General features: G+C 44.0%; 1 protein-coding gene across 1 annotated transcript; it reads left to right on the top strand.

The window, feature by feature from the left end:
- Nucleotides 1-22,529: 22,529 nt before the first annotated feature.
- On the top strand, nucleotides 22,530-97,175 carry DGCR2 (DiGeorge syndrome critical region gene 2). The gene is made up of 11 exons (XM_044275538.1): nucleotides 22,530-22,821; nucleotides 38,050-38,082; nucleotides 49,943-50,065; nucleotides 61,491-61,616; nucleotides 63,568-63,787; nucleotides 64,671-64,747; nucleotides 69,114-69,284; nucleotides 72,080-72,283; nucleotides 87,010-87,162; nucleotides 95,611-95,847; nucleotides 96,803-97,175. Exons 1-11 carry the CDS (start codon nucleotides 22,743-22,745, stop codon nucleotides 97,060-97,062), a joined length of 1,683 nt encoding a protein of 560 aa, XP_044131473.1. The 5' UTR covers nucleotides 22,530-22,742; the 3' UTR covers nucleotides 97,063-97,175.
- The last annotated feature ends 32,506 nt before the right edge of the window (nucleotides 97,176-129,681 follow it).

The raw sequence follows: 129,681 nt of genomic DNA, 5'->3' as shown, positions 1-129,681 counted from the left end.
CGATCCGCTGCGGCTGCCACACGGACTGTGTTCGTGCATTTGCAGGCCACAGCACGACCATGGGCTGCACACGTTCATGTGCAGGGGGCCTTATAGTGACAATGCAGGGGATGCCAGAGTAATCCTGCATGGAACACCAGCTAACCAAAGGCTGGCATGTGTGGGGGATGGGCAGATGACTGCATCTTTCTCTGGCAAGACAGCATTAATATCTCTCATCTATTCTAAAATGTGATAAACTACAGTCAGAACACAAATAACTTTTGTATGGGGTTGGGTTGGATTTACATGATTCCAAGCATTACTTTCTAAGGAACCTGGCAAAGGAATAGGTCAGGTAGCTGCTAGACTTCTACATTTTTCATTGCTCCAGACTAAAGAAATTACATAGGAGCCAACTGAAAATTTACAAGCCGAATACATTTTTTAGGCTGCTTTCACATTTGTGGCAGAGGATTCCGGCAGGCAGTTCTGTGGCTTGAACTGCCTGCCAGATCCAGCAATGCGGACACAAAAGGATGATGTATTTCATACGGATGCGGATCCGTCTGACAAATGCATTGAAATACCGGATCCGGCTCTCTGGTGTCGTCCGGAAAAACGGATCCAGTATTTATTTATTTTTCACAGATTTAAAGGTCTGCGCATGCGCGGACCGGAAGAACTGATCCATCAATGCGGCAATTTTAACGCCGGATACGGCACTAATACATTTCAATGGAAATCCGGCATTCAGGCAAGTGTTCAGGATTTTAGGCCGGAGAGAAAAATACAGCATGCTGAGGTATTTTTTCCGGCCAAAAAAACGTAAGAGGGACTGAACTGATGTATACTGAACGGAATGCTCTTCATTCAGAATGCATTTGGATAAAACTGATCAATTTTTTTACGGTATTGAGCCCCTAGGATGAAACTCGGTACCGGAAAAGAAAAACGCTAGTGTGAAAGTACCCTGAGTTGCCAAATTTAAACACTTACATGATTAAAGTTATAATTAAAATAACTTAGTGCGTCCCATATGCCTCTACTACTTATGATTCCAGTTTTTCTGCTAAATACAGCTGATACTCAACTTTAAAAGAATTGTCAAGCATTTTACAAGTCAATAGGCCATCACTGTCTGATCTTTGGGGGTCCAACATCCTATCAACTGTTTCAGTTTAGATCTGGTTCCTGAGCTACTGCAGAAGAAGTAGGTGTGTGGGGGTGTCATATCTTTTCCAATTAGACCTGATGCTAGGCCATTGACATAGTAGTATTAATTAAACACAATTAAAACTTGTTCGAAACCATGGCCATTGCTTAGCACTTTCAAGAGTCCTACCAGGAACTGTAACAGTCTTGGGTGGCATTTGCTCCAGAGAGCAGTGAGCGCTATTTTAATGACCTAGAGATGCCCCAGTTCTCCCCCCACAATGCCATTCTGTTAAGATTCTCCAATCTCCACCGAAGAGATCGCCACTGCTATTGCTTCTCTAGCCAATGGAAAATCACCTGGTACAGATGGTATCCTTTTAGAAGTTTGCACTAGATGCTCTGAGGACCTTAGGGACCCATTGGAAAAAAAAAATATGTATGATGCGGCTTTTTTTTATTGGTACTTTGCGCCCGTCCCTATATGATGCCACAATTGATCCACAAACTTATGTTACTTTCTGCTAACCATATCAAAACTGTTAATACTGTGGTAGCTTCAGCTACAGTTTTAACTACCATTTGAGTGCACCTGTCACTTTATTAACAATGTGTGAATAGGGATGGTGTCACGTTTGGGTGTGGGAGGGAAACGCCACACCGAACATAGGAGGTAAAAGGGGTGAGGGAATAAGGCCTGGAAACTAGGGAAAGGAGATGGACACCTCCTAGTAAAACCCTAATCAAAGTCCTGACTAACTACCAGTATGAACAGACCCAGAGGTAGGTGAGTTCATACACAGGAATACCTAATATCCTAACTCACCGTATAGGACCCTGGTACTAATGTCAAGACTGAGACAACCTGTTCCTCCAAAAGGAAGAACGAACAGGGGTCTCCCTAAGGTCTTAATACAAATGACAGGGAAATGCAACACACAAATAACCCAAACAAAATACAAAAGGGAAATAAAACACAATTTCAAGTGGCTATGGCAGCACCAGGAACTCAGCCGAGATCCACACACCAGCTATCCACAACTCAAATTGAAGCTATAACCACATAGCATAGTGGGAGAAACAACAATAAATAGAGAAGGTTAAATAACAATAATAGCCACACCTGAGGAAAGAAGGTGTGGTAAGTACCAGAAACAACATAGACGTTATTTGATCCAAACGGAAACCATGTCAAATCAAACCACGTGTTGCCAGTCTCTCCGATTTCTTGCCACCTGTCGCGTTCCCGCCCATGACAGATGGACATTATTGAAGATAGCATATATTTATTTAAGTGGATTGTTATACCATACATAATCATTCAATAGTTTTATTATTTCATATTGACACCATATTGTTTTGTTAGTGATCCTTTTTTTAATCTTTATTTGTCTCATTGTTCACAAAGTAATTTTTTTTCAATTTCTTTATTTAGATTTTTAATTTTATTTTATAGAAGTCAAAAATATCATGGATGGGGGGCAGCCCAACAACAGTATTAGGTATGTTCCATAGATGAACATCTGGACTAAAGGCACAGACAAATGACAATCAGATAATGTAGAGTGTTCAAAGTGTAAGATGATGTTCTCAAATGAAAAAATGGTAGGGAAATATGGAAAGGAGAAGGGGAAGGAGAAGAGAAACAGTACTGCGTGTTCTGTACTGGCCACTCTCGGTGGCAGAATGGGCTCCTGCATTGGAAGTCATTGGATACGGGGCTCCATTTTTATTTTTCTGGTACACTGTGTGCCATACATCATACCTCCTAACTTTGTAAACAAACAAAGAGGGACACATTTCTTCTGCACTAGGCCACGCCTCTAACTCCACCCAAAACATAACTATACACCTAATCCCACCCAGTCCCCTTAATGTTCCACATACAGACGTGGACAAAATTGTTGGTACCCTTTGGTCAATGAAAGAAAAAGTCACAATGGTCACAGAAATAACTTTAATCTGACAAAAGTAATAATAAATTAAAATTCTATAAATGTTAACCAATGAAAGTCAGACATTGTTTTTCAACCATGCTTCAACAGAATTATGTAAAAAAATAAACTCATGAAACAGGCATGGACAAAAATGATGGTACCCCTAACTTAATATTTTGTTGCGCAACCTTTTGAGGCAATCACTGCAATCAAACGCTTCCTGTAACTGTCAATGAGACATCTGCACCTCTCAGCAGGTATTTTGGCCCACTCCTCATGAGCAAACTGCTCCAGTTGTGTCCGGTTTGAAGGGTGCCTTTTCCAGACTGCATGTTTCAGCTCCTTCCAAAGATGCTCAATAGGATTGAGGTCAGGGCTCATAGAAGGCCACTTTAGAATAGTCCAATTTTTTCCTCTTAGCCATTCTTGGGTGTTTTTAGCGGTGTGTTTTGGGTCATTGTCCTGTTGCAAGACCCATGACCTGCGACTGAGACCAAGCTTTCTGACACTGGCTAGTACATTTCTCTCTAGAATTCCTTGATAGTCTTGAGATTTCATTGTACCCTGCACAGATTCAAGACACCCTGTGCCAGACGCAGCAAAGCAGCCCCAGAACATAACAGAGCCTCCTCCATGTTTCACAGTAGGGACAGTGTTCTTTTCTTGATATGCTTCATTTTTTCGTCTGTGAACATACAGCTGATGTGCCTTGGCAAAAACTTCGATTTTTGTCTCATCTGTCCACAGGACATTCTCCCAGAAGCTTTGTGGCTTGTCAACATGTAGTTTGGCATATTCCAGTCTTGCTTTTTTATGATTCGTTTTCAACAATGGTGTCCTCCTTGGTCGTCTCCCATGTAGTCCACTTTGGCTCAAACAACGACGGATGGTGCGATCTGACACTGATGTTCCTTGAGCATGAAGTTCACCTTGAATCTCTTTAGAAGTCTTTCTAGGCTCTTTTGTTACCATTCGGATTATCCGTCTCTTAGATTTGTCATCAATTTTCCTCCTGCGGCCACGTCCAGGGAGGTTGGCTACAGTCCCATGGATCTTAAACTTATGAATAATATGTGCAACTGTACTCACAGGAACATCTAGTTGCTTGGAGATGGTCTTATAGCCTTTACCTTTAACATGCTTGTCTATAATTTTCTTTCTGATCTCTTGAGACAGCTCTTTCCTTTGCTTCCTCTGGTCCATGTCGAGTGTGGTACACACCATATCACCAAACAACACAGTGATTACCTGGAGCCATATATATAGGCCCAATGGCTGATTACAAGGTTGTAGACACCTGTGATGCTAATTAGTGGACACACCTTGAATTAACATGTCCCTTTGGTCACATTATGTTCTGTGTTTTCTAGGGGTACCATCATTTTTGTCCATGCCTGTTTCATGAGTTTATTTTTTTACATAATTCTGTTGAAGCATGGTTGAAAAACAATGTCTGACTTTCATTGGTTAACATTTATAGAATTTTAATTTATTATTACTTTTGTCAGATTAAAGTTATTTCTGTGACCATTGTGACTTTTTCTTTCATTGACCAAAGGGTACCAACAATTTTGTCCACGTCTGTAGTAATTATTCCCCCTTCATGCCACCGCACAGTATTTATACCCACATTATTCCTCCTTCACAGAACTATGCCCAGCTGTGCCCGAGTAATATGCCCAGTTATGTGCCCCCATTAATATGCCCAGCTGTGTCCCCCAGTAATATGCTCACATTGTGCCCGCAATAATATGCCCAGCTTTGTCCCCCAGTAATATGCCCCCATTGTGCCCACAGTAATATGCCCACATTGTGCCCCCCAGTAATATGCCCACATTGTGCCCCTCACAGAATGTAAAAAATATAAACACCACATACTTACCTTGTTCCTAGCAGCAGCAGGACATCGACTGCTCTAGTCTGCAAAGGAGGCAAAGCCGAGGCTAACTGCCAGCTGGCCCTGCCCCCAGCACAGACCAGAGGTGTAGAGAGTCGGCAGGGGAAGAGGAATGATGAAGCAAGGAGCCGATGCCGGCTCTCTGCTTCATTATGGCAACGGTCTCTGTTTCCTGTGGATGCAGAGACAGCTGCCAGAAAGTGGGACATACCTCCCCCGTATTGGGACAGCAGGACAGCTACAGAAATCCGGGACTGTCCCGCAGATCTGGGGAGGTTGGGAGGTACAGTCAGGTCCATAAATATTGGGACATCGACACAATTCTAACATTTTTGGCTCTATACACCACCACAATGGATTTGAAACGAACAAGATGTGCTTTAACTGCAGACTGTCAGCTTTAATTTGAGGGGATTTACATCCAAATCAGGTAAATGGTGTAGGAATTACAACAGTTTGCTTCCCACTTGTTAAGGGACCAAAAGTAATGGGACAGAATAATAATCATAAATCAAACTTTCACTTTTTAATACTTGGTTGCAAATCCTTTGCATTTAATTACAGCCTGAAGTCTGGAACTCATAGACATCACCAGACGCTGGGTTTCATCCCTGGTGATGCTCTGCCAGGCCTCTACTGCAACTGTCTTCAGTTCCTGCTTGTTCTTGGGGCATTTTCCCTTCAGTTTTGTCTTCAGCAAGTGAAATGCATGCTCAATCGGATTCAGATCCATTTTGATCAGCTGGTAACTGATAGGCTGGGCTCCAGTAGCTTGCTTGTGGAGCTTCTCTAGAATATATCCATTTAATGCAACCCACTACCACATAGGGAATTGTCTCCCAGCAATTTGCATCTGTATGGTTTTTTAGTTTACTGATTGCTCTTTATTTTGTGTGCAATGTCCTGACCTATTGAAAATATGGATATTCAGCGATTTATGGCGTTGAAACAAGAAAAAATTGAAAAATTTGTATTTTCTGGAGGCACGAGAATTTGCACCGAAACAGACAGGCTTTTCTCAGCCAAATATGTATGATACGTTTAAAACATTGGAAAAACTTTTAATGAAGAAATTACGTCACCAGTAAGAAATCAGATCGCTAACCCAATATTTAAAGGCAGGCATTACCCCACAAGGGATGACATTATTCAGATCTCCAGCCTCTGACCTATGTGCGGAGCGATTTGATTCACAGTGGGAATGTTTTTTCAAGATACAATCAACAGCATTGAGTTAGAACAGTCAATAAAAGAAAAAAGGTTAGTAAAGGACACGTTCAGAAAAGACGATTAATATTTAAGATTTCAAAGTGAATTATTTACAAAATTAGATAAAACTGAGCAAGAAATTATCGAGAAAAAGAATAAAAAATTCTCAATAAGAAACAATGTGGAAACTTCATCGCCTTTTTTAGGAAAAAGTCCGGGATTCAAAAAACCAAGGACGAATAAAACACAAACCAAATTATCAATATTCGAAACAATATCACAAAGGGGGTCACTTACAATCACAACACCAGGTAAATACAATAGGCAAACAGACACTGAAGTCAACCATTCCTTGGTCATTTTCCCTATCCAAGGAAACACACCCATCACTAGAATCACTGAAGGAGACACATCTGTCACTAGAAACACAGAAGCCAGATCCAGGATTTCAGCCAAAGAATATTACAATACAAGCACAGATATACAATCCGTTCACACAGTCAAACACAGTCACCAGAAAAAGAGAACATGAAGAAGCAGAACAAAACGAAGGTCCCAAGTTGAAAATACGGAAGTCACAGGAGATAATATAGTAAATTCCAGCACAAGGGAATTAACTTGTTCACAAAAACAATTATTCAAAAGGTTTAAAATTTGCCCCTAGTGCCAATTTGAACAAATTTGATTCCTATATCGGAATTGAAAAATACATAAAAAAAATTATGTTGTAAAAAATATTTTATGAAACATAATATTTCCCAACAAATTGGAATGACATAAGAGTATCAGCACGTTGATGTAAGACTTAAATCTAGAACAGGAACTGAGCAATGAAATGGCTGCATATAGAGGGCCAGTAGAGGCAGACATAAGAAGACTCAACCCTAAGATGAAGGGAAGTGCAAATCTTTCCCAACAAGAAATGCAGGCGATAAAAGAATTCCAGAAAGACCTCAAGGTCACAATACGCCCAGCCGATAAAGGTGGGGCGATTGTGATCTTGGATACCGAAATATATAAAAAAGAATGTCTGAGACAGCTGTCAGACACTACAACGTACATACAATTACTGTAGGACCCGATAATTCCATATTATAAAGAATTATCATCATTGTGCAATAGGACAAGAGAAAAAGACATCCTGAACAAGACAGAATTTTATTTTGGGTAAACAGAAAAGAATGCCCATCTTTTATTGCATCCCCAAGGTGCATGAGGATCCTACAAATCCTCCAGGGAGGCCGATTGTCTCTGGCATAGGGTCATTAACATCGAACCAGTCGCAGTACTTGGACAGGTTCTTACAACCCTATGTCAGACACTCCCTCCCACCTTGAGAACACCTCGGCAGTGGTGACATTGTTAGAGAATATGTACTGTAATCCAAACTGGATACTTGTTACACTTGATGTGAGCTCATTATATACAAGCATTAATCACAGTCAAGGAGTACAATCAGTATCCAAAATATTGTCTCAAAAGGGCAATTTACCAACAGAACAATTACAATTTATACTAAATGGGATTAATTTTGTACTTAGATATTTTATTTTTATTTTGAGTCTAGTTTTTATTTGCAGATCACTGGCACCGCCATGGGTACCAGGTTTGCCCCAAGTTATGCCAAATTGTTTATGGCAGCATGGGAGCAGGATTGCAATCACCCCGAAACTTGGGGCGGACCTGGTCCTATGGCGGCACTACATTGATGATATTTTGTTAATTTGGGGGGGACCACATCAATCTCTATTACAATTTATAGACAAGCGCAATACTAATAGGTTTAATTAGAAATTTACACCCAATATTAATTTACAAACAGTGGAGTTTTTAGATTTAAAGATAGAAAAGAGACAAGATACCTTTGTATGTAGCACATATCATAAGGATGTAGCAAAAAATAGCTTCATCCTTAACACAAGTTGTGACCTCCTGAGGTGGCTCTTAAACGTTCCTTTTAGCCAGTTTAGGCGTTTAAGAAGAAATTGCACTGAACAAGAGCAATTTGAAGTAGAGGCACAACATATGAAAATGCAATTCCTGACGAAACATTACCCAAATGAGCTACTTGATGATTCCATACAAAAGGTGAGACAATTAGACAGAGAGGTCTTTTTTAGCCTAAAGAAGTGCCTGATATTACCCAAAAGGAAGAGATGACTACTAAAATCATTTTACCGTTTAATAAAGATTATAAATTGGTGAATAGCGTTATTCGCAAACATTGGCATTTAATAAAAGATGACAAGCTTCTAGGCCCTATACTTCCAGTTCAGCCTCCGATTGTCTACACCCGGGCCCTGAATTTTGGACTGCAGGTGGCTCCGACAATAAGGAGGAATACAACAGAACCAATGATAACTCCCTGGTCCAATCTAAAAGGTTTCTTCAGATGTGGCTGCTACCAGAATTGTAGGCAGACACATTTTGATAGGAACACGAAAGAGGTAGTATCAACCACTAATCATTTCAAATGGGAAATTAAAGAAATCCTGTCGTGTAATAGCAAAGCAGTGATTTATATAATCCAATGCCCATGCCCAAAACAGTACGTATGGCGTACAAGAAGAATGTTTAGGACCAGAATAACTGAGCACATTAACAATATTAAGAAACAGTCAGAAACACATCCATTATCCAAGCATTTCAAATTATATCATGCAGGTGACCCTAGTAAGATGAAATATATGGCCATCCAATCGGTTAAAGCGAGACTGGAGAGGGGGTGACTTTGTGGCAAAAATGTCCAGACAAGAATCGAAGAAGATTTTTGAGTTTGGATCTCTGATGCCTCTGGGACTAAACTCAGAGATGGAAATATTAGGTTTTCTATAGAGGGAGGTGGGATGGATTACACAGGGAGTCGATGCCAGGCTGTGTATCAGCGCATTGACTCCCTCTGCATCTTTCACCCCTCCCTTAGACATCTGGAGTTTGCATTTCTGTATTTTCATGTTTTACAATATGTAATTTTATTCTATTTTATTTTATATATATTTTTTATACCCAAAGTATTGACTGTGTGTGCAATTTGCAATATGTTTGCCATTGTGCCATCCAGAATCCAGTCCATGTATTGCAATATGCCCAAATAGGGTATTTATAGGCATGACCAGCAGGTTCCCATTTTAGCATTTTATATTTCACTAATTTGGAAGGAACTTGTGTTCCGAAACGTGTCTAGTGTGAATTTGACCCAGCTTTCTGTGCGTTTCTCCCAATTATCGCTAAAAGGACTGCGAATATTTTTATTCTATCGAATTCACATATATCAAGGGTGGTGAGTCCAATACCGTCACCAAGTGATACCAGACAAAAATACCATCTCAGCCGATCCGCATGTGTCTGTATTTTTTATGTACCGCTTTGACTCTGCTACATTGAATCGAATTTTATACCAAATCGAACTCTGCTACATCAGCCTCTGCTATATCGATTACACCAATCGGATTCTTCTATTCCGGCTACGTCAGACATCAGTGAGTCGCGTATTCTATTACACCTATCTGGGTAAGCGAATCCTTTCCCTGGTTCGTCACGTGGGACGCCACGTAGGCCGACACAAGTAATCACTGGGAACGAGGCGGTAGCGGACAAACATGGGCTAAAAGCGAGGTATTCACCATTTGCAAGAGCTGTTTGAGCGCGAATTATCCACCATTCGAAAATCGCAACAAGGACATTTTCCTTCGAAACATAAAGGTTCCACCTACCGGTAAAATCGCACATAGCTATACGATTGTTTGTAATCTTAAGTTGTCGAATTACTCTGTATATGGGAGAAAATCGATAATATCTGAAAGCAAAGAGGTCACATTTATTGGAGTACTCCAGTTTTATAGATGCATGCGTTAGCTCAGCATTACATTTATCTATATATGTATATGCTGATATGGAATAAAGTCATGTTTTAATATTTTAACATTTTTATTAGGGTAATACAATTTTGTGTATGCAAATATACCGTGAGCCAGCCTAATTTATTATTGATTTATTTTCCATTTTGATCAGCTGGTAACTGATAGGCTGGGCTCCAGTAGCTTGCTGGTGGAGCTTCTCTAGAATATATCCATTTAATTTGAGGGTATTTACATCCAAATCAGGTGAACGGTGTAGGAATTACAACAGTTTGCATATTTGCCTCCCACTTGTTAAGGGACCAAAAGTAATGGGACAGAATAATAATCATAAATCAAACTTTCACTTTTAAATACTTGGTTGCAAATCCTTTGTAGTCAATCACAGCCTGAAGTCTGGAACGCATAGACATCACCAGACAATGGGTTTCATCCCTGGTGATGCTCTGTCAGGCTTCTACTGCAACTGTCTTCAGTTCCTGCTTGTTCTTGTGGCATTTTCAGTTTTGTCTTCAGCAAGTGAAATGCATGCTCAATCGGATTCAGGTCAGGTGATTGACTTGGCCATTACATAACATTCCACTTCTTTCCCTTAAAAAACTCTTTGGTTGCTTTTGCAGTATGCTTTGGGTCATTGTCCATCTGCACTGTGCAGCGCCATCCAATGAGTTCTGAAGCATTTGGCTGAATATGAGCAGATAATATTGCCCGAAAGACTTCAGAATTCCTCCTGCTGCTTTTGTCAGCAGTCACATCACCAATAAAAACAAGAGAACCAGTTCCATTGGCAGCCATACCTGCCCACGCCATGACACTACCACCACCATGCTTCACTGATGAGGTGGTATGCTTAGGATCATGAGCAGTTCCTTTCCTTCTACATACTCTTCTCTTCCCATCACTCTGGTACAAGTTGATCTTGGTCTCATCTGTCCATAGGATGTTGTTCCAGAACTGTGAAGGCTTTTTTAGATGTCGTTTGGCAAACTCTAATCTGGCCTTCCTGTTTTTGAGGCTCACCAACGGTTTACATCTTGTGGTGAACCCTCTGTATTCACTCTGGTGAAGTCTTCTCTTGATTGTTGACTTTGACACGCATACACCTACCTCCTGGAGAGTGTTCTTGATCTGGCCAACTGTTGTGAAGGGTGTTTTCTTCACCAGGGAAAGAATTCTTCGGTCATCCACCACAGTTGTTTTCCGTGGTCTTCCGAGTCTTTTGGTGTTGCTGAGCTCACCGGTGCATTCCTTCTTTTTAAGAATGTTCCAAACAGTTGTTTTGGCCACGCCTAATGTTTTTGCTATCTCTCTGATGGGTTTGTTTTGTTTTTTCAGCCTAATGATGACTTGCTTCACTGATAGTGACAGCTCTTTGGATCTCATCTTGAGAGTTGACAGCAACAGATTCCAAATGCAAATAGCACACTTGAAATGAACTCTGGACCTTTTATCTGCTCATTGTAATTGGGATAATGAGGGAATAACACACACCTGACTATGAAACAGCTGAGAAGCCAATTGTCCCATTACTTTTTGCCCCTTAACAAGTGGGAGGCACATATGCAAACTGTTGTAATTCCTACACTGTTCACCTGATTTGGATGTAAATAGCCTCAAATTTTTTATGTAAAGTCCTGTCTAAAGCGCACACTCCGTGAAGATATAAGTGAGGGACATGAACATGTGGAGTCACTGTGGGTAGAGATACATGGAGCTAAAAACAATAATAAATTACTAATAGGAGTTTACTATAAACCACCTAATATACCAGAGTCCACAGAAAATCTAATACTACATGAGATAGACAAGGCGGCAAATCATAATGAGGTGGTTATTATGGGGGACTTCAACTACCCAGATATAGACTGGGAAACTGAAACTTGTACATATCATAAAGGAAACAGGTTCTTGGCAATAACCAAAGACAATTACCTCTCCCAACTGGTTCAGGACCCGACTAGAGGGACGGCCATACTGGACTTAGTATTAACCAATAGACCTGACAGAACAAAAGACGTGCAGGTTGGGGGACACCTGGGAAATAGTGACCATAAAGTAATAACCTTCCAATTATCATTCAAAAGAGCGTTTCTACAGGGAGGAACAAAAATACCAAACTTCCAAAAAGCTAAATTTAGCCAACTAAGAGAGGCCATAGGTCTAATTAAATGGGATAAAGTCCTCACAAATAAAAATACAGCCACAAAATGGGATATCTTTAAAAGCATCCTAAAATCTCATTGTGAGAGGTACATACCGTATGGGAATAAGAGGTTAAGGAACAAAAAGAAACCAATTTGGATAAACAGAACTGTAAAGAAAGCAATAAATGACAAAAAGAAAGCATATAAAACACTAAAACAGGAGGGTAGCGAGGAAGAACTAAAAAACTATAAGGAAAAAAATAGAACATGTAAAAAACAAATAAAAGCGGCCAAACTAGAGACCAAGAGATTAATTGCCAAAAACTAACCCTAAAATGTTCTTCAATTATATAAATGTTAAAAAGTATAAATCTGAAGGTGTCGGCCCTTTAAAGAGTAATGAGGGGGAGTCGCAGAGAGCGACCAGGAGAAAGCAAAGCTGTTAAATATTTTTTTCTCCAATGTATTCACTGAGGAAAATAAACTGTCAGATGAAATGCTGAATGTTGAAATAAATTCCCCATTAAAAGTGTCCTGTCTGACCCAGGAAGAAGTACAACAGCGACTTAAAAAGATTAAAATAGACAAATCGCCAGGACCGGATGGCATACACCCCCGTATCCTAAGGGAATTAAGTAATGTCATAGCCAGACCCTTATTTCTTATATTTGCAGATGCTATACTGACAGGGAATGTCCCACAGGATTGGCGCATGGCAAATGTGGTGCCAATATTCAAAAAGGGTCCAAAAACAGAGCCTGGAAACTATAGGCCGGTAAGTTTAACATCTGTTGTGGGTAAACTGTTTGAAGGTTTTCTGAGGGATGCTATGTTATCAGCATGGCTTCGTGAGGGATCGGTCATGTCAGACTAATTTAATCAGTTTCTATGAGGAGGTAAGTTCTAGACTTGACAGCGGCGAATCAATGGATGTCGTGTATCTGGACTTCTTCAAAGCGTTTGACACTGTACCACATAAAAGGTTAGTATATAAAATGAGAATGCTCGGACTGGGAGAAAACGTCTGTAAGTGGGTAAGGACTGGCTCAATGATAGAAAACAGAGGGTGGTTATTAACAGTACATACTCAGATTGGGTCACTGTCACTAGTGGAGTACCTCAGGGGTCAGGGGCCCTATTCTCTTCAATATATTTATTAATGATCTTGTAGAAGGCTTGCATAGTAAAATATCAATTTTCGCAGATGACACTAAACTGTGTAAAGTAATTAACACTGAAGAGGACAGTATACTACTACAGAGGGATCTGGATAGATTGCAGGCTTGGGCAGATAAGTGGCAGATGAGGTTTAACACTGACAAATGTAAAGTTATGCACATGGGAAGGAATAATGCAAGTCACCCATACATACTAAATGGTAAAACACTCGGTAACACTTACATGGAAAAGGATCTAGGAATTTTAATAAACAGCAAACTAAGCTGTAAAAGCCAGTGTCAGGCAGTTGCTGCCAAGGCCAATAAGATAATGGGTTGCATCAAAAGGGGCATAGATGCCCGTGATGAGAACATAGTCCTACCACTTTACAAATCATTAGTCAGACCACACATGGAGTACTGTGTACAGTTCTGGGCTCCAGTGAACAAGGCAGACATAGCAGAGCTGGAGAGGGTCCAGAGGAGGGCAACTAAAGTAATAACTGGAATGGGGCAACTACAGTACCCTGAAAGATTATCAAAATTAGGGTTATTCACTTTAGAAAAAAGACGACTGAGGGGAGATCTAATTACTATGTATAAATATATCAGGGGTCAGTACAGAGATCTCTCCCATCATCTGTTTATCCCCAGGACTGTGACGAGGGGACATCCTCTGCGTCTGGAGGAAAGAAGGTTTGTACACAAACATAGAAGAGGATTCTTTATGGTAAGAGCAGTGAGACTATGGAACTCTCTGCCTGAGCAGGTGGTGATGGTGAGTACATTAAAGGAATTCAAAAGGGGCCTGGATGTATTTCTGGAGTGTAATAATATTACAGGATATAGCTACTAGAGAGGAATCGTTGATCCAGGGAGTTATTCTGATTGCCTGATTGGAGTCGGGAAGGAATTTTTTTCCCCTAAAGTGAGGAAAATTGGCTTCAACCTCACAGTTTTTTTTTGCCTTCCTCTGGATCAACTTGCAGGATGACAGGTCAAACTGGATGGACAAATGTCTTTTTTCGGCCTTATGTACTATGTTACTATGTTAAATTAAAGCTCACAGTCTGCAGTTAAAGCACATCTTGTTTGTTTCATTTCAAATCCATTGTGGTGTTGTATAGAGCCCAAAATGTTAGAATTGTGTCGATGTCCCAATATTTATGGACCTGACTGTATGCATACATGTTCTTGAAGAAGCTCCTGTCCTCATCCTAGAAAGTGCTGTACAGGTTTCAGCTTTTATTCCTGACTGTTGTATGTAAAGATTTGCTTTATCTGCTTATTTTTCTTAAATTTTAAATTTTCTCTAATCTTAGATCACATTTTGCGGCTTTGGAACAGATTAGGCTATTTTCACACTTGCGTTTTGGTTTTCGTTTGTGAGATCCGTTCAGGGATCTCACAAGAGGTCCAAAATGGATCAGCTTTGCCCTAATGCAGTGATACCCAACCTACGGCCAGCGAATCTGTGTCATGTGGCCCGTGCGACTCCCTGGAAAAAGTCTAAGGCGTACCAATACGCCTTAGACTTTTCCTCCGCATTCATCAGCGCAAGAGCTAGTGTTCCTTTTAAAACTTGGCAGCTGCTGAACGGGGTCGGCTCAGAGCTGGACACAGCGCCATCAAAGGTAGGCGATAGGAAAACCTAAGATAATTGTCACATTAAAGAGCATACAGTGTAACCCATGCACCATCCCGTACAATACAGTATAATCCCTACAACATGCTGTGTAATATACAGTATAATCCCTTCACCATGCTGTGTAATATACATTATAATCCCTACACCATGTTGTGTAATATACAGTATAATCCTTGCACCATGCTGTACAATATACATTATAATCCCTGCACCATGCCGTATAATATACATTATAATCCCTGCACTACTGTACAATATACATTATAATTCCTGCACCATGCCATACAGTATACATTATAATCCATGCACCATGACGTACAATATACAACATAACCCCACAGTGTAGTTGTTATACTGTATATTGAACGGCATGGTGTATGGATTATAATGTATATTGTATAGCATGGTGCAGGGATTATAATGTATATTGTACGGCATGGTACAGGGATTATAATGTATACTGTACAGCAAATGTATGGAGGTTACACCATGCCTGAGAATATAACCCCTATGTGATAGATAGATAGATACAAGATAGATATACCTATATGCAGCCTATACCTATACACAGTCTATACCTATATAGAGCCTATACACCTATACACAGTCTATACCTATATACGGTCTATACCTATGTACAGTCTACACTGTGTAGACTGTACATAGGTGTAGCCTGTATATAGGTATAGAATGTATAGTCGTGGCCAAAAGTTTTGAGAATGACACAAATATTAGTTTTCACAAAGTTTGCTGCTAAACTGCTTTTAGATCTTTGTTTCAGTTGTTTCTGTGATGTAGTGAAATATAATTACACGCACTTCATACGTTTCAAAGGCTTTTATCGACAATTACATGACATTTATGCAGAGTCAGTATTTGCAGTGTTGGCCCTTCTTTTTCAGGACCTCTGCAATTCGACTGGGCATGCTCTCAATCAACTTCTGGGCCAATTCCTGACTGATAGCAACCCATTCTTTCATAATCACTTCTTGGAGTTTGTCAGAATTAGTGGGTTTTTGTTTGTCCACCCGCCTCTTGAGGATTGACCACAAGTTCTCAATGGGATTAAGATCTGGGGAGTTTCCAGGCCATGGACCCAAAATGTCAACGTTTTGGTCCCCGAGCCACTTAGTTATCACTTTTGCCTTATGGCACGGTGCTCCATCGTGCTGGAAAATGCATTGTTCTTCACCAAACTGTTGTTGGATTGTTGGAAGAAGTTGCTTTTGGAGGGTGTTTTGGTACCATTCTTTATTCATGGCTGTGTTTTGGGGCAAAATTGTGTGAGTGAGCCCACTCCCTTGGATGAAAAGCAACCCCAATGGTCTCAGGATGCTTTACTGTTGGCATGACACAGGACTGACGGTAGCGCTCACCTTTTCTTCTCCGGACAAGCCTTTTTCCTGATGCCCCAAACAATCGGAAAGAGGCTTCATCGGAGAATTTGACTTTGCCCCAGTCCTCAGCAGTCCATTCACCATATTTTCTGCAGAAGATCAATCTGTCCCTGATGTTTTTCTTGGAGAGAAGTGGCTTCTTTGCTGCCCTTCTTGACACCAGGCCATCTTCCAAAAGTCTTCGCCTCACTGTGCGTGCAGATGCGCTCACACCTGCCTGCTGCCATTCCTGAGCAAGCTCTGCACTGGTGGCACTCCGATCCCACGGCACGGCGAAATAGCGGCAGGACGGATCCAACATGGTGAACAGCCTATCGGATCCGTCCTGCCGCAAGTGTGAAAGTACCCATAGAGTTCCGTCCTAGGGGTTCAATACCGGAAAAGAACTGATCAGTTTTATCCCCATGCATTCTGAATGGAGAGCAATCCGTTCAGGATGCATCAGGATGTCTTCCATTCAGTCTTTTTGACTTTTCAGGACTGAGATAATACTGCAGCATGCTACAGTTTTATCTCCGTCCAACATTCCAGAACACTTCCAGCAATACTGGATCCGGCATTTTTTCCCATTGAAATGCATTAATGCCGAATCTGGCCCCGAGTGTTTCGGAAAAACGGATCCGGCATTGCAGTCTGCTCATGCTCAGACCGGTAAAAATTTGAAAAAATATAGAAACTGATCCGTTCTTGCAATGTATTTGTGAGATGGATCCGCATCGGGATCCGTCTACAAATGCTGTCCATTTGCATGCAGATTGCCGGATCCTGCAGGCAGTTCCGGCGATGGAACTGCTTGCCGGATCACTCTGCCGCAAGTGTGAAAGTACCCTAAGCCAGTTCTAGTTTACACCAGTATGATAAATTACCCCAAATGTCCCTATAGTGTCCACAGCAGCGATAATGTCCCCTAGAGTGTCCCCAGTAATAATAACACCCTATATTGTGCTCCAGGAAATAATCCCTGTATAGTGTCCCCAAAAATAATTATAACAATTTTCCCTACAGTGCTTCCCCTATAGCAACGGCCCTATACAGTAATTTCCCCCACACTGCCCTCACATAGTAATAACCCCATAGTAATTTGCCCCCACACAGTAATTTCCCCCAACTCTGCCCCATATAGTAATTTGTCCCACACTGCCCCCACATAGTAATCACCCCATAGTAATTTCCCCCCACACAGTAATTTCCCCCACACTGCCCCCATACAGTAGTTTCCCCCACACTGCCCCAACACAGTAGTTTTCCCCACACTGCCCCAACACAGTAGTTTTCCCCACACTGCCCCAACACAGTAGTTTCCCCCACACTGCCCCCACACAGTAGTTTCCCCCACACAGTAGTTTCCCCCACACTGTAGTTTCCCCCACACTGCCCCACATAGTAATTTGCCCCACATAGTCCCTCCCATAATAATTTGGCCCCACACAGCCCCCACATGCAAATCCTCCCATAAAGATTTCCCCCCACATAGTAATTTGCCCCATACAGAAGCCCCAATATGGTAATTTCCCCCCGATGTACTCGATGCCTCTTCACTAATATGTTCTCCTGTGTGTCCCCATCCCTCATGTCCCCCAAAGTAGGCACATGAAAAAAAAAATGAAAAGCTAAATACTCACCTATGTCTAGGGCCAGGCGGTTGCTCGCAGAGGAAGCCGGGATGAGGCAGGCGCGCACATGTCACAGTGCTGCGTCCCGGCACAGGAGCCTGATGACGTCATCACGCCCGCCTGTGCTGGGATTTCACTACCGCCTAGGCTTTAGGTCTACTCAGCCTGAAGCCTATGGTGGTAATCGGTGGGGCAGGGAACTATTCGCCTCGCAGCAGTATGTGGGTGTTTGGATCGGTGCTGGGCCCGGGGCTGCCGACCCGAACGTCCCTATTGTAATCCGCCACTGTCAGGGGGTCTTTAAAGGGGTTCTGCAGTTTGTTTAAACTGATGATCTATCCTCTGGATAGATCATCAGCATCTGACCGGTGGGGTCCGACACCCGAGACCCCCGCCGATCAGCTGTTTGAGAAAGCAGCAGTGCTCCAGCAGCGCCGCGGCCTTCTCACTGTTTACCGCAGGCCCAGTATCAATGGCCTGGTTGCGGCTAAGCTCTGTTCACTTGAATGGAGCTTAGCCCCGCCCAGGCCAGTTGATACTAGTCGTGACGTCACTGGGCCTGCGGTAAACAGTGAGAAGGCTGCGGCTCTGCCGGAGCACCGCTGCCTTCTCAAACAGCTGATCGGTGGGGGTCCTGGGTGTCAGACCCCCACCGGTCAGATGCTGATGATCTATCCAGAGGATAGATCATCGGTTTAAATAAACTGTAGAAACCCTTTAACCCCTTAAGGACGTAAGGCGTACCGGTACGCCCTATTTCCCAAATCCTTAAGGACTCAGTGCTTACCGGTACGTCCTAACTTTAAATCGTGATTCCGGCGCCGCGGGGGTTAATCGGAACGGGATGCCGGCTGAAATCATTCAGCCGGCGTCCTGTAACAACGCCACGGGGGTTCATTTGACCCCCTCGTATCGGCGATCGCAGAAAACCGCAGCTCGGTGACCCGATGAACCGGAAAAAGACTGTGATCTGTGGCGTGATTACACACCACCAATCACAGTCCGTGCATTTGGAGAGGCGGTGCTGGCCCTGGTGCTGAATGCTGCTGTCCAGGGTGCTGATTGGTGCAGGGGAGAGAGGCGCGAGATTCAAACTTCCTGCGCTCCTCTCTCCCCTCCTCTTCCTGTTCTGCACGAGCACCCGGCAGCACCGTCCAGCACCAGCTCCTGAGTCCCCCTAAAATCGGCATTCATCACTCTCCTGCACCCATCGCCATACAGGTAGGTTAGGGTCAGTGAGGGCGAGGCACCATTAGGCAGGGATAGAAGGGAAAAGTTAGAAAAAAAAAAAAAAGAACTTTTATCTAAACTTTCTTTGTTCCATCTTTCAGACCCCAGACCCCCCCTGCCACTTGCGTACTGGTTTCCCAGCCCACCAAATAAGCCCACCGGAGCCCCCTGCCGATGAACTTAGCTGGTGTCCCCCAGTGGACTTTGAGCCCGAGATTCCGGATTTTGCTGGCAATCCTGTAATCCAGATTCCCACAGTGGGGTTTGCAAGCAGCGTTCAGGTGTCCGCCTGCTGAGCGGAGTGGAGGCTGAACGCTGCCAGACTGATGCATTCTGAGCGGATCCGCGTCCACTCAGAATGCATTAGGGCTGGACGGATGCGTTCGGGGCCGCTTGTGAGAGACTTTAAACGGAACTCACAAGCGAAGCCCCGAACACAAATGTGAAAGTAGCTTAAACTGCAGAATCAGGGCAATAAATATTGAGTTTTTTGGGGGCTGTTAACCCTTGATGTGTTATAGAAAAAAATGAATTATAATGGAAAATCTGCCAAAAAAGTAAAATTTAAAAATGTCATCTCGTTTTTCCCTTAATTCTTGTGGAACACCTAAAGGGTTAACAAAGTTTGTAAAATCAGTTTAGAATAAATTGAGGGGGTTGTTTCCACTAATAAATAAAAGTGAATTATATCGACTAAAATTTACCACTATCATGAAGTACAATGTGTTGCGAGAAAACATGAATGGATCGGATAAGTAAAAGCGTTCCAAAGATATTACCACATAAAGTGACGCATGTCAAGTTTCTAAAAAACGGCCTGGTCCTTAAGGTAAAAAATCCTGAAGGGGTTAACCTGTGTCCCTATAAAAATATTTATATATATACAGTACAGACCAAAAGTTTGGACACACCTTCTCATTCAAAGAGTTTTCTTTATTTTCATGACTATGAAAATTGTAGATTCACACTGAAGGCATCAAAGCTATGAATTAACACATGTGGAATTATATACATAACAAAAAAGTGTGAAACAACTGAAAATATGTCATATTCTAGGTTCTTCAAAGTAGCCACCTTTTGCTTTGATTACTGCTTTGCACACTCTTGGCATTCTCTTGATGAGCTTCAAGAGGTAGTCATCTGAAATGGTTTTCACTTCTTCACAGGTTTAATAAGTGGGATTTCTTGCCTTCTAAATGGGGTTGGGACCATCAGTTGCGTTGTGGAGACGTCAGGTGGATACACAGCTGATAGTCCTACTGAATAGACTGTTAGAATTTGTATTAAGGCAAGAAAAAAGAAGCTCAGTAAAGAAAAACAAGTGGCCATCATTACTTTAAGAAATGAAGGTCAGTCAGTCCGAAAAATTGGGAAAACTTTGAAAGTGTCCCCAAGTGCAGTCACAAAAACCATCAAGCGCTACAAAGAAACTGGCTCACATGCGGACCGCCCCAGGAAAGGAAGACCAAGAGTCACCTCTGCTGCGGAGGATAAGTTCATCCGAGTCACCAGCCTCAGAAATCGCAGGTTAACAGCAGCTCAGATTAGAGACCAGGTCAATGCCACACAGAGTTCTAGCAGCAAACACATCTCTAGAACAACTGTTAAGAGGAGACTGTGTAAATCAGGCCTTCATGGTAGAATATCTGCTAGGAAACCACTGCTAAGGACAGGCAACAAGCAGAAGAGACTTGTTTGGGCTAAAGAACACAAGGAATGGACATTAGACCAGTGGAAATCTGTGCTTTGGTCTGATGAGTCCAAATTTGAGATCTTTGGTTCCAACCACCGTGTCTTTGTGCGACACAGAAAAGGTGAACGGATGGTGTAAGGGCTATTTGACCATGAAGGAGAGTGATGGGGTGCTGCGCCAGATGACCTGGCCTCCACAGTCACCGGACCTGAACCCAATCGAGATGGTTTGGGGTGAGCTGGACCGCAGAGTGAAGGCAAAAGGGCCAAGTGCTAAGCATCTCTGGGAACTCCTTCAAGACTGTTGGAAGACCATTTCAGGTGACTACCTCTTGAAGCTCATCAAGAGAATGCCAAGAGTGTACAAAGCAGTAATCAAAGCAAAAGGTGGCTACTTTGAAGAACCTAGAATATGACATATTTTCAGTTGTTTCACACTTTTTTGTTATGTATATAATTCCACATGTGTTAATTCATAGCTTTGATGCCTTCAGTGTGAATCTACAATTTTCATAGTCATGAAAATAAAGAAAACTCTTTGAATGAGAAGGTGTGTCCAAACTTTTGGTCTGTACTGTATATACATATTACACACATAGGGCCAGATTTATCATTAGCTCAGGTCAGAATAATGGAGTGAAAAAATCCAAAACGAAGTCCCAAACGCTAAAACTGCGCACTATGCTCGCCAGTTTTCAGAAAGTGGGCGTGTTTTCTTATGTAAATGAATCTCTAGACAGATTTACTATTGGGACTATTTAAAAAGTCGCAATTTCACTCCAGTGAGGACCATGCTTATCTTATGAGACTTTTTAATAGAACATGCGACTTTTTCATAAAAAGTAAGACTTTTTTGTAAAGATGTGCGACTTTTGTAAAGCTGCTTACTGACAGGATAAACTGCTACCGTCAAACCACATTTATTACAGTCTTAAAGGGCCGATCATAAATCTGACTTGGCTAAGGCTACTTTCACACTTGCGTTCAGAGCGGATCCGTCTGCATTATATTGTAAAAAAAAAATTCAAGTGTGAAAGTAGCCTCAGACGGATCCGTACAGACTTTACATTGAAAGTCAATGGGGGACAGAGCCGTTTGAAGATTGAGCCATAGTGTGTCATCTTCAAACGGATCCGTCCCCATTGACTTAAATTGTAAGTCTGGACGGATGCGTTTGGCTCCGCACGGCCAGGTGGACACCCGAATGCTGCAAGCAGCGTTCGGGTGTCCACCTGCTGAGCGGAGCGGAGGCTGAGCGCTGGCAGGCGGATGCATTCTCAGTGGATCCGCGTCCACTCAGAATGCATTAGTGCCAGACGGCTGCGTTCGGGGCCGCTTGTGAGAGCCTTCAAACGGAGCTCACAAGCGGACAGCTAGTGTGAAAGTAGCCTAAAACTGACTTTAGCCATATGTTAAAGTGGAGTGAGCTGTCAGAGTCATGATAAATCTGGCCCAAAAACTGCCCCTCAGAGCTACATTCCTATTTCCACAAGACTAAGGTCCCAGTCCTCCCGCCCACACTCCGGTGTGCTCCGTCTTCACGTGACCCACTGTAAATCCCGCCCCTAGAGCGCTGTGATTGGCCGCGTTGTGTTCTGTTTGTTGTGAGGGGACGGAGGCCGCCATCTTGTTCCCGGAGATAGGAGCAGCGGTGCATTACCCGTTACCGAATAAAACTAGGGGACGTGCGTCCTCCGGGAGAATTAGGGGTGTTGTACACAGCCACGGTGACACGCGCCTAGTGCCGGGACCGGCGCCCGCTACGCTCCCCTTGTGCGGCGAGTGTCCGGTTTTCGTTGCTCTGGAGGGAGGATGAACGGAGGATAAATGGTGCCCAAACCGGACAGCGGCACCTTCCTCGTCCTTTTCCTGCTCGTGCTAACCCTGACCGAGCCGCTGCGGCCAGGTGAGTGCTCCGGTGGGGGGCGCGGCCTGTGGGCTGAGGTTCATTAAAATGGCGTGCACGGAGCCCGGGTGAGGGGTTGCGCTGCAGTCCTGCACCTGTGTGTGACTGAGGAGGCCGGGGGCCGCCGTGTAATGCTCGGCCATCGTGTCCCCAGGTCTGTCACAGGAAGGTCACCCTATCCAGCCGGGCCTGCTGTACATGGCGGTGCACTTTTCTGGTCACCCCGGGTCATTTGAGCAGTAGGTGGCCCATATCAGTGACACCTATTCCCTCTCCCAAATTGTCTGTCACTGTGCAGATGTGACACCAGTGAAATTAGCTTTTTCCCCCAGAAGCATTTCTCTTATACTGCTGTTTCTACCTATCAAAGTCAATGGAAGGAACCCACCATGTCAGACTGCACAAGGCTAAAATCCACTGAAATTCAGCAGTGATGAACATGAGGTGTACATGGCAGTATCCCAGCATACAGTCCTGAGCGAGAGCACCGCAGCAATACCTGGAGTATCCCATATTCACTACAAAGACAAGGGCAGAACGTTAAAGGGCTTCTGTCAGCCCACTAAACCTTTTTTTTTTTTTTTTTGTTAATAATAATCCCTACACTGCGAGCTCCCTATACATAAGCTAAATGTTCATTTTGGTTCTGTAGATTTTGTTAAAAAGCTATTTTTATAATATGTAAATTACCTTGCTACCAGCAAGTAGGGCGGCTACTTGCTGGTAGCAGCCGCATCCTCCTCTCATCATGACGCCCCCTCCGCTGTGTGATTGACAGGGCCAGGGAACGGGTTCGTTCTCTGCTGGCCCTGTTCTAATTCAAAATATCGCGCCTGCGCCGTACCTGTCTTTTAATCGGCGCAGGTGCACTGAGAGGCGGCCGCTCCATCCTCAATGCGCCTGCGCCGGGTGTAGATGTGACGTCATCGGCGCAGGCGCATTGAGGATGGACCGGCCGAGAGAGCGGCCGCCTCTCGGTGCACCTGCGCCGATTAAAGACAGGTACGGCGCAGGCGCGATATTTTGAATTCAAACAGGGCCAGCAGAGAACGATCCGGTTCTCTGGCCCTGTCAATCACACAGCGGAGGGGGCGTCTTTATGAGAGGAGGATGCGGCTGCTACCAGCAAGTAGCCGCCCTACTTGCTGGTAGCAAGGTAATTTACATATTATAAAAATAGCTTTTTAACAAAATCTACAGAACCAAAATGAATATTTAGCTTATGTATAGGGAGCTCGCAGTGTAGGGATTATTATTAACCCAAAAAAAAAAACAAGGGGTTGTCTGATGGCGGTCACCCGGGGGTGCACCACCAATGAGGCCAGGTGAGGCAGTCGCCTCAGGCAGCAGAGAGGCTAGGCTCACCCCTGCGATCACCTATTCTCACTGGTGGAAGCTGTCTCGAAATGCGTTTCTCCTGCGCTATATAGAAAATGCCTATTTGCAGAGAAGAATAGGACATGCTCTATATTTTTGCGGGGCCACAGAATGGACGTATGGATGCAGACAGCTGTCTGTGCTGTCCACATCTTTGGGGCCCAGTTAAAATAAATGGGTCTGCACCCGTTCCGCAAAATTGCAAACCTATTTATACGGGTGTGAATGGACCTAAGGGTGAGGTCAGATATAGATTTTATTTTTTTCCCTCCCTATACAGAAAATTGCTGTTCACAGGAAATGCATTGATTAGTAGTGTTGAGCGAACTTGTGTTTTAAGTTCGGGTTATAGGTTCCGCTACCTCGGACCATAACTGAATTCTAGGACGGCACGCACCACGGAAGCCTGTGAGAGGCATTCCGTCGTAATAGAAGCCTAGGCTAGCCATATGACTGAATGCAATACAGCAGGATTGCCAACCTGCAGCCCTCCAGCTGTTGCAAAACTACAACTCCCAGAATGCCCGGACAGTCTACAGCTATCGGCCTACAGCAGGGTATGGTGGGAGTTGTAGTTTTACAACAGTGGGAGGGCCGCAGGTTGAACATCCCTGCAATATGGAATGCCTCTCACAGGCTTCCGTGGTGTGTGCTGTCCTAGAAGTCCACAGGTCCGGGGTAGCGCAATCCATTCTACCATAACCCAAACGTAAAACACAAGTAATTAAAATATTGGCCAGGGATGTGAAACATTAATGTAACATTCAGTAATTTTAAGTGTGTGTGTGTGTGTGTGTGTGTGTGTGTGTTCTCACCTCACTACTCCAACCCCCGCCTACTACATGTGACCTATCTTTGCCCATGCCCCTGGCTATCTGATTTGCAGCCAGTACTGACCACTGGCAACTCTACCCTTTTACCTGTATTCCCTGCCCTTCTCTGTTACAGGGACCAGACCTGCCAGTGCTTAGCGCTGTGTGTGTAGAGCAAGGATGCCCAACATGTGGCCCTCCAAGCTGCTGCAAAAACTACAACTCCCAACATGCCCTTATATCCGGGAATGCTGGGAGTTGTAGTTTTGCTGGAGCGCCGCAGGTTGGGCCCATGTAGAGTATAGTGGTCCTGTACTCCACATAAAAGTATCTCCTCTGATGGATGGAAAAGCATTCTGCTTCTAAGTAGTCTACTGGTCGTCTCTTACATGTCACGGATTTAATGTACTAAATTGACCCACTTTAGAAGAAAGACAGGAAAAGACAATTATGTCGAGACCCTAGTTAGAGCCCAGAGGCTCGGGTTTGTACATTAACCCCTTTTGTGCCACCGTCAGGAGCTATAGTAACTTATTCTACAGGGCCATTTACACATGAGGATCGGTTCTCGGCTGATTAAGTCTTTTATGGGGACAGACAAATGATGCAGGACGTCTCGGCACGCGCACAAGTGATTGCACATGTTGTGCTGTGTTTTCTCTGAAATGCCACAGCCCCTCAGAGTTAGGCCCCTTTCACACGAGCAAGGTTTTATTTTTTTTCACGCATCAGTTCTGCGTTGTGTGAGAATCGCAGCATGTTCTATATTCTGCATTTTTCACGCAGCCCTGGCCCCATGGAAGTGAATAGGGCTTCAGTGAAAAACGCATTGCATCCGCAAGCAAGTGGGAATGCAATGTGTTTTTTACTGATGGTTGTTAAGAGATGTTGTTTGTAAACCTTCAGTTTTTTTATCACGCGCGTGAAAAACGCATCAAAACGCATTGCACCCGCGCGGAAAAAACTGAACGCAATCGCAGACAAAACTGACTGAACTTGCTTGCAAAATGGTGTGAGTTTCACTGAACGCATCCAGAGCCAATCTGTATCGTTCATGTAAAAGAGGCCTTAGGGTCCATTCACACATCCTTAGTTCAGGGTCCTCATCCGTTCTGCAATTTTGCAGAACAGGTGTGGACCCATTCATTTCAATGGGTCGCAAAAGATGCAGACAGCACACTGTGTGCTGTCCACATTAGTAGTACCATTCCGTGGCCCTGCAAAAAGGATAGAGCATGTCCTATTCTTGTCCACAAGAACGTGTGAATGGACCCTAAGGGCTCATGTGCCCGTGCTGTGAACAGCAAAAAGTATTAACTTGAATGTCTGCACCGTGGAGCAAAATCCCACAGAAAGCACATGGGGGGGGGGGGGGGATTTATTGGGACTGGTGTAGTGTGTACCCTGGTCTTGATTTGTCCTGTGTAGGTGTGAGATGTGCAACAATTAAGAGGAACCCCTCATGGTGCATGCTAGGACACCCATGCGCCTGAACTGAAAGCCACTTGGCCAGGCACTTGAGTTGGGCTCTAGAGGTCCTGCCCACACCCGGCCCTGTGTCTGGAAAAGTGGATAGGGTGTCTGAGAGAGCCAAAAATGTGTACTTTTTGTCACGAATCTGCACTTGTGACAGAAGTTGGAACTTTTCTGCACCAGTTTGGCGTACATCCATAGTTGTGCCATGAAGCTCCCTGTGAGGATTCGTGCAGTTTGGTCAGCACCATCCTGATGACGGGCTCCTTTACAGTAAATATACATTTCTGAGTGTTGTCTGGTTTACTATTTGCTTTCTGAACCCAGTATTATTTTGCTCAAAGCAGAAAGTCATTCACTTTTATTGTGAAAACTTTTTACTACTTGAATGAAAACCACAAGCTTAGTGTTTCTAATATCTAGTTTGGGGGTTGGTTTCTGGCACGGGGCTGCCTCCATTCTTCTGCATTTTCAGGGTTCTGTATTGATCTGAACTGCGGGAAGCCCCATTACAACAGTCTGAATGAGTCCTAAGGTGGAGAGAAGTGTCCTTTCCTTTATATTTCTACTTCTTTACGGATCCACTTCTGTGTTTGACTCTCCAAAAAAACTGCATGTGTGGCTCAAGTCTTCGGCATAGGACCAGCTTACAGCACCTAGTTGCTTATAGGTTCTGTGTCGGGTCATATTTGCACCATATACGTTCTTTTTCTGTTTATTGACACGATTTTTATAATTGCGGTTTTGCTGGAGAGAAATGAAATGGTTATTTCGGGGATGCAGTGGAGGGCAGGTTCAGTCAGATTGAACAGGTAGTGCTTTGTTGCTATTGCTGATAGTGGTATCTGCTCCATCAGTAGGAATAGAAAACCAGGGCAGTGGGCTGGAAAATTGCAAATGCATCCAAGATTTCTAGAACAGTTTGCTCACATTGCATGCGGTCTAGCATAACGTTTGAACAAATTGAACTGAATGAGTGTTATGCTGACAGTGTCTGTAAAATGTCAGCATAAAGCTCAGCCAGTCCGATGTGATCCTGTTACTAGCTGGCAGCCTGCAGACTCTATTTCAGCACGTTTCTGGACTGGAAGATAAGAGTTATATATTATCTATTGTAGGAAGGCGCAAGGGACCGTCGTTGACGAAAGGTATGTGTCACCGAGGTTCCTGGCCTCGGTGGAGTAAGAGCAAGTTTTCATGTGTCAGCAGCAGTTGCTGTTTGACACCTTGCTACTTAGTATAGCTGTAATAGCTGATCTGGGACGGCTCTTACTGGGAGTAGTCAAAGTGCTTGGTGGGTGACTACTTCCCACATTCAAGGCTGGGTCTTCACTGGCCTATGTTAAAAGTCCAGCCAGCAGTGTTAGGTGGTGGTTATTACCTCTCTCTGACAGAGAAGTTCTGGCAATCGCTGGTTTGGGATCTGAGCCGTGTGCTAGGCAGGAGGTCTGCTCTGTCCTGAGCAAGGCTGATCGGGTGTGAATTAACACCTAGGATAACAGGTGACTGTTTTGCTGTAAGAACTGACTAGGTGTGAACAAACACCAAAACTGCAAATGGACTGTCGTACTGTTTTGTTGCCATAAGTGTGAATAAAACACTGAATTTTTTTAGTTACAAACTGGTCTTTGCCTTTATACTGCGTCTGCTTGTCCTGTCTACCAGAGCGAATCTCCACACTACAGTATCATCATGGTCCCCTTTATTATGACTGCCCCATAGAGTTGAAAGGAGTAGACGGATGTGTGTGTGTGTGTGTCTTCTGCAAATGGGGAACACGGGTCAATTAAATGGGGAACACGGGCTCCCATTCAAGTGATGATCAGGGGCCCCAACGGTTGGACCCCAGCCTATTGGGCACTTCTGCAATATCCTGTGGATAGGTGATAAGTTGTTGTCATGGGACAACCCCTTTTTATATTTTTAAAAACTTTTTGTACTTTTATTTTTATTCCTCTTAGGGGACTTTAACATGTGATTGTCGGATCGCTTCTCCCATAGACAGCAATGGTTTAAGATTGCTTCCTTTGGGAGATTCACACCTCCCTTGATTTTTGGTGCGGAGGAGTCGTTTGGTCCCCGGGAGCAATTGACCACGACATCTGAGGGTTTAAGTCTTCGCCGATCATGGATTTTGCCTCTGTGTGTCTGTTGTGTAAAACGCTTGCTATATTTAAAGCCCCGACTTGCACTGTACATGGATGATCAGAGCAATATGTGTGACTTCCATTATTATTTTGATAACTGAACGATGAATCCTCCACATTCTGCCTGGAATGAAATGAAATTAGATGGAGAAAGAGAAACCAGAGGTGGCAGAAGATGTGGGGGACTGACATACCGTAGTGGTTACACTCACCTGAGGCTGTTGTCAGGCACCACCCCTCTGTAGTCGGCTTAGTATGTATAGTCCTCACTGCTGCCCTGGAACAGAGGTAACGCAAGCAATGGTCCTACATCGAGGCTCTCGTTCGGCAAATGAGAGATCTCTAGCCGGTAGGTTGTCGCCAAAAATGTTTTCATTAGCTTGAACAACGCGTTTCACGGGCGGATCGCCATTTTCATCAGGTTATGGCACTGTGCCTGAGGTTTTGTATATTCTTTACAGTTTTGCAGACGGGTGATCTGAATGTCAAGTTCCGATGCATTGCTAAGGCTACTTTCACACTTGCGCTTGATCGGATCCGTTCTGAACGGATCCGATCATATTAATGCAGACGGAGGCTCCGTTCAGTACGGATCCGTCTGCATTAATAACTTAGAAAAATTTCTAAGTGCGCAAGATGCCTGAGCGGATCCGTTCAGACTTTCAATGTAAAGTCAATGGGGGACGGATCCGCTTGAAGATTGAGCCATATGGTGTCATCTTCAAGCGGATCCGTTCCCATTGACTTACATTGTAAGTCTGAACGGATCCGCTCGCCTCCGCACGGCCAGGCGGACAGCTGAACCGCCTGGCCGTGCGGAGGCGAGCGGAGCGGAGGCTGAACGCCGCCAGACTGATGCAGTCTGAGCGGATCCGCTCCATTCAGACTGCATCAGGGCTGGACGGAGGCGTTCGGGTCCGCTCGTGAGCTCCTTCAAACGGAGCTCACGAGCGGACCGACGAACGCTAGTGTGAAAGGAGCCTTACGTGTAATTAAAAAAGAAATGTATATTGGTAGAACAGGATATATGTGATTTGGGTCCTGTTGGAAAGAAACCCATATTCTTCTGGTACTGTATTTTGTTTGGTCAGTAAAACGTAGCAGGCTGCACTCTTTTGCTCTGTCAAAATATCCGAACCTATCCAAGACCCTGGCAATATGTTCCAAGTGTTAATTCTTGGTCTCTTAGACTTTCTTCTCTGATCCCTTTTGGAGTGGACCTTCTGTTCTCTGTGGTTATACTCCAGTTTGTACATGAGCCCTCTTCCTTCATATGCCTCCATTTTTTTTTCCTTTTAAATATGGACCTGCACACATTGCAGATTATGTGCAGATTGTCGTGCAGGAAAACTGCTGTGTAAAACAGTACCAGCAAAGTAAAAGAGATTTGCCAAATCTCGTGTGCATGTTGTGGATTTTGTACTCGTAGCAATATACCTGCCGTGAGGATATTAAAGGGATTCTGTCACCTCTCATAACCCAAAATCGGATTTTAAACCAGTCATGCTCCACAGCTTACCTTGAATCGGCTGTGCTCTTCTATCTTGTAATCCGTTCAGTAGTAAAACGACTTTTTTTATAATTATGCAAATTAACGCTGAAGGTGCCCAGAGGGGCGTTATGAAGTCTCGCGCAGATGCAGTACCCACTGAGGGCTGCGCCAGTGCGATTTGCTGGAGACTGAGGGCAGGAGCTTCATCGTCGTCACTGGGCATGCGCCGAGCCCAGTGACGTCCGATGCTCGCTCTTCCCTCAGTCTCCAGCAAATCGCACTGGCGCAGCCCTCAGTGGGTACTGCGTCTGCGCGAGACTTCGCTCGGCCGTCAGTGAGGGGGAGGAGAGGGATGACAAGCTGTGGGCGGTTAGGGATTCTGAAGGAAGGCGTTTTGGGCACTGTAAGAGGGGCGTTACTGGGCACACTAAGGGGAACATAACGCCCCTCTGGGCACCTTCAGAGTTAATTTGCATAATTATAAAAGTCGTTTTACTGCTAAACTACTGGACGGATTACAAGATAGAAGAGCACAGCCGATTCAAGGTAAGCTGTGGAGCATGACTGGTTTAAAATCCGATTTTGGGTTATAAGAGGTGACAGAATCCCTTTAACCACTTGCCATCTGGGCCATTTGCCCCCTTCCTGACCAGGCCTAATTTTGCAAAACTGACATATCTCACTTTGTGGTAATAACTTTGGAACGCCTTTACTTATCCAAGTCATTCAGAGATTGTTTTCTCGTGACACATTGTACTTCATGATAGTCATAAATTTGAGTCAATATATTTCACCTTTTATTTATGAAAAAATCCCAAATTTACCCAAAATTTTGAAAAATTAGCAATTTTCTAAATTTCAATTTCTCTGCTTTTAAAACAGAAAGTGATACCTCATAAAATATTTATTACTTAACATACCACATATGTCTACTTTATGTTGGCATCATTTTGGAAATGTCATTTTATTTTTTTAGGACGTTAGAAGGCTTAGAAGTTTAGAAGAAATTCTTAAAATTTTTAAGAAAATTGCCAAAACCCACTTTTTAAGGTCTGAAGTCACTTTGTGGGGCTTACATAGTAGTTACCCCCATAAATGACCCCATTGTAGAAACTACACCCTCAAGTTACTTAAAACCGATTTTACAAACTTTGTTAACCCTTTAGGCGTTCCATAAGAATTAAAGGAAAATGGAGATCAAATTTTTTTTCTTTCACTTTTTGGGCAGATTTTCCATTTTAATCCAATTTTTTCTTTAACACATCGATGGTTAACGGCCAAACAAAACTCAATATTTATTACCCAGATTCTGCGGTTCACAGAAACACCCCACATGTGGTCATAAACTGCTGTATGGGCACATGGCAGGGCGCAGAAGAAAAGGAACTCCACATGGTTTTTAGATGCCATGTCCCATTTGAAGCCCCCTGATGCACCCTTACAGTAGAAACTCCCAAGAAGTGATCCCATTTTGGAAACTAGGGGATAAGGTGCCAGTTTAATTGCTACTATTTTTGGGTACATATGATTTTTTTGATCATTCATTATAACACTTTATGGGGCAAGGTGACCATAAAATGGGTTGTTTTAGCACAGTTTCTATTTATTTATTTTTACAGCGTTCACCTGAGGGGTTCAGTCAAGTGACATTTTTATAGAGCAGATTGTTACGGACGTGGCGATACCTAATATGTATACTTTTTCTTATTTATTAAAGTTTTACACAATAATAGCATTTTTGAAACAAAAAAATGTTTTAATGTGTCCATGTTTCGAGAGCTATATTTTTTTATTTTTTGAGAGATTTTCTTATGTAGGGGCTCATTTTTTGCGGGATGAGGTGACGGTTTTATTGGTACCATTTAGTGGGACATACGCATTTTTGATCACTTGGTGTTGCACTTTTTGTGATGTAAAGTGACAAAAATTGCTTGTTTTGACTTTTTTTTTTTTTTTTTTACGGTGTTCACCCAAGGGGTTAGGTCATGTGATATTTTTATAGAGCTGGTTTTTACGGACGCGGTAATACCAAATATGTCTACAGGTCCTTCTAAAAAAAAAATAGCATATTCTGATAAAGTTCATTATTTTCTGAAATATACTGATAAACATTAGACTTTCATATATTTTAGATTCATTACACACAACTGAAGTAGTTCAAGCCTTTTATTTTAATATTGATGATTTTGGCATACAGCTCATGAAAACCCAAATTTCCTATCTCAAAAAATTTGCATATTTCATCCGACCAATAAAAGAAAAGTGTTTTTAATACAAAAAAGTCAACCTTCAAATAATTATGTTCAGTTATGCACTCAATACTTGGTCGGGAATCCTTTTGCAGAAATTAGTGCTTCAATGCGGCGTGGCATGGAGGCAATCAGCCTGTGGCACTGCTGAGGTGTTATGGAGCCCAGGATGCTTCGATAGCAGCCTTAGGCCTATTGCACACGACCGTATGGCTTTTTCAGTGTTTTGCAGTCCGTTTTTCATGGATCCGTTGTTCCGTTTTTTGTTTCCGTTTCTGTTCCGTTTTTCCGTTCCGTTTTTCCGTATGGCATATTTAGTATACAGTAATTACATAGATAAAATTGGGCTGGGCATAACATTTTCAATAGATGGTTCAGGAAAAAACGGAACGGAAACGGAAGACATACGGATGCATTTCCGTATGTGTTCCGTTTTTTTTTGCGGATCCATTGACTTGAATGGAGCCACGGACTGTGATTTGCGGGCAATAATAGGACATGTTCTATGTTAAAACGGAACGGAAAAACGGAAATACGGAAACGGAATGCATACGGAGTACATTCCGTTTTTTTTGCGGAACCATTGAAATGAATGGTTCCGTATACGGACCGTATACGGAACGCAAAAAACGGCCAGTAAACTGGAAAAAAAAACGGCCGTGTGCAATAGGCCTTAAGCTCATCCAGAGTGTTGGGTCTTGCATCTCTCAACTTTCTCTTCCCAATATCCCACAGATTCTCTATGGGGTTCAGGTCAGGAGAGTTGGCAGGCCAATTGAGCACAGTAATGCAATGGTCAGTAAACCATTTACCAGTGGTTTTGGCACTGTGAGCAGGTGCCAGGTCGTGCTGAAAAATGAAATCTTCATCTCCATAAAGCTTTTCAGCAGATGGAAGCATGAAGTGCTCCAAAATCTCCTGATAGCTAGCTGCATTGACCCTGCCCTTGATAAAACACAGTGGACCAACACCAGCAGCTGACCTGGCACCCCAGACCATCACTGACTGTGGGTACTTGACACTGGACTTCAGGCATTTTGGCATTTCCCTCTCCCCAGTCTTCCTCCAGACTCTGGCACCTTGATTTCCGAATGACTTGCAAAATTTGCTTTCATCCGAAAAAAGTACTTTGGACCACTGAGCAACAGTCCAGTGCTGCTTCTCTGTAGCCCAGGTCAGGCGCTTCTGCCGCTGTTTCTGGTTCAAAAGTGGCTTGACCTGGGGAATGCGGCACCTGTAGCCCATTTCCTGCACACGCCTGTACACGGTGGCTCTGGATGTTTCTACTCCAGACTCAGGCCACTGCTTCCGCAGGTCCCCCAAGGTCCTTCTCCACAATCTTCCTCAGGGTCCGGTCACCTCTTCTTGTTGTGCAGCGTTTTCTGCCACACTTTTTCCTTCCCACAGACTTCCCACTGAGGTGCCTTGATGCAGCACTCTGGGAACAGCCTATTCGTTCAGAAATTTCTTTCTGTGTCTTACCCTCTTGCTTGAGGGTGTCAATGATGGCCTTCTGGACAGCAGTCAGGTCGGCAGTCTTACCCATGATTGCGGTTTTGAGTAATGAACCAGGCTGGGAGTTTTTAAAAGCCTCAGGAATCTTTTGCAGGTGTTGCGAGTTAATTAGTTGATTCAGATGATTAGGTTAATAGCTCGTTTAGAGAACCTTTTCATGATATGCTAATTTTTTTTAGATAGGAAATTTGGGTTTTCATGAGCTGTATGCCAAAATCATCAATATTAAAACAATAAAAGGCTTGAATTACTTCAGTTGGTGTGTAATGAATCTAAAATTTTATGAAAGTCTAATGTTTATCAGTACATTACAGAAAATAAAGAACTTTATCACAATATGCTAATTTTTTGAGAAGGACCTGTATTTTATTTTATTTGTTTCACTTTAACACAATAATAGCATTTTTAAAACCATAAAAATGATATTTTAGTGTCTCCATGTTCTAAGAGCTATAGTTTTTTTTTTTTTTTTTTTTTTTTTTTTTTGAGAGATTTTCTTATGTAGGGGCTCATTTTTTACGGGATGAGGTGACTGTTTTATTGGTACCATTTAGTGGGACATACGCATTTTTGATCACTTGGTGTTGCACTTTTTGTGATGTAAGGTGACAAAAATTGCTTGTTTTGACACCGTTTTTTTAATTTATTTTTTACGGTGTTCACCCGAGGGGTTAGGTCATGTGATATTTTTATAGAGCTGTTTTTTACGGACGCGGCTATACCAAATATGTCTATTTGTTTTTTTTTCTATTTTTAACATTTTTTCCTTACTTGGGGAATTTATTTTTTTACATGTGAAACCTTTATTTTATTTTTATTTTTTTCAACACTTTTTTTATTTTACACTTTTCGTCCCCCATAAGGTCATACAAGACCTCTGGGGGACATTTACTTCACTTTTTCTATTTTTTTTCACTGTTGATTTCTCCTGTAACTGGGGCTGACTTAGTAGCCCCAGTTACAGGAGAAATGCACCCCCCAGAGAGGCTGTACAGCGCAATATAGCGAGAGACCTCACACAGCTCCTGCACTCTCCGGTCCCGGCGGTCACATGACCGCCGGGCCGGAACAGGAAGCGCATAGCGCTTCCTGCTCTGCATACACAACGCTCAGTGAGCGCTGTGTATGCAGCGATCTAGAAGGCAGGGACACCTTGGCACTGTCCCTGCCTTCTCTCTGGGTTGCCCTGCTGTCACTGACAGCGGGCAACCCGATCAGCAGCTGCACGATTAGCGTGCAGCTGCAGTTCTGAACGGACGTTCAGAAACGTCCATTCAGAAATAGAGATCCACCCATAGGACGTTTATATCCTATGGGCGGATGGGAGGAGGTTGAAGACCACAGCATTTCACTTGTTTGTGCAGATCTGGGACTGATATATTGTGGTTTCCCCATAGACTTCAATGGGGTTGTGAAAATACACAGGAAATTTGCACCAAAAACCACATAAAAACTAAGCAAAAAAAGTGATAAGTAGTGCAAATAAACATGTGTTTTCCGCATACAAATCCTCATTGTGCACAGGAACCCGAAGGCTAACTGCACACGGGTGCGAGTAGACAAGCAAAAAATTAGCAATTTTGCTGCAGCTTCACACCCTTGTATTGAAAAGGGTGAAATCTGCACAAAAAATTAACATGTTTGCGGACTTCTAAATCCACATGGCAAGGTCTATTTCCTCACAGAAGGAAAATTCTAATGTACGTGAGACTTGTCTAATGTCCTGCGCTTTGCTGGTACTGTTATATAAAAAACAAAATGTGTGCAGTAGGGTTGCACCGGGTATTGAACTTCCACTACCCAATTGATACTTTTTCACCCGGAACAATACGATACCGGGATTTGCTTTTTCTTGATACTAGGCTGCGCTACTGCGCAACTCAGTATCTTTTCTCATTAGAGAACATGGCGTGCTCCATGTGTGCCATGTTCTCATCAGTAGCACAGAGTCCCTCCCTCCTCACTGCGCCACCAATTAAAACATTAAGGGGAGGGTGCTCTGAAGCTGCCACTGCGCCACCAATTAAAATAATTAACCCCTATTTAAATTGTATGGAGCTGCAGGACGGGTGCTGGCTGTATCATACGGCCGGCACCTGTCCGCAATGACAGGGAATGGAGATCCAGCAAAATCCTGTGATTTAACCCCTTAGGTGCCGTGATCAATGTTTTGGGTTTTGACATTACGACGTTCACTGTGCGCTAAAAATTACATGACACTCTCTTATTTTGCAGATCAATATGATTGCGGCAATACCAAACTTGTATAGCTTTTATTTTGTTTTACTACTTTTATAAAAATATTTTTCTGACCACCATAACGTTTTAAAATTTCCATCCACAGAGCTGTATGAGGGCTTCTTTTTTTTTTGCGAAACAAACTGTAGTTTTTATTGGTACTATTTTTGTGGTACGCATGACTTTTTGATTATTTGGCTATTTTCGCAACTTTTTTTATAATTTTTTTTTTTTTTTAATCTTTTTTGGAACTCCCATAGTGCGTGCATGCCGTTCTCTCCTTTACTTTCTGGAGATAGGTGTGGGATCCACTTCTGGGACCCTCACCTATCTGACATTGATGGCGTGGCACTGCCCATTATTTAGAAGGTCACAATAATGCACTCTAAACTGAGTAAGGCTACTTTCACACTGGCGTTTTGAATTCCGTTTGTGAGATCTGTTTCAGGGATCTCACAAATGGATCAGTTTAGCCCTAATGCATTCTGAATGGATAAGGATCTGTTCAGAATGCATCAGTTTGACTCCGTTCCGCCTCCATTCCGCTCAGGCTGCGGACACCAAAATGCTGCTTGCAGCGTTTTGGTGTCCACCTGGCGATGCGGAGCCAAACGGATCCATCCTGACTTACAGTGTAAGTCAATGGGGACGGATCCGTTTTCACTGACACAATATGGTGCAGTTGAAAACGGATCTGTCCCCCATTGACTTTCAATGTAAGTCAGGACGGATCCATTTTGACTTAGACTTTTAAAAAAAAAGAATAATGCAAACGGACCCGTTCTGAACGGATACAAGCGTTTGCATTATAGGTGCGGATCCGTCTGTGCAGATACCAGCCGGATCCGCACCTAATGCAGGTGTGAAAGTAGCCTAATCCTAAAGGCCAGGGAAGAATGACTGTGGTTCTGGGGAAAGCGGGTTGTCGCTTGCCTGCTCACACCCTGCTCCATTAACCCGATGTATTCAGAAAAGGATCATGGACCAGAACTTGGATTGGTCAACTTATATTCCGCTAGAAGACCTCATTCACATGTCTCAGGAACAATATGCAGAGTATAATTATAGTGCTGTGCATTTTAAGATCTACATCATTGCCACAGAGTCTGCGCCTGAGATTTCGCTTTGGTTTTCTGATGCAGATTTTCCCAATCAATCCATGGCGGATTTGTGGCGAATTAAGGTCCATATTCATTTGCCACAAAACCGCCATAGGCAAATCCACCATGGATTGATTGGGAAAATCTGCAGCAGAAAACCAAAGCGAAACCTCAGCTGCAGACTCTGTGGCAATGATGTAGATCTTAAAGGGAACCTGTCACCGGGATTTTGTGTATAGAGCTGAGGACATGGGTTGCTAGATCGCCGCTAGCACATCCGCAATACCCAGTCCCCATAGCTCTGTGTGCTTTTATTGTGTAAAAAAAACTATTTGATACATATGCAAATTAACCTGAGATGAGTCCTGTCCCTGACTCATCTCACATACAGGACTCATCTCAGGTTAATTTGCATATGTATCAATTCGGTTTTTTTTAAACAATAAAAGCACACAGAGCTATGGGGACTGGGTATTGCGGATGTGCTAGCGGCCATCTAGCAACCTATGTCCTCAGCTCTATACACAAAATCCAGATGACAGGTTCCCTTTAAAATCCACAGCATGGCATGTATGTTCTGTTTGAGTTAACATGTTGTTGTCACAATTGTCATCTTATTTTTGCTCCGTCATTATATTTGTGTAGCTTGCGATTATCTCTTTTGGCAATAAAATACTGTAAATGAGCAAGCTCATAGGCATTTTGATTTGCAAACGTTTGATATAGCTTTACATACATTTTATTTTATTTTTTCTTGTGCATTATTCTCTGCTTTCAATTGGATCATACCTTTTTGGTAAGTGTTTTTTAAATTTTAAATTTCAGGTCCTCAAGTAGTTCTCGCAAGACTGCAATCAGGTGAGCATGCTTTTAGTGTTGGTAGTGAGTAGATGGCTAGTGCTTTTATTTTAGTCAATAGCTAACGGTCTCAAACGAAATGAAATCACTTACCAATCGCTGGCTGCTCAGTGCATTTACTTTTTCTCTGAAATAGGCTAAAACATTTTCACATCTAAACTATAGTATTTCTCTTTTCCAGCACTAGCGTTACAATTGATCTGTAGATTGAAAAACTTGTACTGAAGTGTCCCTTTAAAGGGAATCTGTCACTACTTTTCTGGACTATTATCTGCAGTAATACATGAGTAGCACTGCACAGAAGGAGCCCAAATCACTATTTTTTATTTTTCCTACTGCCTCCTGTTCCCCCATTGTCTGCATGCAAAACAGCACTAAAATACACAGTCCAGACTGCTGTGCCATGCTGAATCAGCACAAAGACCAATTCACACTATGCTGTATGTACTCACCACTCATGATCCAATCTGTCCACCATCAAAATATGTGCAACTTTTTTTTAACTTTCAAGTTTTTATTAAATTTTCAGCATAAGAAAATCAGACAGTAACTATGTCACTTGCACAGGCCATAACAATGTCAAGTACAACTTTGACATTCAAATTATGCTGTTACCAAGTTAGTCCAACATAAGGATATCAGATAAGAAATGTCACTTGTATAATCCAGCCATAGTCACAAATATATTCAAAACATATTAATGACATATACAACAGATTGTAATATATTCAATCCAGGAACAAACTAATAGATTGAATCCAGAACTTGTGATCCTTCTCTAAGGTATCATTTATGCTATACTTTAGCGTACCACTATACAGTTATTTCCTACATGGTTATCTATCCACCGCTCTCTCCTGTTATGTCCACCACACCCTCAGCTACTACAAAGCCAGAGAATGAATCTTAGCTGCAAACGGGTGAGAGTTCCACAATTCCCATCTTTTGTGAGCTTTTAAACGTCCAGCGTAAGAATCTGCATAAATACATTCATGTTGCATATACTGATTAACCAGTGCGATCGCATCAGTCACCTGGGGTGTAATGGGCAACTTCCAGGAGGTCGCAATAAGCTTCCTTGCAGCCGAGAAAATGCCCATTATGACCGGTCTATGTGAATGAGGGAGATCCCCTATTCCAATGGATAGTACAGCCAATGGGGGGTCGAGGGGTATCCGGAAGCCCGCCACTGTCGAGATAAGGTCAAAAATCTTTCTCCAAAAAAGGAGAATAATAGGACATGACCACCACATATGGGATAAGCTTCCCTTTTCCCCACAATTTCTCCAGCAATTTGAGCTGTATTCAGGATCCATGTGAGCTATACGGGCTGGAGTCAAGTACCATCTAAGCTGTATTTTCCTATTTTGTTCAATGTGATTAATGCATTTGGCAGTAGCTATCGTCCAATGGAAAGCATCCCTCCACTCCCCGACCGTCCAAGAGCGTCCCAACTCTTCTTCCCACTTCACCATAAAGTTAAGCTTTGTTTCTAGAGTAGGGTCAAGTGCCTGATATGCGGTCGCCAGGCCTTTCCCCTGACCTGTCTTATTAGTAAAATATTTACTAAAAGGGGAAAATATGTGCAACTTTGAGCAATATAGTAAATGCTGTAGATGAGTAGAGATAATACAACTCACTCGTTATCCGGTACAATCATACCTTCTTCTGTATCCGTCATACACACATTTTTCATTTTAAACCACTGGCTTTGAACCTAGGCTACAGCCTTATCATATTGAGAAAAGTGGTTTTCTGTACTTAGAAAGCTAAAACATATTGCTGGTTTCTTTGTAGTCATATATTGTGCCTGTGAATAAACCAGTAATGTGTATTACCTTTCTAAGTATAGAAAACCTCTAGCCTCCACATGGTAAGGCTAAAAGCAGTGCTGCAAGGATTCAGCCCCACCACCTGGTGCTCCAGTATGCTAATTTGAATAAAAATGCGGATATTTCTGCAACTGTTTAGCATTCAGACAAAAGAAAGGTATTGTTTTAATCAGCGTTTAATAAGGTTGATCATGCTGACTTATGCTACTTTCACACTTGCGTTCGGAGCGGATCCGTCTGGTGTCTGCACAGACGGATCCGCTCCTATAATGCAAACAATGGTATCCGTTCAGAACGGATCCGTCTGCATCATATTTCAGAAAAAAATCTAAGTCTAAAAGTTAGTCCTGACTTTGCATTGAAAGTCAATGGGGGACGGATCCGTTTGAAATTGCACCATATTGTGTCAATGTCAAACGGATCCGTCCCCATTGACTTACATTGTAAGTCTGGACGGATCCGTTTGGCTAAGCACGGCCAGGCGGACACCCGAACCTTTCAAGCTGCGTTCAGGTGTCCGCCTGCTGAGCGGAACGGAGGCCAAACGGTGCCATACTGCTGCATTCTGAGCGGATCCGCATCCATTCAGAATGCATTGGGGCTGTACGGATCTGTTCGGGGCCGCTTGTGAGAGCCTTCAAACGGAACTCACAAGCGGAACCCCGAACGCAAGTGTGAAAGTAGCCTTAGGCTATTGAAATGCTGACCGTGGACAAATTGGGCAGTAGGAAAAAAATAATTGCTGGAGTACTACTACTACAGCAGGTTTTATAAAAATTTTGGTATTCAGAGAGAAGATTACAATTTTTTTTTTTTTTTTTTTTTTAATGTTGGCAGTAATCTCATAGAGATAAAAGTTCTTAATGTCTTAATGGTGAGCCAAGTAATCCTGGTGATTCTGCTGCTTAGGAACATGTTTATCTACAAGCTAATCCTATTAGTGTAGTTGGTAAAGAACTGGAATGACAGAATGTTGTTCTCTTTGCTGGCAGATAAATATGCCCACAGAGGAGCAATGCAGTGATGGGTATAATGTGAGAAGTTCTGCTAACTGGGATGGCATAGCCGAGGTGTGGTCTCCTCGATTGTCTGACAATGTTAAATGAGACTCTCTGCAGCTGAAAACTCCTTAAGGGTGATCAGAAATTATCCTTGCAGAGTCACATGTGGACATCTCAGATGATTTTAAGTCGTCCAGCTTTGCGCAAGAAATTAAAGGGGATCTATCAGCAGTCTTCTGCTGCCCTAACAGCTCCAGCACATGCCAATGAGTCCTGATATCAATGAGCTCACGGCTTTCCCTGCCCACCTGGCTCTGACTGATTTCTGAATCAGTTGCTGGTGGGCGGGGAAGGCCAGGAGATTATGAATATTCAAGACTCATCATTATGCACAGGAGCTGCTCAATACAAGATTTTCCTGATTTTGGACTATTATCTACAGTAGTACATGAGTAGTATGCCAGATATGGAGACAGGATCACTTATTTTTATCTTCCTCGCTGTCAGTGCTCAGACACGTTGAAATACATTGACAGGACTGCTGTGCATGCACATTATCTGGACTGTGTATTTCAACGCAGGTTTGAGTGCTGACAGTGGGGAATCAGGGGCAGTAGGAAAATAAAAAAAATACTGATCTGCAGTACTACTCATTTATTACTGAAGTCGCAAATGCCCAGGGGTGGAGTTACGGCCGCAAGTGCCTAGGCCCTTTGGCTATGTGCCCAGATAACCTGCTTGCAGTCCTCCTGGCCTGGCCTCCTCTCCTACTTTGTCCTCCTCCTCTGGCTTGGAGATCTTGCGCAAGCTCCAGCCACCATCGGGCTGGTGCATGCACACTGCTCTGCCCACTATGGGCAGATGCACTGATATTAACAGTGCACAGGCTGGCAGTGACCGGCGCCAGAGGAGGAGGATAAAGTAGGAGAGGAGGGTGGGCCAGAGGACTGCAAGGGGAGCAGTTATCTGGGCACTTGCGACTGCTAATTTGCATAACTTTTATAAAGTGCGTTTTCAGGATCTCTACGAGGGACAGAAACAAGAGAGGTACTAATTTAATGGGGGGGGGCAAACGTTCTAGAACGCTAAGTGTAGGTGACAGACTCCCTTTAAAGAAAGTGACCCAGCATTTTGCTGAGGAGACCGGTCACTAGTTTGTTGCCCTCAGGGTCCATTCACACGTCCGCAATTCTGTTCCACATTTACCTACAGTCTAAAGTAGTAAACAGATGCAAAGTATTTTCCTTTATTGGGGTAATAGGGATTTACATGTTAAGGCCTCTTGCACACTAACGTGTTTTATTATTTTTATTTTTTTCCCGTTTACGTTCCGTTTCTTATGTTGCGTATACGGAACAATTCATTTCAACGGATCTGCAAAAAAAAAAGGAAGGTACTCCGTATGCCTTCCTTTTTCAGTTTTTCTGTTCAGTTCAAAGATAGAACATGTCCTATTATTGTCCGCATAACGGACAAGGATAGTACGTAATGTAGAGTGAATTAAAATCATATGTAACCCAGAATGGTATCAATAAAACAGTCGCCTTATCCTGTAGTTTTCAAAATGGGGTCATTTATGGGGGTTTTCTATTGTTTTGGCAACTCAACGCCATTACAAGTGTGCAATGGGGCCTAAAACATTTGTAAGCAAATTTTGTGTTCTGAAAGCCATAAGATTAGGGCCACAATGGGGGTATTCTGAAAGCCTTTATGAAGACAGGAGAAATGGGGTGATACATTTTGGGGTGTACTTCTTCATTTTCATGTGCTTTGTAGAAAAAAAAAACTGTCTTTAAATTGACACTTTTGTGTGAAAAATGAAAATATCTTTTTTTTTTTTTTCACCTTCTTAGACCTCTTTCACACGGGTGTGTGCACCCCGTGGTCGTGTTGCGGGCTGCAATGCACTTTAATGGGTCCGTGATCCGTCCGTTCCGCAAAAAGATAGGACATGTTCTATCTTTTTGCAGAACGCAAGTACGGGATGAAACCCCACGGAAGCACTTCATAGTGAAACCGTAGGGTTCCGTACTGTGCTTCCATTCCGCATCTCCGGATTTGCGGACCCATTGAAGTGAATGGGTCTGCATCCGTGATGTGGAATGCCCATGGAACGGCACCCGTGTATTGCAGATCCGCAAATACGGTTCGCAATACGACAACGGGTCGCACACCCCCATGTGAAAGAGGCCTACTTTCACACTAGTGTTTCTGGGTCCGCTTGTGAGATCTGTTTCAGGGCTCTCACAAGCAGCCCAAAACGGATCAGTTCAGATAAGGATCCGTTCAGAATGCATCAGTTTGGCTGCGTTTGGTCTCCGTTCCGCTTTTGGGTTTTTTATGCTGGTTAGAGTGATTATAGCTCGTGGGTGGATGGCTAGAGCTGCTCCTGATATACAGTCCTGATCAAAAGTTTAAGACCACGTGAAAAATGGTGAAAAATCATATTTAGCATGGCAGGATCTTAACGAGGTTCCAAGTAGAGCTTCAACATGCGACAAGAAGAAATGGGAGTGAGACAAAACATTTTTTGAGCATTCAATTTAATGAAAACAACAAATAAACTGAAACAGGCTGTTTTTCAGCTGATCAAAAGTTTAGGACCACACCTCCAAAAAAAAAGAAAAAACACAAATCCAACTTCCAACATAAACTCAGTAATGAGTAGCTCCGCCGTTATTGTTTATCACTTCCAAAATTTGTTTCGGCATGCTTGATGCAAGCGTTTCCATGAGGTGAGTGGGAACATTTCTCCAAGTGGTGAAGACGGCCGCACGAAGGCCATCTACTGTCTGGAACTGTTGTCCATTTTTGTAAACTTCCCTTGCCATCCATCCCCAAAGGTTCTCAATTGGATTTAGATCAGGGGAACACGCAGGATGGGCCAAAAGAGTGATGTTATTCTCCTGGAAGAAGTCCCTTGTCCTGCGGGCATTGTGTACTGTAGCGTTGTCCTGTTGAAAAACCCAGTCGTTACCACACAGACGAGGGCCCTCAGTCATGAGGAATGCTCTCTGCAACATCTGGACATAGCCAGCGGCCGTTTGACGCTACTGCACTTCCTGAAGCTCCATTGTGCCACTGAGGGAAAAAGCACCCCAGACCATTATGGCGCCCCCTCCACTGTGGCGTGTAGAAAACATCTCGGGTGGGATCTGCTTGTCATCCCAGTAACGTTGGAAACCATCAGGACCATCAAGGTTAAAAAAAAATTCTCATCGGAGAATAAAACTTTCTTCCACCTTTTGAATGTCCCATGTTTGGTGTTTTCTTGCAAAGTCCAAATGAGCAGTTCTGTGGCGTTCAAGGAGGACGAGGTCTAATGACGTTTTTTGTTTTTGAAGCCCTTCAGTCTCAGATGCCGTCTGATGGTTATGGGGCTGCAGTCAGTAAGGGCCTTAAATTGAGGATCGTCCAGTGTCTTGACGGACAGCCAATTGGATGCTCCGTCTCAGTGCTGATGACATTTTTTTTTTTTTTTTTTTGTCTTCCACTTGACTTTTTTGTTCCATAACCCTCAGGATCATTTAAGAAATTCCAAATGACTGTCTTACTGCGTCCCACCTCAGCAGCGATGGCGCGCTGAGACACCCTGCTTATGCAGTTCAACAACCCGACCACATTCAAAAAGGAGTTTTTTTTTGCCTTTGCCATCACAATGTGTGACTACCTGACAGAAAATGACAATCCACATCTTTTCACAGATTTGGCCTTTCAAAGGCATGTGGTTCTAAAATTTTGATCAGCTGAAAAACAGCCTGTTTCAGTTTAACCGTTATTTTCAATTAATTGAATGCTCAAAAAATGTTTTGTCTCACTCTCATTTCTTCTTGTTGCATGTTGAAGCTCTACTTGGAACCTTGTTAAGATTCAACAATGTAATATATGATTTTTTGCAATTTTTCAAGTGGTCTTAAACTTTTGATCAGGACTGTAAATAACTGGCTTCGCTTGGTTAATAAAGTGAAGGCATATGAAAAGATTAGATATACTTCCCAAAATGAGCCTGAAGGCTTTATGGTAAATGGTTGTAGTGCTCTTCTTTTTTTTTTTTTTTTTTTTTTTTTTTTTTTTTTTCTTGCTCCACCATGTGGACCATGGGGTTTGTATTTATGTACTTTTATTTGGTAGCCCTGTGAGATGGTTTATTTTTTATACCATAAATAAAGTGAAGAAAGGTAAAAAAAATATATAGAATATGTCCTGTTCTTGTCCGCATTACAGACAAGGATAGGACTGTTCTATTATGGGCTGGATCTTCTGTTGTACAAAATGTGGAATGCACGCGCCCGATATCCGTGTTTCATGGACAATTTGCAGACCGCCGTATGCATGAGCCCTAAAGGGAAGCAAAAGGAGAAATGTAGGGCTTGGAGGGAACAGGATTTTTCACCGAGCAGTTCTTCATTGTGAGTCAGAGGCGGGGTGCTCTATAATGTACATGTTCACTCGGGGAGCTTTTTCTATTTGTATTGCTTGCATTTTATTTAGGTAGCTTTTGATGTGGTCATGTGTAATAGCTGTGTAGTACAGAGTAAATCTTTCCTTTTGTCCATTTTGAGTCTGACATTTAATAGCTTTTTGAGTTGCTTTTTGGGCGGCAACAAAATCTGGTTTTTCCCTTGGCTTGGCTATTTGAATGCCATCCAAGAACTGGCCGTTCACGTGTTCTACACGTTCATCATCAGATCTGAGTGATTATGAATGACATCCTTATATTTGATATCACATGATGCCTGCTCCCTGTACAAAATGTATTTTATGTCTTATGATAACCAGTCTCCTAAACTTTTCATTGAACCTCTCCACCCAGTGACTGTGTATACAGTGAGGAACAGAAGTATTTGAACACCCTGCGATTTAGCAAATTCTCCCACTTACAAATCATGGAGGGGTCTAAAATTCACATTGTATGTGCATTCCCACTCTGAGAGACAGAATAAAAAAAATAAAAAATCTGGAAATCACATTGTATGATTTTTAAAGAATGTATTTGTCTTGCACTGCTAAACAGAAGCCTTTGTTTGCAATTAGAGGTCAAACGTTTCCTGTAGTTCTTGACCGGGTTTGCACACACTGCAACAGGGATTTTGGCCGACTCCTCCACACAGATCTCCTCTAAATCTGTCAGGTTTCGGGGCTGTCGCTGAGCAGCACAGAGTTTCAGCTCCCTCCAAAGATGTTCTGTTGGATTTAGGTCTGTAGACTCCAGAACCTTGATTATGCTTCTGACGGAGCCACTTCTTGGTTATCTTGGCTGTGTGCTTCGGGTCGTTTTCATGTTGGAAGACCCAGCCACGACCCATCTTCAATGGTCTAAATGAGGAAAAGAGGTTGTTACTAAAAATCTCACAATAAATGGCCCCATTCATCCTCTCCTTAATACAGTGAAGTCGTCCTGTCCCCTTCACAGAAAAGCACCTACAAAGCACGATGTTACCACCCCCATGCTTCACAGTAGGGATGGTGTTCTTGGGATGCAACTCCTTATTTTTCCTCCAAACACGACGAGTGAAGTTGAGACCAAAAAGTTCTACTTTGGTCTCATCTGACCACATGACTTTCTCCCATGCCTCCTCTGGATTATCTAGATCAGGGCTGGCCAACCTGTGGCTCTCCAGCTGTTGTAAAACTACAATTCCCACCATGCCCTGCTGTAAGCTGATAGCTGTAAGCAGTCTAGGAATGCTGGGAGTTGTAGTTTTGCAACAGCTGGAGAGCCACAGGTTGGCTATTCCTGATCTAGATGGTAATTGGCAAACGTCAGACGGGCCTGGACATGTGATTACTTGAGTAGGCAAACCTTCTGTGCAATGCATGATTTGAAACCATGACGGCGTAGTGTTCTACCGACAGTGACCTTTTGAATCTGTGGTCCCAGCTCTCCATGTCATTGACCAGCTCCTCCCTTGTTCTGGATTGATTCCTCACCTTTCTTATCATCAGTGATACTCCACGAGGTGAGATCTTTCATGGAGCCCCAGTCCAAGGGAGACTGACAGTCATCTTTAGTCTCTTCCATTTTCTAACAATCTCTACAACAGTTGCTCTATTTTCACCAAGCTGCTTGGCAATTGCCCCGTAGCCCTTTCCAGACTTGTGAGGGTCCACAATTTTGGCTCTAGTGTCTTTTGACAGTTCTTTGGTCTTGCCGATGGTAGTAGTTGACGTCTGACTGTGGGGTGGACAGGTGTCTTTAAAGAGCTCAGACAGGTGCTACTAAGTTAGATTAATGAGTGGAGTAGAGGTGGACTTTTTAAAGGCACAGTAACAGGTCTTTGAGATCCAGAATTCTTGCTGTGTTCAAATACTTATGTTCAGCAGTGAAAGACAAATACATATTTTAATTTTTTTATTCTGTTTGAGTGGGAATGCACCTACAATATGACTTTCAGTCCTAAGTGGGAGAACTTGCAAAATTGTAGGGTGTTCAAATACTTCTGTTCCTCACTGTATATGGCAGAATTCAAGGTGTCAGTGTTGCTTCCTGTCCGTATAGCTGTTTCTGGCCAAGAGGACAAAGGGCCCACAACACCAACTTTCTACAAAACCGAAGGGACTTTAACCACTTTCGTGACTTTCCAGACTTTCCAAATGGTGTCCGAAAGCCCCTGTTGGGGTCTGATATTGCAAGTTGTGCTATTCTTGCCATCAAAAGTGATAGAAGCCCTGATAGAACATCTGATCACATGTGAACAGGACTGAGCGGCTCCTTTTTATACTATTTTTTTAAATTTTAATTTAATTTGAATCGCTGAATAGGTGGAAATCATGTTAAGAAGGAAGAGAAACAACATACAAGTAAAGTGTTGTACTTTTTGTGGATAACAACATGAAATCGCGTTCAAGTGTGTAATTCCCGCAGACCTTAAACTGCTGACTGCAGCCTTTACTCTAGCCTGTGGGTTGCAGTATGCTCCTATTAGTCGCAGTCTGGAGCCCTGCCTAAGATGGCAGTTTGGTTTCAGAAAGTTGTCTTTCAATAGTCTGTAGCCATTCTTTCCACAAGGGGTTCTTCAGGAGTGACTTAAAATGACCACCAGCAACCTGTTTGAGATTGTGAGCAGGACTGGTTGCCTCCACTTGTACAGCAGTGCAGTGAGGCCTCACCCCCTTGGCAGTTTTACAGTAGATGGTAATGTGATCCCACCTACGATATGCCATCATGGATAAGCAGCCTGACAGGAAGACTCACCAGTATGTAGCATATGCAAGTACCAGAGCGTAGTGTGTAGTGAGGACCTGTCTACCCCCTAGGCAGCTCTGCAAGTGGAGACAACCAGTCCTTACTTACATTCTAGGACACGTTTAAATCATTCCCAAAGGACCGCTTTAACTGCAATGCCAAAATTGCCATTCATTATTGATCTTTGGTACGGATTTTGCATAGCAATTTTTTTTCAGTGTTTCTGAAAGGGGTTATCTGGGGATTTATATTGATGACCTATCCTCTGGATAATTCATTAATATCGGGTGGGTCGGGTCCAACACTCAGCTGTTAGAGGCCGGCGCTCTGTAAGCGCTGCAGCCTCTTCCTATGCCATGTGATGTCACCGTACACTGGTCACGTGACCTAGGCACAGCTCAGCCCCAGACACCACAGCGGCTCCCTGAAACGGCTGATCGGTGGGGGTGCCGGGACTTGGACCCCCAGATGTGATGATAATGACCTATCCTCAGGACAAGTCATCATTAACAATTTCTGGGTAACATCTTTTTAAAGAAGCTCCCTGGGATTGTTTTCTTTGCCTATATAGTGCAGGGTAGACCATTATTAAAGAATAATAGAGACTCTTGTGTATGCGTTGTGTTTACCGGTTGTATTGGAGTAATTTGTGAGTTGTCGGCCATCTTGATTCCTTCTCCCCTCAGATATGGTTTTCCTAATGAATCCTGCATTTGCCATTGTGCCTGGTTTTGTAGAGGAGGGGTCTGCAAAGCTTGGAGAAGCCACACTGCACAGACAGGATCTTTTCTGCTTTATTTAACTGACCTATGCTTGCATTCACACTACTACATGCACCAGAAAATCGCAGCACAGTTTTTCTATATTCATCACTGGAATTAATTACAATAAATGAAGCCAAAGGTGGACACTATCCTTCATCTGCCACCAGCTTCAGAAAAAGGACACACGCACCGAGAAAGGAAACTCCTCCTGAGCTTTCAGCCTGAGATAGATCTAGCAGAGCAATGAATGGGGAGATCTCTGGATCCATGGGAGGTACAGGGCTGGTTCTAGCTGTGTTAAAGGTTGTCATGTCCTATATGTGGTCTGATTTTCATTTTTTACATTGATAATGGGGTTACCCCTTTTAATTTGCTGTGACAACAATAATTAACTAAAATGTGATGCAGGACAGATCCAGCCTCCTGTACACTGGGTGATGGTTGGAGCAAGCTAGTTTGTTCACATGTGGCTTAGTAAACCCTATTTCTCGTTTATTGAGGTGGGTGAGAGGAATGCTGTTGGGCGACTAACCTATCATTAGGGCTGTTGGGGGGGGGGGGGGGTGTTCTTAAACATAAATTTATTTTTTTTCCTTTCAAAATCAGTCTAAAGGGGAAAGGTGGAGCAGAGATGTACAGGTGGGACACCCATTGCAACTGTAACAGCTGCATTTTTTTCGGTCACGTGAACATCTGACTGTAAAATTTGTAATGGTGTAATTGGTAAGTCATGTATGATGCAGGCAAATCTACTGATCATTTTAGCTGACTGGACAACCCCTTTAGATTTTGTGGCAGAAAATTCTGCGACTGAAAATCAGTTCCATTCACCTGAATGGATCTTGCAGAAAATAATGTCCTTCCTGCCTCATTCAAGTGAACGGAACTGATTTTCAGTCGCAGAATTTTCTGCCACAAAATCTGCCACGTGTGAAGGCGCCTTTAAGGTCCAAAAGAGCTCTTGGAATGTTATTCCTCTTCAAATGTACCTAATTTAGGAAGCTTTTTTTCCTTTTTATTGTATAATTATGAACATTTAGTGTTTGTGTGCTCTACATAAGTGTCTTTCTTTTCTAGAATTGCGCTGTACACATGTGCAGTTTGCCTGCCACAGTGGAGCGATCCAGTGTATACCTTTGCAGTGGCAGTGTGATGGTTGGCCAACCTGCGAGGATGAGAGTGATGAGGTTAACTGTCCAGGTAAGTACAGAGAAGACCTATGGCAAGGTTCTCCACATTTCCACATTTTTAAAGCCTGTGTGTGAAACCCAGTTCACAGGAAAGTGTAGCTGTTGTCCTTAGAACCAGAATAGATCTGTTAGTTCTTCTAATGCTTGGTATAAACCAGTATCAGTCTCTTCTTTTTTTGCAATATTGGTTGTAGAGATTGTCCCATTACAGCAACTTATCCCCTGTTCACATGATACTGGTAAGTCTTTTTTTTGAATGGAGGTGGTCTGGCAACTGGGGGTCTCACTGATCACAAGAACAGGGTCCCTTGTTCCCCCGTTTGAATGGAGGTGCAGACACACATGAATTCTGCTGCCCTATTCAACTCTGTGGGACTGAAGGAGATGAGTATAGGTGCTTGGGCATCTTTGGCAGTCCCATAGAGTTAAATGGACACACAGTGTGTCCGCCGCTCCATTCAAACAGGGCCTTTTCTAGTGATTGGTGGGGGCCCCAGTGGTTGGATCCCAGTTTATCAGACCCTGTGGTTAGGAGATGATGATGTAATGTGACAACTGCTTTCATAAATTTGACTTTTTTTTTATTTTTTTATTGGCCACCTGGCACAACCACCAATCAGCTGTAAACTGTGCTCCCACCTCATATACTCTGCAGTGACCGTGCTCTGTACTCAGGAACTGCCACTAGCCATTGTACAGTGTCAAGGCTTTGTACACTGTCCTCTTCCAGAATCTGTGACTGCCGCTAACAGCTGTACAGTGGAGATGCTGGATGTCAGACCCCCACCCGTCTCATATTAATTCAATGTGTTATTCCCAGAAACACTCTTTTATATTAGAAACCGGGTTGGATTTGATTTAAATCAAGTAAGAGATTGAAGTGGGGCACTTTCTATAAGTAAAGGGATCTTTTATTGAACATAATACACAATAAAATTGGCAATAATTATCACAGTAAAAATCGACAATATTATAAAAAATCAACAGAGGATAAATGGTTAGTACTAGCGGTGAAGTTTCAGCAATAGGCTAAAATATAGACAGTAAAATCAATATGATATACAGTCATGTGAAAAAATTAGGACACCCTTTGAAAGCATGTGGTTTTTTGTAACATTTTTAATAAAAGGTTATTTCATCTCCGTTTCAACAATACAGAGAGATTAAAGTAATCCGACTAAACAAAGAAAACTGAAGAAAAGTCTTTTCAAGATCTTCTGTAAATGTCATTCTACAAAAATGCCTATTCTAACTGAGGAAAAAGATAGGACACCCTTGCCCCTAATAGCGAGTGTTACCTCCTTTGGCTGAAATAACTGCAGTGAGACGGTTCTTGTAGCCATCTACCAGTCTTCGACATCGGTCTGAGGAAATTTTACCCCACTCCTCAATGCAGAACTTTTTCAGCTGTGAGATGTTTGAGGGGTTTCTTGCACGTACAGCCCTTTTCAAGTCACCCCACAGCATCTCAATGGGATTCAAATCTGGACTTTGACTTGGCCATTCCAGGACTCTCCATTTCTTCTTTTTCAGCCAATCTTTGGTTGATTTACTAGTATGTTTTGGGTCATTGTCATGTTGCATGGTCCAGTTCCGCTTCAGCTTTAATTTTCTAACTGATGGTCTCACATGTTCTTCAAGCACCTTCTGATACACAGTAGAATTCATCGTGGATTCTATGATGGTGAGCTGACCAGGTCCTGCTGCAGCAAAGCAGCCCCAAACCATGACACTTCCACCTCCATGCTTCACAGTTGGTATGAGGTTCTTTTCTTGGAATGCTGTGTTTGGTTTACGCCAAACATGTCCTCTGCTGTTGTGTCCAAATAATTCAATTTTGGACTCATCTGTCCAAAGAACATTATTCCAGAAGTCCTGGTCTTTGTCAACTTTATCTCTGGCAAATGTCAGTCTGGCCTCGATGTTTCTCTTGGAAAGCAAAGGTTTCCTCCTTGCACACCTCCCATGCAAGTTAAACTTGTACAGTCTCTTTCTGATTGTAGAGGCATGTACTTCTACATCAACAGTAGCCAGAGCCTGCTGTAGTTCTCGAGATGACACTTTAGGGTTTTTGGAGACCTCTTTTAGCATCTTGCGGTCTGCTCTTGGGGTGAACTTGCTGGGGCGACCAGTCCTGGGCATGTTGGCAGTTGTTTTGAAAGCCCTCCACTTGTAGACTATCTTCCGGACAGTGGAATGGCTGATTTCAAAATCTTTTGAGATCTTTTTAAATCCCTTCCCAGACTCATAGGCTGCTACAATCTTTTTTCTGAAGTCCTCTGACAGCTCTTTTGCTCTCACCATGGTGCTCACTCTCACTTCAACAGTCAGGAGCACACCAAACTAAATGTCTGAGGTTTAAATAGGGCAAGCCTCATTCAACATGCAGAGTAACGATCTACTAATTATGTGCACCTGGTGTGATATACCTGTGTGAGATCTGAGCCAATTTAAGAGGGAATACATGTGAGGGTGTCCTATCTTTTTCCTCAGTTAGAATAGGCATTTTTGTAGAATGACATTTACAGAAGATCTTGAAAAGACTTTTCTTCAGTTTTCTTTGTTTAGTCGGATTACTTTAATCTCTCTGTATTGTTGAAACGGAGATGAAATAACCTTTTATTAAAAATGTTACAAAAAACCACATGCTTTCAAAGGGTGTCCTAATTTTTTCACATGACTGTATAGATCCCAATATACGAATATTTAAAAGCAATAAGTTCGAATATTCAATGATAATCGAAAAACCGATGTTATTCACTGGTATAAGTCAATGCGTTTTTCCAATGCGAAATATTAATGTTGTAAAATAATCGCTTACTGCCGAATATAATGATCGACTAGTTCGAATATTCAATGATAATCGAAAAACCGATGTTATTCACTGGTATAAGTCAATGCGTTTTTCCAATGCGAAATATTAATGTTGTAAAATAATCGCTTACTGCCGAATATAATGATCGACTTGTGGTCAGTCCTTTGTCATACAAGAATAAATTTCCAATGCAAAATACCAGTGATGTAGATAATCGCTTGCTGCCGAATATAATAATCGACTTATGGCCAGTCCTTTAGTGCACATGAGTAAGAATAGTCGAAATCGCAAGCATATACAGCCTTGAACAATCTATGCAGACAAAGTTTCGACTACTTGTACGCACAGCGGCGTCCCGCTGTATTTGTTTGGAAAGCGATCGCTTGAATTGGATATGCGCTGTCTTACCGGAAGGTCTTTACACTGGACAGTAAGCCCCCGACTCGGCGTGTTTTCCTTTAGAATCCCGGTCTCAAGGGCTGTTTGTTCTAACTCGAATCTCGCGGAAATAGATTGTTGGCTACACGTGGGATTGATACCTTTCGTGTAATAGCGGTTTCTCGCTTTGGCAATTCGTTGTTCTTATAATGGTGTCCAGGCCTCCTCAGTCTGGCAGTATCCTTTTTTCTTGATGGGGGGGATTAATACCAGACGCGTTTCGGGGATTTAAGACAATGACCCCTTCCTCAGTGGTTAACATCCCCCTGTTCCTGTTCCACTTTTATAGTGGGTAAGGAGTGTGTGAAGAACTGGTCTGGAATACGAACTTTTTGAGAATTGGGATCTTTAGGTGTTATTTTTCACTTTAAAAGCATATTTTAATAATATTATTCTTACATGCATTAAGTCATCTAAAACTTCTAAACAAGAAGAAATATTACATAGATGGGTAAAAATAAATAAATAACTGTAAAAATACAAAGTATGTAAAGACATTAAAAAGTAGTGGTAGCAATTAGTTACATAAAAAAAATCTTTCATACAGTTTAGCACCTTCTTTGGGATCACATAGTATAAAAAACACACCAGTATCGCATGCGGTTTCAATGCGGTTTCAATGCGGTTCCAGTGCGTTTTTGCTGGAATTTTGATATTTTTCACAGATTCTTCAAAAGGGATTAATTTTCAAGTCACATCTGCCTTGCGATTAATTTAGAAAGAATAAAAACATTTTGTTTTTCCAAAAGGGGGGACAATTTCTCATTCTGTGGGTGTTTCCTTATGATGTACTTCATGCTTATGTAGAGTTATTGGATGGGGGTCAAATGTAGAGGAAAAACTGGACGAATTTAAAATATCGTCCAGTTGATCATCGACAGATGGCACCCATCCTATAAAAAGCCAAATAATTCAAAATCTGCATTCAGACCTGACGGTTGTAATGTATTTCATTCAAAAATTCGCTTAGTTTCTAAGCGTGACGTATTTTCTCTACATGATTCCCCAAATTTTCAATGCGAAATACATCACTAGTATTTCGCATTGAAAATTTATTCTTGTATGACAAAGGACTGACCACACGTCGATCATTATATTCGGCAGTAAGCGATTATTTTACAACATTAATATTTCGTATTGGAAAAATGCATTGACTTATACCAGTGAATAACATCGGTTTTTCGATTATCATCGAATTTTCGAACTTATTGCTTTTAAATATTCGTATATATTGGGATCTATAGTCATATTGATTTTACTGTCTATTTTAGCCTATTGCTGAAACTTCACCACTAGTACTAACCATTTATCCTCTGATTTATTTATTTTTTTATAATATTGTCGATTTTTACTGTGATAATTATTGCTAATTTTATTGTGTATTCTGTTCAATAAAAGATCCCTTTACTTATAGAGAGTGCCCCACTTCAATCTCTTACTATATTTATTCTTATCAGACTGGGTGTTGTCTGTTAGTGGGAGCACCTCTGCTGGATCTCCACCCCATTCTAGTGTGACATTACTTTATTTTTATTGATTTTAATTAAATCAAACCGATTTTAAATCGCTAGTCAGTAAGACTTGATTTAAATCATAGTTTTATACATAAAGACTAATTCTTGCTGGTATAACTTATAATATGCAAGTAGATGAAGATTTTTAGAATAACAACTTTTCAGATTAGGTTGATTCTGTATTCATAGGTTTGTAGAAGTTAGGATTAAGGTCTTTTTCTCAACTCTGTTCATGTTATAACATTTTTGCTGTGAAAAAGAGGCATGTGATCTCTGCTGAGTCAAATTCAGTTTTGAGAACTGCAAGTAAACCAAGCATCTCTGATAATATCTTGTAGGCAGAGAAACTGCCCAATAATCTTACAAAAACCTCTGGAAGAGCATGGCATTGTAAATGGATTAATGGAATTTACGATATTTACCCAAAAAATTAAACATATACAGCCTTTTTCTACCTAATTAAAAAACTAATCTTTATTTCATGATGGAATAACCTTTGGATGTTAATATATTTTCCTCAAAAAGCATTATATATATATATATATATATATATCTCTGATTTAAATAAAAAGAAAAAAAGCTTTTTTTTTTTTTATTATAGATTTTTTATCCACCCTGTTAGAAACTATATCGCTGATTTAAAGCCTTAAAAAGGACCTTTCACTTGTATAAACTATGTGAACTGAGTATGCTGCCATATGGAGCGGCGCCCGGGGATCTCACTGCACTTACTATTATCCAAGGGCGCCGCTCAGTTCTCCCGTTATAGGCTCCGGTACCTTTGCTCCTTAAGTTATAGTAGGCGGGTCTTCCCTTGTCCTGTGGGCGTCTCCTTCTCCTAGGCTGCAGCGCTGGCCAATCGCAGCGCACAGCTCCAAGCCAGGGAGAAAAAAACCTCCCAGGCTGTGAACTGTGCGCTGCGATTGGCCAGCCCTGCAGCCTAGGAGAAGGAGACGCCCACAGGACAAGGGAAGACCCGCCTACTAGAACTTACAGAGTGAAGATACCGGAGGGCATAACGGGAGAACGGAGCGGCGCCCGGGGATAATAGTAAGTGCAGTGAGATCCCCGGGTGCCGCTCTGTATGGCAGCATACTCAGTTCACATAGTTTATACAAGTGAAATGTCCTCTTTAAAAGCCCATCTGACACATTGGTGGCATATCACTAGGACCTCTGGGACCTGCACCACTCTCTAGAACAAGCCCCTAAAGTGAAAGCTTCTGTGGAAGTTCCGAAAAGAGCCTAGCAAATGCGATCGGCTATTTGTGGAATTTCCATAGAAGTGAATGGAGAGCATACCATGTAAGCACAGCCACCACCTCTCCATACATCTCCATGGGAGTTCTGGAAATAGCCGCGTCTGCACTTGGCTGTTATTGGCACTCCTGTAGAAGTGAAAGGAGGGTGGCCGTGCTTGTGCTGTGCACCCTTCTTAAAGGGGTTGTCCGGGTTCAGAGCTGAACCCGGACATACCCTTATTTTCACCCCGGCAGCCCCCCTGAGCATCGCATCGGAGCAGCTCTTGTGTTTTCAATAACACACTGCCGGGCGGTAACTTCCGCCCGGCAGTGTGTTCGGTGACGTCACCGGCTCTGAGGGGCGGGCTTTAGCTATGCCCTAGCCGTTTTACTGGCTAGGGCAGAGCCAAATCCCGCCCATCAGTGCCGGTGACGTCACCGGGCTGCCTGTCAGCCCCATAGAGAGCCCCGGTACGTCACCGGAACTCAGAAAAATGCCTTTGCCCTGTGCAATTTAGCGCAGGGCAAAGGAGAGCATCGGAGCATGAACTGCTCCGATGCTCATGTCAGGGGGGCTGCCGGGGTGAAAATGGAGGTATGTCCAGGTTCAGCTCTGAACCTGGACAACCCCTTTAACTTTGGGGGCCCCATTCTAGGTATGGGTGCGGGTTGCAGTGACAGGGCCCACACCTATCTGACATTGCTGGCACATCCTAGCGATATGCCACCAATGTGTGAGATGGGTCTACCCCTTTAAATTGTTTTAAGTTGGCACTTAGGTTAAAAGTGCTTTTAGTAAGGTGCCTCATTAACCGTCTGTTTCAGTGTCCTGTACTCAAAGGGCATCTGTCAGCACAATCAAGGATATTGGGGCCTAATTTGCATATACAGTACGGACCAAAAGTTTGGACACACCTTCTCATTCAAAGAGTTTTCTTTATTTTCATGACTATGAAAATTGTAGATTCACACTGAAGGCATCAAAACTATGAATTAACCCATGTGGAATTATATACATAACAGAAAAGTGTGAAACTGAAAATGTCATATTCTAGGTTCTTCAAAGTAGCAACCTTTTGCTTTGATTACTGCTACTGAGGATAAGTTCATCCGAGTCACCAGCCTCAGAAATCGCAGGTTAACAGCAGCTCAGATTAGAGACCAGGTCAATGCCACACAGAGTTCTAGTAGCAGCCACATCTCTAGAACAACTGTTAGGAGGAGACTGTGTGAATCAGGCCTTCATGGTAGAATATCTGCTAGGAAACCACTGCTAAGGACAGTCATCAAGCAGAAGAGACTTGTTTGGGCTAAAGAACACAAGGAATGGACATTAGACCAGTGGAAATCTGTGCTTTGGTCTGAGTCCAAATTTGAGATCTTTGGTTCCAACCACCGTGTCTTTGTGCGACGCAGGAAAGGTGAACGGATGGACTCTACATGCCTGGTTCCCACCGTGAAGCATGGAGGAGGAGGTGTGATGGTGTGGGGGTGCTTTGCTGGTGACACTGTTGGGGAGTTATTCAAAATTGAAGGCATACTGAACCAGCATGGCTACCACAGCATCTTGCAGCGGCATGCTATTCCATCCGGTTTGCGTTTAGTTGGACCATGATTTATTTTTCAACAGGACAATGACCCCAAACACACCTCCAGGCTGTGTAAGGTTTATTTGACCATGAAGGAGAGTGATGGGGTGCTGCGCCAGATGACCTAGCCTCCACAGTCACCGGACCTGAACCCAATCGAGATGGTTTGGGGTGAGCTGGACCGCAGAGTGAAGGCAAAAGGGCCAACAAGTGCTAAGCATCTCTGGGAACGCCTTCAAGACTGTTAGAAGACCATTTCAGGTGACTACCTCTTCAAGCTCATCAAGAGAATGCTAAGAGTGTGCAAAGCAGTAATCAAAGCAAAAGTTGGCTACTTTGAAGAACCTAGAATATGACATATTTTCAGTAGTTTCACACTTTTTTGTTATGTATATAATGCCACATGTGTTAATTCATAGTTTTGATGCCTTCAGTGTGAATCTACAATTTTCATAGTCATGAAAATAAAGAAAACTCTTTGAACTGAGAAGGGGTGTCCAAACTTTTGGTCTGTACTGTAACTCTTTAAATTCTGCAATGGGTCATGGGAAGAAAGGTATGTTTTTAATCAGCAGGTCAGTCCTAACAGACATTATTGCTGGTTTAATAGGGTTGATCCTGCTGATGGATGCCATTTAATATAGATACAAAGGTCATTGATATCTGGTGTCCTCTTAGCAGCAATCTACTGCTAAGGGGGAGTTCACGTCAGTGCTATTTTTAAGTTCTTCTGATCAGTCAATATGTATCTTAGACGGAAATGGCTTAAACAGAGGCCAAATGTACATATCTGATGCACAGGATCTATGTTTTTTTTTCTTTCTTTTTCTGTTCTGACGGATCAGAAGAAAATAAAAATAATGGTGATGTGAACTTTAGGGTACTTTCACACTTGCGGCAGAGGAATTTGGCAGGCAGTTCCGTCGCCGGAACTGCCTGGCGGATCCTTCAAAATATATGCCAACTGATGGCATTTGTCAGACTGATCATAATCCTGATACGCCTGACAAATGCATTGAAATTCCAGATCCGTCTCTCCGGTGTCATCCGGAAAAAATGATCCGGCATTTATTTATTTTCACACTTCTTGCTCTGTGCAGACCCAATGCCGGATCCGTTTTGCCGGAACACTCGGGGCCGGATATGACATTAATGCATTTCAAAAAAATGCAGGATCTGGCATTCCGGCAAGTGTTATGGAATTTTGGCCGGAGATAAAAAAACCGTAGCATGCTGCGGTATTATCAGTGGCGTATCTACCATATCGGCAGACCATGCGACTGTTATGGGGCCCAGAGCAAGAGGTGACTCTACCCTTCTAAAGGAACAGTGTCACTGTAGGGACGCACCCCTTTGTCAAGAGAAATGATAACACCCAGCTGGAAATGTATTCATACATTCTAGGTTGAATAACCGAGGAGCAGCATAGTTATAGGAAAAGGTGCTCTGCAATAATTTATGGGCAATAGAAGTATTTACTAAAACGGACCTGAGAGGTGACAGCTCCTCCATAATTGTGATTGGCAGTGCATAAAAGACGGACATGTCCCTTTTGTAGCTGCTGCTACTGTACAAGTGACTGTTCAGCCGTATTGCTGTCAAAATGGTTTCAATCTGCTAGTGTTTCATTTGGATCTTTTGTGTTAACAAGTTGGTGGTTGTGGTAACTATAGAGTGGTATCTGTAAAACAGGAAACAAATTCCAGAATGGTGTTATGAGGGTAGCGATATTTCGCTGCTCCTGAAATAGGGGCATATTGCTTGTCTGATACTGATACGGCACCCGGCACAAGTGGCATTGAAATCACTCAGCACAACACATTCCTGTGGGCTAAATCCAGACCCACACCTGCCTTTCTGCTGCAGCTCGCAGCTGTGTTCCCCAGCCATATGGACTTGTATGTCAGAGGAGGTCGGCAACCTTTTCTGAACAGACGTTGTGTAAGGCCTCATGCACACAAACGTATATTCATTCTTTGTCCGTTCCTTTTTTTTTTTGGCGGACCGTATGTAAACATTCATTTCAATGGGTCCGCAAAAAAAGGAAGTTACTCCATGTGCATTCTTTTTCCGTATGTCTGTATTATGGACAAGGATAGTACTAGTTCTATCAGGGGCCAGCTGCTCCAGACCGCAAAATACGTAGGGTCGTGTGCATGAGGCCTAAGGGAAATGGAAAGTGTTATTTCGAGGCTGGGTTGCTATCACGTTTTTACCCTTTGTTTAACATATAACATATAACTTATAGGATGCAAAAGCGTATATGCTATGAAAAATTACCTTTTGCTAAAAATTGTATGTTTTACAAGTTTTCTAATACATTTTCAGTGTAAATTCCTCAATTTTCTTCTTCCTCAGTAAAATGTCTCTCACATAAAAGAATATATTCGGCTTTTGAGTTACTATTCAGTATGTAATGTAATATGGCATGACTTTATATGCTTCCATGGCTAGATATTGGGTATATGGCTTTTGAATGATACCAGGATCAAACCTCTCTGCTAATTTCGGGCAGTTCTGCATGCATTTGAGTTCAAGGAGCAACATAGAAGTTTTACTTATTGGTTACTTGTGTGTAGGAGAGGGAGAAGCTGCAAGCTACATCAGGAAGATCACAGCTAGTTATGGCGGGTTACACGGGCAGATTATCAGGCTTTCATGCAGGCAGTTAAATTACCATTTCTGGTCAGTAGATTGTGCAGTCTAAACAGCAAAACAACGCAGCTGTAGGAGGGCGAGCGATCGCCAATGACACGGTTTTCTTAAGGTTATGAACCCTTACCAATCACGGGGGGGTGCCATTATAGAGTAGTTCCACAGCAATTACACATCCATTCAACCCCTGAACTGTGACTCAAAAGTTTGCCGGCACCGCCATCATGGAGAGTTTTTTCCTTGGGGTACTTTCACACTTGCGGCAGAGAGATCCGGCAAGCAGTTCCGTCGCCGGAACTGCCTGCCGAATCAGGCAAAACGTATGCCAACTGATGGCATTAGTAAGACTGATCAGGATCCTTATCAGTCTTAAAAATGCCTGATCAGTCGAAAAAAATGCATTGAAATGCTGGATCCGTCTTTCCGGTGTCATCCGGCAAACGGATTCGGCATTTATTTTTTTCACTTTTTTTTTTTTTTTTTTTTGTCTGCGCAGACCGGAAGGACAGATCCGGTATTCTGAATGCCGGATCCGGCACTAATACATTCCTATGGGAAAAAATGCCGGATCCGGCAATCGGGCAAATCTTCAGTTTTTTTCGCCGGAGATAAAACCGTAACATGCTACGGTTTTCTCTTTTGCCTGATCAGTCAAAATAACTGAACTGAAGACATCCTGATGCATCCTGAACGGATTGCTCTCCATTCAGAATGCATAGAGATATGCTTGATCAGTTCTTTTCTGGTATAGAGCCCCTGTGACAGAACTCTATGCCGGAAAAGAAAGACGCTAGTGTAAAAGTACCCTTATTCAGTTCTGTGGTGAGGTGTTGTCTATAACCTATATGTTACATAGCCCATCCAAAGTGGCATGGATTCTGTAACATTTTAGCTAGGATGTCAGTGAGGGACCTGCACACGTAGCAGGATTATTCCACCAGGGATTTAACAACAAAACAGACTGTTACATGTGAATTTTGCTGCTGATTTTGCTTTGGGGTTCACGGCAAAGTGTGAAATCTGGTGCATGTCCTGAAATGCACCTTTTTTTTTTAAATGTGTGTAATTTGCATCCAAAGTCCATGACAAACCACCCACTTCTGAAACTTTTTTTTTTTTTTTTTAAGTTTCAAGTTGTTTTGGCTTTTTTACACTTTTTTTATTGTATTTATCTTTCTTTGAAGGAATGGGAGGAGACCAAAGAGGATTTCATGGAAAGGAGAGCGTGGAGACACGACATAGTCGTACCAGGAATGGGGAAGGGCCTAGATTCCAAACGGTTAACTTTGCCCAGCCTGTGCGTTTCAGTAGTAAGTTTGTGTTCCTGTTTTTTACAGTTTTGATCACCATGTGTCCTTTTTTGTGTGACTTATCTAAACATTACAGAACAAAACCATAAAGCAATTGCTGTCATTTTAAATAGCTCATAATCCTTTTGGTGTAATCCACCAAATGCAGAGCTGTACAGTTTATTCATTTAATTAAGGGCTCATTTACTTGCCCGTGTTGCACAAACAGCGGGTCCGCAATACACGTGCGTCGGCCGTGTGAACTCTGTGCTATGGATGCACACTGACTTGAATGGGTTCGCTATCCTCAAGATACAGCAAAAGATAGGGCGTGTCCGGAGGCCTGGATTGGAAGCCCTATCGCAGAGTACCACTAGAGTATAAAACGTATCCTTTATTATGATTTTAAAACAACCCCCACAAAAAAACATATATTGGACAAAACAACAAAAATGATAAATACGATAGGGACTTGGTGGTCATCAATCATCCACAATGTAGGAAGGGGCAGTCCCATAGGCAGGGTGGTAGTAGTTGATTTGGGATCTTTCCCTAATACTCACCCTATATCGTATGTCCCTGCCTAAAGATCCCGTATTCAGGAACCTCTTATACGCTCTAGGATGGCCCTGAGAACAGGCGATACAGGCAAACCATGATAAGGTGGCCCGTAGATATATATTATGACCTAATCTAGATGCACAAAAATAATAAATGCTGAATACATTAAAGATACTTTTACTCAAGTTATTGATAAAGTTCACAAATCTGTGATAAAGACTACTATGAACAAAGCAATAGTCCAGTCGACGCCAAGTACACTCTCAACCAGATCAAGTATTCTTAAAAGGGCACCTCAATAGTTAAAGATGACAACATATATCCTTTAGGTCCCTTTATTTTAACGCGTTTCGCCCAGTGTGATAAATAAGGCTCATCAGGGCACACTCAACAAGTGTCCCAATCGGCATGAGATATAAACAAAATAGTAAACATTCAGTGGTAACAATGTACCAATAGTCAATAACGAATTCAGCCACAGACATTAATCAAAGTAGAGCTATAAACCATAGGTTTTGTTTGGCTAGTAAACCCAGAGCTCCCCTCAGATGTTTGTCAACACATGATGTGCAAAGTGTTGCATAAATGTGGTTCATGTCAGACATTGCACTAATGATCACATGGGTAATACTTGCGTGTCCATAGATATACACCCAGATTGGTCACATGGGATCACCAGTAAGTAAAATTACTCTACTGTTGGCATAAGTGGGTCGCTTTTCCAGTGATCTGTATCCAACCTTCCGTTAATATAGACGAGTGACCTTTTGGATTGGAAGCCCACAGAAACACTCAGCAGCTCTTCCTTCAGCTTTCGGGTGCATGCACTGCAAAAGATAGGACATGTCCTATCTTTTGCCATATCTTGCGGATCGTGGACACAAAATGGGCATGGTGACCATACAGTCATGTGAATGAGCCCTAATGGGAATCTATCACTGGTTTTATGCTGCTCTATTTGAGGGCACATAAGCTGACAGAGACCCCGAGCAGAATGTTGGTTCACTTACTTGAATTGACACAGTCCCAGACATAACTCAGCTAAATTCAGTATTGAGCATCCCAGTGCAAAACAATTGCTGTAATGAGCTTGTATGTCCTCATGTTCATGAGCCCCCCGCAGCCCTGCTGCTGATTGACGGCGCTCGTCCTAGAGCATTCTGTGGTGCGGAGATCTGGAAGCCCCTTTGAGCTAAGGAGTCCTCAGATAGTCAGTGGATTGAACGGATTTCAGTGTGCTGCTCAATAAAAATCAACAGATTTCAATAAAACGACTTGGCCCTTTTAAGTAAGTGAACCCAGCATTCTGCTCGGGTCCTCTATCCCCAATTTATGAGAGAACAGAATGCAAAATATGTTGTTGTTATATGATGTTCACATTGTGGGGGTGTGTCCCCCCTCCTCTTTTTATGTTTCCTAGGGAAATGCCCATCAGGGTGGCATCACTATGATGGGACAGCAAGCTGCTATAAGGTGTACTCCTCTGGTGAAAACTACTGGGATGCTGTTCAGACCTGTCAGAAGGTGAACGGCTCTCTTGCAACATTTACCACAGACTCTGAGCTAAAGTTTATCTTGGCTCAAGAATGGGAAATGGAAGAAAGGCCGTTCTTAAGAAAGGACCAGAGGAGGTGAGCCATAGCCCCTGGAAACGTATAATAATGGCATGCCCTGTTTTGGTTACTCTGGCAATTATAACTGGTTTTGTTTTTTAACTTGTAATGCGCTACGTTTGATACTAGAAATGTCTTAAAAAGTTTCCTGTAAAAATATTTATTTAAAGGGTTTGCCTCACTTCAGCAAGTAACCTTTTATCATGTAGAGAAAGTTATTGCAAGGCACTTACTAATGTATTGTTATTATCCATATTGCTTCCTTTGCTGGCTGGATTAATTTTTCCATCACATTATACACTGCTTGTTTCCATGGTTACAGACCACCCTGCAATCCATCAGCAGTGGTCGTGCTTGCACACTATAGAAAAAAGCGTCAGCCTCTCTTGTGGCTGGGACCATGGGAGCGCACATAGGCTGGTGCTTTTTTCTATATTGTGCAAGCACGACCACCACTGATGGATAGCAGGGTGGTCTGTAACCATGGAAACAAGCAGTGTATAATGTGATGAAAAAATGAATCCAGCCAGCAAAGGAGGCAATATACGGTAGATAATAACAATATATTACTAAGTCCCTTGTATCAACTTTCTGTACATGATAAATACCACTTACTGAAGTGAGGCAACCCCTTTTAAAGAGTTAGGACAAGATTAGAAATACACGGCTGCACTTTTCTAGAAATCCCACCACACCTCAGCTCCTTTGAAGTCAGTGTCACGCAGACAGACGTCAGGCATGAGTGGCACTATTTTTGGGGAAAAAAGGCCATGTTTCTATAATCTTGTTCAACCTCATGAAACTGAATGCCACCTCCAAGAAAACTGGTGGTCTTTCACTAATTTTGTGACACAGTGCACTCCCATACATACACTTCATCTTTTTATATCTATTTCCATAGACTTTGGGTAGGTTACCAGTTTGTGATCACAAACCGGAACCATTCTGTGGAGGGACACTGGGAAGTGGCTTACAAAGGTAGGTGGACTTTTTGGAATATACCTATTTCATAACATTATGTAATCTACAGACAAAATACAGGGTGGTTCACAAAAATGTAGCCCAACTCCAATATTTACAAATCAAACTGCTTAAAGGGAACCCGTGACAGGGATTTTGTGTATAGAGCTGAGGACATGGGTTGCTAGATGGCCGCTAGCACATCCGCAATACCCAGTCCCCATAGCTCTGTGTGCTTTTATTGTGTACAAAAAACGATTTGATACATATGCAAATGTTTACACAATAAAAGCACACAGAGCTATGGGGGCTGGGTATTGAGGATGTGCTAGTGGCCATCTAGCAACCCATGTCCTCAGCTCTATACACAAAATCCCGGTGACAGGTTCCCTTTAATAGTAAATCGGTCTTAGTTGTCCATAGTAACAAAAAACAATCAGAACTCCGCTTTCATGTTCATTGGTTGCTCTGGGCAACTAAGACTGATAGATAGAGAGACATATATCTATATCTCTATATCTCTATATCTATCTATCTATCAATATTGATTGTGGAAGGTTATGTGCGAAGCAGATGGATCAAGGAAACACGAGACCTTTACCGGCAAGTACCCAGGAACAAACCCACCAGCTAAACGCTGTATTCAGAGGCTGGTTCAGAAATGGCATCACCCTGGCTCTGCTGCCAACATGAAGAAACTGAGGCCTCCATTGATCAGGACGCCTGAAATTCAGCAGCACATTGCAAGTAGCCCCCAAAAATCAACTCCCAAGACGGTCTCAGCAAGTTGGTGTCTCATAAGCGATGTGTCAGCGAGTGCTGAAATATGATCCTGAAACCTGAGTCTAACAAAGCTAAATGTGTAAATTACTGGACTTGGTTGCTGACTGTGTGTGCTGACAGACATTGGCTCCTAACCTGAAAAATTTAGGAGCCAAATTAAAATTTTTAGTTGACAAATTTAAAATACATATAATTATGGTATAATAGAAAAAAAAAAAAAAAATCACACGTCTTACCAAGGGTTGACACAATACCCAAAATTTTACTCTATTTCGATGCCATAAAAAAGTATTGCGATACTCGATACCATGTGAAAAAAATAAAACACCCAAAAAGCTGCATGCATTCCAGATTTTATGGAACGTCTGGACCATAATAGAACAGTCCTAACCTACTTTTTCAAGGAAAATCCCAGCAGTCGTGTCTTCAATCAATAGGATATTTATTTCATCAAATTAGAAATGTCCACAATCCTGGACGCGTTGCGGCTAGCATGCCTTCATCAGCAGATACAGGTATACAAAATGACCTAGTTTATATAAAGGGATATACTCCTCCCCTCATGACAACATCTCCCACTCCCATTACCTACACAGGTGATGGGAGGGGTGTATAATTAACAAAGAAAATGAAAAAACGCCCATTAGTAAATCACAAAAAAAATGGGTCTGTGTCTCAGATTAAGCTTCACAATCACATGTATGCAAAAAAATATTAAATCATATACACTTTTATTTATATATATATATATATATATATATATATATATATATATATATGTGTATATATATATCTCATACATTGCCAGGTATATAAGGTCCCTCACTGAATATTAGAAGTCTGGAAAAAAAAGAACATAAGCATAATATTAGCTTATTAAATATGCATAATCTCATAGTCCCTATTAAGGCCTCTGGGATGTAAAGTGTCCAACGTGTGGATCCAATACGCCTCTCTGCGCAGTAACAGCTTCTTTAAATCACCTCCTCTCCTAGGTCTTTTGACCTGTTCCAAAACTTGGAATCTCAACTGAGAAATCCCATGTTTGCACTGTTCAAAATGAAATGGAATAGGTAATAATACATTTTTTGTGCGAATGGTCGATTTATGTTTCCCAATGCGATCCCTAATCATTTGTGTAGTCTCCCCAATATACAATAAGCCACACGGGCACTTTAATAAGTATATCACATTAGTAGATTCACATGTGAAAAAACCTTCAATAGAGAAAGGGCGCCCACTATGGGGATGAAAAAATGTAGAGCCTCTGATTATATGGGAACATTGGGAACAGTGCAAACATGGGAACGTGCCCTTGCGTTGCGTCGCTAATACAGATTGATTCAGGGTCTTCTTTGTACAATATCTGAATGTACCAATTTATCCCTATAACTAGGTTTCCTCTTATTGCATATCAGAGGTGGATTTTTAAACTCCTCAATAAAGGGGTAAGCCTTCTGTAACAGAGGCCAATGTTTCCGGATAATATTATCTAATTTCTGGTTATAGGGATGAAATTGATGTACCAATGCCACCCTAGAAGATGTATCTCTAGATGATTTACCAGATTCCATAAGTGTTATTTGTGTTTGACTCAGGATGGAACGGGGATAACCCCTTTTGTTCAAATCGCTGAGTCATTTCATTCATCCTGACAAATTGCATGTCAGGGTCAGATACAATGCGACGCACTCGCTGATACTGAGATTTAGGGATTGCTCTTTTCAATGCTGGTGGATGAGAGCTTGTGAATGAAATGAAGAATGCTGTTCCTATCCGTATCCTTCCAAAATAGATCTGTAGATAACCTACCATATTGATCCTTTATCACCATGGTATCTAGAAAGCTCACTCTTTCACTATCTTGAACCAGTGTAAATTTTAAACCCTCGTATGCATGGTTAAGATGGTCAAGGAAGGTTAAAAGGGTCTCATGTGGCCCCGCCCATATGCAAAAGATGTCATCAATAAATCTTTTCCAAACAAGGACATTATTTGAATACCATACGGTGTTATATACTTTTAATTCTTCGAATTGTGACATATATGCATTTGCATAGGGCGGGGCCGCATTTGACCCCATCGCGGTCCCCCGCCTTTGTAGGTAAAAGTCATCTTCAAACATAAAGTAGTTTTCATATAATACTAATTTCAATAGTTCCAACAGAAATTCCTGTTCATCCTGAGTATACTGACCCCTACCTAATAATGATTTGACTGCTTCAACGCCAGTAGCATGATCTATAGAGGTATAGAGACCTAATTTTTGTCGGGGGAAGGTGACAAAAAAAGGCAAATTGCAAGTTTTTTTTTTTTTTTTTTCTGTTACGGCGTTCACCGCATAGGAGATATATTTAAATATTTTAATAGTTCGCACTTTTTCGGGGGCGTGGCTATGTATTTTTTTTTATTTTTATTGTTTATATATTTTATATGTAAAATTGGGCAAGGGGTGATTTAAACTGAATATTTTGGTGTTTTTTTTTTTTAACTTACCCATTTACCCCCTTAGGGGCTAGAACCTGGGATCTTTCATCCCTTGTCCTATTCACCCTGATAGATCTCTATCAGGGTGAATAGGACCTCACACTCTCCCTGCTGCCATGTGCGCTGTGCACACAGCAGCAAGGAGCCGACTATGGCAGCCAGAACTTCAATAGCGTCGGTGCACTGCGCCACCAGTGACTATAGTTTATGCTTAATACAAACGCAGGCTGCGGGTGCCGGACATATCCCATAACCGGCACGCAGCCTCTATGACTGCGCACTGCAATCTGCCTCTATTAACCCATCAGGTGTTGAGGAGAACATGGCACGTGCTGACAGCAGCATGTGCTGACAGCAGCGCGCGCCATGTCGGTTTAATGTGAAAGCGGCGGGTCTAGGCGCAAATGGTGACAAGACTACAAAGTCTTGTCGCCATTTAGCAATTTTAGGTCGCATTTGCAACCATTTTGGTCGCCATCTGGAGCCCTGTACAGTCAGCTGAAAATCCCTATCAGACTCGCGAAACACCACTTCACGACCAGTAAATTGGCATTTGGTGCGCAGGTGTCAGGAACATGAATATTGGGCCAAATTTTCTTCAAATCAACTGTGAATCCTGCAATTTACCCGGACATCTCTGAACAGTTTTACAACCAACTAACGCGAAAAGAAAAAATGTCCCGTTTTTTCCAATAAGATTGGGCACATGCCGGATCTCAAGGAACTCCCTGGTGCGGATACATGGACTGTGAGCAAGGGGTTATGGCCGCCATGTTCTCCAGACTTATCCACATGCGATTTTTATCTGTGGGGAAATGTAAACCAGAAAGTGTCCGCCAACAATCCACATCCCCTGGATGAACTCAAGGAAAACCTTACAAACACCATCTGCAGCATCACTAGCCGTACCAGCCAGCATAATCTGACATGCCCAAAGATGCAGAGACCTGAATGGGGACCACTTTCAGCATCTTGTGACTTTTGGGTAATTAAAAAATAACAACCCACTTCCTCGTTCATCTGGTCATACGATCGCTGGAGGCCGTCCTGTATAATTACTAGTTTCAAATCTAGCATTGCCTCTAATAATAAAGTCTCCTTTTTACTCTTCTAGGCTCCTCTGAAGTTTTCTTACCTCCAGTGCCCATATTTGGCATGTATGATAATGAGAACATCCTTTGTGCCCAGCTGCAGTATTTTTATCTGCCATCTCTCCGGCATCATGGACTCCATAGCTGGTACGCCGAGAACTGCTATGAAAAGTCCTCCTTCCTTTGCAAACGCAGTAAGTATATTTTTATTTTATTTTTTTCAGATTTGGTTTGTTAGCTGTTTCACATCCAAGGCCCTCTTTTACATAAGATAATTTTATTATCACATTTTTCGGAATAGAAGAAGAACCAGAACATAACATGAAATAGTAATTAGAAGAATAAAAGGAGGGGAAAAGCATATGGCCACTAGATGTGGGAAATGTCAGAATCCTTGCACTGTATTGACTGTCTGCAAGAGCCTAGGGAAAAGCATTAGTAACTTACAATTTTCTTATAACAGCTCTTAACCACTTAAAGGTGTTGTCCATCACCATCTAGTGTCATTGTTGTGCAGCTCAGCTCCCAATCACTTGAATCTGGAGGATAGGTCTTCAATATGTAAAAGATGGAAAAGCCCTTAACCCGTTCGCTACGGCGCAAGAGCGATGTGGGAACATGGCGCCCGTGCAGCGGGCGTCATGGCCGGCAGATCTCTGCTGTTTCACACAGCAGAGGCCTGCGGCTAATTACAGTGACCGGCAATAATGCCGATCGCAGTAATTAAATGCTTTAGATGCCGTGATCAAGTGAGATCATGGCACCTAAATGCACAAAAACCTACCTACTGATGCCCCATGTGGCCAATTCGGGCATCGGTCGTTGGGCTGAACACTCTCAGCCTTGCTGATAAGGCTGAAAGTGTTCATGCTGCAATTCTTAATTTGGCCACCAGAAAATAGGGAAGTAAAATGAAATTGCAAAAAACCTCCGGTAGCCAAGGGTTAAATAACTGCCAATATGCCTTTCTACAGTGGTTACTAAAGGGCCTTACCCTGCAGCTGAGCTTAGTATGTGTAAGTAGGAGAGATCTTTTGTGAAAGCGGCTCACTAACAGTGACAGATCACTACTGAAGTGTTAAAAGGGATATGCCATAAAAACCGGGGTCCTGTGTCTGCTGTATAAATAGTGGTGGTCACCCATGTGCTTTGCTGCTCTATACTTTTCTGCTAGAGTTGGCCAAACTCGGTCCTCTGCTTCTCTTTGGCAGTCCATAGAGATTAATGAAGCGGCATCAGATCCCCACTGATCAGACACTTATCCCTTATCCTTAGATCCTGATACAGTACCTTTATAAGTACTTAAAGGGGTTGTCCCACTTCATAAAATAGGTTTTATCTAATCTATTTACCCCCACACAACATATCTTCCTATCCATGTTATTATCCAAAAGCTACCTTTCATTCAAAAAATCATGTAAAGCGATTCCTTTGTTGTTTTCTGTATCCCATGGATACGGCCTCTTTCGTCCGGCCGCATCGCTGTGCCGCGCCTGCGCACAACGGCTGAACAAGTACTCGGGCCGCCTCTCCATTCCTACAAGTACGCGCACGCCCGCGCATGCGCAAATACAGCAGGCGGGTGCCGGAATCAAATAGCCGGCACCCGACCTCTATGACAGGGAGCGGGACCTTAGGGGTTAACTGCCGCTGATCGCAGCCCCCTATCATAGAGGTCGGGTGCCGGCTATTTCACTCCGGCACCCACCTCCTGCATTTGTATTAACATTGGTGGCGCAGTGCGCCCCCCCCCCCCCAGTATAATATACATTCAGTGCGGCCACCCCCCCCCCCCCCAGTATAATATACATTCAGTGCGGCCACCCCCCCCCCCCCAGTATAATATACATTCAGTGCGGCCACCCCCCCCAGTATAATATACATTCAGTGCGGCCACCCCCCCCCCAGTATAATATACATTCAGTGCGGACCCCCCCAGTATAATATACATTGGTGGCGCAGTGGGAAGTGCCAATGAGGGTTAAAAAAATAAATAAAAAATTAACTCACCTCCTCCAATTGTTCGCGCAGCTGCCGGTCTCCTGTTCTATCTTTAGGACCTGTGAAAGGACCTTTGGTGACGTCACTGAGCTAATCACATGGTCCATTACCATGGTGATGGATCATATGATGTACCATGTGATGACCACAGTGATGTCACCAAAGGTCCTTTCACAGGTCCTAAAGATAGAACAGGAGACCGGCAGCTGCGCGAACAATTGGAGGAGGTGAGTTAATTTTTTATTTATTTTTTTAACCCTCATTGGCACTTCCCACTGCGCCACCAATGTATATTATACTGGGGGGGTCCGCACTGAATGTATATTATACTGGGGGGGGGGGTGGCCGCACTGAATGTATATTATACTGGGGGGGGTGGCCGCACTGAATGTATATTATACTGGGGGGGGTGGCCGCACTGAATGTATATTATACTGGGGGGGGGGGTGGCCGCACTGAATGTATATTATACTGGGGGGGGGGTGGCCGCACTGAATGTATATTATACTGGGGGGGGGGTGGCCGCACTGAATGTATATTATACTGGGGGGGGGGGCGGCCGCACTGAATGTATATTATACTGGGGGGGGGGGCGCACTAAATGTATATTATACTGGGGGGGGGGGGGGCCGCACTCAATGTTTATTATACTGGGGGGGGGGCGGGACCTCACATACGGCTCCATGTGGATGACCTCATACACATGAACGAGCACGCAGGGTGAGTCATGAGGAGGCGTGGCCTTCACTCAACTGCCTGAGAACCAGGAAGTTATCAGGACATCTACTGCTGATAAGATTAAAAAAGCAAAGTGGGACAACCCCTTTAAGAGAAGAAATTTCTTAGGAGCTGTGGATGGGGAAAAAAGGCATCAAACCGTCCATGAAGAAGGCAAATTGAGCAAGGGTATCTGGGATACATGACAGAAGACTGTAAAATAGTAGTGTACCTACATGTGTTTTTTAATCAGTTTTTTTTTTTCTTCCAGGTCAGACCTGTGTTGATATCAAAGACAACATTGTAGATGAGGGCTATTATTTCACCCCAAAAGGAGATGATCCATGTCTCAGCTGCACGTGCCACAACGGTGAACCTGAAATGTGTGTGGCTGCTCTATGTGAGAAACCACAGGGATGCCAGCAGTATCTCAAGGATCCAAAAGAATGTTGTAAATTCACTTGTCTAGACCCTGGTAAGACTGGCCAGGAATGAAAGCTTAGGTAGCATTGTGTTTACTCTTTATTTTAGGGGCCTTGCGGAGGAACATGAATTAAGATAAATACAGCAATCATCTGGAAAGTCCCCCTTCTATTCTAGTGCCACCACTCCAGTGCTTCCTACTGGTCTCTGTTTGCCTGGCTGCAGCAGTCTTGTGTTGTAGATGTTGTGTTATCGCTGTGACCAAGTAAACAGACCAGCAAGAATACAGCGGCTCACCCCCTCACCGTATGGATAAGGTGCTCACCCTCAGGTCCCACCCTCAGGACCTCAGAAAACAAGAGGAGGTGTAAGCAATATGAAGGGGCACACTCAGAAGGGAAACACAAGATAGTAACGAATAATGGACTTTATTAGTCTAAAAGAACCCCCTAAAAAATATATAAAAACATACATGTAGACACGCATATACCTATGCAAATGATGTGAAATTACAATAGGGAGGAATTCTCATGGGTGTATTGAAGTCCCAAAATTCTGTGTATACAACAGCGTGCCCGCAATGTCCTATAAATATACATGGATAAACGTGGATGCTGCTCGTATACCGAAACAGTGCACAATGTTTATGCTGCGCTGGATTCCGTAGCGAGTAAGAGACACAACTGGTACCAAGTGTCAGCTAAATCCAAAGTGTTCACTCCACAGTGCAATTGATTATATATAGCTTATGCTTGCTTCATAGATTCTGTAATGCTCGCAAACGAGCGCGGTCTTACCCCTCTTCACTGCTCTCCGCAGCGTTGTATCCAGGCGGCCGTGCACTCACAGCGTGCTACGTGATGTGCTGGCCGTACGTGGCGTCCCACGTAACCTGGTTGTCCGGGGGACTGAGTAGACGCTTTAGGCTACTTTCACACTAGCGTTCGGGGCTCCGCTTGTGAGTTCCGTTTAAAGGCTCTCACAAGCGGCCCCGAACGGATCCGTCCAGCCCTAATGCATTCTGAGTGGATGCGGATCCGCTCAGAATGCATCAGTATGGCTCCGTCTGTCCTCCGCTCCGCTCAGCAGGCGGACACCTGAACGCTGCTTGCAGCGTTCGGGTGTCCGCCTGGCTGTGCGGAGGCAAACGGATCCGTCCAGACTTACAATTTGACACTATATGGCATTTGACACTATATGGCATTTGACACTATATGTTTGAATTTGACACTATATGGCTCAATTTTCAAACGGATCCATCCCCCATTGACTTTCAATGTAAAGTCAAAATGGATCCGTTTGCATTACCATGAAGAAGAAAAAAAAAAAAAAAAGTTTTTTTTTTTTTTTTTTGTTCATGGTAATGCAAACGGATCTGTTCTGAACGGATCTAAGCGTTTGCATTATAGGTGCGGATCCGTCTGTGCAGATACCAGACGGATCCGCTCCGAACGCAAGTGTGAAAGTAGCCTTAATGACGTCACTGTTTGGCGACTGCTCTTCCAGCTTTTGGATTCAAGCAGGTTTTCTTACTTTATTTCTTATTTCTTTTGGTTCCAGGCTTCCTTTTTCTTTGTCCACGCTCACTCTGTATGCCAGACACGTTTCAGGGTCTAACTCCCCTTCCTCAGTGGCCAACTGAGTGAGCGGATCCTCACTCCTTATAAATGGGATATCGTTACCCACAATCCCACATTATTTTGTGCATTGGATAATCTCTGGACTGGATTTCAGTAGTCATACACGTGTCTTATAGGATAAAACCATAAATAACCCCATACATTTGAATACTCATGTTAAGAACACTTAAAAGTTATTAAAAATAGATATAGGAGAAGACTGCAAGGTCTAGCAATCGGTTTCAGAAAACCGCATCAAAATAATGGCCTCACTCAAAAGGCTATATTTTTGTTTTTCAAAGCAGAGGTGAAGTGTAATATAATGTTTCAAAGGAGAGGTGAAATGTAGTATTGCATCAAAAACGCATAAGTGTGAATTGGGTCATATTTATTTAATTTTTTTTTTTTTTTTTTTTTATGTCAAATTTGTCCTCAGAAGTAGATGCCTGCCTTCTGTTTGTATGTTGTTTCACTCAAAAGACTATATTTTTGTTTTTCAAAGCAGAGGTGAAGTTTAATATAATGTTTCAAAGACGAGGTGAAATGTAGTATTGCAATACTACATTTCACCTTTCCTTTGAAACATTATATTACACTTCACCTCTGCTTTGAAAAACAAAAATATAGCCTTTTGAGTGAGGCCATTATTTTGATGCGTTTTTTCTGAAACCGATTGCTAGACCTTGCAGTCTTCTCCTATATCTATTTTTAATAACTTAAGTGTTCTTAACATGAGTATTCAAATGTATGGGGTTATTTATGGTTTTATCCTATAAGACACATGTATGACTACTGAAATCCAGTCCAGAGATTATCCAATGCACAAAATAATGTGGGTAACGATATCCCATTTATAAGGAGTGAGGATCCGCTCACTCAGTTGGCCACTGAGGAAGGGGTGTTAGACCCTGAAACGCGTCTGGCATACAGAGTGAGCGTGGACAAAGAAAAAGGAAGCCTGGAACCAAAAGAAATAAGAAATAAAGTAAGAAAACCTGCTTGAATCCAAAAGCTGGAAGAGCAGTCGCCAAACAGTGACGTCATTAAAGCGTCTACTCAGTCCCCCGGACAACCAGGTTACGTGGGACGCCACATACGGCCAGCACATCACGTAGCACGCTGTGAGTGCACGGCCGCCTGGATACAACGCTGCGGAGAGCAGTGAAGAGGGGTAAGACCGCGCTCGTTTGCGAGCATTACAGAATCTATGAAGCAAGCATAAGCTATATATAATCAATTGCACTGTGGAGTGAACACTTTGGATTTAGCTGACACTTGGTACCAGTTGGTGTCTCTTACTCGCTACGGAATCCAGCGCAGCATAAACATTGTGCACTGTTTCGGTATACAAGCAGCATCCACGTTTATCCATGTATATTTATAGGACATTGCTGGCACGCTGTTGTATACACAGAATTTTGGGACTTCAATACACCCATGAGAATTCCTCCCTATTGTAGTTTCACATCATTTGCATAGGTATATGCGTGTCTACATGTATGTTTTTATATATTTTTTTAGGGGTTTGTTTTAGACTAATAAAGTCCATTATTCGTTACTATCTTGTGTTTCCCTTCTGAGTGTGCCCCTCCATATTGCTTACACCTCCTCAAGTAAACAGACCAGTAGGTGGGAAAATCCTTTAACTATATGCAACCATTAATACATGGAAGTATTCAATTAAAACACGCTGATTACTGAGAAAATACTTGAGTGATCTAATTAGAAACTATATTTTTTCTGGTTCTCAGTGGAGTGGAAACCTTTGTTTTTAGCCATGTCGCCTTTTAAGAATTGCAGTTATTACTTCATTAAGTCTAGTGATTTATGAAAGCTCTGTTTGGATACTCTGTTTGCTGTTTCTATAATTTGATACGTTAATATTTAACCTGTTCATGACCCTGCAGTTTTCTTCTTTTTTTAATTTTTATTTTTTACTCCTGGTCTTTTTTTTTTTTTTTTTTTTTTTTTCTCTCGTTCACATAGCCTTAAGAGGGCCTGTTTTATTGCAGGGCAAGTTGTACTTTCTAATTGCAATATTTAATATTTCATGCAAAGTAGATTTAGGTCCCTCCTCCAGTACCCTCAAGATTCAGGTTTTGGCAGTTAGTGTCCTTTGTAATACTAGTTTATAAGAAGTTTCCTGGGTCTGTAGATTTCTTAATGCAGCGGATAGACTTAGACCTAAAGTAAAAAAAATAAACTTTTTGGTCTCTTGGAATCGTAATGTAGTTTTGTAAGTACTGACTTCTGGTCCCTTTGAACCCTTGATTTACTATTAAAAAGATTTTTGGTAGCAATCTCTTCAGCCAGATGGGTTAGTGGGCTGCAGGCCCTATCTATCCATTAACCAGTTCTTTGAATTCTAGATGACAAATTTGTATTTAAATAAGACCTGAGTTTGCTCCCAATGGTAATCACTTCTTCCCATAGGTCACAAGAAATTTTCATTTCCGACATTTGTTTGTCCCAAATTGCCTGCTAAATAGGTCTGTGTGTAAAAGGACCTTAAAGGGAATGTGTCATCAGAAAATGACCTGCTGTTTAAATCACTTTTTTTTTGTTTAACATATATTTTTAAAGAATTTTTGATGTTTTGAATTTTCCATGTATTATTTATATATATATATATTATAGATAAATCCTGTGGTTTTTGCACTGGCCACTATGTTGAATTGGCACCACTTTTGGTTTATACAGATCACTTTACTGCAGTTAACTCATTCTAATCCTGCCTGTAATGATATTACCTCTGTGTATAGATAAGACAGGATCCACCTTTCACAATAGCTGATTGTCTGTCCGTCTGCTCCTTCCTTGTACAATGACCTCTGCACATGTCACAGAGCATGCCTAGAAAACTCTCCCATAGAAATCTATGGCCCATGGGTCTGCTGTAAAGCAATTTTATGAATGCTTTCTAAATGCTGTTAAGAACGGCTCAGGCAAGATGGCCGCCCCTATAATCAGGAAATAGAAGAAATAGATCTGCAGTCAGAAAATAAAAACAGATTAGAAAAAAAAAAAAAGGATATGCGCTACTTGATTTAAACTGGCAGATAAGTCTACTTTCACATTGGCGTTTTGGCTTTCTGTTTCTGAGATCTGTTCAGGGCTCTCACAAGCGGTCCAAAACGGATAAGTTTTGCCGTAATGCATTCTGAATGGAAAAGGATCCGCTCAAAATGCATCAGTTTGCCTCTGATCCGTCTCTATTCCGCTTTCGAGACTGAGCCATCCGTTTTCTATGACACAATCTGGCACAATCGAAAGCGGATCCGTCCCCATTAACTTTCAATGGTGTTCAAGACGGATCCGTCTTGGCTATATTCCAGATAATACAAAACGGATCCGTTCTGAACGGATGCAGACAGTTGTATTATCTGAACGGATCTGTCCATGAGTGAAAGTAGCCTAAAATGTTTGGTGACACATTTCCTTTAACGGTGTTGTCCGATCTCGCCGTTACTTAGGCGAGACATGGCTGGGAAACAATGGAGCAGGCTGGTACTTCACTGTTGCGTTATCTCCCATTGCATTGCATGGGAGCTGCAGAAACCACATAGCACAGAAAGTTATGCTGTTTCTGAGTTAGGCCTCTTGCACACTGCCGTGTTTCACGGCCGTATGCGGGCCGTGGAACCGCGGCCTGGATTCCTCCTGAGAGCAGGGGCGCACGGCGTCACTGGTTGCTATGACGCCGTGCGCTCCCTGCTGCCGGCACAGTACAGTAATACACTGGTATAGATCATACCAGTGTATTACTGTATTGCGGCGGCAGCAGGGAGCGCACGGCGTCATAGCAACCAGTGACGCCGTGCGCTCCTGCTCTCAGGAGGGATCCAGGCCGCGGTTCCACGGCCTGCATACGGCCGTGAAACACGGCAGTGTGCAAGAGGCCTCAGAGAAACGGTTCTACGATGTTTCCATAGCCCCTTTACACTGCAATGGGAGCAACTGGAACAGAAGATTTGGCCCGCTCCGTTGCTTCCCAGTCACCTAGTGGTTGGCACTTAGCCAGATCTCGCCTTGGTAGCAGGATGATGGGACAACACCTTCAACACATTAGTTCTTAATAGACATTTCTCGCCCATTTTCCTTGGGGGACACAGACCTTGGGTATAGCTCAGCTCCCTAGGAGGCGTGACACTAAGTAAAACTGTTAAGCCCCTCCTCCATCAGCTATACCCTCAGCCTGGAGATAGAGGCTACCAGTTTTAGCTTAGTGTCCAAGGAGGCAAGACACTCCCTGCTACTGCAGGGCTGTTTTCTCCTTGTTATTTTTACTTTTTCTTCTAATTTTGTTATTTTATTTTTTCCTAGGGATACCAGAGACGCATTAGACCTCTCTGCTCTCCCGGGGTTGAGCTGCGCCAGTGCCAACTTATCTGCACTGCTGCCTCCCCCACAGAAGCAATAGGAGGATCTGGGCAGCAATGGCTCCCCTACATCCCGCCAGCTAGGGGGTCGCCCGCACGCCAAGCCCCTCTTCCAGCTTCCTGCCACTGCGGTGCCAGTGGCTGAAGGGGCGACCCTGCTGGAAAGGACTGAGGGTGAAGACGTCGGACGGTGAGATGGCTATTCCAGCCCATACCCCGTCCCTATCTGCAGCATCTACCCCTCTGGGTAAGGGGGGCACCCGTGGTCGCTCATTCTGAGCGCTCATCTGCAGGACAATGCAGCACAGCAGCATCCTCAGCACCCCCACGCCGTTCCCCCCCACGCTGCTATCTTTCTCCCCCCCCCCCCCCCATTCGGGGCTGACTCCATTTTTCTCTTCTCTCTCTCCCCCTTCCCGCCGAGAACGGGGGGCGGGGCTTAGCGGTCCCGGCAGGGGGCGGGGCTTACGCGCGCGTCATTTTGGGGGCGGAGCTACGTTCTCCTTCACAGGAGACATTTCAAGCGCTGGAGGGGGCGGAGCTTGTTCCCCGCGCTTTCTGCTGAGGTTTCCCGCGCTTCCTCACTCCTGACAGGAAGCTGGGACACGGTGGGGGACTCTAACCTCCTGTGTACATCGCTCGGCTTCTGTGGGCGCTCTCTGCTGCTCACTGCTGTTCACTGCTTCTCTGCTGCTGCTGATCTGGGCCATCTCCTGACGTTCTTCTGAGGCACTGGTAGGACAGTTAACCCTCTCCTAACCCTCCTGGTCATAGCTGCTATAACCCTTTGTGGTCTCTATATTAGAGTACAACCACACTTCAGCATGTCAGATCCCACAGGTGCCCCCAAACCCTGGTACCATGCCTGTACCGCCTGTAAGGAACTTTTTCCGCGTGGGCAATCTGAGCCGCATTGCCTTGCATGTCAGGCCCCGGTGCAGGGCCCGCTTCCCGCTGCGCCCCCCGGTGCCTCTGAACCCCCTGACTGGGCTAGGTCTCTGTCTCAGGCGGTGGAAAGCCTTACACACGTAGTGGGCCGTCTCGTGGATAGACCGCCTCTCCCGCAGGCTGCCACAATCCCTGTCGCACCCGCTGGGACTACCGTTTCTGCCGCCCCCACTGGTTCCCTGCCTCCCAGCGAATCTTCCAGGGCCCGGCATACTCAGAAACGTTCAAGGGTTGAGCGCACATCTTCTCCAGATGCTTCGCTCTCTCCGCCATGCGTGCGAGCTCAGTCAAGTCTATCCTCTCAAAGGGATACGCTTTCTGAGGGAGAACTGGCGGATTCGGACGTGGACATGGACTCAGAGCTTCCGTCCAAATTGGCATCCGCGGTGGGGCATCTTGTCACTAGCATCCGTGATACCTTTCAGCTACACGATGACCCCCCCAGCTCTGAACAGGCCGGCGTGTCCTTTCTCCGCCCCAAACAGGCCTCCAAGGTTTTTCCCATACACGCTGATTTTTCTTCTGTGGTATCCAAGGCTTGGACTCGGCCTAACGTCCGCTTTATTACACCCAAAAAGCTGGACATTTGTTATCCCTTTCCAGCGGATTCTGTGACCACGTGGACATCCCCGCCTAAGGTTGATCCTCCCGTGGCTCGCCTGTCCAAAAGCACTACTATTCCTGTACAGGACGGATCTTCCCTCCAGTCTGTTGAGGACCGTCGTACGGAATCCCTCTCCAAGGCCATATTTACTGCCTCTGGTTCGGCCCTTAGACCGGTCTTTGCCTCCGCCTGGGTTGGCAAAGCGGTCTCTGAATGGGGTTTGCAACTGGAACGGGAGTTGGGGTCGGACGTCCCTGTTCAGGACCTCCGTTCCTTAGCCCAACTAATTGTTCAGGCCGGAAAATTCGTCTGTGAGGCCTCCCTTGATGCGGGTGCCCTCATTGCCCGTTCCTCTGCCCTGGCAGTTTCTGTCAGGAGGGAACTCTGGCTGAAGGTTTGGGCGGCGGACGCCGCTTCCAAACGCTCTTTGGCCGGCCTACCATTCACGGGTTCCCGCCTGTTCGGAACCAGTCTGGACGAACTTATATCAGAGGCCACGGGTGGGAAGAGTACTCACCTCCCCCAGTCCAGGCCAATGGGCGCCCCCCGTGGTCGCGCTGGTTCGTCCCGTTTTCGGTCCTTTCGCAAGCCCACCGGGTCTAGACCCGCGGCCAGTTCTTCTTCCTCTGGCCCAGCCCAGGATAGACGCAAGAAGCCGTTTTTTCGGACGCAACCTACCTGGCGCAAGTCCCAGCCTGCACGGGCTCCCACAGGCCAGCAGCCCTCTGCCTGAAGGTGCGCCCCCACCCACCCGGGTGGGGGGCCGCCTTCTCCTATTCAGGAACGTATGGCGGGCCCACATCTCAGACGCATGGGCGCTCGAGATTGTATCTTGCGGATACAAAATCGAATTTGCGTCCATTCCGCCAGACCGTTTCTTCCGATCCCGTCCTCCGCGAGATCCCGTACGAGTGGCCGCCTTCTTCGCGGCCATTCACTCTCTAATGGACAAGGGTGTCGTCGCCCCCGTGCCTCCGACGGAAAGGTTCAGGGGGTTCTACTCGAACCTCTTTGTGGTTCCCAAGAAGGAAGGCTCAGTGCGTCCGATCTTGGACCTAAAACGCCTGAACCGTTTTCTCCGACTGCAGAGATTCCGGATGGAGTCTCTCAGGTCCGCAGTGGCCTCCCTGGAAAGAGGGGATTTCATGGCCTCAATCGAAATTCAGGATGCATACCTCCACGTTCCGGTTGCTCCATGTCATCACCGCTTCCTGCGCTTCGCGGTGGGGGACGATCACTTCCAATTCGTCGCCCTTCCCTTTGGTCTGGCGACGGCTCCTCGAGTGTTCACCAAGGTCCTGGCCCCTGTCTTGCCCCTTCTACGTTCAAGAAGTGTTTTTCTTCTCCCATACTTGGACGACATCCTGGTCAAGGCACCCTCCTTCTCTCAGACATCCCGCAGTGTGGAACTCACTCTGGAGACCCTGACGCGGTTCGGTTGGATTATCAACCACCCCAAATCTTCCCTTACCCCCTCCAGACGGCTGATCTTCCTGGGGATGCTCCTGGATACAGAGTTGGCGGAGGTCCGCCTTCTGTCGGACAAGCGTCTGGCCCTTCGCGGGTCGGTTCGCAGTCTCCTCCGTCATCACCGCCCTTCCCTCAGATCCAGCATGCGGTTGTTGGGAAAGATGGTTGCCTGTTTCGAAGTGGTGCCGTTCGCACAATTCCGATCCCGCACCTTTCAGAGGGCAATTCTGTCGGCCTGGGACAAATCACCGAGGAGTCTGGACAGGACCTTTCTTCTGCCTCCCCTGGCTCGGGCTTCCCTCGGCTGGTGGTTGCATATCCCTCTAAGGAGGAAGTCCTTCCTTCCACTGAACTGGCTGGTGATTACCACAGATGCCAGCTTACGGGGGTGGGGGGGGGTTTTCCCTCCCCGGTCCGTCCAGGGCGTTTGGTCTCTATCGGAGTCCAGACTTCCAATCAATATTCTGGAACTGAGGGCGATTCTTCTGTCCCTCAGACACTGGACCCATCTGCTGAGGGGCCACCCTGTTCGGATCCAATCGGACAATGCCACGGCTGTGGCATACATAAACCATCAGGGAGGCACTCGCAGCGATGCAAGAGGTGACCCTCATTCTCCTCTGGGCGGAGACGCACGTGCCGGCCTTATCTGCGATTTACATCCCGGGGGTGGACAACTGGGCGGCGGATTTCCTCAGCCGGTCCACCATCGACCCGGGAGAATGGTCCCTGCACCCAGAGGTGTTCGAAGCCCTTTGTCTTCGCTGGGGTCGCCCCGACGTGGACCTCATGGCCTCCAAATTCAACCACAAGGTCCCCCTATACCTGGCCAGGGCACGGGACCCGAAGGCATACGGCGCCGACGCGCTCGTCCTTCCGTGGCGCGAATTCTCCCTTCTGTACGTCTTTCCTCCTTTTCCCCTCCTGCCACGGGTTCTTCGGAGGATCGCGGTAGAGGGTGTCCCCGCGATTCTAATCGCCCCGGATTGGCCCCGCCGGTCTTGGTACGCCGACCTAATGTTGCTGCTGGCAGACGCACCGTGGCCACTGCCCTCCAGGGAAGACCTTCTCTCTCAGGGACCGATCTTCCACGAGCATTTAGGCTCGCTACGTTTGACGGCGTGGCTATTGAGACCGCCGTCTTAACGCGACGGGGTTTCTCCGCGGACGTAGTCCGCACCATGATCCGGGCTCGTAAGCCCGTATCCTCTAGGATCTACTATCGGGTTTGGAGGTCCTATCTGGGGTTCTGTGAGTCCCGGAGCATCCCACCTCTCCGGTTTTCTCTTCCCACAATCCTGTCCTTCCTCCAGTCGGGTCTGGACCTGGGGCTGTGCCTCAGTTCTCTGAAGGGTCAGATTTCGGCGCTGTCTATTCTTCTCCAGCGTCCCCTGGCCCCTCTAGGGCCAATTAAGACCTTCTTACAAGGGGTGGCTCACTCTGTTCCGCCGTACCGCCCTCCAGTTCCTTCCTGGGACCTGAATGTGGTGCTCTCGGCGCTCCAATCAGCCCCCTTCGAGCCTTTACGGGAGGTCTCCCTTCGCCTTCTGTCCTGCAAGGTCATCTTTCTTGTGGCCGTCACGTCTCTCCGACGGGTGTCGGAGTTAGCGGCTCTTTCTTGCTCCGAACCTTTCCTGATCTTCCACCAGGATAAGGTTGTGCTTCGGCCTGTCCCGACTTTCCTGCCAAAGGTGGTCTCCGCCTTTCACATCAATGAGGACATCGTCCTTCCGTCGCTCTGTCCCTCTCCTTCCCACCCCAGAGAACGGGAACTGCACCGTCTGGATGTGGTCAGGGCGTTGAGGATTTACGTGGAGGTCACCGGGTCCTTTCGGCGCACGGACTCCCTGTTTGTGGTTCCGGAGGGTTCGCGCAGAGGGTTGGCGGTCTCCAAGGTGGCTATTGCCCGTTTCATTAAACTGGCGGTGTCTGAGGCTTATCGAGCCAAGGGCAGACCTCCGCCTTTCGGCGTCACTGCTCATTCCACCAGAGCAGTCGGAGCTTCCTGGGCGCAGAGGCATCGGGCCTCGGCTGAACAGTTGTGCAAAGCAGCCACTTGGTCCTCTCTGCACACTTTCACAAAGTTCTATAGGGTGCATACGCATGCATCAGCGGATGCTGCTTTGGGCCGCCTGGTTTTGCAGGCAGCGGTTTCCTGATGCTCTGGTGGTGTTCCGCCTTGGGTTTGTGGTCCCTCCCTTCTTGGACTGCTCTTGAACGTCCCAAGGTCTGTGTCCCCCAAGGAAAATGGGCGAGAAAAGGAGATTTTTGTATAACTTACCAGTTAAATCTCTTTCTCGCTCTTCCTTGGGGGACACAGCACCCACCCTTCTGTGTTTGGTTACAGGGTTATGGTCTGGCGCCCCGTTGGGTTGCTGGCTGGTTGTTTCCGTTATTGGTTGTTATCCTTTCACTACTTGGACACGCAACTGGTAGCCTCTATCTCCAGGCTGAGGGTATAGCTGATGGAGGAGGGGCTTAACAGTTTTACTTAGTGTCACGCCTCCTAGGGAGCTGAGCTATACCCAAGGTCTGTGTCCCCCAAGGAAGAGCGAGAAAGAGATTTAACTGGTAAGTTATACAAAAATCTCCTTTTTATGTTGAATGGGTCTGGATCCATCCCGGCCACCGCATGGACGTTGCCCGTGCATTGGGGACCGCAAATTGCGGTGCCCAATGCACGGAACGCAACCATAACGGCCGCGTGCAAGAGGCCTAAAGCTGATACACAGCACAGAAACCTGGTTGGTTTGTCTGATACTTAAAATGTACTCTTACCCTGAGTACAATACAAAAATGGGATCAGCTCTGATGTACATTTTTGGACTGGAGTCACTGCAGGTAGTGGGAGTGCATTGTTTCAAGCATCTCTTGGTCCTTCCTGAGACCTGTAGTCATGCTTTGAGAGCCTAGATAAAAGTAAGTGTTTGCCGAGAACCAACATCACAATCATTGCAGACTGGGCCTGGAAAAGAGTCCCGGACACCTGAGAAGAGTCATGGTTATTCATGAATTCCTGCTCCACCTGCTGATGACTGAAAGTCTAATACCTAGTTTTCTCTCTAGGAGAGAACTGGCAACCGTCAGCAGATGGGTGTGAGAGCAGGAGACTATGAATAACTAGGACTCTTTTCAGTGCCTGGGCTGCAATGATTATGATGCTGGTTCTCAGCAACCGCTTACCTTTAGCTTATGAGTGACACATTGCTGAAATCAGCATTTCTGTCACTATTTTATGCTGCCCTCAGTGAGTTTAGCATAAAGTTGATGACGGGTTCCCTTTAAGAAATTCATTCCAGGTACAGGCAAAATCTTTGTCGCTTAGATGTACAACAGTCCCATTGCTGCAACAGATTCTCACATGCGGCTCCTCGAGTGGATTCATATCATCCATATACAGAAATTGGTTTGTGAAATCTGTGAGGCATGACTCCTTGGTGGTCAAACAAAAATGGGAGGGGGAGGTTGGTTATATATCAGAGGATCAATGGAAAGCAGTACTAGCAATAACACCTCAGTTAGAAGTCTGCGAGGGCCAGCGTGAATTACTTCTTGTTCACAATGTATACCGGACTCCATCCTTTCTGTTCAAGAGCGGTGTTAGGCACAATGGTTTTTGCCCTAGATGGGGGCGAGAGTCCTGCATCCCTGATGCACATGTTCTGGGTGTGTAGGGAGCTTCGGAATTTCTGGACAGGCGCGCTAATCTGTATTAAAGATGCTTATCACATTGTGGTCCCACCTAGTCCGAGGACGTGTGTTGGGACTGTTGAACATTACAAATTGCAATTTGTGCCTGGGGGTGCAGCGTTTGCTCTTCCAGGCCAGAAAATGAATTGCTAAATACTGGCTTAGACCCCAGCCTCCTTCTAGGGTTGAATTTTTGAACAGAATGGACAAGATTCTTTGTCTGAAAAAAGGAGTATATATTAAAAGGCAGTGCTTGGCCAAGGTCACAAAAATTTGGGACAAGTGGATATTTTATAGGATCAATGCGGCATAGTTTGGCTTATGATTGCCTTGGCTGTGATGGGAGGAGTGGCCTCGGAGCTGCGGGTGGTTACTGAGTTTGCGCATACGAGACCGGGATTGGGAATAATAACTATGGTGGGTGATCAGGGGCCGAGGAGATGAGACAAGTTTATCATGGAAAGTGAAGGGGCTAAGACCTTATCAAGGGTGACAGTTCTATCTTCTGCAACATTCTGACACACGCTACCTATACAAATGTTATAGTAACCGTCTCATCGCTGGGAGGTGGGTTGGGGGCAGTTTATTTTATTTTGTGTTACACCTGAAAGGGTATATTGTTTGTTTCTTTTACTTTCACTATTGAAATATGGATGTCAATTATGGAAAAAGTCTTGACAATTTTCTGAATGCCAAAATTGATTGTCTATACTCATGCCTTTTTTTTTTTTTTTTCTGTATCTTGAATACTTGTTTAATAAAAAAAAATCTGATAAAAAAAAAAAGAAATGGGTCCAACATAGATCCAAAATGTTGCACTTTCTGGAAAATGCACGTGTGGCTTGAAATACAAATATACAAACTGTATATCGATCCCTTTCTGTTGTCTGCGTTTGACCTTGGCAACAGGGCCACTTTTATATAAATATTTTAATTTTTTTTATTTTTTTTTATACTTTATAGTCGTATACTGACTTATACCAACATTACCCCCCCCCCCCCCCCCCCCAAAAAAACACACTAACTAGCTAGCTACTGCTATTTTTAGGTCATGTGTGGTTTCATATGAAGTATACACACCAATAGAACCAAAAACCACCACACTGAATAATCGGAGACCTTTATTAGTACACATCAATAATATTTTAATAATGTTAATATTATAAACCACAATAAAGTATTACAAAGACAAAGCATAGCCCATAATGAATGTAAAATACAGACCAATGTGCCTCCAACCTTGACGTACGTTTCGCTAATAGGCTTCCTCAGGGGTTTCTATGCATGGCTGCCTTTTATTTTCTATTGTCTTGTGATATCTGTTACTTATACTAGCTTTCTGGCTTGCACTCTGCACTTTACTTGCTTGCATGTACCATAGATGATTACTACATGACCAATGTAGCTTTGTTTTTTCTGTATATGTATGCCGCTGTTGTGATTTTAATATTATGAACATTATTGATGTGTACTAATAAAGGATTTTGTGTATAGAGCTGAGGACATGGGTTGCTAGATGGCCGTTAGCACATCCGTAATACCCAGTCCCCATAGCTCTGTGTGCTTTTATTGTGTAAAAGCACGATTTGATACATATGCAAAATTAACCTGAGATGAGTCCTGTCCCTGACTCATCTCACATACAGGACTCATCTCAGGTTAATTTGCATATGTATTAAATCAGTTTTTTTTTTTACACAATAAAAGCACACAGAGCTATGGGGACTGGGTATTGTGGATGTGCTAACGGACATCTAGCAACCCATGTCCTCAGCTCTATGCACAAAATCCCGGTGACGGGTTCCCTTTAATTATTCATATTGATTATTCAGTGTGGTGGTTTATACCAACGTTGGCAAAGACTGAGGTGAAAAGATTATCCTTTTGGCTGCTGTATTGCCAATGTAACCCTGTGGTCACGTTTAGCATTTATGTCTGACGCTTTCTTGGTGTACACAGTGAACAGGTGTGAAGATAACCTACGGTAATAACTGTTTGGCTTTATTTTACTGTATGACAACACACAGCAATTTTAGCCATAATCCAATTCTTATCTCTCAATTCCTAGATGGAAGCAGTCTTTTTGATTCAATGGCCAGTGGAATGCGTCTGATTGTGAGCTGCATCTCCTCTTTCCTTATACTCTCTCTTCTGCTGTTCATGGTTCATCGGCTGCGTCAGAGACGGAGGGAGCGTATTGAATCTTTAATTGGAGCAAACTGTAAGCAATTTTCCTATAAATGTGTTCTTTATTTTAAAGGGGTATTCCCATCTCAGACAATGGGGGCATAGTGCTAGGATATGCCCCCATTGTCTGATAGGTGCGGGTCCCACCGCTGGGACCCGCACCTACAACGAGAACAAAGCGGGGGATGCTCTGGCTGGAGGACCCCGGATTTCCTGGTGTCTGTCCACCACCAAGCGCTTCTCCCATAGAAGTGAATGGGAGCGCACTGCGCATGCGCGGCCCATGCTCCCATTCATTTCTATGGAGCAGACGGCAATAACCGAGCCAGTGCTTGGCTATTTTCGGCGGCCCCATAGAAATGAATGCAGGGTGGCTGCGCATGTGCAGTGCGCCCTCCGTTCATTTCCCAGCTCTGTTCTCATTGTAGGTGCGGGTCCTAACGGTGGGACCCACACCTATCAGACAATGGGGGTATATCCTAGTGATATGCCCCCATTGTCTGAGATGGGGAAAACCCCTTTTAAATGCTCATGTTTCTACCTCTTTAAGATCAAAACTGATTATACTTGACCTGTTAAGTTTTTGTGTGTTTTTGTTTTTTCATTTCTTTCCAAAAGCCCCAACTTTTTAAATTTTTCATTCACATAGCCATATGAAGGCTTATTTTTTGCGGGACAAGTTGTATTTTTTAATGGAAATATTTAATTTACCATAATTTGTTTTGGAAAACTTGGAAAAAGTTCTTTGTGGTGTGAAATTGAAAGAAAATTCCACCCTCCACTGTTTTTACAGTGTTCACTGCGAAAAATGACATTATTCTGCGGGTCAGTATGATAACACTGATACCAAATATATATAATATTTATTTTTAAAAATACATTTTTACAATATTTTTTATTTTTTTAGGTTATGTTTGACTTCAAAAATATTTTGATATTTTAACAGTTTTGACATTTTTGGACACAGCATTGCCTGTTTTTTATTGTGTAAAATTGAAAAAAGGGGTGGTTTGAATTTTTTTTATATTGCGTTTTATTTATTTTTTTACTTTTTTGTACTGTAATTTTTAGTCCCCTTAGTGGACTTGCACAAGTGATCTTATAACTGTACTATACCTATACACTGCAATAGAATACTATTCCAGTGTATGAGATTCTGACAGAATGTTGCAGAGCTGTGCCTCACACACACACTTTACTGTGACAGGCCTGGAAACCTTTACAAGGCCCCAGGATGTCATAGCAACCGATTGGAGTCCTGCGAGTTTGCTGCAGGAACTCTGATCTGAGGCCAGTTGAGCCCCCTCCCTCTGTCTAACCCCACAGATGGTGTGTGCACTATTGACAATGGCCTCTGAAGAGGTAAATGACCGGGATTTACATAATTGCCGATCCCGGTTGCTCCGGATGGGTGTTGGCTGCATTATATATCAGGTACCCACCATGTATGGAGCAAGGTCAGCGTGTGAGCCTGCTCCATGCAATACCATAACTTTTATAACATAATACATGATGTATTGTTAAGGGATTAAAGTGATTTGATTTCACCAATTTGTGCTCTTAATCTAAATAGGCTCATCCTTTGCATAATTTCTTATCTTTACAGTGGTCAGTGCCTACCACCAATAGAGGGAGCTTAGAGTGTAACAGTATGCGCCTTAGCTTCCTCTAGTGGTGGCTTTCCGCAGCCTGAATTTTGTAATTTTCCTTTTTGCACAGGGAATTTGGGACTATGTATCTTGAAGCGCCTACTGCTACAAATGTATGTTATAAAAGTAATCGGCATAAAAATGCTGTTTGAAAGTAGACCTTCACTTTTGCTGCTGTGACAATATTCACATTTCTGAGATTTAATTTAGGTGTTTTTTTTCATTTATTTTTATATTAAACTTCATTCCCACGTATTTTCTGGTACATTGTAAAAACACCATCCAGCACTTTACACTTACAGGTTTCCTCATGCCATTTTGCACCAAACAAAGGAGAAAAATTGCCCAAAAATTCAAGATTGTGGCAAACAGTTTGACCTAAGCTGAGCATAGGGCACCTCCTAAAAATGGCCGAGATATGCAGAGCTCATAGGTGCAACTTCTGGCTGTGTTTTACATATATGTATTTTCACATGATCTCCAGAACTAAATAGACCAAAAATATGCCACATCCAGATTCTGGTAATATAGTCAACAAATATTCTGCTTATGCCCAAGGATTGATCAGCTGTGCAACTGCTCATCTTCCTTTGGTAGTAAAAAGATGCCCAAAATGTGTGACGTTCTCCCCGATTGGCAAGGTGGGTGATAACCTGAGAATAGTTCTTTGTATTTAACTGCTTCTCGACCGCCTAACGCAGGGATGCGTCCTGGCGGCGGTCGATTCAGTCCTCCTGGACGCATCGGCACGTCATCTCGCGAGACGCGAGATTTCCTGTGAACGCACACACACAGGCGCGCGCGTTCACAGGATCGGCAGGTAAGCAAGTGGATCTACAGCCTGCCAGCGGCGATCGGTCGCTGGCAGGCTGTAGATGTGATATTTTTTATTTTTTTTTAAACCCCTAACAGGTATATTAGACGCGTTTTGATAACAGCGTCTAATATACCTGGTCCTCTGGTGGTCCCTTTTGCTTGGATCGACCACCAGAGGACACAGGCAGCTCTGTAATAAGTAGCACCAAGCACTACACTACACCCCCCCGGTCACTTATTAACCCCTTATCACCCTATATAGACTCCCTGATCACCCCCCTATCATTGATCACCCCCCCTGTTATTGATCATCCCCCAGTAAGGCTCCATTCAGACGTCTGTATGTGTTTTATGGATCGGATCTGCAAAACACATACGGACGTCTGAATGGAGCCTTACAGGGGGGTGATCAATGACAAGGGGGTGATCAGGGAGTCTATATGGGGTGATCACCCCCCTGTCATTGATCACCCCCCTGTAAGGCTCCATTCAGACGTCCGTATGTGTTTTGTGGATCCGCAAAACACGGACACAGCGGATCCGCAAAACACATACGGACGTCTGAATGGAGCCTTACAGGGGGGTGATCAATGACAGGGTGGTGATCACCCCATATAGACTCCCTGATCACCCTCCTGTAAGGCTCCATTCAGACATTTTTTTGGCACAAGTTAGCGGAAATTGATTTTTATTTAATTTTTTTTGTTTTTTCTTACAAAGTCTCATATTCCACTAACTTGTGTCAAAAAATAAAATCTCACATGAACTCACCTTACCCCTCACGGAATCCAAATGCGTAATTTTTTTTAGACATTTATATTCCAGACTTCTTCTAACGCTTTAGGGCCCCTAAAATGCCAGGGCAGTATAAATACCCCACATGTGACCGCATTTCGGAAAGAAGACACCCCAAGGTATTCCGTGAAGGGGCATATTGAGTCCATGAAAGATTGAAGATTTTGTCCCAAGTTAGCGGAAAGGGAGACTTTGTGAGAAAAAACAAAAAAAAAACAATTTCCGCTAACTTGTGCCCAAAAATTTTTTTTTCTATGAACTTGCCATGCCCCTCATTGAATACCTTGGGGTGTCTTCTTTACAAAATGGGGTCACATGTGGGGTATTTATACTGCCCTGGCATTTTAGGGGCCCTAAAGCGTGAGAAGAAGTCTGGGATCCAAATGTCTAAAAATGCCCTCCTAAAAGGAATTTAGGCCCCTTTGCGCATCTAGTAGGGCTGCATGATATGGGAATTTTGTGCGATTGCGATTAGGGCCCTAAAAATTGCGATAACGATATGCGATGCGATATTTTAAAGGAATTGTGCTAGAGGTCTTGGATTTTCCCATATGAGCCGCTGACGCGGCTGGGTATGACATAGTTATGGGGATCTGTGGATGACGCTGTGTTGTGGGGGATCTGTGGATGACGCTGTGTTGTGGGGGATCTGTGGATGACGCTGTGTTGTGGGGGATCTGTGGATGACGCTGTGTTGTGGGGGATCTGTGGATGACGCTGTGTTGTGGGGGATCTGTGGATGACGCTGTGTTGTGGGGGATCTGTGGATGACGCTGTGTTGTGGGGGATCTGTGGATGACGCTGTGTTGTGGGGGATCTGTGGATGACGCTGTGTTGTGGGGGATCTGTGGATGACGCTGTGTTGTGGGGGATCTGTGGATGACGCTGTGTTGTGGGGGGATCTGTGGATGACGCTGTGTATAGTGGGGGGATCTGTGGATGACGCTGTTATATGGGGGATCTGTGGATGACGCTGTTATATGGGGGGATCTGTGGATGACGCTGTTATATGGGGGATCTGTGGATGACGCTGTTATATGGGGATCTGTGGATGTGCTGTTATATGGGGATCTGTGGAGGGTGCTGTTATATGGGGGATCTGTGGAGGGTGCTGTTATATGGGGGATCTGTGGAGGGTGCTGTTATATGGGGGATCTGTGAGGGTGCTGTTATATGGGGGATCTGTGGAGGGTGCTGTTATATGGGGGATCTGTGGAGGGTGCTGTTATATGGGGGATCTGTGGAGGGTGCTGTTATATGGGGGATCTGTGGAGGGTGCTGTTATATGGGGGATCTGTGGAGGGTGCTGTTATATGGGGGATCTGTGGAGGGTGCTGTTATATGGGGGATCTGTGGAGGGTGCTGTTATATGGGGGATCTGTGGAGGGTGCTGTTATATGGGGGATCTGTGGAGGGTGCTGTTATATGGGGGATCTGTGGAGGGTGCTGTTATATGGGGGATCTGTGGAGGGTGCTGTTATGTGGGGGATCTGTGGAGGGTGCTGTTATATGGGGGATCTGTGGAGGGTGCTGTTATGTGGGGGATCTGTGGAGGGTGCTGTTATGTGGGGATCTGTGGAGGGTGCTGTTATGTGGGGGATCTGTGGAGGGTGCTGTTATGTGGGGGATCTGTGGAGGGTGCTGTTATGTGGGGGATCTGTGGAGGGTGCTGTTATGTGGGGGATCTGTGGAGGGTGCTGTTATGTGGGGGATCTGTGGAGGGTGCTGTTATGTGGGGGATCTGTGGAGGGTGCTGTTATGTGGGGGATCTGTGGAGGGTGCTGTTATGTGGGGGATCTGTGGAGGGTGCTGTTATGTGGGGGATCTGTGGAGGGTGCTGTTATGTGGGGGATCTGTGGAGGGTGCTGTTATGTGGGGGATCTGTGGAGGGTGCTGTTATGTGGGGGATCTGTGGAGGGTGCTGTTATGTGGGGGATCTGTGGAGGGTGCTGTTATGTGGGGGATCTGTGGAGGGTGCTGTTATGTGGGGGATCTGTGGAGGGTGCTGTTATGTGGGGGATCTGTGGAGGGTGCTGTTATGTGGGGGATCTGTGGAGGGTGCTGTTATGTGGGGGATCTGTGGAGGGTGCTGTTATGTGGGGGATCTGTGGAGGGTGCTGTTATGTGGGGGATCTGCGGAGGGTGCTGTTATGTGGGGGATCTGCGGAGGGTGCTGTTATGTGGGGGATCTGTGGAGGGTGCTGTTATGTGGGGGATCTGTGGAGGGTGCTGTTATGTGGGGGATCTGCGGAGGGCGCTGTGTTGTGGGGGATCTGCGAAGGGCGCTGTGTTGTGGGGGATCTGCGAAGGGCGCTGTGTTGTGGGGGATCTGCGAAGGGCGCTGTGTTGTGGGGGATCTGCGAAGGGCGCTGTGTTGTGGGGGATCTGCGAAGGGCGCTGTGTTGTGGGGGATCTGCGGAGGGCGCTGTGTTGTGGGGGATCTGCGAAGGGCGCTGTGTTGTGGGGGATCTGCGAAGGGCGCTGTGTTGTGGGGGATCTGCGAAGGGCGCTGTGTTGTGGGGGACCCGTGGAGGGCGCTGTTATGGGGGACCCGTGGAGGGCGCTGTTATGGGGGACCCGTGGAGGGCGCTGTTATGGGGGACCCGTGGAGGGCGCTGTTATGGGGGATGAGTGGAGGACACATAGGGCCATGAGGGGGGCCAGCTTAAGACATATAGCATCTTATGCTGGTCCTCCTCATGTGTCCTAAACTGGGCACATAACTGCCTTTTGCATGTAAAGTGTTTTACTAGTGTGTGTGTGTGGGTGAAACAATCTCTCTCCTAAGAGGTCCGGCCTCTGAAACAATCTCTCTCCTAACAGGTCCGGCATCTGTACTCACTATGAATGCAATGCTCTGCAGTGAGCGGCAGCGAGGTGGCCGGCCGGCGCGTGACTGACGTCACTTAGTAACGCTCCTCCCACTTCAGGAAGCAGGAGCGTTACTAAGTGACGTCAGTCACGCGCCGGCCGGCCACCTCGCTGCTGCTCACTGCAGAGCATTGCATTCATAGTGAGTACAGATGCTGGACCTGTTAGGAGAGAGATTGTTTCACCCACACACACACTAGTAAAACACTTTACATGCAAAAGGCAGTTATATGCGCAGGGCCCCTTTTATATATAATCGCAGCATTTTCGGGTCGGCCAAATCGCCATATCGCATTTGGCGATTATCGCGATTCGATTATTTTTTCGATTTATCGTGCAGCCCTAGCATCTAGGCTGCAAAAAAGTGTCACACATGTGGTATCGCCGTACTCAGGAGAAGTTGGGCAATGTGTTTTGTGGTGTCATTTTACATATACCCATGCTGGGTGAGAGAAATATCTCGGCAAAAGACAACTTTTCCCATTTTTGTATACAAAGTTGGCATTTGACCAAGATATTTATCTCGCCCAGCATGGGTATATGTAAAATGACACCCCAAAACACATTGCCCAACTTCTTCTCCTGAGTACGGCGATACCACGTGTGACACGTTTTTTTTTTTTTTTTTTTGCAGCCTAGGTGGGCAAATGGGCCCACATTCCAAAGAGCACCTTTAGGATTTCACAGACCACTTTTTACACACTTTGATTTCAAACTACTTCACACATATTAGGGCCCCTAAAATGCCAGGGCAGTATAACTACCCCACAAGTGACCCCATTTTGGAAAGAAGACGCCCCAAGGTATTTAATGATGGGCATAGTGAGTTCATGGAATTTTTTATTTTTTGTCACAAGTTAGTGGAATATGAGACTTTGTAAGGAAAAAAATAAAATAAAAATATTCATTTTCCGCTAACTTGTGACAAAAAATAAAAAGTTCTATGAACTCACTATGCCCATCAGCGAATACCTTAGGGTGTCTACTTTCCTACTTTCCGAAATAGGGTTATTTGTGGGGTTTTTCTACTGTCTGGGCATTGTAGAACCTCAGGAAACATGACAGGTGCTCAGAAAGTCAGAGCTGCTTCAAAAAGCGGAAATTCGCATTTTTGTACCATAGTTTGTAAACGCTATAACTTTTACCCAAACATTTTTTTTTTATTTTTTTTTTATCAAAGACATGTAGAACAATAAATTTAGAGAAAAATGTATATATAGATGTCGGTTTAAAAAAAAAAAAAATTGCAACTGAAAGGGAACAATGTCATTTTTTTGCAAAAATTTTGATTAATGACAAAAAAGTAAAAATGTCAGCAGCAATGAAATACCACCAAATGAAAGCTCTATTAGTGAGAAGAAAAGGAGGTAAAATTCATTTGGGTGGTAAGTTGCATGACCGAGCGATAAACGGTGAAAGTAGTGTAGTGCAGAATTGTAAAAAGTTGTCTGGTCATTAAAGGGCTTCTGTCACCCCACTAAAGTGATATTTTTTTTTTTGGGCTAGTGAAATTAGTTATATTGCGATATATGACAATATAATTGTGTTACTTACTTTGATCCAGCAGTTTCTGCAAAAAACGAAGTTTTATAATATGTAAATTCGGTCTCTACCAGCAAGTAGGGCGGCTACTTGCTGGTAGCTGCTGCAGAAATCCGCCCCCTCGTCGTGTTGATTGACAGGGCCAGCCGGGATCTCCTCCTCCGGCCAGCCCTGTCGGCATTTCAAAAATCGCGCGCCTCTGTTGATTCGGCGCAGGCGCTCTGAGATGAGGAGGCTCGTCTCCTCAGCACTCCCTCAGTGCGCCTGCGCCGATGACGTCTTCTATTTCGGTGATGTCATCGGCGCAGGCGCACTGAGGGAGTTCTGAGGAGACGAGCCTCCTCATCTCAGAGCGCCTGCACCGAATCAACAGAGGCGCGCGATTTTTGAAATGCCGACAGGGCTGGCCGGAGCAGGAGATCCCGGCTGGCCCTGTCAATCAACACGACGAGGGGGCGGATTTCTGCAGCAGCTAGCAGCAAGTAGCCGCCCTACTTGCTGTTAGAGACCGAATTTACATATTATAAAACTTCGTTTTTTGCAGAAACTGCTGGATCAAAGTAAGTAACACAATTATATTGTCATATATCGCAATATAACTAATTTCACTAGCCCAAAAAAAAAATATCACTTTAGTGGGGTGACAGAAGCCCTTTAAGGGTGTTTAAGCTAGGGGGGCTGAGGTGGTTAATAGCAGAATGTGTAAAATGTAAGCTAAATATAATGGCAATTTCTACTGTAACGGTTTTTGTTGGAAAGTAAATATATTATGCTATATAACTTCTATATGTTTATTTTTTCTCTTGCAGTACATCATTTTAACTTGGGTCGCAGAATGCCAGGATTTGACTATGGACCTGATGGCTTTGGCACTGGCCTGACACCACTCCACCTTTCTGATGATGGAGAGGGTGGAGCCTTCCATTTTCACGAACCACCTCCTCCATATACTGCATATAAATACTCTGACATCCACCCCCCGGATGGTCCACCACCACCATATGAAGCTTCAATATGTCCTGACATTATTCTTTGCTCAACAACTGGTGAGGAATTTCTCAATTGTTTGCCAAAATGTGTACAGTTAAAGGGGTTGTCCAGGTTCAGAGCTGAACCCAGACATACCCAGAATTTCACCCAGGTAGGCCCTGTGATATCAGTATTGAAGCATGAACTGCTCAGATGCTCTCCCTTGCAAGGGCTTTTTTTTGTTTAGAACAAACTGCTGTCTAGAGCTTCCACCCAGCAGTGTTCCTGGTGACGTCACTGGCTCTGATGGGTGTGCTTTAGCGCTGCCCTAGCCGTTTTAAAGGCTAGAGCAGTGCTAAAGCCTGCCCATCAGTGCCAGTGATGTCACTGGGCTCACAGCTGGGCGGAAGCCTCCGCACAGAATACCCTATGGAGAGCCCGGTACGTCACTAGGAACTCCATAAAATGCCTTTGCCCTGCGCAATTCAGCGCAGGGCAAAGGAGAACAATGCCATTTCCATAAGGGCTCATTCACACGGCCATGTGTTAGCCACATCTCTCAGACTGACAGTGGTTTCTGTGATATGAACTCACTACATCATAGTTCTTTATGATAGTGTGTTACTGTATGTCTGCTGGTCTATTGTATTGTACTTACATGATGATGAGGGTACAGTACAATAGACATGCGGTCAGACATGAACTCACTGCATTGTAAATGACTGATGCAGACAGTTTAGGTCAGAGAAGCTGTCAGTCCCAGAGATGTGTTGGACACGTGCTTTGTTACCCAGACTGCACACAGCTGTGTGTATGAGCCCTAAGTAATATTGAGGTGCAGATTGACTGGATTTCACAGAACTTTGCTTTATAAAGATGGAGTGTTGAGACTATCGTCTCTGTAATAGCATCTTGCTAATATGGTACAAGGCTATATGCTGAAACTAAAGTAGTCTTGGATGGGCTCTAAAAGTGTTAATGGATATTGATTTTCGCTTTTTTTTTTTCTCTTTTCCCCTCTCTATTGTAAAGATCAAGTAACTCGGCAGTCAGCTGGGTTGGGGCAACTCTCCACAGCGAGCAGTAGCAGTGCCTCTTCGCCACAAACTACAGAAGAACCGCTGCCACCTGCAGTGCCACCGCTGCCTCAGCCGCAAAGTGATACAGAAGACTCTGAAGACAGAAGCACATCACTACTTGTTGCTCCTAATATTCTTCAAAATGAAGCCTTCCCCAATGCTGGTCAGTCTGGGCCCTCACCGAGTAACCGTTCTCTGAACACTGTTGTTTGAGATTGGATTGAGAGCGGCCCATGTCATTGCTAACCTAATTGAACTGTTGAAAGAATTAGCTGAAATATTCTGAAAGAAGGCTCCTAGATCACACATCCTTATTTTTTTTAAAAGAAAAAAAAAATAATCATTAACCCTCTTGCTACCTAAGGTGTTTCTGCCATTGCACATAAAGCTACTGAGGGGGGTCAAGTGTTAAACAGGCGAGTTACACCATGATCTTAAATTGAATTATCATGTAAATATTACATTTCAAGTGCTGCACTTTCTCCATTCCCCCTTGAATGTATGTGTGAGAGTGTGAGGAGACGTGGTCTTCTGTAGAATTTTTTATACATATTTTTGAATTTATTGTACTTTTTATTTTCTGAATTCAATAACTTGCAATAATTGCGCAAGAGACTGCATTCATGGGACCCTCGGATTCTGTAAACTCAGCTCCAGCACAATGTAAAAGGATGAATAAAGCACAGGCAAAGGAGACAGAATTTTTCGGAATACTTTCACAGCTGAGTTTCGGCTGCCATGGGGTTGTGGGCGGAATTGGATTTAGAATATTAATCGGCATCCTCACACCTTGCGTGGAACATGTGAGACCTGCAAGGTGTGGATTATCTTGGGACCAGAAGCTTTTAAGATACTACTTTCCCTTACTCATGAACAAAGACTTTCTACTTCCACATTCACATCCGTGTTTATGTTTTGCTTTAGTTCAGGTGATATACAGTGATTTCCATACGAAATGCTTTATTTACCATATCGTAGCATGATGACATATGATATGCTAGGGTTATTTCATTGGAATGGAGGGAAGGGTTTGGGGTTTTATAGCTGCAAAAAAAATAAACTTTTTTTTTTTTTTCTCAAGGAGGTTTCCTAGTTTGATGCCTGTCTAGGTAGATTTTCCTCTTTTAGGCCTCATGCATGTGACCATATTTCTTTCCACATAAGATCCACATTTTTGGTGGATCAGATTTGGACCTATTCATTTCAACGGGGCTGCAAAAAATCCAGACAGCACACCACATGCTGTTCGCATCCGTACGTCCATGCCGCAGTCCCGCAACAAAAATATAACATGTACTATACTTGTCCATTTTACGGACAAGGCTAGGAAATTGCTATAGAAGGGAGAAAGTAAAATGGCGGCATGCACGTGGTTGGTAGCTGTGTTTTGCAGATCCACAGGTTGCGGACTGCAAAACACATATGGTCGTGTGCATTGGGCCATAGTCGGATGACCTCACTGTTGAACTAGACTAGAATGAAATATCATGGCCTTGATGTTAGAACACTGGGTTTAGACAAATGAAATTATTTTGCATAGATTGTCAATTTGGTTTGCCTTTTTAAACATGCGTTTGCTTGTTTGTATGTTAAAATTGAATTGTCTTTCCTACTGGCACTTTCTAATAGTAGACACTAAATGGTTTCCCAGGACAATATACTGTACTACAGTTAAATGGTCTTTAGAAATGTCAGAGCTTAACATTGTTGAAGACCTAAGCTGCAAAATCATTGCTTGCTTTTGATTTCAAAATTTTTTTAATTTATTTTTTTACTACAAATTGAGATCATGTTCAAGAAGGTTTCTATTCTGCACCCAGATATTCATTGCTTATGGCCTGCCCGTGCACAGAAACAAAATGTGTCGGTAAACCGTAGGAATTTTCATTTTATTTTTTCTTTCACTATGCTACAAAGACTATGCTTTTGTGGAACTGTGAAACAGGACCTCATGTCACCACTTTTAAAGCTGTGCGGTTTTGCTCGGCCTTTAGTTGTTGCCACTAGATCTAAATACATAGCGTAACGTAATTCAATCTTTAGGTGCCTAATCTGTGTGCTTTTGTCTTAAATTGACAATTGTCAAGGCATTCATAATTTACTTAAGGTCTAGAGTTGAGCGAACCTGCCTTTTGGCAGGTTTGATTTCGGGGTTCAAGTGCATTACGTGATTGATTGCGTTCTCACAGAATCCATCACATAATTCAACGCGGGCATGCTGTATAATACAATTTATGGTCAGCCCGAGGGTTCCGTTCTGCTGGTCATACACTAGTATTATGAGGGAATGCCTCTAAAGGCTTTCCGTTTAGCATGCCGCATTGAATTACATTATGGATTCCGTGAGAACCGAATCCATTACGTAATTTGCTTAAAACTCGAACCTGTCAAAAGGCAGGTTCGCTCAACTCTCTAACTAGGCCTATAAAGTATCCAATTAACTTTTAGTAACGATAGATACACTTCATTTAAAATACTATCCAACATCACTCTCTTATCATACTCGTAGGTAGCTGGGAACTAAGCAGCTGGTTGAAGGCTACTTTTGTTTGCACAAGTGAACTACTGTATATGAACACTGTTTTTACAGGAATATTTTTCCCATACTAGTGAAACATCGGCATAAATGGCAAAAAAAAAAGAGGTATGTTGTGGCTTATTGACTACAGTGTGTAGAATCTTTTGTTAGGGAGGAACCTGTCACATGCTGGTGTAGATAAATCAGCTCTTCATTACAAGAGTCTTGCAAACAGATGTTTAGATCTTGGCCTGAATACCCCTGGGTGTTTCTATATGTACAACAGAGATTTGGACCCCCACTGGCACAAGGCTTAAGGGTGAAGTTCTTCTAGCACAGAGGAGAATTACTGTAGATGGAAGTACAGGGTGTGTATAGATCATATACAGTATAGTCATTGAAGGTCATGGGCTGCATATTTTGCATTGATGCTCTACTGAATGTCAAGGTCCCTCAACAGGAACTTCAGGTTTTGAGTAAACGCCGAAGGAATCGCTCCCAAGTGCTGGACAGTATTGCCAGCTGTAACTCATATATGCTGTAACAGCATATGCTTATTTTTTTTTCTCTAAAGCAGGGGTGCACAACCTGCGGCCCTCGATACCATTCTGTGCGGCCCTCAACCATCTGGTAAAAGACATGTATGTCTATGTCTTGTGAATACTCATATGTATCTTTCATGTATTCTCCCATTAGATGGGAGTACTAGAAGTGTAAATAGACATTAATGGTATATACTGTATGTTCAATATGCCATAAATACAGTATTTCAGTTGGTAATACCATTTTAAGTTTTTTATTTTTGGCCCTTGGAATTGGTTCAGGCTGAACATGTGGCCCCCAACCAGAAAAGATTGTGCACCCCTGCTCTAAAGGGATTGACAGCTCTGTGAGCCACCTGCAATAAAGTGGTAAGTACTTACCTCGGAGATTCCGTGCTGCCGCTCTGGTTTTCCTATCTGCAGCGGTGACCTCCTGTTTGCTGCAGCCAATCACTGGCCTCGTTGGATGCACTGCTGATGCCATGGAATTGGCTGCATCAGTCACATGATGTCACCCCTGCAGCCAGGTAAATAGAGCTCTGTCGGGAGGACTGGAGTGGCAGCCCTTATCACTATATTGCAGGTGGATCCCAAGGGTTGTCCAGTTTCCTCCTGAAAGCAGACCGTAAAGTGTCACCGATTTCTCTGTTGTTCTGGGTGCCTTTGTAGATTCTCCTTGAGATGGCTGTTCTTACCAGTTGGTGAATGGATTGTTTACAAGCCACTATTGTGGGGCAGGAGGTCCAGAAAGGTTTCTGCCATGTCGATTTTCAGATTTTGTGACTGACTCTACCTGTGGCAATGTGTGAATAATTTTGATATACCATGTAGATATGACACCCAATGCTGTATCGTTCAGCCCCTGTGACTTTTTAGTTTTTTTGCGCTGTTGAGCTTCATTTAACACAATCTACTGATTTTTCTTTCTCTTTACTGTGAGAACATTTCATTTCAGATGCCAAAATAAAACTGTATTATGGAATTTTCATATCGTTTGTCATTGTGAACATTACTGTGTCTTGGTCCCATTGCTCCTTTTATGTTTTTGCCTTTGGCTATTACTAATCCCAATAACTTGTGATTACATATATAAGTAATCTAATAATACTGCAATGTATGTTCTTGCAGAAGGCGAAGCTGCGTGATGGAGCCATAGATGACTCCCTGCAGCACAATAGGTGGGTCCTGCGCATCAGCTAAACGTCAATGGGACCGTTTAACCATCTAATGTGTATATGGGCCCTCCCGTCTCTCTCCTGACTGCACATGGAGAGATGAGGATCGAGCAGCATAAATTTTTTAATAGACCATTTCTTGGGTAGGTAAAAGACGTTGCTTGAGGTGTCTGCGCGGCTTTCTTCCCATTCACATCACTTGCACACTTGGCCCAGTATGTGTATGGGGTGAGCTGTCAGCTGAAGGAGCATTTAACCTACAGATATCTCATATGTATTGCCAGCCATATTCTCCACTAGCATAGCCATGCAGCATGCCTTGAAGTAGGCTTTACTTGTTTCTTAACCCCTTTAGATTGCAGCCATTTATTCCTCTCTGCCTTCTCAGACAGATACACTTTTACTTCTCTGTTCACATGGCTGTATGAGAGCTTTTGTGGGATAAGTTGTGCTTTGTAACTGCATCATTCAGTATTCCATACAATTTATTGGGAAGCTAGAAAAAATATTCATGGGTGGAATTGGGGGGGAAAAAAAAAACAGGTTGCCTTTTATTTGCGGGTCAAATAACAATAATACCAAACGTATCTAGTCTTTTGTTTTATTGCTTTAATCCTTTCAGGACACAGCCGATGTTTTTTTTTATATATTTTTTATTTATTTTTTTGCTTCTGTGCCTCCTAAGTGCCATAATGTTTTGTTTAGTTTTCTGTTCAAATAGCTGTATGAGAGCTTGTTTTTTTGCAGGACATTTATATATATATATATATATATATATATATATATATATATATATATATATATATATATATATAATATGACAGTGGCAGCACCGTCCCTGATGCAAGCTGGTGGGTGCAGCAGCCCAATGCGGATTAAGGCCAATCCAAAAATACTAAATAGAAAAGATGGGCAGCACTCCAAATAGTAAAAATGAAAAAATCTTTATGTACCCCAGTGGGAGATGCGACGTTTCGGCTCTAGACAGGAGCCTTCCTCAAGCAGTGTACAGAGACAAAATGCCAGGAATATATAGCAACATATTCATTCATTAAAATTAGCAAAACATGTGCAATTAATTCATAATAATTAATAAATAACAAAACACGTGCAATTAATTGATAATGATATACAATAAATATTACCAAATACAAAGTATAAATAAGTGACAATACGATTCATATTAAATGTAGCCCATATTGTATGTATTTTACTAATAGGTGTGCCCATGAACACATATAATATAAGGATAAACCGCCATACATTATTAACTACAATAAAAAACACAATCAATTTCATGTGGGAATGATAATCAATAAACATGAAGTGCTTACTAGGAGGCTTTGCAAGCGGAGGAATAGAGGAGGAGTAAGAGGGTGAATGGCTGCCATCCCAGATACCGCATGTTGCTCGGCGTGTCTGGAGCGTCTCTGCGCATGTCAGGATAACCTCCCTGAATCACCTTCCGGTCATAATCGCATAGAGCATTGCGCGGCTGCGCATTGTAACTCTGACACTGCGTCCACCATATTTGGTAAGAAAACCCGATCTCCACAACGGACATCAAATATACACTGTTGCTCACAAATGCAGGGCAGTGCCAGCACCTACTCGTGTCGGCATATCACAGATGGCCGTGCGGGATCGCATGAAGACCATTCCTACCAAACATAGGTGCAGTCTCCATCCGTGACCCGCGGTCAGTGGCGCAACTGCATGTTAATGCAGGGTCGCTCTGTGCCCCGGGTCAGAACCCGCACATCACCACCATTAAAGAGGGATCTCCTCAATACTACCCCTCATGTGGGCAACAGGCTGTGACCGTATACAAAGATTGCAAAAAATATTAACAAAAAATAAATAATAAAAACAAAGACAAGCACCGACATCCTCTGCATGATGAGGTTCTTGACCGCACGCCATTCAAATATCTCCTCGAACTTCCTCACACCATACTCCATTGCAAGCAATCTGTGATAGAATATAAAAGATATTACAAATTGGCAATCCACAAGGAACTATTGTTTATGGGCACACTATTAGTAAAATACATACAATATGGGTTATATTTAATATAGATTGTATTGTCACTTATTTATACTTTGTTTTTTGTAACATTTATTGTATATCATTATCAATTAATTGCACGTGTTTTGTTTATTAATTATTATGAATTAATTGCACATGTTTAGCTAATTTTAATGAATGAATATGTTGCTATATATTCCTGGCATTTTGTCTCTGTACACTGCTTGAGGAAGGCTCCTGTCTAGAGCCGAAACGTCGCATTTCCCACTGGGGTAAATAAAGATTTTTTTCATTTTTACTATTTGGAGTGCTGCCCATCTTTTCTATTTAGTATTTTTGGATTGGCCTTAATCCGCATTGGGCTGCTGCACCCACCAGCTTGCATCAGGGACGGTGCTGCCACTGTCTTTTCTTTTTTTGTATACAGCTAATTTGTGGCATCTGCACGTCTGTTCAGCAAAGTATATATTTTTTATCATGTCTATTCATGAACAAGACATACCCGGAGGGTTCACCTATACGCAGGATGCAGTTGACAAGATCCTGTGTGGTATTGAGGGAGATGCCGCTTTCCTTGTTACCCCAACCACTAAAGAGTTAAAAAGGAAATACAAGTTTTTATCTAAAAGGTCTATTTCCCTGCGGTTGCATATGACCACCTTGGGAGAGTACTACAAGGCGCAACGTATCCCAAGAGGGATGAGGTCTAATTTGCGCCCTAATTTATTTTCTGGCTGCCCCTCCTACAGTAAAAGGTTCGAGAGTCTATCAAACCGCTATGCATTGGACTTTATACTTTTAAATATTGAATACTTGCAAAGTGAATTAGCAAATGTCACATTGGAGTTATCTAATGTGGAACAGCAATTGATCAATCTATCCTCAGCTGAGGACTATGGAAAATTCCATGATACATCTTCCACTCAACTGCAAAGTTTTCGTATTGATATGGAGGAGGGCAAGCGTTTTAAGTGGAATCGTGATCTCGACGACTATACAAAAGGCAATATCTATTCCTGGCAAGCTGATGACAAAAATGTTCAAACCAACAAAGATGCATGGAAAAGAAGAAAAAGAACCATCCAGGCCGCCACATATTAGTCTTTTTTAGGTGTGAAGGAAATGGAGGTGCCCGAAAACAGCACATCAGGCTTTGAGGCTGCAGACACCGAAGGGGCCAAAAGGCTGCGCAACAACAAGCCGCAACTACCAGCCAGCAGGAATGTACCGTCCAGGAAGAAATGACTAGTGAACCTCTCTTCAAAGGACTTAACAGATTTGCAAGTGAGTGTACTCAGCAAGGGTCTTTCATTTTGCCCTAAAGTCACTGCTGATTGGTTTGAACTTGAGTTTGACTTATATGCTTTTTTTCGGGCTATCAAGCTAAAAATCTGGTTTCACAAAAGGGGACGGATCGAGCATGCCAAGATGAGTGAACTCTCTCTTGGCATGTTCGATCTCTCCCTTAAAAGTAGTTTCAATCCTGTTATTAATTAACCCGCTATTGAAGCATATATGGCCGCTGTCAGGGCCGAGATCCAGACATTGAGATTAAAGCAATCTGATTCACTGTTTAATCATCCCAATTTGACTGTAGATGAAATGGTGGCACTGAATGAATTGAAACACGACCATGAGCTTACAATTAAGGCCGCCGATAAAGGTGGCGCCGTTGTCGTGTTAGACACCTGCAAATATATTGCTGAAATTTTGAGACAATTGGGTGACAGCACCATTTACAGGCACATTGATATGGACCCCAAGTTCAAGATCGCTGGACTTATTAGGGATGTGTTGACTGGGGCTTTTGAGTCAGGGATCATTGACGAGGGACTTGTGGATTATCTTACTGTAACGCATCCGGTCACTCCCGTGATATGTGTTGCCTAAGATCCACAAGTCCCTCGTCGATCCACCCGGTTACCCCATTGTTTCGGGTTCAGATTAAATTTTCAGTCGAATAGCCAATTTCTTAGATAAAGTACTGCGGGGTTTTTCATGTGGGGGAAGCTCCTATAAACAGGACACAACCGATTTATTTATTATTTATTTATTTTTTTACTCTGACTTCGGATGGTCGATCTGGAAGGGGTAGAGGGGGTGACATTGGCATCTTTTGATGTCACCTCCCTCTACACCTCGATCGACCATCGGAAGGGACTGGCCGCAGTTGCATACATGCTTGAGAATTCAACACTCACGAGTCAATGTCAACAATTTGTTTTATCTCTATTAGAGATCATTTTGAGGTATAACTACTTTCTATTCCAAGACTCCTACTATATACAGGAACAGGGCGTAGCGATGGGGTCCAATGTGGCCCCAACCTACGCCAATATTTTCATGCATCGATTTGAGGAGGATGTAGTCTATGGAAGCCACCACTTCTAATTTGTTAGGGCGTGGTGGCGGTACATAGACGACATCTTCCTCATTTGGACTTGCCATATTCACAGTTTCTAAGGGCCAGACGTGTTGTCTCGGACCCCAAGGTCTTTGACGAAACCCTTGATATATTGGTAAATAAATTTCAGAGGCGGGGTTATCCAACTAAATTACTAAAAGAAAAAAGGGAAGTGGCTTAGGGATTTAAAAGGGAGGACACCCTTAAAAGAAAAGCAGAGCATCCCAAAAAGATGAGGATTCCCTTTATCTCAACTCACTCTGATCAGAGTGCAATATAGGGAACATCATATGACGACATTGGGGCATCTTGAAAGGTTGCCATGATACAGTTGCAGAGTTTCACTCCCCCCCCCTTGATGTCCTATAGAAGGTCCCAGAGTTTAAAGGATCAACTAGTGAAACTGATGTGGGCACTCTGAAAAACGGCAGACAGACAATGTTAACAAGCCCTAGTTTGGGCTGTTTCCCTTGTCTGTCCTGTGTTAATTGCAGATACATGATCAAGGGCAAAACGTTTGTGCATCCTTAAACTGGCACTGCACATCGAATAGGACACTATCTGACGTGCGATTCCAGTTTTATCATCTATGTACTGATTTGTCCGTGCAACCTATTGTATGTTGGAGAGACGACTACGGACTTCAAGTCGCGTCTCAACAAACACAGGTTGAGTATAAGAAAGAAAAGATTAGACCTGTCGGTCTCAAAACATTTTGCAGAACATAAACGTGTTGAAAGAGACTTGAAATGCTGTATCATTGATTCTGTTCCAATGCCAAGGAGAGGCGGTGATAGAGCCAGTATTTAAAAAAAAAGGGAACTCAAGTGGATTCATGTACTTAATTCACTTAAACCGCATGGTCTGAATGTGGATTATAACATTGGGGCAATTTAGGTTGGCGGCTTGCCTTTGATTAACATGGGGATAATGTATACTGTACCTGTGTATAATTGGTGATTAACTGTGTAGGGACAAAATAATAGTTCCTTGTGGATTGCCAATTTTTTATATCTTTTATATTCTATCACAGATGGCTTGCAATGGAGTATGGTGTGAGGAAGTTCGAGGAGATATTTGAATGGCGTGCGGTCAAGGACCTCATTATGCAGAGGATGTCAGTGCTTGGCTTTGTTTTTATTATTTTCTTTTATTATTTTATGTCATCTTTGTACACAGTCACAGCCTGTTGCCCACATGAGGGGTAGTATTGAGGAAATCCCTCTTTAATGGTGGTGATGTGCGGCAATTCTGCCAAGGTGTTTTGGGTTTTGTTTAATCTGAAGTCGATTCGCTCATTCCTAGTTAGTACGGTTATAGAGATACAAATTTTATATGATTTCTTATGTTATACTACACCTTTTGAAAAAACGTATATTTTTTTTCTTTGAATCACCATATTCTGACAGCCATAACTTTTTTTTTTTTAATATATTTCTATTCACGGAGCTGTGTGAGCGTTTTTTTTTGCAAGGCGAGCTGTTGACCATGGCATCTAAAGAGGTTAAATGACCAGGATCGGTGTCAGAACAGTCATTGTGGCCTTACATTGCACCAACGATGTCCAACATGGTGCATGTAAAAAATAAAAAGTTTTAAGTCTTTAAATCGCCATATTCTGACACCCACAACTTTTATTTTTATTTTTCAAAATATATTTATGTTTCTGTTTTCCATCAACTACTCTCTTTTTCATAAACAGAGACAGAGTATACCAAAGCGAAAAAAGGAACCGGAAAGTGACATCCTCCGTGCACATTCTACATGATTCATTTACACCTCAGCCTAAATTCACACGTCAGTGTTTTGTAAGTAATTTCCCTCAGTGATTTTGAGCCAAAACCAGATGCAGCTCTAAACGCAGAACAGGCGCAGATCTTTCCCTCACTCATACCTTAGACGTTAGAAGGCTTAGAATTTTAGAAGCAATTTTTTAAATTTTCAAGAAAATTTCCAAAACCATTTTTTTAACCACCAATCCGGTATAAAGTGATTTTGAGGAGCTTTCGTAATGGAAACCATCATAAATGACCTCATTTTACAAACTACATCCCTCAAATTATTAAAAAATGATGTTACAAACTTTGTTAACCCTTAAGGTGTTCCACAAAAATTAAATGGAGGTGAAATTTAGCATATTTTTATTTTTTTTGTAGATGGTTAATCAATTTTTTCTTGCAACACAGCAATGGTTAACAGCAAAATAAACCTCAATGTACATTACTCTGATTCTGCAGTTTACAGAAATGCCCAATATGTGGTGGTAAACTGCTGTAGGGGCACATGTCAGAGGGAAAGGATAGCTACAGTTGCAAGAAAAAGTATGTGAACCCTTTGGAATGATATGGATTTCTGCGCAAATTGGTTATAAAATGTGATCTGATCTTCATCTAAGTCACAACAATAGACACAATCACAATCTGCTTAACACCTTAAGGACCATGCTCATTTTCACCTTTAGGACCAGGCCATTTTTTGCAAATCTGACCAGTGTCATTTTATGTGGTGCTAACTTTAAAACGCTTTGACTTATCTAGGCCATTCTGAGATGTTTTTTTCGGCACATATTGTACTTCATGACACTGGTAAAATTAAGTCAAACATTTTTTTATTTATAAAAAAATACCAAATTTACCCAAAATTTGTAAAAAAAAAATTGCAAATTTCCGAATTTTCAATTTCTCTACTTCTATAATACATAGTAATACCTACAAAAATAGAATCTAGAAATTTTAAAGAAATTTTCAAAAACCTTTTCAAGGACCAGTTCAGGTCTGAAGTCACTTTGTGAGGCTTACATAATAGTAACCACCCAAAAATGACCCCATTCTAGAAACTACACCCCTCAAGGTATTCAAAACAGATTTTACAAACTTTGTTAACCCTTTAGGTGTTCCACAAGAGTTATTGGCAAATAGAGATGAAATTTCAGAATTTCAATTTTTTGGCAAATTTTTCCATTTTACAATTTTTTTTTTTCCAGTTACAAAGCAAGGGTTAACAGCCAAACAAAACTCATTATTTATGACCCTGATTCTGTAGTTTACAGAAACACCCCATATGTGGCGTAAACTGCTGTACGGGCACATGGCAGGGCGCAGAAGGAAAGGAATGCCATACGGTTTTTGGAAGGCAGATTTTGCTAGACAGTTTTTTTTGGACACCATGTCCCATTTGAAGCCCCCCTGATGCACCACTAGAGTAGAAACTCCTAAAAAGTGACCCCATTTTAGAAACTACGGGATAGGGTGGAAGTTTTGTTGGTACTAGTTTAGGGTACATATGATTTTTGGTTGCTCTATATTACACTTTTTGTGAGGCAAGGCAACAAGAAATAGCTTTTTTTGTTTGTTATTTACAACATTCATCTGACAGGTTAGATCATGTGGTATTTTTATAGAGCAGGTTGTCACAGACGCGGCGATACCTAATACGTATACAATTTATTTATGTAAGTTTTACACAATGATTTCATTTTTGAAACAAAAAAAAATATGTTTTAGTGTCTCCATAGTCTGAGAGCCATAGTTTTCAGTTTTTGGGCCTTTATCTTAGGTAGGTTCTCATTTTTTGTGGGATGAGATGACTGTTTTATTGGCACTATTTTGGGGTGCATATGACTTTTTGATTGCTTGCTATTACACTTTTTGTGACATAAGATGACAAAAAATGTCTTTTTTTACATTGTTTTTATTTTTTTACAGTGTTCACCTGAGGGGTTAGGTCATGTGATATTTTTATAGAGCCAGTCGATACGGACGCGGCGATACCTAATATGTATACTTTTTTTTAATTTATGTAAGTTTTACACAATGATTTCATTTTTGAAACCCAAAAAATCATGTTTTAGTGTTTCCATAGTCTAAGAGCCATAGTTTTTTCAGTTTTTGGGCGATTATCTTGGGTAGGGTATGATTTTTGCGGGATGAGATGACTGTTTGATTGGCGCTATTTTGGGATGCATATGATTTTTTGATCGCTTGCTATTACACTTTGTAATGTAAGGTGACAAAAAAATCGTTTATTTAGCACCGTTTTTATTTTTCATCTGAGGGGTTAGGTCATGTGATATTATTATAGAGCTGGTCGATACGGATGCGGCGATGCCTAATATGTATACTTTTTTTATTTATGTAAGTTTTACACAATAATATTATTTTTGAAACCAAAAAAAAAATCATGTTATAGTGTCCCCATAGTTTTTTTATTTTTTGGGCCATTGTCTCATGTAGGGGCTCATTTTTTGCGGGATGAGGTGAGTTTGATTAGTACTATTTCGGCGTACATGCGACTTTTTTGATCACTTATTACCTTTTTGGGGAAGTAAGGTGGGCAAAATGTAAATTTCCTGATAGTTTTAACTTTTTATGGCGTTCACCGTGCGGGGAAAGTAACATGACCGCTTTATAGATCAGGTGGTTACGGACGCGGCGATACCTAATATGTGTAGTGTATTTTTATTTTTTAAAATTTTTATTCAGTGATAAATGTTCTTTTTTTTTAGCTTTACTTTTTTTCACTTTTTCACTTTTTTGAATTTTTTAAAAATATTTTTAGCTTGGCCATTTTAAAGTTTCTGATCCCTGTGGTCAGGGATCAGAAACTACAGAAAGCGCTGCAAACCGCAGGTCTGAATTGACCTGCGGTTTGCAGCGATCGCCGATACTGGGGGGGTCACAGGACCCCCCTCGCCATAGACCCTAGGTGCCTGGCTGTCTGTAACAGCTGGCACTCGGCGCTGTCACCATGTTGCCCAGACGAGTATACTCGTCCTGGAGCGCTAAGTATCAGTTCTTCAGGACGAGTATACTCTTCCTAGGTCCTTAACGTGTTAAACTAAGAACACACAAATAATTAAATGTTACCATGTTTTTATTGAACACACCATGTAAACATTCACAGTGCAGGTGGAAAAAGTATGTGAACCCTTGGATTTAATAACTGGTTAAACCTCCTTTTGGCAGCAATAACTTCAAACATTTCCTGTAGTTGCAGATCAGACGTACACAACGGTCAGGAGTAATTCATGACCATTCCTCTTTACAGAACTGTTTCAGTTCAGCAATATTCTTGGGATGTCTGATGTGAATCGCTTTCTTGAGGTCTTGCCACAGCATCTCAATCGGGTTGAGGTCAGGACTCTGACTGGACCACTCCAGAAGGCGTATTTTCTTCTGTTTAAGCAATTCTGTTGTTGATTTACTTCTATGCTTTGGGTCGTTGTCCTGTTGCAACACCCATCTTCTGTTGAGCTTCAGCTTGTAGACAGATGGCCTTAAGCTCTCCTGCAAAATGTCTTGATAAACTTGGGAATTCATTTTTCCTTCGATGATAGCAATCCGTTCAGGCCCTGACGCAGCAAAGCAGCCCCAAACCATAATGCCCCCACCACACTTCACAGTTCAGATGAGGTTTTGATGTTGGTGTGCTGTGTCTCTTTTTCTCCACACATAGTGTTGTGGGTTTCTTCCAAACAACTCAACTTTGGTTTCATCTGTCCACAGAATATTGGAACATCCAGGTGCTCTTGTGCAAACTGTAAACGTGCAGCAATGTTTTTTTTTGACAGGACAGCAGTGGGTTCCTCTGTGGTATCCTCCCATGAAATATATTCTTGTTTAGTGTTTTACGTATCGTAGATTCGCTAACAGGGATGTTAGCATATGCTAGAGACTTTTGTAAGTCTTTAGCTGACACTCTAGGATTCTTCTTCACCTCATTGAGCAGTCTGCACTGTGCTCTTGCAGTCATCTTTCCCTAGGAGTTCCCGTCCTGTAGAGTAGCAGCAGTGCTGAACTTTCTCCATTTATAGACAATTTGCCTTACCGTGGACTGATAAACAGCAAGGCTTTTGGATACTTTTATAACCCTTTCCATATTTATGCAAGTCAACAATTCTTAATCGTAGATCTTCTGAGAGCTATTTGGTGCAAGGCATCAGGCAATGCTTCTTGTGAAAAGCAAACCCAGAACTGGTGTGTGTTTTTTATAGGGCAGGACAGCTGTAACAAACGCATCCAATCTCATCTCATTGATTGGACTCCAGTTGGCTGACACCTCACTCCAATTAGCTCTTGGAGATGTCATTAGTCTAGGGGTTCACATACTTTTTCCACCTGCACTGTGAATGTTTACATGGTGTGTTCAATAAAAACATAGTAACATTTAATTCTTTGTGTGTTATTAGTTTAGGCAGACTGTGATTGTCTATTGTTGTGACTTAGAGGAAGATCAGATCACATTTTATTACCAATTTGTGCAGAAATCCAAATTATTCCAAAGGGTTCACATACTTTTTCTTGCAACTGTATATGGTTTTTGGAGGCATATTTTGCTATAATGGTTGTTTGGCACCATTTTGTATTTGAAGAGACCCTGATGTACCCCTACAGTGGAAACACCTTAAAAAGTGATCATTTTGGAAACTACACCCCTCAAAGAATATATTAAGGGATGTACTGAGCGCTATGACTCCCATAAGCATTTAACGGAATTTGGAAACACTTTCTCCCAAGTTTCATTTCTTCCAATAAAATGTTGTTTTAGCCCCAATTTTCATTTTTTTTCCACAAGGGCTAACAGGAGAAAAAGCACCCCATAATTTGTTACCCATTTTCTCTTGAATATGGTAACACCCCATATGTAGTGGTAAACTTCTGTGGGGGCACTTGGCAAGATGGGGTACCATATGGCTTTTGATGGATTGGTTTACGGGTGAGATTGTTGTCTGTTTGTTTTTTTGTGATTGTCTTATGTGGGGGTTCAATTTTTTGTGGGATGAGGTGATGTTTTCATTGGTAGCATTTTGGGGTGTATATGACTTTTTGATCAGTTGGTATTACACTTTAAGGCCTCATGCACACGACAGTATTTTTTCACGGTCCGCAAAACGGGGTTCCGTTGTTCCGTGATCAGTGTCTGTTTTCTCTTCCGTGATTTTTGGAAGATCACCAGACATGAAGGAAAGTTTAAAAAAAAAATAATAAGTCGTTTTGGTGTCTGCCTGGTCGCACGGAGCCAAACGGATCCGTCCTGACTTACAATGCAAGTCAATGGGGACGGATCCATTTGACGTTGACACAATATGGTGCAATTGCAAACGGATCCGTCCCCCATTGACTTTCAATGTAAAGTCAGGAGTCCCTATTGGAGTCTTCTCCAATCCGATGGTATATTTTAACTTGAAGCGTCCCCATCACCATGGGAATGCCCCTGTTAGAATATACCATCGGATTTGAGTTACATCGTGAAAACTCAGATCCGACAGTATATTCTAACATAGGCTTTCCCATGGTGATGGGGACGCTTCAAGTTAGAATATACTAAGAACTGTGGACATAACTGCCCCCCGCTGCCTGGCAGCACCCGATCTCTTCCAAGGGGCTATGATACGCACAATTAACCCCTCGGGCACCTCTCATCTCTCCTTCTAAATCCTGGTATGTCTGCCTGAACTATTAATGTCTCTTTTCCTGCTGGATTTATTGAGTATTTGTTTACACTATTTCACCCCTGTATCTGGTCCTCCTTAATTAGGACATATGTAGCCCCCTCCCCTCTTGGTCACACCTGATTGATCACTGACTGGTATAAATCTAAGATCCATGGTCTTCTCAGACCTTGGTCTTTCCACATGCAACATCTCTCAAGTGCAACTCTTTAAGTGCACAGACTGAATTATACCAGAAGTGGACCACAGGTAATTCCAGACATAATCAATTTAAACAATGTTTAAATTTTTCCTCTTACTCCTCCTACTTTTCCACAACCTCCTGAAATACCCCCACATCCATTCACCCAGCAAGGCACTATTCATCTCTTCTTCCATCTTAGCTTCTCATCTGACCGCTTGCACAAACCTGTTTGCAAACATAAAACACTTCCTTCCCAAACACACACAGACACCTCATGCCCTCTCCTATTCTCATCTATTAACACTTTCTCTGCTTCTCCTTACTGCTGGTGATATCTCTCCAAATCCAGGACCCCCTCAGCAAATCCCCACTATCACTTCCATGTCCCACTACAAATCTCCTTCTGCAAAATTCTGCAACCCCTTAAACCTAATTACCATTCCTCCGACCCCTACCCCTTTGGTTCCTCTTGCAGGAGCATTATGGAACGCGCGCTCTGTCCGTAACAAACTGTCGTACATTCATGAACTGTTCATCTCTCAAAACCTTTCCTTTCTGGGTCTCACAGAAACATGGCTGACACCCTCAGACACCTCCTCCCCTGCTGCACTCTCTTATAGTGGATTTCTATTCACTCACACCCCCCGCCCCGGCTGCAAACATGGTGGTGGAGTTGGTCTTCTCCTATCAGACACCTGCTCCTACAGCCCAACTCCACTGCCACCCTCCATTACGCTCACCTCATTTGAAGTACACTCTGTTCGCATCTACTCTCCCTCAAACCTTCAAGTAGCAGTCATTTACCGCCCTCCAGGCCCAGCCACCATATTTCTTGACCACTTCAACACCTGGCTACTACACTTTCTTTCTGCCGACATCCCCACTATCATCATGGGTGACTTCAACATCCCTATTGACACCTGCCACTCGGCCACCTCTAAACTCCTGTCGCTCTCTTCCTCCTTCGGCCTATCACAGTGGTCTTCAGCTCCCACCCACAGAGATGGTCACACTCTGGATCTGATCTTTACCTGCTTTTGCTCCCTATCTAACCTTTCTAACTCGCCTCTCCCCCTATCCGACCACAACCTACTCACCTTCTCTTCACTGGTCTCTTCTGTAGCCCCCCCGGTCCACACACCAGCACACCCCCCCGCAGGAACCTTAAACATCTTGACTTTCACTTGCTTTCTGACTCTCTTCTCCCACTCTCTACCATCTGTTGCCTCCAAGACCCAGAAGCTGCTACCACCCTATATAACACCACAATAAGTACAGCTCTGGACACTGTTGCCCCCCTCACACATAACAAAATCCGGAAAATCAACAGACAACCCTGGCACACCAACCTGACCAAGAAACTCAGACAAGCTTCCAGGGCTGCTGAGCAGCGATGGAAAAAATCCCCTTCTAAAGATCATTTCACTGCATACAAGCAATCCCTTCTCATATTCAAATCCTCACTCGCTGATGCAAAACAGGCCTACATCTCATCTCTCATATCTTCCTTGTCACACAGCCCTAAACAACTTTTTAGCACTTTAAACTCCCTTCTCCGCCCCCCAGCGCCCCCACCCTCTCCTCTCTTCTCAGCTGAGGACTGTGCCAAATATTTCAAACAAAAGATAGTCCACATCAGAGAAAGCTTTACTACACAGTCCCCACAGACCCTCTACACAACTGCTCGGTCCTCTTCTCCCAAAACCCGCTTCTCCACCATTACAGAAGAAAAACTCTCCACTCTACTCTCCAGATCACATCTCACCACCTGTGCACTTGACCCGATCCCATCCCACCTCATCCCTAACCTCACCGCAGTGTTTATCCCAGCCCTAACTCATCTCTTCAATCTATCCCTAAACTCTGGTGTCTTCCCCTCTGCTTTCAAACATGCTACCATTACACCCATCCTCAAAAAGCCTTCACTTGACCCATCTTCCTTGTCCAGTTATCGCCCCATATCACTTCTTCTGTATGCCTCAAAGCTACTTGAACAACATGTCCATTCAGAACTGTCCTCCCACCTCTCCTCCTGCTCCCTCTTTGACCGCCTACAATCTGGCTTCCGAACCCACCACTCGACCGAGACTGCCCTTACCAAAGTCACCAATGACCTACTGACAGCCAAAACCAAGAAACAATACTCTGTCCTCCTTCTCCTTGACCTGTCCTCTGCCTTCGACACTGTTGACCACTCCCTTCTGTTGCAAACTCTCTCATCTCTTGGCATCACTGACCTGGCTCTCTCCTGGATCACATCATACCTCACAGACCAGACGTTTAGCGTCTCCCACTCCCGCACCACCTCCTCGTCTCATGCCCTCTCTGTTGGTGTCCCGCAAGGCTCTGTCCTAGGACCCCTGCTCTTCTCAATCTACACTTTTGGCCTGGGACAGCTCATAGAGTCCCATGGCTTCCAGTATCACTCCTATGCTGATGACACACAAATCTACCTCTCTGGTCCAGACATCACCACCTTACTATCAAGAATCCCACAATGTCTATCTTCTATATCATCCTTCTTCGCCTCTCGCTTTCTTAAACTTAACATGGATAAGACAGAATTCATAATCTTTCCCCCATCTTGTTCAACCCCCCCAACAGACCTATCTATCACGATCAATGGCTGCACATTATCCCCAGTCAACAAAGCCCGCTGCCTTGGAGTGACCTTAGATTCTGCCCTTTCCTTCCGACCGCACATCCAAGCCCTTTCCACCACCTGCCGCCTCCAACTCAAAAAAATCTCCCGCATCCGTGCTTTCCTTAACTTTGAATCTGCGAAAATGCTCGTACATGCCCTCATTATCTCCCGCCTAGACTACTGCAACATTCTCCTCTGTGGCCTTCCATCTAGCACTCTCGCACCCCACCAATCTATCCTCAACTCTGCTGCCCGACTAATCCACCTCTCACCTTATTACTCCTCTGCCTCACTCCTCTGCCTCTCCCCTCTGCCAATCCCTTCACTGGCTCCCCACTGCCCAGCGAATCCACTTCAAAGTACTAACAAACACATACAAGGCCGTCCATAACCTGTCCCCTCCCTACATCTCTGAGCTACTTTCCTAATACATCCCCACACGCACTCTCCGATCCTCACAAGACCTCCTTCTCTCCTCTCCTCTTATCGCCTCTTCCCACAATCGACTCCAAGATTTCTCCCGTGCATCCCCCATACTCTGGAACTTGCTACCCCAACATATCAGACTCTTGCCTACAGTGGAATCCTTCAAAAGAAACCTGAAAACCCACCTCTTCAGACAAGCCTACAACCAGTGACCCTGCTGCCTCTATACCGCCATGACCAACTTAACCCGCACCTACTGTGTCCTTCTCCCATACCATGTAGATTGTAAGCCCTCACGGGCAGGGCCCTCTCTCCTTCTGTACCAGTTTGTAACTCATCTTGTTTATGATTAGTGCAATTGTCTGTTTTTTGTATGTGCACCGCTTATCATATGTACAGCGCTATGGAATGAATGGCGCTTTAATAATAAATAATAATAATAATCATAGCCCCCTGTAAGAGATCGGGCCAGACCCCTCTCCCTCCCCTGTATTAAATTCATTGGTGGCCAGTGCGGCCCCCCTCCTCCCCTCCCTCCCTTGTATTAAATTCATTGGTGGCCAGTGCGGCCCTCCCTCCCTCCCCTGTATTAAATTCATTGGTGGCCAGTGCGGCCCTCCCCTGTATTAAATTCATTGGTGGCCAGTGCGGCCCTCCCCTGTATTAAATTCATTGGTGGCCAGTGCGGCCCCCCTCCTCCCCTGTATTAAATTCATTGGTGGCCAGTGTGGCCCCCCCTCCCTCCCCTGTATTAAATTCATTGGTGGCCAATGCGGCCCCCCCTCCCTCCCCACTATTAAATTCATTGGTGGCCAGTGCGGCCCCCCCTCCCTCCCTCCCCCTGTATTAAATTCATTGGTTGCCAGTGCGGCCCCCCCCTCCCTCCCCTGTATTAAATTCATTGGTGGACAGTGTGGCCCCCCCCTACCTCCCTCCCCTGTATTAAATTCATTGGTGGACAGTGCGGCCCCCCCTCCCTCCCTCCCCTGTATTAAATTCATTGGTGGCCAGTGCGGCCCCCCCTACCTCCCTCCCCTGTATTAAATTCATTGGTGGACAGTGCGGCCCCCCCTACCTCCCTCCCCTGTATTAAATTCATTGGTGGACAGTGCGGCCCCCCCCTCCCTCCCTCCCCTGTATTAAATTCATTGGTGGACAGTGCGGCCCCCCCCCCCTGTATTAAATTTATTGGTGGCCAGTGCGGCCCCCCTCCCTCCCCTGTATTAAATTCATTGGTGGCCAGTGCGACCCCCCCCCCCCTTCCTCCCCAGTATTAAATTAAATTGGTGGCCAGTGCGGCCCCCCCGGCCCTCCTTCCCTCCCCTGTATTTTTTTTTTAAAATCAGATGATTTTTATTGCTTTTGCAAAATTTTTGTTATACAAAAACAACAATAGTAACCCTCCCCACCTCCCCCCCCCCCCCCCAACCAAAGGCACAGTCACTGAGAAGATGCATATCATAGTCCATATCTGTGATCGACAAGTCCATCCCAAAGAATCATATTATAGTCTCCTACACCATCTTATAGGACATCCGAACGCTCTCACATTTCAAAATCATTCCAACTAACATACCACTCCACGCACCCCTTACATACCCCCATTCGTACCTCACCCCACTCATACACCCAACACCCTCACTTCTGACCCGCCAGCTCTCCTTCCATTAACAAATATTAGGACGGTTCAAAGTGGGTGATCCACGAGGACCAGATTGCCTCAAATTTTTTTTGCTTTGAGTCCAGCCATCCACGGGAACCCTCTACCTATCGCAGACAAAGGTAATTTGCTCCAGGCCTGTACTTTCCTCCTAAATTCAGTGAGCAGTGGATTCAGATTCAATCGTTCATAGTCGTCTAAATTTGCAGTTACCCACACCCCCAAATATTTTGTAGACTCCACCACCTGCAACTCTCCCGTGTCTGTAGGGGCCCCACTGTAACTACTCCCTAAGGGTAGAAGGGCAGATTTTGACCAATTAATTACCAACCCAGACATACTACCAAAGTGGTTTATGATCGCCATTGCAGCAGGTAGAGAATGAGCCCAATCATCTATAAATAAAAGCAGGTCATCCGCATACAAAGCCACTTTTTCTACTCTAGACCCATATGAAAGTCCTTTAACCGCTTCCGCCATTCTCAGCGCTTACGCCAAGGGTTCCACCGCCACCGCGAAAAGAAGCGGCGACAGTGGACACCCTTGTCTAGTACCCCTAAACAACGGGAAGGGGTCCGAGAGATCCCCGTTAACCCTCACCACCGCTCTAGGGCATTCATATAATAATTGAACCCATGCAATAAATTCAGCTCCAAAACCCATTTTCTTAAGCACCAACCATAAATAACGCCATTCCACGCTATCAAACGCTTTGGCCGCATCAAGAGATGCGACCGCCGCGGTCGAGGCGTGAACCTGGGTCGCTTGTATGTTTAGAAAGAGGCGTCTAACATTCACTGCAGTTGACATATTGGGCATAAATCCTGCTTGGTCCTGACAAATCAATGTGGTAATTACCGCGTTCAAGCGATTTGCTAATACTTTCGCTAAAAGTTTGACATCTACTGGAAGCAAGGAAATGGGCCGATACGATTCAGGTTCAAGTACATCCTTACCCGGTTTAGGTAGGAGCACAATGACTGTGTCATTCATGGACTCAGGGAGCCTACCCCGCTGCTTGGCGTCATTAAACACCTCTACCAATTGGGGAAGAACAACACTGGAGTACCGTTTATATATTTCAGCTGGTAAACCGTCTTTACCTGGGGCTTTATTATTTGACATCGAACCTAAAGCTACCTCAAGCTCTTGAACAGTAATTGGACTATCCAACAACACCCTATGTTCGCTTGCTAAGGAGCCTAATTTTAATGGTTGTAAAAAGCGGACAATCTCCTCATACATAACTGCCAACTTAGAACGGTATAGTGTGGAATAAAACGAATACATGACCTGGAGCAAATGTGACGACTCAGTTTGAACCACACCACTCGAATCCCTTAAGGCTGCAATGTATGTAGGTTGTGACTGAGCTCTAGATAATAATGCCAAAAGTCTACCGGCCCTCTCTCCATCCTCATAGAAGTTTTGCTTTTGAAAAAATCTTTTGTTTTTCGCTTGAGACAGCAGCCGCTCATTTAATCGCTGCTGAGATTCCTTCCATTTTTCTCTAGCACCCTCTAGTGGATGCAAAATATACTCTGCTTCTGCAGCCTCCACTTCCATAATCAGCTTTTTCGTGTGTGCCCTAGTTTCGTTTTTTTTCCTATTCATTTCTGCTATAAGCAATCCCCTCAAAAACGCTTTCATAGTCTCCCACACCATTGATTTGGTTGCGGACGGTAAATTAATTTGGAAAAACTCCCTGAGTTTTTCACCAATCCCGCCAGCATCCGGCTGGAGAGGTAGCCAATACGGATTAAACTTCCAACCCCCACTACTTCGGTTTCTGGTCATACGAAGGTCTAACACTGCCAGCACCAGAGAATGATCAGAGATCCTGCGTGGTAAATACTGTATCTCCCTTACATATCGCCCCATATGGGCGTTACCAAAAATGAGATCAATTCTGGATAGAGAGTTATATGTGCTAGAACAGCGAGAGAACTGGCTCACTGCTGGGTTTCTCAACCTCCAAAAAATCTAGCATCATAGCTTCTTGCATCAGAACTCCAAAAGATGTCATTCCGGTCACATGAGATGTATGACCCGCCCCCATTCTATCCATATTGTGATCAATGACGTTGTTGAAGTCTCCCATCAAAAGAACAGGAACCTCAGGAACGTCTGCTATAAACAGTAGTATATCTCTAAGTACCACTGGCGAATATGGTGGCGGGATATACACTCCCACTAGTATGCATGGTGTTGCAAATATCACACAGTGTATACAGACATATCTCCCTTCTCTATCTACCTTTTGGGATAAGCATGTAAATGCAATTGATCTATGTATCAGAAGGCTCACCCCCCTAGCAAAAGACGAAAAAAAGTGGAGTGAAAACAGTGTCCAGCCCAGCCAGGGGTAAGCACTTTAGTCTGGTCTGAGGTAAGGTGAGTCTCCTGCACACAGCAGATCAATGGTTGGTACTGGTTCAGGCAGTCCATGACTGCTCGTCTTTTAACTGCATCTTTAATCCCCCTTATATTCCAGCTAAGCGCATTAACCCTCCCTGCCATATTTAAGCATCCAAATAAGTTTAAGCCCGGCGTCCCACCTACTTGCGTCCGGAGAGCAAATATAATAACAAGTCCTATCATACACAGACAGTAGACTAATACCTGCATCCTCATATCCAGTGTGTGCAGTAAGATTGAACAGAACATTACCCACCCCCCTCCCCCCCAACATTCCTCACCGAACATTCAATTCACTACCCCAACCAGCGACCAACCCAGTAACGGGTCCCACTAAAACACCTAAATAAGGCCTGTGGGAATCAACACACAACCCGCCACCGGACTCAGTCGAGTGCACAACACTAACTACCTAGCCCGGGAGTAGGGCAGGGCTGCCTCCTCCATTTCCCCTCGGACCGCTACAGGAAAATCATTGAAAGGATCATCATACCTTGTAGACTGTACATTCCAACATCAGCACAATATTCTTCCCCTATTCACATGTTGTAATGAAGCCGTACCTTCAAACATTCCCACTCATTCAACAACAGACCATACCAACTAGGAGACTATGCCCTGAACCTATAAGCTGAATGTCATTTCTCCTTTCATGAATCAGGCTTGTTCCGCTGCAAGCTGTCTTTCATGCCGGTCCATCCATCTTGCTGCTTCTTTCGGATCTTCAAATAAATGCGTGGTCCCCAGTGCAGCCACACGTAGCTTGGCTGGATACATCATGGAGTATGACACGCCGTGTCCCCTAAGTCGCCTTTTAACATCCGCAAATCTGGCCCGCCACTTCTGAACTTCCTGCGAATAATCCGGAAAAAGCACTATTTTGTGGCCATCTATGGATAAATCCGGCTTATCACGCGCTGTTCGTAGAATAATGTCCCGGTCCCTGAAATGCAGGACCGTTCTAGGTGGAGCACCTGGCGGTAAAGGCCGCATAGGAACCCTGTGAGCCCTTTCCACCGCAAACAGTGGGGTCAATACATCTGCGCCAAAGGTCTCTCTTAGCCAGGACTCAAAGAATTCTGTTGGATTTCCACCTTCCACTTTCTCCGGCGCCCCCACCACCCGTACATTGTTTCTGCGGGAACGGTTTTCAAGATCGTCCTGCTTTGCAGCAATAGTGTCCAGTCTTAGTGAATGGTCTCAACACAGTATTAGCCAGGGGTGACACGGCGTCCTCCATTTCACCCACGCCCCTCCAATGCAGTAGTGCGGTCTGCCAGCTTCCTCATATCATGTCTCACTATGGAGATATCTTCCTTAATGGCCCCCACTTGCATGGTTAACGTGTTCAGCGACTTGCCACACCTAGCAATGGCCTGCATAACGTCTTTAAGGGTCGGTTCCTCTGAATCAGAGTCTTGAGTCTCAGAGGGCAAGCAGTCTCTTGCGGAGGCCAACCCGCCAAATCTATTTGATCGGGCCGGCAGAGTGTTATCCGATCCAGGCCCTTCAGCATCAGAGTCCATATCAGATATTTCCTCATTTGCTGCTACTTTTTTAGGTGTACCTTTCCCTGAGGCTGCGTTCGAGAGCCTGGCGTACTTCTCCAGCTTGGCAGCGGCGTCTTTCTGAAGAGCTGTGACGCGGCCTGACCGCCCTGGAGTGGCGTCGGCGCCATCTTGGCTGTCCTTCTCCGGCGCTCTCTGCTCCTTCCTGCGGGTCATATCGGCCTGTTTCAGTCCTCCCCTCAGTTCGGGTGAGTGTTCTAAAGTTCGCCTACCAAGGTATCGGCAGGATAAGCTGCGAATCAGGAGACTTTACAGGATAAACTATCCGAGGTGTCGGAGGAGCTCTGCACCGCGCGTCCGCTCACATCCTCCGCTAGGCCACGTCCCCCACAAACCCCCCCCCCCCCTCCCCTGTATTAAATTCATTGGTGGCCAGTGCGGCCCCCCTACCTCCCCAGTATTAAATTCTTTGGTGGCCAGTCCCCCCCCCTCCCTCCCTCCCCTGTATTAAATTTATTGGTGGCCAGTGCGGCCCCCCTCCCTCCCCAGTATTAAATTCATTGATGGCCAGTGCGGCCCCCCTCCCTCCCTCCCCAGTATTAAATTCATTGGTGGCCAGTGCGGCCTCCCCCCTCCCTCCCTTGTATTAAATTCATTGGTGGCCAGTGCGGCGCCCCCCTCCCTCCCTCCCTTGTATTAAATTCATTGGTGGCCAGTGCGGCCCCCCCTCCCTCCCCTGTATTAAATTCATTGGTGTCCAGTGCGGCCCCCCACCTCCCTCCCTCTCCTGTATTAAATTAATTGGTGGCCAGTGCGGCCCTCCCCCTCCCTCCCCAGTATTAAATTCATTGGTGGCCAGTGCGGCCCCCCCCCTCCCTCCCCAGTATTAAATTCATTGGTGGCCAGTGCGGCCCCCTCCTCCCTTTTTCCCTCCCTCCCCCCCCAGTATTAAATTCATTGGTGGCCAGTGCGGCCCCCCTCCCTCCCCTGTATTAAATTCATTGGTGTCCAGTGCGGCCCCCCACCTCCCTCCCTCTCCTGTATTAAATTAATTGGTGGCCAGTGCGGCCCTCCCCCTCCCTCCCCAGTATTAAATTCATTGGTGGCCAGTGCGGCCCCCTCCCTCCCTCCCCAGTATTAAATTCATTGGTGGCCAGTGCGGCCCCCCCTCCCTCCCCAGTATTAAATTAATTGGTGGCCAGTGCGGCCACCCCCCCTCCCTCCCTCTCCTGTATTAAATTAATTGGTGGCCAGTGCGGCCCCCCCTCCCTTTCTCCCTCCCTCCCCTGTATTAAATTCATTGGTGGCCAGTGCGCCCCCCCCCCTCCCTCCCCAGTATTAAATTCATTGGTGGCCAGTGCGGCCCCTCCCTCCCTCCCCAGTATTAAGTTCATTGGTGGCCAGTCCTCCCTCCCTCCCCTGTATTAAATTAATTTGTGGCCTGTGCGGCCTCCCCTCTCCCCCCACCCCCTCTAATTAAAATCCCCCCCCCCCCCCCCCAGCCTAGCCGAGTATACTTATGTATGGGAGGATTAAGAGAGTTGTCATCCAAAGTTATCTCACAAATATGGCAAGCTTTAACTTTACAACAAAATGTTTAGTATTTCAACTAGTCGCCAGGGAATTAGAAGCAGTAAAAGTGCCCCGCTCATATGGCAGGAATCTGACCAGAGAAGAATCTGAGGCCTTGAGGACATTGGAGAAAGACAACTCCATTGTCATCAAGCCCTCGGATAAAGGGGGGAACCTGGTGATAATGAATCACGAGTTGTATACAAAGATGTGTATGGATCTCTTGAAGGACAAAGGTGCTTACCAAATTTTGCCAAGTGACCCGACAGATATTTTCATAGTAGAACTCCAAAAAATCCTGGATACAGGACTGGAGCAGAAAGTCATTGGTAAAGCAGAGTATCACTTTTTGTTATCAAGCCATCCACAGATTGCTACCCTGTACGGACTTCCCAAGGTCCACAAGGGAACTACCCCTTTAAGGGGCCGACCAATAGTATCTGGTGTCAGTTCAATCACGCAAAACTGTGGTCTGTATTTGGATCAGGTACTGAAGGATTTTGTGGTGTCCCTTGCATCATATACAAGGGACACCATGGATTTTTTGAAAAAAACCGAGTCCCTGGGGATTGACCCCTCTTGTTTATTAGCCAGCATTGATGTCGAGTCCCTTTATAGTAGCATTCCGCACGATAAGGGACTTCTGGCGGTCACCCACTATCTCGGCACAAGAGGTAATCAATTCCAGGAGCACAATCGATTTATCCAAAACTTACTAAATTTCATTTTGAGGCATAATTTCTTCCTGTTCAGTGGGCGGTTCTACCACCAGCTCAGGGGGACTGCCATGGGATGCCCATGTGCCCCTACATATGCCAACCTCTTCCTGGGCTGGTGGGAGGACAATATCGTCTTTCGAGGTCACCATACGTGGTGGAATGAGAAGGTGGCCTTCTGGACGAGATATATCGATGACATCTTTTTGCTTTGGAATGGGAGTAAGAGGGAATTTGCTGATTTCATCAATGTTCTTAACATCAACGACATAGGCCTTAAGTTCACATCTGAAGTGCATGAAGAAAGTATTAACTTCTTAGATGTAACAATACGTAAACAGGGCGATAAATTAGTCAGCACAATTTTTAGAAAATCCACGGCAACGAACTCCATATTGCATTGGGGCAGTCACCACCCGACTCCAAGAGGTATCCCAAGAGGACAATACCTCAGGATTCGTAGGAATTGTTCAGGCCTGAACGATTTTCACTGTGAATCCAGGAAACTCTATAACAGACTTACCGACAGGGGGTATCCAAAGAACACTCTAAGAGATGCTTTTCAGCAAGCCCTAGCAACTGATAGGGAAACATTACTCATCCCCAAAATACACGGGGAGGATGGTGGGGGCGAAACCCGTCTTATTTCAACATTTGACAGGGCCAACACTGAGATAAGGACCATTCTCAATAAGTATTGGCTAATTTTGCAAATGGACACGAGTGTCGCCAAAAACATCTCTTCCCACCCAAGTATAACCTATCGCAGGGGTCAGAGTCTTAGAGATAGACTGGTTCACAGCCACTATATGCCCCCCTCTCAACCAGGAACGTGGCTGGATCGCCGCCCCATCGGTATGTTTAAATGCGGGACATGTAAAATCTGTCCATTTATCACCACAGGTAAATCGATCACATGTTCGGCCACTCAAAAGGTATTCACAATCAGGGATTTTATCAACTGTAAAAGCAAAGGGGTAATTTATATTTGCCGCTGCCCCTGTCCTAAGGACTACATCGGAAAGACCTTGAGAGAATTAAGAAAAAGAGTGGGCGAGCACATAGGCGACATTAGAAACAACAGAATTACGCCGGTGGCAAGTCATGTACATGAATACCATTCAGGAGATCCTCGTTCACTCAGCTTCTCTGCGTTAGAGCTTGTACCCATGTGTCCAAGGAGGGGGGATTGGGATAACAAGGTTCTGCGCAGGGAAGCTGAATGGATCTATAGATGTCATTCGCAAGCACCTTTTGGCCTTAATGAACGATTGACCTTTACGTGTTTTTTATAGGGGTCCGTCACACCTCATGAAAGGGAGAGAATAGCCAAGTGGGCTCAGGAACTCCTTCCTTTTTTTCTCTGATATTTACCTCTAGTCTCCGACATTTGTAACAACGGTCTCAAACTAGTCATGGGTACATAAAGCACCCAATATAATATTAGAAGGGTTTATGTTTTATTATGCATTACCCAGCTAAATTATCCGTTAATTAATCTTTTTAAATATAAAAAAAATTCTTTCTGTTCAGGTGTGTATGCCGACTACACACTTGTTTCTACTGAAAAGATAGCTATAACCCAAAATAATGGTCCTGCGACTATGCTGCTGGGCGTGATTTGATAGGGTCCGGCTGATCATAATGGGACTATGTATGAATGACCCCAAAAGGCTGCCCCATCTGGCATACCAAAATTTGCCATATGGGACATGCGTTATACCTCCTGTATACATTCCTCTGGTGTTAAAGAAATTAGAAGAATGTATTTGAATAAAATATCTATGCACTTCTAAGATGCCAGATTATAATAAATACTAGGAATAATCAAAAGGGCACAATTTCGAATTCATCATAATAGGCATTACATGCTGGGAGCTCTCTGTTATCGCGATTAGCCGGAAATGACGTCTGCGGTTCAGCAGACAGGAAGCAGTACTTGCGTCCCAACAAACCGGAAGTGGGTGCGTTCCAAAGGGCCGGAAGTGGTGGAGCGTGCGTTCCACACACCGGAAATGCGGCTCCGAACGGAGAAAGCGCTCCCTGACTGTACCCTTATAAGCAGCAGGATCACAGGGATGCCTCACTGCCCCATCGGAAACGGCAGGCGGCAGTCTAAGCGACAGGAGGACACATATATGTAAGTCACCATGGAGTGGGAATTTGTATGAATATAAACCTCTGTTTTTATGGCAATAATATGGAGGCTGACAGCAGGTTCATGTATAATGTATTATCCCTAGGTGACTCTCCCTCCACTGGGGAATCCACGGTTCCTCCATAATGGACTGCCCGAATATGGCATCAAGCAGGACACAGTAACTATACATTATCTAATATCTACTTTATCTTGCATGATGTTAATTATAATTTGTATCTTATAACGACCCCCTGACGAACCAGAAGTGGGGAAACGCGTCGGGGTAAAAATATAAAATTCTCAAAACATCATTGGTAACAAATTCCCACTGTACAGGGTTGTACAGGGCCAGACAGGGAAGGCACGGGGACAGGGTGATCCCACCATTAGGGTTCATCCCTGGGCAGAGGATTACCATAGGGCGGGTACAGGGAAAGAACTATCCCGAATACCCAGATTCATATGCCCTGGGCAGAGGTGTTTTACCCTCTACCCAACCACAAGCCTAAAAAGTCAATAACGCCACAGGAATTTGTTACGTATCTATTTAAATTAATAGTTTTTTGCACCAATTCACGGTGATAGCTGGACAACACCTTGTCCTATTATTTGTTTTGGGCATCCAGTTATCAATGGGTGTCTATATTTATGCTTTTTTTAATTAAATCAATAAAAGCGAATTTTAAAAGGGTCCACCTAAGGATAAGTATTCACGTATATGGACACTTAGAATATATGTAATTCTTTAATATATTTCATATTAAAGGAAATGTGTCACCAAAAATGTTATCTGCCAGTTTAAACTAGTTAGCAACACATCTCCTCCTGCAGATTTTTTTTTAATTCTATTTTCTGAACATGATTGTGGGAGCTGCCATCTTGCCTGAGCTTTTCTCAACAACGTTGAAAATTTCCTTACGGAAGCCACATGGGCCGTAGACAAAATGGTCAGGAGGGGACCTCTGACTTCTATAGGAGAGTTTTCTAGGCATGCTTTGTGACCTGTGCAGAGGTCATTGTACAAGGAAAGAATGCAGGGGGTGTAGCTAAAGGCTCATGGACCCTGGGCTTGCCCCCAACCCCTTTTCCCTCAGTGCTTTGTGGCCAGGGGCAGGGGTGTCCATGTCAGAAACCCCCATCTTAGACCTCAGGTCAGACCCCCCTAATATAAAACCAGACTCCCATATCAGACCGCAAACTAGACCTCCAGACCCCTATTAGACCACCAACCCCCATATCAGACCATAGACCAGACCCCCATCAGACCGCCAGACCCCCCATTAGACTTCCAGACCCCCAGTAGACCTCCAGATCCCTCTCCTGCTCTGCTGCCACTCTCCTGGTCTGGCGGTCTCCCCTCTCTCGTCTTGGGGCCCGCGCTGCAGATTCAACTGACTGTCTGCAGCGTCAGGTCACAGTGTGCTATGTACGTCCTGACGCTGTAGGCAACCAGGACACACAGCCCCAAGAAGAGCAGGGAGGGGTAAGTAGAATGCTCACAGCACTTCACTCCCCAGCCTCCTGCATAATAGTGAGCGCTTCCATTATGGAAGCACTCACTAGTATTCCCTTTATAAGATGCACTGCATCTTATAAAGCGAAAAATACAGCACCACTGGAAACTGCGACCGCTGTAGCTGTAAAGTGATCTGTATTAGGCTTGGAGGCCTGTAGGAAAACTGCAGGATTTTTTATTTGTTTTGTTTAAATATAGATGTTTACATAAAAATTTAAAATAACCACCAAAAATTCTTTAAAAATACGGTAACCATAAAACATGATTTAAACAATAGTCCATTTTCTAATGACACATTTCCTTTAACATTTGGTTAGCTGTATGCAGACCCTGTATTTTGAATAATGGTATATAATGACATACAGCCAAGTCATATACTGTAATTCACAAATCAATGTTTTCTTTCTATTTTCACAACTAATAGCAGTAGAGTACCTTGAAATGTTTTTAGTAACAAGGTCACATTCTGTTACTTTCCCCCAGATTCCTGGATGAGTAAAGCCTGAAATGGAGTGTTAAAATAATTTAGGCCTCTTTCACACTCGCGTTGTCCGGATCCGGCGTGTACTCCACTTGCCGGAATTACACGCCGGATCCGGAAAAACGCAAGTGTACTGAAAGCATTTGAAGACGGATCAGTCTTCAAAATGCTTTCAGTGTTACTATGGCACCCAGGACGCTATTAATGTCCTGGTTGCCATAGTAGGAGCGGGGAGCGGGGGAGCGGTATACTTACCATCCGTGCGGCTCCCGGGGCGCTCCAGAGTGACGTCAGAGCGCCCCATGCGCATGGATGACGTGCCATGCGATCACGTGATCCATGTGCTTGGGGCGCCCAGACGTCACTCTGGAGCGCCCCGGGAGCCGCACGGACGGTAAGTATGCTGCTCCCCCGCTCCCCACTACACTTTACCATGGCTGCCAGGACTTTAGCGTCCCGGCAGCCATGGTAACCATTGAGAAAAAGCTAAACGTCGGATCCGGCAATGCGCCGAAACAACGTTTAATCAATGCCTTTCAATGGGCATTCATTCCGGATCCGGCCTTGCGGAAAGTCTTCAGGATTTTTGGCCAGGGCAAAAAGCGCAGCATGCTGCGGTATTTTCTCCGGCCAAAAAACGTTCCGTTCCGGAACAGAAGACATCCTGATGCATCCTGAACGGATTTCACTCCATTCAGAATGCATTAGGATAAAACTGATCAGGATTCTTCCGGCATAGAGCCCTGACGGCGGAACTCTATGCCGTAAGAAAAGAACGCAAGTGTGAAAGAGCCCTAAGCCGGATTCCCCAATTTATTCAGCAGACATGTACACTGAACCGACCCAGCCTCTCAGGTCAGACAGGAAGAGAATTGACGTAGTTGGCACAGAGCACTGCATAAGCGCTGCTGAAAAATGGCAGCCAAGTACACACAGTTGGGGGTAATCAGTGGCTAGGAAAAACAGACTGATGAACAGGTGAACTGAGATATTTTGGCACTTTTCTTAGAAATCACCTATAGGCGTTCTTTAGATTGCTGTGACATGCCATTTAAGCCATGACATCTATTTCTGAGTGTTAGGCTGAATGCACACGTCCGAGAGCGGTCTGTGGTAACACGGCCTGGATTCCTGTTCAGAGCAGGAGCGCACAGCGTCATTGGTTGCTATGACGCCGTGCGCTTCATGCCTCCGCTGCTGTACAGTAATACACTATATTACTGTACAGCAGCGGAGGCATGAAGCGCACGGCGTCATAGTAACCAATGATGCCGTGCGCTCCTGCTCTGAACAGGGATCCAGGCCGTGTTACCACGGGCCGCGAAACACGGCCGTGTTCATTTGGCCTTAGCAAGATGTTTCCTTCATGGAGAAATCAAGCAAACCACCAGGAATGAAAACTTGCCAGCTACAATCCACAAGTCTAATCCTAGAAGGGATGTGTCGTACA

This window comes from Bufo gargarizans, chromosome 1 (assembly GCF_014858855.1).
Source record: "Bufo gargarizans isolate SCDJY-AF-19 chromosome 1, ASM1485885v1, whole genome shotgun sequence".
Taxonomy (NCBI): domain Eukaryota; kingdom Metazoa; phylum Chordata; class Amphibia; order Anura; family Bufonidae; genus Bufo; species Bufo gargarizans.
This window is presented reverse-complemented; position numbering and strand designations above follow the sequence as displayed.

Bases quoted from the DNA above. Each gene is read 5' to 3' on its own strand.
- DGCR2 (XM_044275538.1), top strand. From the start codon at position 22,743: ATGGTGCCCAAACCGGACAGCGGCACCTTCCTCGTCCTTTTCCTGCTC. The intron at 63,788-64,670 runs GTGAGCCATAGC...CTATTTCCATAG, and splicing joins TTAAGAAAGGACCAGAGGAG to ACTTTGGGTAGGTTACCAGT. The intron at 95,848-96,802 runs GTGAGGAATTTC...TCTATTGTAAAG, and splicing joins TATTCTTTGCTCAACAACTG to ATCAAGTAACTCGGCAGTCA.